The sequence below is a fragment of the Erinaceus europaeus genome, chromosome 6 (assembly GCF_950295315.1).
Source record: "Erinaceus europaeus chromosome 6, mEriEur2.1, whole genome shotgun sequence".
Lineage (NCBI taxonomy): Eukaryota > Metazoa > Chordata > Mammalia > Eulipotyphla > Erinaceidae > Erinaceus > Erinaceus europaeus.
Genome location: NC_080167.1, coordinates 45,718,453 through 45,862,631, shown reverse-complemented (window position 1 = coordinate 45,862,631; position 144,179 = coordinate 45,718,453). Strand labels below are relative to the sequence as shown.

The window sequence follows — 144,179 nt, the reverse complement described above, 5'->3', positions numbered from 1 at the left end:
TAACCATTCTTCCACAACATTATGTTCAAATCCCAGCATCTTCTTCTACCTTTTATCCCACTTTTTTCTCTCTGTTCTCGGGTCAGTTTTCTAATGGTGGAGGTGGCACGGGAATGCAGCAGAAGTCAAGTGTGGAATTCATTTGTTGAGATTTATATATTTCCAACTCTCGTACTATAGATTATTTTTGAGGTTCTCTGCGCTCCTGTCACCTCGTTGCCTCCCTGTTGTTTTCTTAAGAGTCCAGCAGTTTGTGCTTTGTTTACTCATCTCTGTTTCCGCTATATGCCACAGAGGAGTGAAGTCACACAGTGTCTGTCTTTGTCAGTGGGGCTTATTTCTCTAAGCTTAATCTACAGCCATCCCTGTTGGTACAAGGGGCAGGATTCCATCTTTTTGTGGCTGAATTGTATTCCACTGCACATCTTAGACAGTTGTGGGTGACTGACTAGGCTTGTCCCCAGCTCTTGGCCTCACATTTGGGAAGGTGAGCTCTTTGTGCAACTGAACCACCCCCCAGCCCCCAGGTTGATGTTTTATGCTGTTTATAGAGGAATGGGGTTTCTGTAAGAAGCTGGGGTGACATGGAAGTCCAAGAGAGCTGTTCAAGCACCTGGGGTCTCGCTTTGCCCAAGGGACTCAAACAGAAAGCATAGCATTTGACCAGCAATGCAGGAAGAAGGGCAAAAGGGAGCCAGGCCCACAGTGGGACCCCACAGCAAGTGTGATGTCTCCACAAATGCTACACAAGTGTTCTTGTGACTCAGCTCTGTGGACTTAATCTCCTCCTCTCCCTGACTTTCAGGGTCCACTGGCCACTGCTGGTAGGGTAAAAAGACACACAGATTCCATCCCATGTCCCAGGTCAGGCCTGGAGGCTGGGTATCATTCATCTGGGGTCAAGGGGTATGGGAGGAAGGTGCAGAGGAAGTAGAGCTATCAAGCACTGCAGGCATACTGCGCACAGGGATGTCCCAGGAGGAAAAGTCAAGACGGCACCATGTCTCAGCTGTCTCAAAGTGGGGAGAGTCAGAGAGACACTGGACTTGATGTAGGGCAGGCTTGGAGGTCTGCCTGGGGGTATCTCCAGGGGGGAAGGTTGTGATTAAATGGCTCCAGAACCAAAGGCAGGACTGGCTATGAACACCAGGGTTCAGCTTCAGAGAGCAGGACTTACACACTCAGGGCCCTGGGATCAACTCCTGGCACTGAATATGCCAGAGCTGACTGGTGTCCTCATCGTGTGCTCTCTTGTGAATAAATACAGGTTTAAAAGAAAAGGAGCCTATGTAAGAGCTAACAGAGGCCTAAAATAAAGATCAGCCACACACAAAATGGAACACTGGACACCAGAGAAATATCTCAGCAGTAGAGCACATCTTGCATTTATAAGGTCCAGGGTTCAAGCCCCAGCACTGCAGGAAATTACAGATTGTGCGTTAATCTCTCATTAAAGAAAAAAAAAAAAACACCTCCAAGTTGGTGCTTTTAAAGCTAGAAAGTACTTCATCTATGCAATTTACATTATTTATACATTTATTTCATTTATTTATTTGTAGAGTTTTATATTTACTATTTCATTGATACTGGTCACACACAGGCATGTCCAAGCTCGCCTGGACATAGGGGAGTCCCCTCAGATCCCTTCCCCCTCTGCATCTGGGCTGGACACAGGGTACAATGTCTGGGCTCAGTCCCACCAGGAGCCTCCAGGATCCAGTGTCAATCAAGAGACAGGGATTTTCCAAGCCTCCAAGTGGTTTGAGTTGAGCAGAAAAACACTTGCGACATATGCCATGGAATGAATGTGTCTCCCCTCCACGGGCATTTTAAATTTTCTTGCATTTAAGGGAAATTCAATATGTGAATAAACACACATTAACTCATAAAGTGAAGTCAGCAGGAGTCCAAGCCTTCCTGATGTCCTCCAGAGAGGCAGGGCTGGCTGGCCATCATGCCCCTGAGGACACAACGACACAAACCCAGCATCCACTTTCAGTCATGAGCTGCACCTAGACACCCAGCAAGACACTCAGCTCTGGCCTGAAAATGAGAGATGTGGCAGCCAGGGAGTAAGGAGGGGAGCAGGCATCGAGACAGCTTCCATCTCCCTTTAATGTCCTATTGTTTGCCTAAAGCAACTACTCTTTCTGCAACCTTTTTTAAGCTCAAGTAAATAAAAGAGCTCTAAAATGGAGTTTATGTGAATATCTGCCACACAAATTCAGCAGACTCTGCCCATCCAGTAACTGTGGCTGAGAAGGAGACTCGGACCCAGGCAGCAGCACCTAGACGTGGGGAGCTGCAGACTTAGAAAACCCCACGCAGCCACCACCTGCAGACAGAAGCTTTACCAGGTGCAGACAGACAGCATGGCTGCTCCTGTCAGCCCTGGGGAACGCCACAGCCAGGTTTCCCTATGAAACAGTAACTCAAAGCAGACCCCATCGGTTCAGCAACCCTAGGGATTGTGTGGCTGGAAGCTTCTGTTCACACTTGGACTCCATGTGTTCCTGGCCGAGGCACTGCCTCAAAGCTTACAGTGTCAGCATCACAGAATCCTAAGCCCTGTACATGTTAGACTAAGTTCTAGTTCTCACCTACCCATGTGTCTTGGATATCACTCAAATTTCTAAAATAAACGAGCTTCACAGAGTGCTCAGGTTCAGTAAGGCATCTTCTAGGAGAAACCAGTTAGGTCTCAGAGGGGGCCCTCTGTCCCAGCAACCTCTCCTAAAGGGAGGTGTTAACTGCTGACTGACAGTCCCACAGAGGACTAAGAGAACACACACACCACCGCCTACACTGAAGTACTGAGACGGCATAGAGGTTATGCAGAAAGACTTTCATGCCTGTGACACCAAATGTTCCAGGTTCAAACCCTAGTATCAGCAGATACTGAAATGTAAAACTTGAAAGTGAAATCATCAAAGTTGACTTTACAGACCCAGTAACAGCTGGATAAGGACAGTGAGGGGTGGGTTTTATAAAGACACACGAGTGGAGACTGAGGCCGTCTCAGGGCTCCTCCCAGCAACCAAGCACATTATTCCAACCTTCACGGCTCCTTAATCACACAGAAAGTCACAGCCTAGCCACCTCACTTTTATTCTTTAAAAGATACACATGGGGGAGGGAGGGGCTTTGTGGCCTGCTTTTATTTATTTTTTCCACCAGGGTTATATTGCTGGGGCTCACTCTCTATACAATAAATCCACCACTCTTGGCAGATTTTCTTACTTTTTAAATTTTTTTATTTGATAGGATGGATAGAAATTGAGAGGAGAGGGGAATAGAGAGAGGGAGACAGAAAGATGCCTGCAGCACTTGCTTCACCACTCATCACATGTCCCCTCTGCAGCTGGGGAGTGGGGGCTCGAACCCGAGTCCTCATAAATAGTAATGTGTGCACTTAACCAGATGTACTACCACCCAGCCCGGACAGTCTTTAAAGACTGGCTAATTCAATTTAAAAGAAATATCCCCATCCCCCAAAAAAATGTAACTATGATGAAGACATGTAATGGTCTTATTGATCATAGAACCCTCAGCCACCAAATAGCTCGCAGGTCCTAGTAGGAACTCAGTGAGGATGGATGCATAGATGGGGATAGATGGATAGGTGGATGTGTATGTATACAGGTGGATGGATGAGCAGGTGAAAGGTGGATGGGTGCATGCGTAGGTATAGATGGATGTTCTTATGAATCTCTGATAACATCAAAGCTCTTCTTAATATGATAATAAAAAATAAATATAATAATAATAAACAGAGGGAGCACTCTGATATTCTGATTAATATGTACATAAGACACAGGATACCAACCTACTGAAATAATGTGCCTCCCCATAACACTGTAATAGCATAGCACACTGTGTCCGTAAGGGGGAAATAATGTTCTAACCCTGTACTGCTGTGTTCACCTAGAGAAATCTCCGTCATGAAAAAGAAGTTTACTCAACAGGTCATATTTGGACTGGCTCACTCTGACAGCCCTCACCTGGCCACACCACCTCCACGGGGGTGGGGGCGTAGAGCACACCGTGTTCCTTGCAAAGGGCTGGGCCCGGGGCCTGCGGCAACCACTCAGAAAGAGCTGTGCCAGCCACCATCCTTGAGCTCCTGAGCTTCTCCACTCATCAGGATAGGCGAGGAGAACACCAGGCGATTGAGCTTGCTGTGATGTCCATTCCCAAACCCAGATCACAGCAAGTTGGTATCTTCTCAGCACTGTCCCTCCTTGCCCCTGACTTCTCTCCCTCTGAGTCAGTCACTGCTGGGCCTCCCCACTACTGGACCTCTTCCAGAAGGAAGCCTCTTTGCACTATTTCAGTTCCTCCCATATGCCAGGCAGCTGCTGACCACAGGACCTTTGCACAAGTGCTACTGCCCCTCCCCCTCCTCCCACAACTTAGTGAACTCTTAACTGAGTCATCTCAGCTCCCAAGTCCTTTCCCGGGCAGCTGTCCTTAAGGACTTCTGCCAGCAGGTTGGGGGGCCTTCATTCTATGCTGTCACAGGTACACATGGGCTCACAACAGCTGACACTTCATCTTTGCTGTGGTCAATGTGTTAAGATGTGTATCTCTAAGAATCAAAACTCTGCAGGCACCACAATGCTATGTCTCTCTTCCTTATTGGTGTGTCCCAGGCACCTGGCACCCTTCCTGCCACCCTGTGGATAAGCAGACACTCCACAAATATTTACAGAGCGGGCCTGCTCCCCCCACCTATGCCCTGACTCACCGCCAATGGGCAGGGAGGGAGAGCAGGATGGCTTCCTCTATGGGCAGAGGCCGCGGAGCTGTGCACAGTGCCTGCCTTACACCACACACGCCGTGACATGTCTGCAGGGCTCACTGTGCTGCATCCTGAGGTGGGAGGGGCTGGGGCTCAGGAGATGCCAGGCAGCAGCAGAGAAAGTGACAGTCTCTGTCCTAATGGTCAGGCTAACTCTCCTTCTGGCTGAAAATGTCATTCCTTCACCCATAAATAGTTCAGTCTATGGTGAAAGCAAAGATTTCCCTGAGTGTCTTAGAAAGTTCTCAGGACTGAGGAGAGAGGTCAGCCTGCTAGAGCACCAGCTTGCATGCCTCAGACTCCAGAGGTCATGGGTTCCCACCAGGAAGTGCCCTGTATGTGACTTCTTGCAGGAGAGCAGACACCCCACACACAGCACCACAAGCCCAGACTGTCAGGTGTTGGAGGGGGTGAGCTGAGTGCAACACCATCCCAGGAAGCAGATATTAGAAAGAAGAGCTCAGCTGGGGGTGAGAAGCCCGTCAAAAGAGCTGCTCACACAGGGCGGGGGTGGGGGGAGCTCCCCAGCTGGTACAGAAGGGATCAAAGTTCCAGAAGGTGCAGGCATTGTAGGTGGGCAGAGACATCACCTAGAGAAAGCCCAGGGCAGAGGACAGCAGAGCTCTGACAGGACAGACAAGGAGGGAGGTGCTGGGGGTACCCTGCCTGGTCAACCAGGCCTCCGAGCACAGAGGCCCCCATACAATCAACTAATGATGTTCAGCTTCCAAAGGACATTCACCACCCCCCAAAAAAGAGTGCAGACTTTCCCAGGGGGCTTTTATTCTTGTCCCTAAGCTCATGACTCAGAAGACACTCATGCACAGGCATCACCAGCAGATGCCCTGTGGGCCCTGATTTCCAGGCCCCTGCTCACCAGGGCAAGCAGAGATCACCGAGGGTCCCTTGCCCCTCACCTTTGCCATCAGCCCTTTCCCTTCCCAATAAAAATACCTGAGATAAGGCAAGCAGAGAGCCAGAGCCAGAACACTATCTCCCACCAGCCACCTGGTGCTTGTTTTCTTTTTATTAGAGGCACTGAGGGGCCTTGTATATACACGAGATCACTGCTCCCTGGTTGACTTATTGTTTTCCTCTTCCTTTTTTCAGCCAGAAATAAAAGAGAGAAACATAGAGATGGAGAAATACTACAGCATCAGAGCTTCCTCCAATGCTTTCATACCTGCCATGTGGTGCTGGGGCTCAAACCAAAGTACATGGCTCTACTAGTGAGCCACCTCCCCTGGCCCTGTCTGGTACAAAAACTACACTTTCTCCTTCCAAGTTCCTGTGTGGCTCTGTGTGTGCTGGGGAGCCAGACACAATTAAGAATGAGAACTTGAAAATGGTGAGCTTGTCCCCACTTCTGGGGCACAATGGCACAACAAAAGTCCAGCCCTCATGAGCCCCTGCCATCGACACCTGTCCCCCAGGCCCGGCAGTGACCAGCTCTCACAACCCCAACTCTGAAGTCTTCCTATCTCCTCCTCCTCAGGAACAAAGGCCTCCCCAACATGGTAACTTCTTCCCTGGACATAGCACTGTCCCCAGGCCCATCTTTCTGGCCTCCTCACCGCCCTCCAGCACTCTGGATTACAGAGTACTCCAAACACAGTCTCTGCTCAGCCCCTAGGTAGAGAGTGCAAAGACTTGGGACTGGGAGATAGCCCATCTGTTAGAGTGTGCATCCTGCCATGCACGAGGCCCTGGGTTCAAGCCCCAGCATCACATGGGAGCACAATAGACTGCACTATTGTGGGGGGAAGGCTCCGTGGATGGTAGAGTGGAACTTTAGTGTCTCTCCTCACTCAGTCTCTCCTTCTCCCAAAATAGCTGCTGTGATCTCTCCTTTCTCTCTCTCTCCCTCTCCCAAAATAGCTGCTGTGATATCTCTCCTTTCTCTCTCTCTCTCTCTCTCTCTCTCTCTCTCTCTCTCTCTCAAGAACGAAAATGAACACATGGGGCCGGGGGAGCTGCTCAGAGCTCTCCTGCCCACATCAGACCAGGCATCCTCCCAGGGCTGCCTATGGAGATGGAGCACCCAGAGGTGAGCCCTGGTGAGTCTAGGGCACAGGGAGAAGGCACAACTGAGCCCAGATACATCTGCATTTCAGGACACACACCAAAGAGAGTGAAAATGAGTGAGAAAGGTATGGACAGACATGCTGACATGTCCACCACCAACCCCCCCCCAAAAAAAAAAAAAAACGCCAGGTACAGAGACAGCAGAGGAGCTGTGGAGTGCATGAGCCCCTGAAGGCAAGGTTACCAACCCGTGAAAGTCAGCCTTAGTTGTCTAAAAAGAGACTGTTCTTAGGACTGCAAAGGACAGGCAAGAGATGAAGTCAGGCCTCTGACCAAACGCCACTCCAACAGCAGCCATGGAAGGAATCCTTTCTGGCCTCTCCTCTAAGCTGGAAGGGAGACCGTGCTGGCAGGAAGTCACAGGTCTGACCTGGCCCTGGTGGCTACCTAATCCCCAGGTGGAACCCCTCAAATCAAGCGTGGGAACCGAGAGATAAGGCAAAGGACAGGAATTTCTCCCTGCTATGGGAGGCCTCCTGTGACCCCACAAGACCCCAGCCACTGGGGGCAAAGAAGGTTCTAGCAAAGCCAGCTTAGCTGACCTCACACCCAGCTTTCAGATCCGCCCAGCAGGCTTACTTTCCCTGTTTACCCATTGTAGTAAATTAACTTTAAAAGAAAGAGCATTCCAAGTGATGGCAGTTGTTGGGGGGGGGGGGGGGGGTTTGCGGAGAACACTCCTGTGAGTAGATGTTTCAGATTCTTTGTTGCCCCAATTTCTGTCTCATCGAGGGGGGCAATGAGGGCTTGCAGGGTAACACAGGATGCCCCCAACCCTAGGGCCCTGCCAGCTGCAGTCTACCCAAGTTAACTGGGCTGGAATGGGGGGTGAAGGTGGTTATTTTTCTTCTTCCCTGCTCCTTCTCTTTGACTTGAGAGCCGGAGGCGGGGTGAGCTGAGGACACACACTGACTTCTTGGCAGAGGCAGGAAGTCAGCTGCAAGCAGTTCCCGGTAGCAGCTTTTTCTCCTTTCTCTCCCAATCCCTCACTCAGAAAGAAAAGACAAGTTTGGTCTCACACAGAAACTTGGAAGGCCGGGGGAGTGGAGAGCCAAAGGCTCCCGGTGCCCATGGCTCCTGCTCACACCTTTTATGTCCAGTTTAATTAGCAATGCCAGACCAGTCCCCTGAGTGTCAGGGGTTGGCTGCTGACTTCAGCCATGCCAGGGGAGGGCTGGCAACCACCATGGTGACAGGTCCTGACACCCTGTCTCCACAGGGGGAGCTGGTGTAGCACAACCCCCCTCACCAGCAGCTGGCCAAGCTTCTCATGGCTGCACCCCAAAAGAAGCCCCTGGTTCCAGTGAACCCCTCTGCACGGCACAGAGAGAGGTGTGGGCAGAGTGAGGTGACCCCAGAGAAGATAGGTGTCACCCCAAAGCAAAAAGTCACCTCCCTATGGGTTCAAAGACACACCAGTTTTCCCCTAGTTCTTTTCTAGATGTAAACCCCTCTCCTGGGGAACCTCCCCCTCCTGGCTAGCAGTCCAACATGCAGCTCTGAGGTGGGCCCCTGGGGCCCCATGTGACGGTGGAGCTCAGAGATAGTGCAGAGAGGCCCCAGAGAGAATGATCTCTGTATGGGTAACTGGCCTTCATGCTGTCCCTTCAGGTAAAACAACATTCCGTGGGGCTGGGTGGTGGCACACCCAGTAACACACACACACACTACTATGTGTAAGGACCCGAGGTCAAGCCCCTGGTTTCCACCTGCAGAGGGAAAACTTCACAAGTGATGAAGCAGTGCTGCAGATGTCTCCTCTGTGTCTCTGTCACTCTATCTCCCTCCCTCTCAATTTCTGTCTCTCTCTCTCTCTCTCTCTCTCTCTCTATATATATATATATATATATATATATATATATATATAATTCCTCCCCCAACAGAAGTAGCAAAAGCACCATATTCTGAGTGTGTGTGTGTGTGTGTGTGTGTGTGTGTGTGTGTGAGGAAAGGTTCTGCAGCCTACATATGTGTGCATTCTGCACTTCCAAACAACGTCCCCTCAGCCAGCAATAGCCCTGCTCCCTCATTAGAGAACAGCGAAACTCTTCTCAGGCCTTGTGAGCTCCAGGCTCTGTGAGCACAGAATCTATCTCCTCCTGGCTTGCTCTAGCCATCTGCTTGCTCACCCAGATTCTAGAAATACCCTCAACTCACTGGCCAATTCACAACAGCCATTCACAAGTACACTTCTGCAAATTCAAAGCAATTGCAGACGAAGACTTCTGCAGTCATTCGGGTGTTGTCATCAGTGGCGGGATAGCCCCACTGAGCACCCTTCCAAGGGCCAAGGGTGCAGCTAACTCATGGGTAGAGTCAAGTGAATGCACAATTCAGGGTCTGTCAAAGCACTGTCACCTGAGACCAGCTGGGGTCACCTGCGTTCTCCCACATGGGTGTTTCTGGAGAAATGTGATTTGAAAGGCAGATATATTCAAATTGGTAGAACAAGTCATAAACTCACAAGGCTCCATTTCTCTGGACCGTTGGGAATTTGCATTTCATTGGTCTCTGCACTAAAAGTATGCTCTCCACCTACACTTCCCCATCTCCACCCCCAGCCTTTTACTGAAGTCTGTGGAGGGCAGGCTCAATGGGGACAGGCTGCACACAGTCCTATATCAGAAGTTGGTAGTTCAGGCATTTCTAGAATCTGCCATGTGTCTGTGTAACCAAGAGCACTGGCTGAGTTACCCCCCACCAGCTTGTCCTGCACACAGAAGCCACTGCAAGGCCACCTGGAGGAGAGCATGGGGCATGGGGGGGGAGGGGTGGTGAAGGCCAAAGTCACAGCCAGGACCCAGGCTGCACCTAGTGCTCTGATTTCTGGTGAACCACTCAACTACTGTTAATCTCAGTCTTAACTTACAGAACGGGAAGAGTGCCACCTACCTCACAGGATTCTTGTGAGGACCATATTTAATTTGCATGCATTATTATAATTATGTGCATACATTTATATACAGTAGTTTGGAGGGATTCCAGTTTTGTCAGTCTGTTTTTTGATGCTGGAGTGGAACCCAGGTCTTCATGCTTGCAAAGCATACACTATGCCACTGAGCTCCCTGCTGGCTAATACCAAGTCATCTTTGCAGTTCCTCTTACAAAGTTTTCTTACAGATTCAGGGCATGAGACAGGGGCAGTACATCACAATTCTTCATCCCCTCATTATCTATCCCCTCAGTCATATCCACTTCTGTGCCAGCTGGAGTGTGTCCAGGAAAAACACTCAAAGGTACTCTCCGAAATAAAAGCACATCTCCTGCTTATGCTTAGCTAAGTGGGTAAGGAAGTGAAATAAAACTGCCAGATGATTTCACTCTTGTGGTGTATGGTGAATTGAAACACACAAACTTAAAGAGGAAAAAAAAAAAAAGTCAAACTGCCTCTAAAACAGGGACTGCGTTATCTTACAACCTTGTAAACCACTACAAATACTAATAAACATTTTTCAAGGATCATAAGATAAATTTTGTGTAATGATAGAAAGAAGGTGGAAAAACAACAAGGGCAACAAAAGGAGATAAATAAATATTAAAAAAGAAGAAGAAGGTGGGATGCAAGGAATCCCCATTACTAATTGCACATGGTATATAGCAGCTGACACTTCCAGAGCAGCTAGAATAAGAGACTGGGGGCGCATCTTGCCCTCTAAAGATGACAAATGTGTCATCTGAATTAGCTCATTTCACTCTTTCTGACATCAAAGCTTCAGCAGACTAATTGAAGGAGGAAGGGAACACCCTTTGAAAACAAGTGGACCAAAACAGGAAACACCTCTGAGTAGCAAGTGGATTGAGGGTATGGATTGATTTCTCCACCCCTCTCCTAGCTGGGTCCTTTCTCTTTTCCATGCTTAGCCTCCCCAAGGAAAGAGGGATTTCTGAGCTGGCTGAGTAAGACATCATGCTTAGTATCCACTGGTCCCAAGCCCTGACCTCTTCTCCAAAAACTCCCAGTTAATTGCTTGCACTTCACAGCCTGGAGAGAGGAGGGGTCACGTGACTGGCAGGCACTCCCAGTAGCAGGGAATGTACTGTGTACTCCACGCATTTTTTTTCATTTTATTTTTACTTTTTCATTGAATATAGACAGAGAAAAATTGAGAGGGGAGAGAGGGAGAGAGAAAAAGAGACACCTGTAACATTGTTTCACCAATCATGAAGGTTTACCACCACTGCAGGTGGAGATCAGTGATTAGAACCCAGGTCCTTGTGCCTGGTAACATGTATGCTAAACCAGGTGCATCCCCACCTGGCTCCTACATGCACGGTTTTTTAAATCTTGGTTCTGATAACTCTCATGTAAGTGCTCCCCTGTCTGGTCAAAGAGAAACACTTACTGACTAGAATTTAAGGTCAGCTTGTCATCTTCATTCTTGGACTGCATTTTTCTCCTCCCAGTCCACAGGCCTGGATTAGGGAATCTCCTTTGATCCTGTGGCTTCTATAAATGTCTGCCTCCTGTTGCCTCCCCGTCGTGAGCTCCAGGTGTATGCTTCAGCCCACACCTGGTCCCTGCACTCGGCTCTTTCAATGTGCAAACATCTAACCCACCTTGACCTCCAGAGTCCACCTTCCAGCACTAGGTGGTCTCCCATTGGTCATACCAAAAGCCAAAAGTGTCTCATACCAGACACTGCCCTCATCTTCCTCCCCCATCCAGCCCCACCATTTAGCCTGTGGTGTTGGACCTGAAATGAATCCTGGGTCACTCGGTGAATAGATCACTTGACTTTGAACTACCCAGTATATGCAAGCCATGGGGAGCAGGGCTCAAGTTCCCAGCCATGTCCCATGACCTCAACAAAACTTGCTTAATAAGCTGAGTGATCAAGTTCAAGGGCAGGAACTGTGTCTTTCTAGCTCACCTTTGTGTCCCCAGCATATACTCCAGTGTCTGGCAAACAGAATATTCTCAACAGATAACTTGTCAAATGAATGAGCTAGCCAGCACGATGCACATTAGCAAGTACGAAGAGAGTAGTGGTTCACTATGGGGACTTTCCATACCCCCATCAACATGCCACAAAGGCATTATGGAGGTTGTAGCACCTGATGATCTGTGAATGTTACCTGCTTCTGCACCTGTTTTCTCCTGAATGCTGGCCCCAGCAATCAGGATCTCACCCAACTGTACTACAGGCTAATTCTTTGTTGGATGCCTACAGAGCTGCTCAACTGTGCTGCCCAGTCACCACCCCCGGCCCCATGTGGCCATCAAAGTTAAAAATGAACTGAGTTAAATAACACTCATAAACTCAGTCCCTTACTGCACAAGGCCCATTCCAAGCATTCCTTAGCACATGTGGTTAGTGATTACCACTGCAGAAAGCACAGAGAGTGCTTTCAGCATCGCAGAAAAGTCTATTGTCCCACCCAGGTTTAAAGAAAAAAAAAATTACCTTCTTGGTCAAGCGAAATAGTGCACTTGAATAGTGTGCTACTTTGCCATGTGTGCAGCCCAGGTTCGAGCCCAGCCCCCACCACATTGGAGGAAATTTGGGTGCTGTGGTCTCTTTCACTATCTCTTTCTCTCTATCTAAAATAAATAAATAATACACCTTTATGAGGAATACCTTGATAATATGTCTATGCACTCAAGGTGTCTCTAAAGCCTCTCAAGTAACATCTGGGGAGAAGAACATGACATCTCACGTGTCACATGGCTGGACCCCAGAGACCCAAATAACCTGATCAAAATCATTCAGGTACAGCCATGAGGATGCTCATAGAGATATACCATAGACATGGGGTGGGGAAGATTTTTCCTGCCAAGGGTTATGTGAATATTTATAGCATCATCCTCGGGTCATACAAAACCATTGACTTAAAAATAAGCACTGGGTGGGGGAGATAGAATAATGGTCATGCAAAGAGACTTTGATGCCTGAGCTCCAAAGTCTCAGGTTCAATCCCCCATATTAACATAAGCCAGAGCTGAGCAGTGCTCTGGTCTCTGTGTCTTTCTCTATGTATCTTTCTCATTCCCTATCTCATTAAAAATAAGACAAATAAACACCTATGGGCATCTAATCTTTGATAAGGGGGCCCAAAGGATTAAATGGAAAAAGGAGGCTCTCTTCAATACATGGTGCTGGGAAAACTGGGTTGAAACATGCAGAAGAATGAAATTGAACCACTTTATCTCACCAGAAACAAAAATCAACTCCAAATGGATCAAAGACCTAGATGTCAGACCAGAAACAATCAAATACTTAGAGGAAAACATTGGTAAAACACTTTCCCACCTATACCTCAAGGACATCTTTGATGAATCAAACCCAATTGCAAGGAAGACTAAAGCAGAAACAAACCAATGGACTACATCAAATTGAAAAGCTTCTGCACATCCAAAGAAACTATTAAACAAACAGAGAGACCCCTCACAGAATGGGAGAAGATCTTCACATGCCAGACATCAGACAAGAAACTAATCACCAAAATATATAAAGAGCTCAGCAAATTTAGCACCAAAAAAGCAAATGACCCCATCCAAAAATGGGCAGAGGATATGAATAAAACATTCACCTCAGAGGAGATCCAAAAGGCTAACAAACATATGAAAAACTGCTCTAGGTCACTGATTGTCAGAGAAATGCAAATTAAGACAACACTAAGATACCACCTTACTACTGTAAGAATGGCATACATCAAAAAGGACAGCAGCAACAAATGCTGGAGAGGATGTGGGGACAGAGGAACCCTTTTACATTGCTGGTGGGAATGTAAATTGGTCCAGCCTCTGTGGAGAGCAGTCTGGAAAACTCTCAGAAGGCTAGACACGGACCTTCCATATGATCCAGTAATTCCTCTCCTGGGGTTATACCCCAAGGACTCCATAACACCCAACCAAAAAGAGGTGTGTACTCCTATGTTCATAGCAGCACAATTCATAATAGCTAAAACCTGGAAGCAACCCAGGTGCCCAACAACAGATGAGTGGCTGAGAAAGCTGTGTTATATATACACAATGGAATACTATGCAGCTATCAAGAACAATGAACCCACCTTCTCTGACCCATCTTGGACAGAGCTAGAAGGAATTATGTTAAGTGAACTAAGTCAGAAAGATAAAGATGAGTATGGGATGATCCCACTCATCAACAGAAGTTGAGTAAGAAGATCTGAAAGGGAAACTAAAAGCAGGACCTGATCAAATTGTAAGTAGGGCACCAAAGTAAAAACCCTGTGGTGAGGAGTAGACATGCAGCTTCCTGGGGCACTGGGGGGTAGGAGTGGGTGGGAGGGATGGGTCACAGTCTTTTGGTGGTGGGAATGGTGTTTATGTACACTCCTAGCAAAGTGACATATAAATCAGTAGTTAAGTAATATGAGAGGGGGGACATCAGTTGTATGTCTCAAAGTTTCTCAAAACACAAACTGAATCTTTTTAATATATAGGCTGTGTATTTGATATGCGGACTCTCTCAAAAGCCTAGACCAAGTAGATTAGAAGCATCCAATAGCACAGCTATATACAAGATACTGGATACTGTACAGCAAACCATAACAAAAGGACTTTTCAAAGTTAACCCAATTACCAAATAATGTGATTATTAACTATCAATTGTCTTTTAGAACCCTAAGACAGCAGGAACCTCACATCTCTACTATAGAGCCCCTACTTCCCCCAGTCCTGGAACCCTTGGATAGGGCCCACTTTCCCGTATGCCTCTCCCAATCCATACCAAATAATATTGCATCCACCGATCACAACCTAACCAACGCAACGATTGCCACCTCAACATGCTTCACCTCAGACTGTGTCCAGAGACTTCACATGTGGAATGACAACCCTTCAGCTTCATTACTTGGGTGAGACCTTTCCTTTTATAGTACACTCTAATTTCATCTCAGGTGGTTCACTTTCTAACAAAGTCCTATAACCTAGATATACACCAGTTTCTGTGAGAGAGAGCTCATGTTCACACGTATCCATAAACTACTGCAAAATATATACCTGAAAGCAGAAGTACACTAGAGTTTGCACTGAGTACCTCCCTAACACTTCCTCTCCACTATTCCAAGCTTGGGATCCATGATTGCTCAACAATTTGTTTGGCTTCGTATGTTAACTCTCTTTTCAATCACCAGGTTCCAGATGCCACCAGGATGCTGGCCAGGCTTCCCTGGATTGAAGACCCCACCAATGTGTCCTGGAGCTCAGCTTCCCCAGAGACACACCTTACTAGGGAAAGACAGAGGCAGACTGGGAGTATGGACCGACCAGTCAACGCCCATGTTCAGCGGGGAAGCAATTACAGAAGCCAGACCTTCTACCTTCTGCAACCCTCAACGACCCTGGGTCCATGCTCCCAGAGGGATAGAGAATGGGAAAGCTATCAGGGGAGGGGGTGGGTTATGGAGATTGGGTGGTGGGAATTGTGTGGAGTTGTACCCCTCCTACCTTATGGCTTTGTTCATTAATCCTTTCTTAAATGAAAAATTAATACAAAAAAAAATAAGACAAATAAAATATGTTAAAAAGAAAGAAAAACAGGGATTCGGGCAGTAGTGCAGCAGGTTAAGCACAGGTGGCAGAAAGCACAAGGACTGACGTAAGGATCCCTGTTCGAGCCCCTGACTCCCCACCTGAAGGGAGGTTGCTTCACAAGTGGTGAAGCAGGTCTACAGGTGTCTATCTTTTTCTCCTTCTCTCTGTCTTCCCCTCCTTTCTCCATTTCTCTCTGTCCTATCTAAGAACGACAAGATCAATAACAACAGTAATAACTACAACAATAAAAAAAAACAAGAGCAACAAGAAGAAATAAATAAATATATATTAAAGAGAGAGAGAGAAACAGAGCCATGGGACCAGGTGGTGGTGCACCTGGTTAAGCACACACATTACAGTGCACAAAGACCTGGGTTCAAACCCATGGTCCCCACCTGCAGGGGGAAAGCTCACAAATGGTGAAACAGGGCTACAGGTGTCTCTGTCTCTCTCCCTTTCTATCTCACCCTCCCCTCTCAATTTCTCTTTGTCTCTATCCAATAACAAATAAAAAGATTTTAAAAACCAGAACCATTACTAAAAAATAAAATTAAAATAAGCACTTAATGTTGCTATTAAAAAGAAAATAAAAGCCCAAGCAGGCCCACCCCATACTCAGGGCAGGCTCCTCTACCTTCGGGTCGAGCTGGGATTAGAAGGTGCCTTACTGGAGCTCTCAGATGCTTTTCAAGGACAAGGTCAGAAATCACCCTGTTGACTCACCCGCACCAGTTTAAAGAATCTTAGCTATGATTAAAACCCAAATTCATAAAAGGAGCCAAATGATGTGTGGAGGCCATACTTTCCATGTCTTTCACCCGATAACGGATTTTAAGACCAAGTAGTCAAAAGTCAACAGAAACTCTAAGTCCCGTCAAAGTGGCTCCATGAAACCTTCTTCCTCCTGGAAGGTATCTCAACCAAGCAGCAGCACCGGGGCATGTGCAGACACTCTGCTAACTCCATCCTGCCTCAAGCTGCCTGCAACCAGCAGACGGGACCTTCAGGTGGCCGTAGAGCCCCTGAAGACATGCCCAGTACTATTAGCCATTGGAGAAACTCAGAGCCAAACCACCAGACATGGGTCTCTCCTCCCACCTATTAAAAAGTCTTTATCTTTCCCAGCTATGACATAATCTCCCCAGACAATAACTTGGATCCAACTGCATATCAGATTTCAGGCTCAGGGGAAAAAAGAAAAAGGAAAAAAACTAGTATAGCCACAGGCCCTTTGGAATTTAACTAAAATATGCCTACTAGCTATCTACAAAATGGAGGACTGCCCAACTCTTCATCTGCACTATTCCAGCCCTTAGGTCCATGATTGGTCAACAATTTGTTTGGCTTTGTATGTTAACTCTCTTTTCAACCACCAGGTTCCAGACGCTAGCCAGCATGATGCCAACCAGACTTCCCTGGACAGACAACCCCACCAATGTGTCCTGGAGCTCTGCTTCCCAGAGCCCTTCCCCACTAGGGAAAGAGAGAGACAAGCTGGGAGTATGGATCGACCTGTCAATGCCCATGTTCAGTGGGAAAGCAATTACAGAAGCCAGACCTTCAACCTTCTGCATCTCACAATGACCTTGGGTCCATACTCCCAGAGGGTTAAAGAATAGGAAAGCTATCAGGGGAGGGGATGGGATACAGAGTTCTGGTGGTGGGAATTGTGTGAAGCTGTGCCCCTCTTAGCCTATGGTTCTGTCAATGTTTTCTTTTTATAAATAAAAAAAATATTAATTTGGGCGGGGGTAGATAGCATAGTGGTTATGCAAAGAGACTGTCATGCCTGAGGCTCTGAAGTCCCAGGTTCAATCCCCCCGCACCACCATAAGCCAGAGCTGAGCAGTGTTTTGGTGTTTCTCTGTGTCTTTCTCTCTCTGCATCTCTCTCAAAAATAAATAAAATAGTTAGCAACCCAGGTGCCCAACAACAGATGAGTGGCAGAGAAAGCTGTGGTACACGATATATACACACACAATGGAATACTATGCAGCTCCTAAAAACAATTAACTCAACTTCTCTGACCCATCTTGGTGAGAGTTAGAAGGAATTATGTTAAGTGAGCTAAGTCAGAAAGATAAAGATGAGTATGGGATGATCCCACTCATCAACAGAAGTTGAGAAAGAAGATCAGAAAGGGAAACTTAAAGCAGGATCTGACTAAATTGAAAGTAGGGCACCAAAGTAAAAACCCTGTGGTGAGGGGGAGGGTGAACATGCGGCTTCCTGGGCTGGCAGGGGGTGGGGAGGGATGGGACACAATCTTTTGGTGGTGGGAATGGTGTCTATGTACACTCCTATTAAACTGTAGTCATATAAATCATTAATTAATATGAGAGGGGGGAAAATTGATTGTATGTCTAACAAAGGGACTTCTCAAAGTTAACCCAATTACCAAATAATGTGATGTTAACAATAACTATCCATTGTCTTCTTGAACCCTAAGACAGCAGGAACCTCACATTTCTACTATAGAGCCTAAACGTCCCCCAGTCCTGGGACCCTAGGGTAGGGCCCACTTTCCCACATGCTTCTACCAATTCCTATCAAATAATATTGCATCCACCGATCGCAACCTAATCAACACAACGAGTGCCACCTCAACATGCTTCAGCTCAGACTGCATCCAGAGACTTCAGGTGTGGAATGACAACCCTTCAGCTTCATTACACGGGTGAGACATTTCCTTTCATAGTCATTCACATTTCCATCCCAGGTCATTCACTTCCTAACAAAGTCTCAAAACCTAGATATAGACCAGGTTCCAGGAGGTAGAGCATGTGTTCACACGTATCCATAAACTACGGCAAAATATATACCTAAAAGCAGTAGTACACTAGAGTTTGCCGTGAATACCCCCCAACACTTCATCTCCACTATTCCAACCTTTGGGTCCATGAGTCTTCAACAATTTGTTTGGCTTTGTGTGTTGACTCTCTTTTAAGCCACCAGGTTCCAGATGCCATCAGGATACTGGCCAGGCTTCCCTGGCCCCATCAATGTGTCCTGGAACTCCGCTTCCCCAGAGACCCACACTACTAAGAAAAGAGAGAGGCAGACTGGGAGTATGGATTGACCAGTCAATGCCCATGTACAGCAGGGAAGAAACTACAGAAGCCAGACCTTCCACCTTCTGCAACCCACAACGACCCTGGGTCCATGCTCCCAGAGGGATAGAGAATGGGAAAGCTATCAGGGGAGGGGATGGGATATGGAGATCGGGTGGTGGGAATTGGGTGGAACTGTACCCCCCCATCCTATGATTTTGTTAATGTCTCCTTTCTTAAATAATAAAATAAAATAGTTTAAATAAAGTCTTTACTGGGAATCGGGTGGTAGCGAAGCAGGTTAAGCGCAGGTGGTGCAAAGTGTAAGGACCGGCTTAAGGACCCCTGTTGGAGCCCCCAGCTCCCCACCTGCAGGGGAGTCACTTCACAAGCAGTGAAGCAGGTTTGCAGGTATCTTTCTCTCCCCCTCTCTGTCTTCCCCTCCTCTCTCCATTTCTCTCTAGTCTATCCAACAGCAATGACATCAATAATAACTACAACAATAAAACAACAAAGGCAACAAAAGGGAATAAATAAACATTAAAAAGAAACTTTAAAAAAATCTTTATCAACTAGGCCAGGAGGTGGCACATCCAATTGAGTGCTCACATTACGATGTGTAAGGACCTGGGTTCAATCCCTGACTCCCTACCTGCAGGGGGGAAGCTGCACGAGCATAGTTTGTTTCCCCAGCCTCCGATGGTGTGACATTTGCCGATGCCCCAAGTGGACAGAAGTATTCACACCCTGCCCCCTACACATGGGGCAAGAGGTGTTCTGCTCACATCCATGGCTGTGCACACATTCCAGAAACACCTCCTATCCTATCCTGTAGAGCTCTGTGGGAGCTGTTCTTGACTGACTCTGGGCAGGGTTTTTTCCAGATGGGCTATGGGTTTTGCCAAGTGCCATGGAGAGGAGCAGGCATGTGTGAGCCAATCGGCAGACACATCCATTCCCCCCAGCCCACCCCAGCCCACCCCAATCTTTGTTCAGACCACAGCCCCTGCAGACCCTGCAGGCTGGGTAAAAGGCATCTTTCACAGAGGGTACATTCAAGAGAGCAAGGGGAGGCAGGGGGCTGCTGTCCACAGAGCAGAGCTAAGAGATGGATGGCACAGAGGCCCATGGGAAAGCAAGAGCAGAAGAAGGGCAGTGGGGACTTGCCAAGGTGGGGGCTGGCATGGCTCATCCAGGCCTGGCACCTTGCATTCTCATGCTTTCCTCTCCCAGAGGGGCCCAAGAGAGGGTGACAGGCCTGGAAATGCTTCTCTTCCAGGCCACCCCCTGGGACAACTTTATTTCTTTTCTTTTATTGCTTCCAGGGTTATCCCTGGGGCTGGGTGCCTGTACAACTTCACCATTCTCAGTGGTCTTTTTTCCCCCCTATAGAATAGGAAAAGAGAAGGAGAAAGAAGGGAAGAGTTAACTGCAACACTACTCCACCACTCGTGAAGTTTCCTGCCTGCAGGTGGGGACCACGGGCTTGAACCTGTGTCCTTGCACATGTGTGCTCTGCACCACCATCCAGGTCTTACCCAGAAGAGTATTAAAAGTGAAACCAACAGCCTTCTCTCCAGCCATGACTCAGTTCTGGAATCTGGAAGAGGTGGAGCAAAAGCCTATGTAGGGATCCTCACTCTGGACCCCCTACAGTTCTAGAAGATTCAGCAGTGCACTCTCAGGAAGGGCCTATGCAGAGATTCCTCAATGCTGCTGGACACTCTCTATCCTATGCACAAAGAGGCAACTAACTCGAGCGCTTTCAGATCTTCATGTTCTAAAGAACCTCAGAAGGCCAACAAGAAAGCTCACTAAGACAGTGCTCTTGCTTTGTACTGGGCATGAGCCCAGCCCCCACCACACTGAGGAAAGTTTAGGCACTATGATGTCTTTTTCTTTTTCTTTCTACCTCTGTCTCTGTTTTTCCACCTGAAAAAGTTGGCCTGGAGAGGTGAAGCCCCAGTGATGACCAAATAATAATAATAAGTGCTGGGCAATGGTGCACCTGGTAGAATGCACACATTACAGTGTGCAAGAACCTGGGTTCAACCTCCTCATCGCCACTTGTAAGGAGAGAATCTTCATAAGCTGTGAAACAAAGCTACAGGTATCTCTCTCTCTCTCTCTCTCCCTCTCTCTCTCCCTCCCTCTCTCTCTTTCCCCTTCCTTATCAACTTCTCTCTGTCTCTATCTAAAATAAATAAGTAAGGTATACTTTTAAAATAATAATAAAGAACATGATAAATGTTCAGAGCAGAGGGAATCAATTTACACATTTTTAAATACATTTTGTTAAGATCCAATTTCTCCACATCTTCACCACCACTTGTTATTTCCTGGCTTTTTAAAAAGTTTTTATTTTTTAATTTAATTAATTAATTAATTAATTTATTTATTTTGAGAGAAAGAGAGGCAGAGAGACACACACACACAGAGAAACGCCAGAGCACTGGCAAACACTAGGAGAAGAACCAGAGCACTGCTCAGCTCTGGTTTATGGTGGTGCGGGGGGGATTGAGGCATGAGAGTCTGTTTGCATAACCATTATGCTGTCTCCCCCACCGTCTGGCTTTTTTTTTCTTTTGTAGCCATCCAAATGTATATGAATGCTTTTCCATTTGTTTTTCCTCCCTCCCTTCTTTCCTCCTTCCCTTCCTTCCTTCTTCCCTTCCTTTTTTTCCCCAGAGCTGTGGCCTTGCACGTATGCAGTTTCACCACTGTAGAACTCTTTCTAATTCATTTAGAGAGACAGACAGACAGACAGACAGACACACACTCACACAGAGAGAGAGAGAGAGAGGCACACCCTAGCACCAGAGTACCACCCAGTACCAAGGCACAGCTGTATTCCACTAGGGCTCACACCCAGGCTGTGTGCAGAGAAAAGCAGGTACCTTACCTGGTCAGTTATCTATCTGGCCCCTCTGATTGTTTGGGGGGTGGGCATCGTGGAAGTAGTGATCCTAGAATCTTCCAGAGTGTTCTAAGCAAAGGAGATTAAAGGGGGACAGCACAGCTGGGGGGACAGCATACCTGAGCTCCCCAGAGCAATCTTAAGTCAGCATGTGCCAGAGTGGTGCTTTAGTGTCTCTCTAGTAATAAATAAATCTTTCAAAAGAAAAATAAACACAAAAGGACAATGCAGCTTGCCACCCTGATCAGATTCTAGCTCAAAAAGTACAAAAAATACTTTAGGAAGATAAATGGGTACATGTGCTCATAGGCTGGCTCCTGGAAGGTTCTGAGTTCTCTGGGGGGGACTGGGTGGTGGCACACCCGTTTAAGTGCACATAGTACTAAGTGCAAGGACCCAGGTTTGAGCCCCCGGCTCCCCACCTGCGGGGGGGGGGGGAACACTTTGCAAGCCATGAAGCAGGTCTGCAGATGTCTCTAACTTCCTACCTCCCCCTCCACTGTCAATTTCTCTCTGTCCTATCCAATAAAAATGGGAGAAAAAAATGGCTTCCAGGAGTAGTGCATTAGCAGTGCCAGCACTGAGCCCCAGTGATAACCCTGGTGGTGGGGTGGGGGAGTTCTCCAGTGTGGGCTGGCTGAGGGGCTTTGCAGTGACACAACCTGGTGTCTCCTGGTCAGAAGTGATGTGTAGCCCAGTGAAAAAGGAAAGGGGGGAGGAAGAAGTGTGCTGATACCTGTAGAACTGCACCCAGTGACAATGGAACCCTGTAAAGCAACAGTTCCTCAATACAGTTGGCCTTTTCCTCTCCCAGAAAGAAACACTAAGCTAAAGAGAAACAATGAATCAGGCAGGGCCAGGCGTTGATGTACTCAACTGAGCACAGACTTTACCATATGCCAGGACCTGGGTTTAAGCCCCTGTTCCCCACCTGCAGGGGATAAGTTTCATAAATGGTGAAGCAGTGCTGCAGATGTCTATCTTTCTCTATCTCTTTCTCCCCCATCCCTCCTAATTTCTCTCTGTCCTATAAATAAAAGATGAAAAAAAAATAAAAGGAAAGGAAAAAGCAGCCACTGGGAGTGGTGGATTCATCATGCAGAGATTGAACCCCAGCGCTAACTCCAGCAACAATTAGAAAGAAGAGAGGGGGAGTTGGGCGGCAGCGCAGCACGAAGCTCAAGGACCGGTGAAAGGATCTGGGTTCGAGCCCCTGGCTCCCCACCTGCAGGAGAGTCGCTTCACAAGTGGTGAAGCAGGTCTGCAGGTGTCTATCTTTCTCACCTGCTCTCTGTCTTCCCCTCCTCCCTCCATATCTCTCTGTCCTATCCAACAACGACAACATCAATAACAACAGCAATAATAACTACAACAATGAAAAACAACAAGGGCAACAAAAGGGAAAATAAATTTAAAAAAAAATTTAAAAAGGAAGAGAGGGAGGCAGGGAGGAAGAAAGGAAGGAAGGGTAGGAAATGAAAAGAGGGAAAGGAAGGAAGCTAGGTAGGAAGGAAAGGAGAGAGGGGAAGGGCCAGTATCACCAGTCTGAGCAAGTTCAGCAAACATAAGCAAAGCAGGTGTGGCAAGAGAATAACAATGGCCAGGATTCCCAGAAAAGGAAGCGTCATTCTTTCAATTTCTTCAGTCTTGTCTTCTTCACTGGGACTGGCTTGGGGAGAGACCAAGTCTAAGTAGGAATTGAGCACCTGAGGCTACAGAAGAAGCTAAGCACCATCCCAGGAATCTTTGGAACTTGCCAGAAACTCTGGAGAGAAAGCTCTCACTCAGGCCATTCCCTCACATACATCTTACAAGGATGCTCCAGGAAGGATCTGTTCAAGTAGCATTGAAATGAGCACTTGCTACATACCAGCTGTACTGGCAGGCTATGCAGTGAACAGGAGAAAATGGAAGCTTCAAGTAGGTTTTCAGCTGGGGAGATCTGCTCCCATTGTCATACATTCGGGGGTACTACCTTCCCTCAACCTTGTATCTCCTTCACTTAAGTATTTGATTTGCTTGAGGCAGTTTGTGCCAAACCCCCAGGTGCTGGGTTGTGTCCTTGACAGCTGGCTTACCCTGAGATAGGCAGAGGGCAGGTTCCGAAAGCCTGATGGTGAGCCTTCCGGGTGGCCTTCCCTCCAACCACAGAGGGGATGCTCTCAGAAGTCCTGGTGCCCTCTCCTTCCTGTGGGGACACGGCCCTGTGAGGACAGGTACTTTGAGCTGTGATATCTGTCATTACAGGGGAGGACAGGAGACAGAGCAGGAGAGAGGGCATTCTTTTTGAGATTTCACTGGCTTGGGGGCTGGGCTGCATGTCATAGGACATGCCACCCTGACCTCTTCCCCAGTACTTTCCACTCCAGGAATTCACCTGAATTCACCTGAAGCTTTCAGTGAAACTCTGGCCTGACTCATCCCCAATGAGTGGCAGGCCAAGGTGCCCTCCTCCTGCTTCACCCGGAAAAAAAGCGTAAAGCAAACTCTCGGCCCCATGAATGGCAGGTGGGTTAAACCAATGACAGCCTACTCCAAGGGCACACTCATCATCAGCTGTTCAATATGATACTGGGGTTGGGCAGTGGTGCACCTGACTGAGTGCACAGGCTACCACACTCAAGGACCTGGGTTCACACCTTCAGGAAGAGGCTTCATGGGCAGCAAAGCAGTGTTATAAGTGTCTCTCTTCCTCTTTACCTCTGTCTCCCCCAGCCCCTCTCAGTTTTTCTCTGTTCTATCAAATAAGGAGGGAGGGAGGGAGAGAGGGAGGATGGAGAGAAAAGGAAAGGAGGGAAGGAGGGAGGTGTAAAAAAAAAAAAAGGCCCCTGGGAACAATGGATTAATCTTGCAGGTACTGAGCCCCAGTAATAACCCTGGTAACAATTTTTTTAAATGTGGGTTAAGCACACATGGCATGAAGCAAAAGGACCAACACAAGGATCCTGGTTCAAGCCGGGGCTCCCCAGTTGCAGGGGGTCGCTTCACAAGCGGTGAAGCAGGTCTGTAGGTGTCTATCTTTCTCTCCCCCTCTCTGTCTTCCCCTCCTCTTTCTATTTCTCTCTGTCCTATCCAACAATAACAATGGCAACAAGAACAACAAGGGCAACAAAAGGAAAAAATATGGCCTCCAGGAGCAGTGAATTCTTAGTGCAGGCACTGAGCCCCAGCAATAACCCCAGAGGCAAAAAAAAAAAAAATGCTGGTAAGGGAGCCAAATGGTGATACACCTGTAGAGCGCACACATTACCATGCACAAGGATCTGGGTTCAGACTCCTAGTCCCTGTAGGGGGGAAGCCTCATGAGTGGTTAAATGGTGTTGCAGGTGTCTCTTTCTCTCTCCTCTTCTATCTTCTCTCTTTCCTCTCGATTTCTCTCTATCTTATCAAATAAAAGAGGGGGGGAGGAACAAATGGCCATTGGGAGTGATGAATGCATTGTGAATAGAAACCAAGCCCCAGAAATAGCCCTGGAGGCAATAAACAATGATAGACAGACAGATAGATAGTAGATGATAGATAGTAAATGGTAGATAGATGATAGATAGATAGATAGATAGATAGATAGATATTATATATGATACTGAGAAGGGGAGACAATGCAGGATAAGCTGCCAATGGCACACAGTTAGGGGTGCTGTCTCCCTGCCCCCCCATTTTATTTTGTATTTCCACTGATTCCTAAGCTCTACTTTTTCTGTAGGGAACATCTACTTTCTTCCCTCTATCTTTTCTGTGAAATCTGTACTGGTGTGTGCCATGGGGGCAGGGGTGTCTGAGCACTAATTGGGGTGAGGTTGCCTTTTTCCATGCAGACTATGCCTATGACTTCACCTGCAAACTATTTCAACTCACCCTAAGACTCTCAGAGCAGGCACTGCCCCACCCAGAGCCTTCAGGTGCTCTGTACAAGCATCTAGAGAAACTCCATTCTTCTCTAGCCTCCCACACCTGCCCCCCCATTTTGGTGATGGTGTGTGCATATGGGTGTGGGGGTGTGGGGGTGTGGGGGGGTGGGGGGGACAGTGTTGACAGAGATGGGAGTTGAACTGTTGAGCTCATAGGACAGAAAAGTACCACAGAGATGCAGTCACCAAACCCAGCCTAATTTTATAGCTACCAAGAGTCACACCGTTCTTCACTCCCTGTCTGCTTCCTTTCATTCCAGGAGCAATTACCCAGCACCCAGAATATGGCGGTGATTATGGAGGAACTGGGGCTCTTTCCATGAAGTTTCTGTTCTTAGTCAAAACCCTGCTCTCAGTTAGCTCACTTTGTAATCTCAGAGAGATTAGCCAGTGGATCACTGATTTGGCACTTCCAGGGCAAAAATCAACTAGTGTGGGGGAGAGAGCATAGTCATTATGTAAAAGACTTCTGTCTGAGGTTCCCAAGTCCCAGGTTCAATCCCCAGCACCACCATAAGCCAGAGCTGAGCAGTGCACTGGTTTAAAAATGAATTTTAAAATAGCCATCAACTAGTGCACAATGAACAGTGATGACAAAGGAAGGAAGGAAGGAAGGAAGGAAAGAAGGAAGGGTGGGCTGGAAGGATAGCTCAATGGGTAGGGTATCTGCATTGCCCTGTGTAAGACCCAGGTTTGAAGCCTGGAACCACATGGGAGGTGCTATAGCAATGGAAGAAGCTCTGCGCTATGGTGTACCCTTCTCTGTGCTCTTTTGTTTTGTTTTGTTCTGGTTTTGATTTTTGCCTCTAGCTTATCGCTGGGGCATATGCAGATTGGGAGAGGAAGAAAGAAGGGGGGTAGATAGACATCTGCAGACCTGCTTCACCACTTGTAAAGCAATCCCCCGCAGGTGGGGAGCTGGGGGCTCAAACACGAATCCTTAAGCCTGTCCTTGCGCTTAGCACCCTGTGTGCTTAACCCACTGCACTCCCGCCTGCTCCCCCTCTCTTTGTCTCTCTAGCTAACTGAAAAAGTGGTGGCCTCATGCCATTGTGAGGCCTTGGTTCCAATAAAAAGAAGGGGGAGGGATAACAACTGGAGAAATGGCCTATTAGGTAGAACAGAGGACTTGCTTGCGGCCCTAGGTTCAATCTCTAGCACTGTGCATATTAATGTTAAGCTGAAATCTGGTCTCTAGCCTCTGACACACATAAAATTAAAAAATAGAGAATCAGGCGGTAGTTCAGCAGGTTAAGCGCAGGTGGCGCTAAGCGTAAGGATACCAGTTCAAGCCCCCTGCCCCCCACCTGATTCACTTCACAGGCAGTGAAGTCACTTCACAGGCAGTGAAGCAGGTCTGCAGGTGTCTATCTTTCTCTCCCCCTCTCTGTCTTCCCCCTCCTCTCTCTGTTTCTCTCTGTCCTATCTAACAATGACAACATCAATAACAATAATAATAAAAAAGGGCAACAAAAGGGAATAAATAAATAAATTTTTAAAAATTAAATTAAAAAATAAAATCTTTGGGGGGAAATACAGGGGTGGGAGATAGCTCACCTGGTAAAGCACATACCTTACCATGTATGAGAATCTGAGTTAGAACCCTTGGCACCACTCAGCAGCACCATGCATAGGGAAGCTCCATGAAAGGTGGAGCAATTCTGTACTGTCTCTCCCCTCTCTGCCTCTTTCTCCTTTGAACTTCTATGGGGGGGGGGGGGAGTCTGCTGGGAGCAGTAGAATCACTCAGACACAAAGAGCCCCAGTAGCAAACAGACAAACAAAACTTAAGGACGCAGACTGAATTAGAACATTCTCACAGAGAAAGTGACAGAATAACTGGTTTTGAGTATCTGCATTCTGAGCAGAGAGCCATCACAATGGGGGTTCATAAATGGTGATGTACCCCTAATATTCCAGACCTAGAGCCAGACACACTTAACACCCCCATAATTGTACTTGTTGTGGCAGTTATGAATGACATGAACAGCACAAAAGGCAAGACCAGAACATGCAGAATGCGACACTTTCCTGTGTGGAACTTTGTGTCTATAATAAAAAAAGTTATCAAGACATCCTTGGGATTAGGGAGATAGCTCAGCATGCCTGAGGCCACAGGTTCAATCCCCAGCATCACCTTGTGCCAGAGTTAAACAGTGCTCTTGTCACCCTCCCACATCCTACCAAAATAAATAACTACACTTAAAAAGAAAATAAGAGTATTTGGCAGGGGGCCAGGTGGTGGCTTACCTAGTTGAGCACACATGTTACAACGTGTAAGAACCTGGATTCAAGTCCTCAGTCTCCACTTATAGGAGGAAAGCTTTGCAAGTGGTGAGGCAGTGTTACAGTAGTCTCTCTGTCTCTCTTCCTCTCTGTCACCTCCTTCGTTCTCGATTTCTGGCTGCCTCTATCCAATAAATAAATAAAGATAATTCAAAGAAATGTTAAACAGAGCAATTGGCAATTTTAGATCAAATCAGTGAAGCATCCTATAGGTCTCTCTCTCTCTCCTCACCCTCCCTCCCTCTCAATTTCTCTCTGTCTCTATCCAAAATAAATAAATATATTTAAAATCACTCATATAGGGGCAAAGAGGCAGCTCACCCAGTAGAGTGCACACTTTATCGTGTTTAAGGACCCAAGTTCAAGCCTCCTGACACCACTTGGGACCACCTACATGGAAAAGCTTCACAAGCAGTGGAGCGGTGCTGTGGTGTCTCTCTGTGTGTATCTTTCTCCCCCTTCTATTTTTTTTTCTAAAGAGTGAAGGAATTGTGCAGGCACAAAGCCCCAGAGATAACCCTAGTGGGGAAAAAAAAAAAAAAAGAACCATTCACATATAACAATTGCAAAATCCTAACACTAATATTTCATTTCTTTTTCAACTCATCCTCCAGTTTTAAAACATTAATTTTTCAGAGCCAGGCAGTGGCACACCCAGTAGAGTGCACACGTTCCTATGCACAAGGGCCAGGGTTCAAGCAAGCCCCTAATCCTCACCTGCCGGGGTAAGTTTCAGAGTGATAAATCAGGTCTTCTTGTGTCTCTCTTTCCTTCTTATCTCCCCTCCCCTCTCAATTTCTTTTTGCCCTATCAAGTAAAATACATGGACAAAAAAGCAAAAAGGTTACCACTGGAGTGATAAATTTGCCAATGCAGTTAGCAATAACCCTGGTGGCAAAAATATAACCAAATAAATAAACAAATAAGACAATTCTCATAAAGAGATAAGGAAGGGACATTGACTTTGAGCTTGAGAGATGAGGAGCATTTCTCCAGAGAAGGCTGGAGAAGGAAGAAAGAGAGAAAGTGGAGAGGGGCGAGCCTCCCCCACCACCACTACCCCCACCCCTCTACCCTACCCCTGCTCAGGGCAGGGAGGTAATCACCCCCATGGCTGGAGGTGCAGTACTCTGGAAAAGCCCCGGAATGCTTTGTGCCCCAGATCCCTCACTGCCCAGCCTGCTCAGAGCTTCCCTCATGCCCTTCCCTGAACACTCCAGGGGTGGATACCACGCCCAAGTCATCTTTAGAGTCCACACAGTCGGCAGGAACAACGTCAGAGCAACCTTGACCGCCAGGCAGAAGGGGCAGGACTGCAGCCTGGCTGGAGGGGAGGGACATTTCACCAGCTGGAAATTTCCTCACCTCCCACTGCCCTGGAGTTAACGACTGACCTCAGATGGATGCCTGTGACTCAGGAGAGATCCACCCTCTGAACGTGACTTGGGTCACACAGGCTGAGGGACAAGCTGGGGAGACCCTTCCCCTCCAATTGTTCAGCCTGCAACCATAGTTCTGAAAAAAAGGAGAGAGAGAAAAGGAACCAATATGCCTACATTTTATTCAAATGCCTGGGGAGCTGGGGCTCAGTGGTGGCACACTCAGTTAAGCACAAGAACTTGGGTTCAAGCCCCCAGTTCCCACTTGCATGGGGGAAGCTTCACCAGTGGTGAAGGAGCGCTACAAGTCTATCTCTTCCTCTCTCTCTCTCTCCCTCCCTCTCTCTCTCTCTCTCTCTCACACACCCTTCCCTCTCAATTTCCCTGTTTCTTTTTTTTAATATTTTTATTTATTTTATGTTAATGAGAAAGAGTAGATACAGAAGGAAAGAAACTGAGAGAAAGAGACCAGAACACTGCTCAGCTATGGCTTATGGTGATGTTGGGGATTGAACCTAAGAACCTTAGGCTTGAAAGGCTTTTGCATAACCATTATGCTGTCTCCCCAGCCCAATTCCCCTGTTTCTATCCAGTAAATAATTTTAAAACTCTTTTAAAAAAATCTTGGGGGTCGGGCAATAGCATAGCAGGTTAAGCACACATGGCGAAAAGCGCAAGGACCAGAGGATCCCGGTTCGAGCCTCCTGCTCCCCACCTGCAGGGGGCATTGCTTCACAAGTGGTGAAGCAGGTCTTGTGAAGCAGGTTGCTTCACAAGTGGTGAAGAAGGTGTTTCTCTTTCTCTCCCCCTCTGTCTCCCCTCCTCTCTAAATTTCTTTCTGTCCTATCCAACGACACCAATGGCAAAAATCACAATAACAATAACGACAATAATAAGGGCTGTAATAAAAAGGGCAACAAAAAATGGGAAAAGATGCCCTCCAGGAACAGTGGGTTCATGGTGCAGGCACCGAGCCCCAGCCATAATCCTGGAGGCAGAAAGAAAGAAAGAAAGAAAGAAAGAAAGAAAGAAAGAAAGAAAGAAAGAAAGGGAAACAACATGCATGGAGAGCAGATGGAAAGAGGGAGCACAGCCCACCCAGCCTACCGATATAAGAGCAGCTGCTACTTTCCAAGATGGCTGTACGTGCAAGCGTATGTCAGGGCCAGAGAGGTAGCTCACCTAGTAGAGCATGTGTTTTGTTATGCGTGTGACCTGGCTCTGCATCCAAAGTGCTATTGCACCAGAGGAAGATCTAGTGTTATGGTGTCTCTCCCTCTCGTTGTCTCTCTGCCTGAATAAAAAGTGGCCCAGAAGCAGTGAAATCACACACACACACACACACACACACACACACACACACACACACACGTAAGGCCCCAGCTCTGAAAACAAAACAAATAAATAAAAGCATTACAGTCATTCCATGTTTCTAAAAATATGCATGTTAGATATTTGAGCTGACACTTAATATTATTAAGCTCACCTTCTGAAGTCAAGCAAACTTGGCTTCAGAAGCAAAGTCCCTCTTTTGCATGACTTCCATATTTCATAATGATCAGTACTTAAATATCTTAAATTTTTAAGAGATTTTTACTCTTCGGAAGACAAAATACAGCCCACCTTTCCTTCATTTTCTGGTCCCCTTCCCCAACCCTTGGGTCACCTTGATTCTACTGTCAGTGTCCACTGGCTTATTTTCTTTTCAAGAGGTTTTGTTTCCCCCTACTCTTTGATTTGTGGTTAATAGTGGGTTATAAAATTACAGTGTATAGTTCCACACCACACCCACCACCAAAGTTCTGTGTCGCCACCCTGCCACCTCCCAAAGACAACCACCAGAGTTCTCACAAATCTTAGAAACAATTTGCTTAGGGGCCAGGCAGTGGCGCACCTGGTTAAGCGCACACATTACAGTGCTCAAAGGCCCAGGTTCAAGCCCCTGGTCCCCATCTGCAGGGGGAAAGCTTCACGAGGGGTGACACAGGACTGCAGGTGTCTCTCTGTCTCTTTCCCTCTCTATCTCCCTCTTCCCTCTCAATTTCTGACTGTCTCTATCCAATAAACAAATAAAGATAATGGGAGTCGGGAGCTAGCGCAGTGGGTTAAGCGCAGGTGGTGCAAAGCGCAAGGACCAGCCTATGGATCCTGACTCGAGGCCCCCCAGCTCCCCACCTGCAGGGGGGTCACTTCACAAGCGGTGAAGCAGGTCTTCAGGTGTCTATCTTTCTCTCCCCATCTCTGCCTTCCCCTCCTCTCTGGATTTCTGTCTGTCGTATCTAACAACGACGACATCAATAACAACAACAATGATAACTACAACAATAAAATAAGAAGGTCAACAAAGGGGAATAAATAAATAAATAAGTATTTAAAATAAGTACATAAAGATAATAAAAAAGTAAAAAAGAAACCATTTGCTTGCTTCAGTTTTGTTTGTTGTTTTTTTGCAAGTTCATGCGTATCAGTTCTCTAGATTACACATCTGAGTGAAATCCTCAGTAGTTGTCTTTCATCCCTTTACTTACTTCGCTAAGCATTATCACTTCTAGTTCCATCCATTTTGCCCCAAAGAACACAATATCTTTTTTGATTGCAGAGCAGATATTCCATGGAGTATATATCCCATAACTTCCTTTAGCCATGGGTGTTTAGGCTGCTTCCACTCTGACTATTGTGAATAATGCAACTATGAACATAGAGGTACATATGTCCCTCTGAACTCCCACTGGTTTATTTTTATTTATTCATTTTTTCTGTCACCAGTTTCACAGCCTTCCATTGTGCATATGGCTGAAAGCACCCTAGAGTCACTTTTCCCCTTCTGACTTATTTCACTTCACATCCCTTTGAGTTCCTCCTATTTTGCTGTAAGTGACAATATTTCACTTTCTGAACTTGCCAAAAAAAAAAACCTAAGCAAGCAAATAATTTCTAAGGCTGTGAGAACTCTGATGGTTGTCTTTGGGAGGTGGCAGGGTGGGAACACAGAACTGTGGTGGTGGGTGTGGTGTGATCCTACAAGCTTGTAACCCACTATTAACCACAAATCAAAGAATGGAAGGGAAAAAAGATGAATGCTGAGAAGCATTCCACTGTGTAGACACCACACTTTTTTCATCCACCCATTGGTTCATGGGCCCTAGGGTTGCTTCCCTATCATAGTTACAGTGAGTAATCTGCATTGAGTGGACAGAACTTTCCATGTTAATATTTTCAGACTTTGGAAAGATGCCTAGACTAGATCACTCCTGTAAGAAGGTTGCATAGAACTATTTTCTTTCTCCCTCTCTCTCTCTCTCTCTCTCTCTCTCTCTCTAACTGATACACAGCACAACACAAGAAATCTGGAGCAGTCTATGAACTCTGATGGTGACACCGTTCTGTAGTCACATTAGCCGCCTAAAATATCACCCACCCAGAAGTGGACCAAAGTGTACAAAGACCTCCTGTGCATTTATTGGGCAACTTCCTGCAATTGACAATTATTTCCAAACTGAAAATAAAACCACTCCGCAGCAAGTTCATGTTCCACCTGCAAGCCACAAGCTAAGCCTTCCTATGAAACTTTCAGAAGAAATGGCAGAAAGTGGAAAAACAATTCCATGAATTTACCTGGAAAACACTGGCAACATTCTCATATCCCTGGAATGACTCCCAAACAATATCGAATAGCACATGAAACCTAAGCTCACAGGGCCATACTGAGCAAGCAGGAATGCAAGGACAAACACTCACCTATAGAAAGTGATTTCCAGGAAGGAGCTAGGTGAGGCCACTGCCCCTGTGAGATGGAGCCAGAGGGAGAACAGAAGCTGCTAAGCCCACAAGGAATGCTAGATTCGAGTTCGGACTCTCAACATGGAACAGAAAGTTCTCTTTGGGTTCCTTTGAATCAACAAAAACAGAGTCCAGAGCTGATCTTTCTTTTGGAAAAATGAAGTGGCAACACTGACATTTTTGGAAAGCAGGGAGAGCTGTGTTCACTTTCTCTTGGAGTTCTCGCAATCCCATTGATAACTTCACCAGCTTTGCTGTCCCTCTGAGGTCACTGTCCCCAGAAAGCAAAGACTCCCATGCTCCTCAGCAGAACCCAGAGCAGACACTTGAGCAGCTAACTCAAGACCATCCTACTCAAGACCATGATAATCCCTCATGGAGTCTTGTTTTGTTGAAACATGGCCTTTCATCAAACAGATCTGCAAACACACATTTTGCATTTAAAAAAACATATTTACTTATTGTTATGAGAAATAGAGAATGTGAGAGAGGAGAGAAAGTTCAGAGCACCTGTCAGCTCCTGGTTATGGCAGTGCCAGGGGTTGGAATGCAGGGCCTCGGAGGTCGCGGGTCAGCAAATCTGGTGCCATAATGCTGAGCTAGTTCTCTGGTCCATGTTGAGACCTTCAGAAATTTTCTACATTGTGATCTAAAATATTATCTGTGACTCACACATACAAGTAAATAGCAAGCCCTTCTTATCTCAGGCCTCCTTTTTTGAAGAATGGTCTCACTTGTTATCTATAAGACACACCACACCACAGGGGCCAGGTGGAGGTGCATCTGGTTGAGCACACATGTGACAATGCACAAGGATATGGGTTCAAAGTCCTGGTCCCCACTTACAGAGGGAGAGCTTCATGAGAATTAAAGCAGGTGTCTCTTTCTTTTTTTTTAATAAATTGATATTTATTATTTATTTTTTTAATATTTATTTATTCCCTTTTGTCACCCCTGTTGTTTTTTATTGTAGTTATTATTGTTGTTATTGATGTTGTTGTTGCTGGATAGGATAGAGAGAAATGAAGAGAGGAGGGGAAGACAGAGAGGGAGAGAGAAAGATAGGCAATTGCAGACCTGCTTCACCGCCTGTGTAGCGACTACCCTGCAGGTGAGGAGCCGGGGGCTCAAACCGGGATCCTTATGCTGGTCCTTGCACTTTGCGACACGTGTGCTTAACCCACTGTGCTACTGCCCAACTCCCAGGTGTCTCTTTCTCCCTCTCTATGTCCCCATACACTTTCAATTTCTCTCTGTCTCTATCCAGTAAATAAGTTAAGTAAAATAAAATAATTTATTTTTAAAAGACACACCATCCACAGGGTAGCAGAGGTCGTATAGTGGTTATGCTAAAGGATTTTCATACCTGAGTCTCCAAAGTCTTCAGCACCACCATGAGCCAGAGCTGAGCAGTGCTCTGGTTAAAAAAAAAAAAATGACAATTTTAAAAATAATAAATAAAAGACATGCCACCCAGTAACCAGCTGTATAGGCCAAGCCCCCAATGAAGGAAAGGCAGAATCTGGCTGAGGATCCACTCCAGGAACCAAACCTTCTCTTGGGGCCTCAGAAACCAGGTTCTCTTTTACCAGAACCTTCTTGCCCCTTTATCTTATTTTTTTGTTTGTTTTTTATTTGTTTTGATTGTTTCATTTTTGTGTTTTATTAGTGATTTAATATTGATTTACAAAATTACATGTCAACAGAGGTATAATTCCACATTGTTCCCACCACCAGAGTTCTGAATCCCAAGTCCCTCCATTGCAAACCGCTGTAGTTCTACCAAAGTTGCAGACGTGGGTTAACTGTCATCTCTACAACTAGCTGTCTACATTTGTACATAATTTCCCCCCCTTTTTCTTCCCAGTCCAATCCTCTCTTCTCCTCCAAGCCACTCATGACACTATTGCTACATCCAAATGTTCCCCCTTTTTCTTTATTTTTTAAAATTTCTTTATTGGGGGGTTAATGGTTTATAATTGACAGTAAAATACAATAGCTTGTACATGCATAACATTTCTCGGTTTTCCACATAACAACTCAACCCCCACTAGGTCCTCCTCTGCCATCATGTTCCAAGACCTGAAGCCCCCCACCCCACCCCACAGTCTTTTACTTTGGTGCAATACACCAACTCCACTTCAGGTTCTACTTGTGTTTTCTCTTCTCTTCTTGTGTTTCAACTTCTGCCTATGAGTGAGATCATCCCATATTCAGCCTTCTCCTTCTGACTTATCTCACTTCATATGATTCCTTCAAGCTCCATCCAAGATGAGGTGAAGAAGGTAAATTCACTATTTTTAATAGTTAAGTACTATTCCATTGTGTATATATACCACAACTTTCTCAGTCACTGATCTGTTGTTGGACACCTGGGTTGCTTCCAGATTTCAGCTATTACAAATTGTGCTGCTGTGAACATATATATACACAAATGTTTCTCCCTTTTTCTTCCTCTCTATGTGGGTCCTGATGGAGCTGGAGTTCAGAGCCCTCTTATCCTCTTCCTGGGAGTATGGCTCAAAATTGTTTTGGGGGTACAGAAGGTTGGAGTCCTAGCAGGTGAACCCCGGTTCAAGCCCTGGCTCCCCACTGCAGGAGAGTCACTTCACAAGCGGTGAAGCTGGTCTGCAGGTGTCTATCTTTCTCACCCCGTCTCTGTCTTCCCCCTCCTCTCTCCATTTCTCTCTGTCCTATTCAACAATGATGACAACAATAATAACTACAACAATAAAACAACAAGGGCAACAAAAGGGAATAAATAAATAAATAATAAATATATTTTTAAAAATACCACTTCTCCTCTTGTTGGTTTGTGGGTGCAAGGATCTTTTTGCACAAGTCCAATTTGACATCTTCCCACATCACCCTCTCCTGTATAGTCTGTGTCTGACCTTCCTGCTTCGCCCCCTACTTCTTCTTCTTTTTTCCAGTGATTTAACATTGATTTACAAAATTACATGTCAACAGGGATATAAATACACCCCATTCCTACTACCAGGGTTCTGAATCTTCAGTCGTCACACAGCAGGCCACCACTTTGGCCAGCCGTCATCTCTACAACTATCTGTCTACATTTATACATAATTGCCCCATTTTTCTTCCTGATCCAATCCTCCCTCTTCAAGCCACCCATGACAACATTACTACCTCCATATGTCCCTCTCCTTTTGTTCCTCTCTCTCTGCATGCTGATGAAGCTGGAGTTCAGAGTCCTCTTATCTTCTTCCTCCTATCACTTCTGCCCAGCTTGGGAGTATGAATCAAGGTTGGTTTGGGGGTGCAGAAGGTAGAAGTTCTGGCTTCTGTAATTGCTTCTCCAATGGACATTGACCTTCCTGCTTGTTACAGCAACAGGCCTGGTTGGTTCTGAATGCTTCTACCTTCTGAGCCTTAGGCCCTGAGAATGTCTTTGCATAGCTTGGGTGTGTCTCACCAGGACCTGACCTGAGAAGGGCCTGTTCCTTCAGCTCAGCTTCCTGCAGGTGACTCAGCTCAGCTCCTTGGTTCTGCATGAGCAGGAAGTCACCAGGGGCCTGTCCTGGACTCCCCATCCTCAACCTTGTGACAGAGTGGCTGTGAGTGAGTCATGGCCTTGGAGCAGCCTGCTCTCATAGGCCAACCAGCAGGATGAACTCATCTTCCAGTCCCATGAGCTCACCCGTCCATGCAGTCACCGGACACAATAATGCTCTCTTCCCAACCAGTACTTCCATAGAAAGCAAATCTCTGTTTGGATCCTATGCTTTGAACAGAGGGAGCAAGCACATCACCATAAATGGAAACATTTGTCTGTGGCAGAAGGGAAGCTACTGTTATTCCAATCAATGCAGAGGAGTTGTTTCACAAGTGGTGAAGCAGGTCTGCAGGTGTCTATCTTTCTCTCCCTCTCTCTGTCTTCCCCTCCTCTCTCCATTTCTCTCTGTCCTATCCAACAACGACACCATCAATAACAACAACAATAACTACAACAATAAAGCAACAAAGGCAACAAAAGGGAATAAATAAATAAAATAAATATTTAATAAAAAGAAAAAAGAAAGGAGAAAAGAAAAGGATGGTGATGTGGATGACCGGGAAGCAAATCTCTTAGGGTCACTGCAAAGGGTCAGTGAGAGAGGCTGTGTGCACAGGAAGGGCACTGCATGGTGCTGTCACCTGTGCGGTCATGCACCCAGAGGAAAAGAGCTAGAAGGCCTGGGCTAGAAGGAAACAAGCCTAATGAGGCTGACAGCAAGTTTCAAGCACGTTTGCTACAGAGAAATGTCAGGAGACTAGTGCTAACCTGGTTCATCAGGTAATAATGATTAGAAATATGGAAATGTGTATACATGGATGAACGGGTAGGCGGGTGGATAGATGGATGGATGGTGGATAAAAGTAGACGGGTAGGGGGTCAGGCAGTAGCGCAGTGGGTTAAGCAATGACCGGCTCAAGGATACTGGTTCAAGCCCCCAGCTCCCCACCTACAAGGGAGTCACTTCACAAGTGATAAAGCAGGTCTTCTGGTGCTTGCCTTTCTCTCCCCCTCTCTGTCTTCACCTCCTCTCTCCATTTCTCTCTGTCCTATCCTACAACAACAACAGTAATAATAACAACAACAAGGGCAACAAAATGAAAAAATGGCCTCCAGGAGCAGTGGATTCGAGTGCAGGGACCGAGCCTCAGCAATAACCCTGGAGGAAAAGGTAAAAAGAGAGAAAGAGCGAGAGAGAGAGAAAAAAAAATATATATATATAGTAGGTGGGTAAATGAGTAGATGAATGGATGGGTAGATGGACAGATGGATGGGAAAGTGGTTGGATAGAAGGGTGGATGAACAGAGGGTGGACAGATAGACAGGTGTCTGATTGAATACACTGAAGCAAAAATTGGCCTGATGCAGTTCTTTCAATGGTAGGAGTGGAGAAATTTCTGTAGAGTATTTTATAACCAGACGAATGATATTATTAACATGCGCCTTAAATATCTACCACCAAGTAAGAAGAGAGTCTTTGGCCACCAAGTTAAGCATTCTGCTCGGGAAATCAATCCTGACTGAAAGTAGAGCAGGAGTGTGGCGTTCCACCAAGACTGTCTCACGCAGTGGTCAGAGGTCCAACTCATTCCCACCCAACAGACATAAAGAGAAGACACCAGGTTAAAAACAGCTTTTCCTACAACAGCCTGAAATGACAGCAGCATCCAGAAAGGAGATCGCGGACCCTACAGTTTCTAGTTGAAAATTGTCTGTAATTACGGAGAACAGTTTTGAGCAGGGCAGGAAACATCACTGCATTCACCAAGCAAGTGTGGCTCCGCTCTGTCACTGGGAAGGCCTGTCTGCTTCTCAGAGCCAGACCCTGCTGCTCAGGAATGTGACACCAGCTAGGATCTTTTAGTGCCCCCACAGAGGCCACTCTGAGGAGCTGGCAGTCATGTCTGATCACATTCAAAAATAAAGGGGGGGGAGCTGGGCAGTAGTAGCACCCTGGTAGAACACATATTACCATGAGCAAAGACCTAGGTTCAGGCTCCCAACCCCTAACTGCAAGAGAGAAGCTTCATAAGCAATGGAGCAGTTCTGTAGTAGGTGTTTCTCCTTCCCTTCTCTCACTCCGCCTCTCTCTATATATATATTAAGAAAGAAAGAAAGAAAGGAAGAAAGGAAGAAAGGAAGAAAGAAAGAAAGAAAGAAAGAAAGAAAGAAAGAAAGAAAGAAAGAAAGAAAGAAAGAAAGGGCCCCTCTGTCTCATGCTCCACTTCCCACCACTGAAACTTGCTGTACTTGTGGTTCTCCAGACAATGGACATTAAGAATTCTTAGGACATTAAGAATGAGCTGAAACAGAATGTACATATAACTAATAATTTTCAAAGTAAAAGCACTCCTGTATTATCAGAAGCAATCTGAAGAAAAGCATCCACATCAATACCCACTACACTACCACCACCACAACCACCAAATCAGGTTCTGAAATCAACAGTTGGAATGTTATCTGAAAGTATTTTCCTCCAAAGATAATCCTAGTCACCATGGAAAAAGACAAAAACAAAAACAAAAACCAAGCATTCACCTATGCTTTTCTCTACTTACAAAAACTCTTTATAGCTCATTCTTTCTTTTTCTTGCCTCAATCAATCAATGAGGCTTGCTGCTGGCACTACAAATCCACTGCTCCTCATGGACTTTTTTTTGGGGGGGGTTGGGGGGAGGAATAGGACAGAGAGAAATTGAGAGAGGAGGGGGAGGCAAAGAGGCAGAGAGAAAGACAACTGGGGACTGGGTGGTGGTGCACCGGGTCTAGTACACATAGTACAAAGTGCAAGAACCCACACAAGGATCCCAGTTTTATCCCCTGGCTCCCCACCTTAATTTCTCTCTGTTCTATCCAAAAAATTTTTTAAAATTAAGATGGCCACAGGAGCAATGTATTCATAGTGCAAGCACCAAGTCCCATCAGTAACCCTGTAAGAAGACAGAGAGAGAGAGAGAGGGAGCGAGAGAGACCTGTAGACCTGCTTCACCACTGTGAAGCATCCATCCTGCATGTGGGCCAGGGGCTCAAACCTAGTTACTTGCGAAAATCCTTGCATTTAATACTATGTGTGCTTAATGGGGTGTACCACTGCATGGCCCCTTACATCTCATTCCTAAAGTCACTTTTGGTCAAGGTATGATTGTCAACAAACAAATCCTATCTTTTTTCCTATCTGGAGCAGTGGAGTCATTGTGCACACACCAAGCCCTAATGACAGCCATGGTGGTGAAAATAAATGAAATAAACGAAAAACAAGAATATAAACACAGCTGCTGGGAACCCACCATCCTTATTAGTGATGGGAAGATAAATGACTCACCATGCCTGCTTATTTTTCCTGGAGTTAAGTGAGGTTCAGAAAGCCATTTCCTGGCCCCGCCTGCACTCAACTTCCTAAATTCTCAATGGCCACTGTCTTGGGCCTTTGCTGGAGGCTGGGTGCTATGATGCACAGAGATGATGCAGGGAGCTCTGTGTCTGAGATATCTGTGTCTCCCCTATGCCCAGAGCTCTGACTGGCTTCAGGTAAAGAAGATGAACTTTAGCTTCTGCTACTTTGGAAGTGACTAAAACTTCTGGAAGTTTCAAAAGGGCTCCACATGAGTGGCATATCTCTTGGTGAACTGAGCAGCTTGGATATATAGAACTCAGTTCAGAAAAAATGTGTGTTCTGAAGCACCTGAAAGTAAGTTGTACTGTCTTCTCTCTAGGGGAATCCTTCCTTTATCTTTCTCTCTCTCTCTCTCTCTCTCTCTCTCTCTCTCTCTCCTTTTTTTTTTTTTACCAGAGCACTGCTAAACTCTGGTTTATGGTTGTACCGGGAATTGAACCTAGGATATTGGAGCCTCAGGCATGAGAGTCTCTTTGCACAACCATTGTACTATCTACCCCTACTGGGGAATCCTCTCTCCACCATCCTCTCAGCAGAGAACCAGACACAGTGTTAACCCCATCCTGTAATCACACCCCTTCTTGGGTGACAGTTAACCAGCAGCCAATGTTCCAGAGTCCCCTCTCAGGTCTGACTATGGTTGCCCACCTATAGGACAGTTCCAAAGGGAGGCCAGACATGACTGAAACTCCAGCACACTGATTTCACTCGCCAGGGAATGGTTGACTCCCCCCAGTACTGTCTAGGGCACTGCATGAAGCTAGGGACTTATACCCCAAAGTCAGTCTGTAACACAGGGGAGATGCTCTGCCAGGAGATGAACTACCAGGAGATGACACAGGCACACAGCAATGTCACCATCCTGGGGGCCAAGGGACATAGGCAAAGTGGCCTCTTGGTCTAGCTCCATGGTGCTCACTGCCCTGCCTCCTTGCACCCCAGAGTCATACCATGGTATCACCTATTCCTTCTTCCTCTACGCCAGAGGCCAAGGGTGAAAGGTATTAGAACCAGCAATGGGGCAGGAATTGGGCTGTAGCACAATGGGTTAAGTGCATGTGGCACAGTGCAAGGACAGGTATAAGGATCCAAGTTCCAGCCCCCAGCTCCCCACCTGTAGGGGGAGTCACTTCACATGCAGTAAAGCAGGTCTGCAGGTATCTATCTTTTCTCCCCCTCTTTGTCTTCCTCTCCTCTCTCCATTTATTTCTGTCCTATCCAACAATGGCAACATCAATAACAACAACAATAATAACTACAAAAAAAAAAAAAAAACCAGCAATGGGGCAATTTCTCAGTTAACAGCTAATGTCCCAGAACACACCTTGCACAAACATGGCTCACCCTGGTCTGGAGTATAGTCTCTGTGTGCAGGGACCATGTTCTGCTGCCCATGGCCAGCAACCTCTATACAACTTGCTATGACCTCACTGAGTCCAGCTCAAACAATCACCCCATTTATTGTTATGATACTTCAGATTTCTAGAACAGAGTGTAATCTTATATTCTATCTTTAAAGCTTTGAGAGAAAGCAGAAAGGGGTAGAGATAGCTCACCTGGTAAGCCACATGCTTTACTGTGTGTGAGCTCTGGCACTAAACAGGAATACCACAGATGCACTGGGGGAATCCCATGTGTCGGGAAATTGTGAGGATGTGGTAAAGCCTGGCAGGGCTTGACCTGAGGAGTGCATCTATCCTGTCAGTTTCTCTCTCTGCTGAGAGGTTGAGCAAGGAGGAACAGGAGCAACCCCAAAGGTTTGCCCCATCTTATCAGACTCCCTGCCTCACAAAGCACCCCACATTCCTGATACTATGGCCATTAGTTAAAAAGAAAGGGGGAGATGTCAGGAAATTGTGAGAAGCCTCACAAAGCACCCTGCATTTTCCTGCCTCTGGGAGCCCAGCATTCCTTAAAACATTAAGCCTGTTCCACCCTGCATTCCCTGATACTATGGCCTGTCCTTTTACTATCTACATATCAATCTTCTGCTTTGTCTTACAAATGACTAAAGGTCTCATTCCTAATTTCCTGCAGGGTATTGCTAATCCTACCAGTTCAACCCTTAGCAACAATTGGTGGGGAAGTCCATACCATTCCCAGCCCCCTTTGCCTTTCTCCACCCCTTTCCTAACCATGTATGGTATTGTCGAGCCACTTCCATTTCTGTCTTGTCTCTTCCATGTCCCGACCTGGAGGAGGGTGGGTTTATAGACCAAGAGACTGATGCCAGCCATTGTGATTTGCACCACATGGCTTAACCAGGTGTACTACCACCTGACTCTGGGGCACTCAAATGAATTAAGATTTGAATTGTCCTGCCACCATGAGCTTGGTTCCTGGGTTATCTCTCTCTCTCTCTTGTGACACTAGCCCAACACCCATGGATGGTGGAGCAGTGCTGTAATCTCTCTCCTGTACCCCCTCCATATGTCCCTTTCTCCTCTCTCTCTCTCTCTCAGGACATAGAATAAAAATTGGGTCGAGGAAGCCTCAACAGTGCCATGTATGTGTGAAGCCCTAGATTCATGTCCTAGAACTGCATTAAAAATGAAGAAGGCCAAGATGGATGACTAACAGAATTTGCTCTTCTTCACCTCCACAACAACAGCAAAACCACAGTACAGAAAGAGAGACAGATAAACTCACTCATCAAAAGAGCTACTCAGTAGGACAATTAGCCACAATCAGGATGAGACTTAAGTTACACAACTTTAGTAGCAGGAAGAGCAAGGAGCACTGCAGACTTGTTACAATTTTGTGCCAAAAAAAATTTTAACAACAAGAATGGGAAATAAAAGCTATAAGTCAAGAGGCCAGGTGGTGGTGCACCTGGTTGAGTGCACATATTACCATATGCAAGGAGTGGGCTTCAAGCCCCACCTGTGGGGCAAGGGAGGGGACTCTTTGCAAGTGGTAAAACAGGCCTGCAGGTGTCTCTCTTTTTCTCTCTGTCTTACTCCCCCACCCCTCTCAATTTCTTTCTGCCCTATCAAATATAATAGAGAAAGGAAAAAAATTGTTATCAGGAGCAATGGATTTGTAGAGCCAGCATCAAGTCCCAAAGATTACCCTGGCAATAAAATAATAATAATAAACAATTGAATTAAAAGTAAATTAGCCATCCCCTGCACCACCATAAACCAGAGATGAGTAGTTCTCTGGCAAAATAATAAAATTAATTAATTAATTAATTAAAGCTATAATCCCAGGGTGGAAAGATAGCATAATGGTTATACAAAAGACATTCATGTCTGAAGTTCCAAAATCTAATGTTCAATCCCTGGCACCACCATAAACCAGATTTGAGCAGAGCCCTGGAAACAAATAATTTAACTAACTAATTAATTAAATTAAAACTATATGCCCAGTGAACACAGCCATATTGGAATTCCATTTCCATAGTAACAGGCCTTGGGGAGAAGCTGGGGAGAAGAACTCCATTTACAGTGCACAGTCTACCAGAATCTGCTCCTAGCCAACCTAGAAGCACACCCAGGTAGGCAAAATTTTGGTGCTGTGGTCTCAGCCAGGCACTTCTGACTATGAACTTCTGGCCATTATCCAGGCTGGCTCAGACACAGACCCTCATGGAACATCAAGCTCATGGAACATCAAGCTCAATAGAAAGACAGAGGCAAGTCACCCACAATGATAAACCAAGGCAGCAGCTGAAAGAAAATCCCAGAGGCCAGTTGGTGGTACACCAAGTAGAGCATGTTACAAAGTACAATGACCTGGGTTCAAGTGCTTGATCCCCATCTGCAGAAGGGAAGCTTCACAAGTGTATAACAGAGCTTCAGGTCTCTCTTCCTTCCCCGGAACTACATACCCTCCCTAAAGATATTTCAAAACTATGGTCCTAAGGATGCTCACTAATATTAAAAGTTCTATAGGAGAAGACTTCAACAAAGTCAGAGAAAGCATGGGAAAATGTACTTATAATCAGATTTTAAAATACAGTAGCAGGGGGATCAACTAGGAATACCAAAGGAGACCACCTGGGACCGAAACAAGACAGGACTAGAACAACTTCAGGAACCCACCGAAACACCAGTGAGTGCAAACACATGTGGCTGGTGGACAGAGAGGAGCCTAGGGAAAGATTAAGTGGCTGGTAACAGTCTGGCAGTTTGTTTATCAGAGACACCACCTCCAGTCTGTTCCACCAACAAGGAGACAGCTGAAAGGAGGAGAGGACTACCCAGACACACACCAAGTAAAACTCTGAGTCTCCATTGCTAATGGCCTCAGAATCTGGAGCAGCAGCAGGGAGGGACACCATGGGACAGAGATCTAACCAGGAAACTCAGAAGAAGACCTATACCTCGGGGGCATAGTGGTGGGGCTGTGAAAATCTTTTTGCAGAACCACTGGATTATCTCTGCCACACCCTGCTTTGTCTCTAGGTCAGGAGTCAGTGATTAAGTTAAGAAGCCTACTTATAGTTTGAAGCCCTCAGGCTCCCATAGCCTACAGGGAAGAAAAAGAACAAAAGAGGCTTTTAAGCCACTGAGCTCCAAATCAGGGATTAAAATACTATTGAAACAACTGTTAACTTCCACCACTATGAACCCTTTAATTACCTTACTTAGACACAAGTCAATCCAGGCAAAAGTGATGAGTAATTTGAAAAGTACTAAGAGAGGGAACTCATAATATAATATATAAAATGGTTAAACCAACAAGAAGAAATATTGGAGAAATGACCAGGACAAAAGTCCAACTAAAAACCCCCCAAAGGGTAAAGCACAAAATAATGAGGTCAACATCCAAACATTAGCTAAAGAAATAATCATAGGAGTAAAGAGTTTGAAAGAATTGTAATCAGAAATACAGGAACAACAAATGAGACTCTGGAAGAAAACACTAATTATCTCAAGGTTATTAGAGAGCTGAAAGCTGAAATAGCTGAGCTAAGAACACAACTAGCTGAACAAGCTAAAACTGTATCAGAACAGGGTAACAAAATAGATGAACTCCAGAAAATAGTAGGGGGGAGAGAATAGAATCAATGAGGTTGAAGACAGAATTAGCAAGATCAAGGACGAATTAGAGACAACTAAAAAAGAAGTAAGAGATCTCAAAAGAGATTAAGAGATACTGAAAACAACAACAGAGACCTATGGGATGACTTCAAAAGAAACAATATATGCATTATTGGCTTACCAAAGGAAGAAAGAGAGGGAGGGGAAGAAAGCATTCTTCAGGCCATAATAGCTTGAAAACTTCTCTAGTCTAGACAACATCCAAGACATAAAGATTCAAGAAGCCCAGAGGGTCCCAAACAGAATTAACCCAGACTTAAAGACACCAAGACACATCATATTTAGAATGGAAAGGAATAAGGATAAAGAAAGGATCCTAAAGGCAGCAAGAGAAAAACAAAGAGTCACCTACAGAGGAAAACCCGTAAGATTAGCAGCAGACTTCTCCACACAAACACTACAGGCCAGAAGAGAATGGCAAGATATCTATGGGAAAGGCTTTCAACCAAGAATACTGTATCCTGCTAGACTGTCATTCAAACCAGATGGAGGCATAAAAACCTTCTCAGACAAGCAACGATTAAAGAAATCAACTATCACCAAGCCTTCCCAGAAAGAAGTTCTGAAAGGTCTCCTATAAACAGTCAGACCACCATAAATAGGCCATATATCAGCACACTCTAAAACTCTACAATGTCATTAAAATTTCCTCAATCTTTGATATCAATAAATGTCAGTGGCCTGAATTCACTTATTAAAAGGCACAGAGTAGAAAGGTGGATCAGAAAATACAACCCAACAATATGCTGTCTACAGGAAACCCACCTAACTCAACAAGACAAACACAGACTTAAAGTGAAAGGATGGAAAACTATCATACAAGCCAATGACCCATAAAAAAGGGCAGGAACAGCTATTCTCATATCAGACACGATAGACTTTAAAATAGATAAGATTAAAAAAGATAGGAATGGACACTACTTGATACTCAGAGGATCAGTCAATCAAGAGGACTTAACAATTATTAACATCTATGCACCCAATAAGAAGCCATCTAAATACATCAAACATCTACTGAAAGAGCTACAGCAATATATTAACAGCAACATAGTCATAGTAGGGGACTTCAACATCCCACTCTCTCAACTTGACAGATCATCCAGGCAGAAAATCAATAAAATCAATATTAGATTAGTTTTTTGAACCGTTCGCTCATGAACAAAGAAATACTGTTTCTCTGCTGAGCCATGTGTCCCTAGTCATCTGTCTCCCGCCGTGAAGTTAGCCCGGCAAAATGGCACACTGAACATTGACTGACAGAGAGTTCAATGAAAATGAAGACACAAGCTATCAAAATAATTGGGACACATCTAAGGCAGTACTGAGAGGGAAGTTCATAGCCATACAAGCATACATAAGGAAACAAGAAAAAGCACAAATAAACAGCCTGATTGCACAACTTAAAGACCTAGAAGAAAAAGAACAAAGGAACGCTAAAGCAACCAGAAGGACAGAAATCATTAAAGTTAGGGCAGAAATTAATAACATTGAAAATAAGAAAACCGTACAAAAGATCAACTAAAGTAAATGTTGTTTCTTTGAAAGAATGAACAAAATTGACAGACCTTTAGCCAGACTCACAAAACAAAAAAGGGAGAAGACCCAAATAAATTGGATAGTAAATGAAAGAGGAGATACCATAACAGACACCACAGAAATTCTACATATCATGTGAGGCTTCTATGAAAACTATATGCCACCAAGCTAGAGAACCTAGAAGAAATGGATGATTTCCTAGATACCTACCAACTTCCAAAACTAAGTAAAGGGGAAGTAGATAACATGAACAGGCCCATCACAGCTAATGAAATTGAAACAGTTATCAAAAATCTTTTCAAAAATAAAAGTCCTGGACCAGATGGTTTTACAAATGAATTCTACAAAACCTTCAAAAAAGAATTAATACCTCTACTTTTAAAAGTCTTCCAGAAGATTGAAGACATTGGAATACTCCCTTCCAGCTTCTATGAAGCCAATATGACTCTGATACCAAAAGCAGACAGGGACACAACCAAAAAAAAAAAAACTAAAGACCAATATCTGATGAACATAGATGTGAAAATATTGAACAAAATTCTAGCCAACCGGATACAGCAGGATATTAAAAAGATTGTTCATCATGACCAAGTGGGGTTTATCCCAGGCATGCAAGGTTGGTTTAATATATGTAAATCAATCAACGTGATCCACCACATCAACAAAAGCAAGACCAAAAACCACATGGTCATATCAATAGATGCAGAGAAAGCCTTTGACAAAATGCAACATCCCTTTCTGAGCAAAACACTACAAAAAATGGGAATAGATGGAAAATTCCTGAAGATAGTGGAGTCTATATATAGCAAACCTACAGCCAGCATCATACTCAATGGTGAAAAACTGGAAGCATTTCCACTCAAATCAGGTACTAGACAGGGCTGCCCGCTATCACCATTACTATTCAGCATAGTGTTGGAAGTTCTTGCCATAGTAATCAGGCAGGAGCAAGGAATTAAAGGGATACAGATTGGAAGAGAAGAAGTCAAACTCTCCCTATTTGCAGATGACATGATAGTATACACAGAAAAACCTAAGGAATCCAGCAATTATTTTTTGGATATCATCAGGCAATACAGTAAGGTGTCAGGCTACAAAATTAACATTCAAAACTCAGTGGCATTCCTCTATGCAAACACTAATTTAGAAGAAATTGAAATCCAGAAATCAATTCCTTTACTATAGCAACAAAAACAATAAAATATCTAGGAGTAAACCTAACCAAAGAAGTGAAACACTTGTATACTGAAAATTATGAGTCACTACTCAAGGAAATTGAAAAAGACACAAAGAAGTGGAAAGATATTCCATGTTCATGGGTTGGTAGAATTAACATCATCAAAATGAATATATTACCCAGAGCCATCTACAAATTTGATGCTATCCCCATCAAGATCCCAAGCACATTTTTAGGAGAATAGAACAAATGCTACAAATGTTTATCTGGAACCAGAAAAGACCTAGAATTGTCAAAACAATCTTTGAGAAAAAAGAACTGAACTGGAGGCATCACTCTCCCAGATCTCAAATTGTATTATAGGGCCATTGTCATCAAAACTGCATGGTAGTGGAACATAAACAGATACACTGACCAGTGGAATAGAATTGAGAGCCCAGAAGTAAGCCCTCACACCTATGGACATCTAATCTCTGACAAAGGTGCCCAGACTATTAAATGGGGAAAGCAGAGTCTCTTCAACAAATGGTGTTGAAAACAATGGGTTGAAACATGCAGAAGAATTTAACTGAGCCACTATATTTCACCAAATACAAAAGTAAATTCCAAGTGGATCAAGAACTTGGATGTTAGACCACAAACTATCAGATATTTAGAGGAAAATATCAGCAAAACTCTTTTCCACATAAATTTTAAAGACATCTTCAATGAAATGAATCCAACTACAAAGAAGACTAAGACAAGCATAAACCTATGGGACTACATAAAATTAAAAAGCTTCTGCACAGCTAAAGAAACTACTACCCAAACCAAGAGACCCCTCACAGAATAGGAGAAAATCTTTACATGCCATACATCAGACAAGTGGCTAAAAACAAGAATATATAAAGAACTTGCAAATCTCAAAAACAAGGCAACAAATAACCCCATCCAAAAATGGGGGCAAGACATGAACAGAATATTCATCACAGAAGAGATCCAAAAGGCCAAGAAACACATGAAAAAATGCTCCAAGTCTCTGATTGTCAGAGAAATGCAAATAAAGTCAACAATGAGATACCACTTCACTCCTGTGAGAATGTCATACATCAGAAAAGGTAACAGCAGCAAATGCTGGAGAGGTTGTGGGGTCAAAGGAACCATCCTACACTGCTGGTGGGAATGTAAATTGGTCCAACCTCTGTGGAGAATAGTCTGGAGAACTCTCAGAAGGCTAGAAATGGACCTACTCTATGATCCTGCAATTCCTCTCCTGGGGATATATCCTAAGGAATCCAACACACCCATCCAAAAAGATCTGTGTACACATATGTTCTTGGCAGCACAATTTGTAATAGCCAAAACCTGGAAGGAACCCAGGTGTCCAACAACAGATGAGTGGTTGAGCAAGTTGTGATATATATATATATATATATATATATATATATATATATATATATAATGAATACTACTCAGCTATTAAAATGGTGACTTCACCGTTTTCAGCTGATCTTGAATGGACCTTGAAAAATTCATGTTAAGTGAAATAAGTCAGAAACATAAGAATGAATATGGGATGATCTCACTCTCAGGCAGAAGTTGAAAAACAAGATCAGAACAGAAAACACAAGTAGAACCTGAACTGGAATTGGCATATTGCACCAAAGTAAAAGACTCTGGGGTGAGTGGTTGGGGAGAATACAGGTCCAAGAAGGATGACAGAGGACCTCGTGGGGGTTGTATTGTTATATGGAAAACTGGGAAATGTTATGCATGTTCAAACTATTGTATTTACTGTTGAATGTAAAACATTCATTCCCCAATAAAGAAATTTAAAAAATATATATAGTATCAGGGGCAGGGCAGTGGCATACATGGTTAAGCACACATAGTGCTATGTGCAAGGACCCGCACTAGGACCTGGGTTCAAGCCTCCACTCCCAACCTGCAGCAGGGATGCTTCAAAAGCAGTGAAGCAGATCTGGAAGTGTCTGTCTTTCTCTCTCCCTCTCTATCTCCTCCTCTTTTTTCAAGTTCTAACAAATAAAATGGGAAAAATGGGCACGGAGCAGTGAATTTGTAGTGTTGCCACCAAGCCTCTGCAACTAGAGGCATAAACAAACAAAAACAGTAGGTGAGCTAAAAATACAGTAGAGGACCAACAGAAAGACAGAAGGCAAAGGTTAAATTGGTTGGAGGGTAGATAAGGTATAGGAAGCCCTAAAAAGGGAGGAGGGAGAGAACTAAAAACAAGTGAAGATAATTTAAAAGTTATAAGACAACATCAAGAGAACAAAATGTACATAACAGAGGGTACCAGAAAGAGAAGAGAAAATGGGATAAAATCCTTATTTGAATAAATATTATGGGGGAATTTCCCCAAACTGAAGGATTTCCAGAACTCCAGATCCAGGAAGTCCTAAAAGCCCCAAGGGAAAAAAAATCAACCCAAGCCTAAGCTCCCCAAGTCACATAATTATGAAAATGACAAAGATCAAAGAGAAAGAGGAACTATTAAAAGCAGTTACAGAAAAAGCACAGCATCAGTTGTAAAAGAATTCCCATAAAGCTATCAGTTGATTTCTCAATAGAAATATTAATGGCTTAGAAAAGACCAGCAGAGTGTATTCAAAGTTCTGAGTGGAAAAGGCCTCCACCCAAGATGCTCTATCCAGCTAGGTCATCAATCAGAATTGATGAAATTTTAAAAAATATTTTATTTAATTATCCATTTATTGGATTGAGACAAAAGACACCAAGGTGGAAGGGGTTAATAGATATGGAAAGAGACACCTGCAGTGTTTGCTTTACCCCAGTTGTGAAGCTTTCCCACCACAGGTGGGAACCAGAAGCTTGAACCTAGATCCTTGCACAGGATATGTGTGCTCAAGCAAGCGTGCCACCCAGGAGTGATGAGATTTTTTTTCAGACAAGCAACTGTTAAAGGAATTCTCTAAACCAGTCCTATAAGAAATACTAAAGGGGGAGGCGGTGGTAGCACAGCTGGCTAAGCGCAGGTGGCGCCAAGCACAAGGACCAGTGTAAGGATCCCAGTTCAAGCCCCCCCCATCCCCACCTGCAGGGGGGTTGCTTCACAGGTGGTAAAGCTGGTCTGCAGGTGTCTATCTTTCTCCGCACCCCCACCCCCCCGTCTTCCCCTCCTCTCTCCATTTCTCTCTGTCCTATCCAACAGCGACGACATCAATAACTACAACAACACTAAGAAAACAAGGGCAACAAAAGGGAATAAATAAACAAATAAGTAGCAAAGAAATACTAAAGGACCTTGAAAGAAAGGAAGAAGAGAGAGAAGGAAAGGGAGAGAGAGAGAAAAGGAAGGAAAGAGAGATAAAGATAGATGATTGATTGATAGATAGATAGATTGATTGATTGATTGATTGATTGATTGATTGATTGATTGATTCTGGGGGTGGGCAGGGGCACACTTGGTTAAGCACACATTACCATGAGGAAGGACCTGGGCTCAAGCCACCACTCCCTACCTACAAGGGGGACACTTCACAAGTGATGAAACAGATCTGTATGTGTCTTATTTTTCTCTCTCCTTCTCTATCTCCCTGTTCTTTCTCAATTTCTCTCTATCCCATCCAATAAAAATAGGAAGAGAAAGAAACTGACTATTCTCTCTCACATGGTAGAAACCAAAAGGGAGGTGGGGGAGGAAGAGAGAATATACAAAGGCAAATGAGGACAAGTCTTTGGTCTCTCACTGCTGAACCGAGGTTATTGAAGGAGGCTGGAGGAAGGAGCACATCATAAGTGTAGAGGGATGTCAGTAAACTTTGGTGAAAGAATATCAGTGCTTTGATGAGGCAACAATTTGTGCTGATACATTTTGAAGAGTTGAGAAACTGTACTTCTAAAACATTTTAACCTTGTAAACCAAGGTTAACACACACAAAAAAAGACTATTACAGAATTCAAAAAAGAAATTAACTGAAGTTCTTGCCTCTAGTTCTCAATCCCAGAACTCCATTTTTTTGGGGGGGGGGTAATTTCATTTACCATTCCACTATTCTTTTTTTAATATTTATTTATTTATTTTCTCTTTTGTTGCCCTTGTTGTTTTATTGCTGTAGTTATTATTGTTGTTGTTATTGATGTCATCATTGTTGGATAGGACAGAAAGAATTGGAGAGAGGGGAGAAAGACATAGAGGGGGAGAGAAAGATAGACACCTGCAGACCTGCTTCACCACCTGTGAATCAACTCCCCTGCAGGTGGGGAGCTGGGGACTCAAACAGGGATCCTTACACGGGTCCTTGCGCTTTGTGCCACGTGCATGTAACCCACAGCACTACTGCCCGACTCCCTTTTCCACTAATCTTAAGATGACATTCTTGTTCTTTTCATTTCAGAGAGAGAGAAAGGAAGAAAGAGACAAAGAGAGGAGACACCACATCACTACTCCACAGTTCAAAAGCTTCCCCAGTGCTGTCCATAATGCTCCCATGTGGTGCCTGGGATCAAAGCTGGGGCCTCTCACATGGCAAGGCACACTCTCTACCAGCTGAGGCACCTTGCCCTCCTAACACCAGAACTCACTGCTGAAGACGTGTGACATGCCTGTCAAAACTGGAGAGGGTTAAGGCAGTAGTGTGTGGATAAGAGACCCCCAGGATCAGAGTGGGGCCAGAGCTCTGTGCTGGCCACTGGAAAGAAATCTGGCCTTTTCTCTTAAGTAGCAGAGAGCTGAACTCTTGAACCAGTGGCTCCTTCCCTTTGTCTCACCTCCCTCAACCAGCCAAAAAGCCGTGGGCGATGGACAGCTCTGCCTATTTCCTGCTGATGGTTTTCCAGCCCTGCATTTTGAGAGGGCTAATTGTGGGGCCTTCTTCCTTCTTCCCCACAAGAAGAGACCTTTGTTCCACAATTAACTCTGAATGTCTGTGCTGCAATCTTTCCATCTCAGATAAAGCCCCATCCTGCCCCCTCCCCAAAAAAGAATAAAAGGAAAGAAGGAGGAGGAAAGAGAAAAGAAGGGAAGGAGGGAGGGAGGGAATTTCCCAAACTTGACAGAAACAGTGGCCCCGTCATAACATGCAGGATACCAGGGGTCAAAGCCTTTCTGATCAGGCAGAGACAGAAAGTATTTAAATGTATTAAGTATTAAGCACTCACATCAAGGACCCAAGTTCAAGCCCCTGGTCCCCACCTGCAGAGGGAAAGCTTCATGAGTGGTGAAGCAGGGCTGCAGGCGTCTCTCTGTCTCTCTCCCACTCTATCTCCCCGACACCTCACAGTTTCTTTCTGACTCTATTCAAATAATAAAAATAAATAAAAGATATTTAGAAAAAACAAGGTGTTTAAAAATCTTGTTTCCTATTTCCAGCGAAGAACAAGCCACAACTGCTTTTGCAAGACTCTGAGTTCATTCTCTGGTACTATATTAAAAAAGAAATAGTCAAAGAACTGGGTAGTAGCACAACTGGTAGAGCACACATGTTATGATGTGTGTGGACCCAGGTTCAAGCCTCCGTCTCCACCTGTGGGGGAAGCCACATGAGCAGTCAAGCCATACTGCAGACCTTTCTTTCTTTCTTTCTTTTTATTTTATTTATTTATTTATTTATTTATTTATTTATTTATTTATTTATTTTCCTCCAGGGTTATTGCTGGACTCAGTGCCTGCACCATGAATCCACCACTCCTGGAGGCCATTTTTCCCCCTTTTGTTGCCCTTGTTGTTGTAGCCTCGTTGTGGTTATTATTGTTACCATTGTTGATGTTCGTTGTTGGATAGGACAGAGAGAAATGGAGAGAGGAGGGGAAGACAGAGAGGGGGAGAGAAAGATAGACACCTGCAGACCTGCTTCACTGCCTGTGAAGCAACTCCCCTGCAGGTGGGAAGCCGGGGGCTCGAACCCGGATCCCTACGCCGGTCCTTGCACTTTGAGCCACGTGCACTTAACCCACTGCGCCACCGCCCAACCCCCTCTTTCTTTCTTTTTTTTTTTTTTGCCTCCAGGGTTATTGCTGGGGCTCAGTGCCCGCACCATGAATCCACTGCTCCTGGAAGCTATTATTATTTTTCCCTTTTATTGCCCTTGTTGTTTAACATTGTTTTGGTTATTTTTGTTGTTGTTGTTACTGGTATCATTGTTGTTGGATAGGACAAAGAGAAATGGAGAGAGGAGGGGAAGACAGAGAGGGAGAGAAAGATAGACACCTGCAGACCTGCTTCACTGTTTGTGAATCGACCCCCCTGCAGGTGGGGAGCCGGGGACTCAAGCCAGGATCCTTGAGCCGGTCCTTGCACTACACACCATGTGCGCTTAATGCACTGTGTTACCACCTGACCCCCAAGTGTTTCTCTCCCTATCTTGTTCTCTCCTTTCGATTTCCGTCTCTATCCCTTAAATAAATAAATTTAAATAAATTACATATATATATATAATTTTTAGGAGAATAGGACAAATGCTACAAATTTTATCTGGAACTAGAAAAGATCTAGAATAGCCAAAAAAATCTTGAGAAGAAAGAACAGAACTGAAGGCATCACACCTCCAGAGCTCAAATTATACTAGGGGGCTGTTGTCATCAAAACTGCATGGTACTGGAACATAAATAGATACACTGACCAGTGGAATAGAATTGAGAGCCCAGAAGTAAGCCCCAACACCTGTGGACATCTAATCTCTGACAAAGGTGCCCAGACTATTAATGGAGGAAGGGGAGTCTCTTCAACAAATGGTATTGGGGAAAAAAATGGATTGAAACATGCAGAAGAATGAAACTGAACCACTATATTTCACCAAATACAAAAGTAAATTCCAAGTGGATCAAGGAGTTGGATGTTAGACCACAAACTATCAAATACTTAGAGGAAAATATAGGCAGAACTCTTTTCCATATAAATTTCTAATTATATTTATTTAATGATATAGACAGCCAGAAATCGGGAGGGAAGGGGAGATAGAGAGAGACAGACACTCTCAGCCCTGCTTCACCACTCGTGAAGCTTCCTGCCTGCTAGTGGGGACCAAGGGCTTGAACCAGGGGCCTTGCACACGGTAATGTGTGCACTTAACAAGGTGTGCCACCACCCAGCTCCCTTCTGTAAAAATTTTTTTTTAATTTTTTATTTATAAAAATGAAATATTGACTAAACCATAGGATAAGAGGGGTACAACTTCACACAATTCCCACCACCAGAACTCTGTATCCCCTCCCCTCCCCTGATAGCTTTCCTATTCTTTAACCCTCTGGGAGTATGGACCCAAGGTCATTGTGGGATGCAGAAGGTTGAAGGTCTGGCTTCTGTAGTTGCTTCCCCGCTGAACATGGGCATTGGCAGGTTGATCCATACTCCCAGCCTGTCTCTCTCTTTCCCTAGTGGGAAGGGCTCTGGGGAAGCAGAGCTCCAGGACACATTGGTGGGGTTGTCTGTTCAGTAAAGTCTGGGCACATCCTGCTAGCATCTGAAACCTGGTGGCTGACAAGAGAGTTTACATACAAAGCCAAACAAATTGTTGACCAATCATGAACCTATTAAAGGCTGGAATAATGCAGATGAAGAGTTGGGAGGTCCACCATTTTGTAAATAGCTAGTAAGCATATTTTAGTTATATTCCAAAGGGCCTGTGGATATACTGTTTTTTTTTTTTTTCTTTTTTCCTCTGAGCCTGAAATCTGATATGCCAGTAGACCCAAGTTATTGTCTGGGGAGATGATGTCATGGTTGGAAAAATGACCAGAAAACTGGATCAGGGAAAAGAGTAGCTCCCTAATATGGGAAAGGGGTATAAATACTGTTGACTGTAAACCCCATCGATTCCATGTGATCTGGGACCCATAATCAGCTTAGCAGCCTATGTGACCTCTGCATCCCTGTAGATCTGAGCTCACATTCTGTGGTCATGAGTAGGAACATTCCAGCCTGCCCCAATATCAACCCATTTTCCTCAGGTGTAGCATAGAGTATGTCGTCCATCCTCCCTTCGGAGGATGGAATATTCTCTTATTATTGTTGATTCACCTTCTGTATAAATTTTAAAGACATCTTCAATGAAATGAATCTAGTTACAAAGAAGACTAAGGCAAGAATAAACCAATAGGACTACATCAAATTGAAAGGCTTCTGTCTGCTTTTAGAAACATTACCCAAAGAAAGATAACCCTCACAGAATGGGAGATCTTTACATGCTATGCATCAGACAAGAGTTTAATAACCAAAATATATAAACAGCTCGCCAAACTCAAAAATAAGAAAACAAATGACCCCATCCAAAAATGGGAAGAGGACATGGACAGAATAGTCACCACAGAAGAGATCTAAAAGGCTGAGAAACATAAGAAAATTGCTCCAAGTCATTGACTGTCAGAGAAATGCAAATAAAGACAACAATGAGATACCACTTCACTCCTGTGTGAATGCCATACATCAGAAAAGGTAGCAGCAACAAATGCTGGAGAAGTTGTGGGGACAAAGGAACCCTCCTGCACTGCTGGTGGTAATGTAAATTGGTCCAACCCCTGTGAAGAGCAGTCTGGTGAACTCTCAGAAGGCTAGAAATGGATTACTCTATTTACTCTATGATCCTGCAATTCCTCTCCTGGAGATATATCCTAAGAAGCCAAACACACCCATCCAAAAAGATTTGTGTATTCCTATATTCATAGCAGCACAATTTGTAATAGCCAAAACCTGGAAGCAACCTAGGTGTCCAACAACAGATGAGTGGCTGAGAAAGTTGTGGTCTACATACACAATATTAAGTGAGCTAAGTCAGAAACAGAAGGATGAATATGGGATGATCTCATAGGCAGAAATTGAAAAACAAGATTAGAAAATACTAAACAGAACTTGGACTGGAGTTGGTGTGTTGCACCAAAGTAAAAGACTCTAGGGTTGGTGGGGAGGAGGGTTCAGGTCCTGGAACATGATGGCAGAGGAGGACCTAGTGGGGGTTGTATTGTTATGTGGAAAACTGGGAAATGTTAAGCATGTACAAAGTATTGGGTTTACTGTTGACTGTAAAACATTAATTCCCCAATAAAGAAAATTTTAAAAATTATATATGTGTGCACACACACGTATGCATTTTTAATATTTTTAATTCCCTTTTGTTGCTCTTGTTGTTATTGATGTCATTGTTGTTGGATAGGACAGAGAAATGGAGAGAGGAGAAGACACCTGCAGACCTGCTTCACTGCTTGTGAAGCGACTCCACCACAAGTGGGGAGCCAAGGGCTTGACCAGGATCCTTATACCGGTCCTTGCGCTTTGTGCCACCTGCACTTAACCCGTTGCGCTACCGTCCAACTCGTGTGTGTGTGTGTGTGTGTGTGTGTGTGTGTGTGTGTGTATTCTATTGGTTTGTTTTTTTATTTTTTATTTATAAAAAGGAAGCATTAACTAAACCATAGGATAAGAGGGGTGGGTACAACTGTACACAATTCCCACCACCAGAACTCTGTATCCCATCCCCTCCCCTGATAGCCTTACTATTCTTTAACCCTCTGGGTCTATTGATTTTGTTGTTGTTGTTATTGTTGACACAGCTACTGTTTCTCAGTTGCAGAAACTAAGTAGTTGATATCTTCAGGTCCTGTGGAAAAGGAAGAGGCACAACAGCTAGAGTTCCAGACTTGCAGGCATAAGGTCCTGAGTTTGAACCCTGGCATCACAAGTGCCAGAGTGATGTTCTGGTCACCAATCTTCCCATAAAAAATTAACTGGACTTTAAAAAATAAAGGGAGGAAGCAGCATCTGAAGTCATCAGTTAGACTCTTACTCCTCCTCCCCCACAAAAAAAATTCAGAGGTGCCCATTATGGGTGTATTTCAATCAGGTGTTTTATTGATCTGACAACTGCAAAATATACAAATTTCTGAAAGGCATCTGCTGTCACAAAGCCAAGCTTCGCCCCAGGTAATTCATTCAGACAAACATCAGAACACAAGCGGCTCTATAAGACTCATGGAAAGGGGCCCCACACCAACCAACCACCAGAGCTTCCTTATTAAATAAATAAATAGCACATCTGCTACCACAATAATAAAAAAATAAATTTCAAGTATCACAAATGAAGAAGGAAAAAAAAGTCACTGGTGCAGTTCAAACAGTTCATCTCTCCTCCTGCCCAAGAAAGCACTTCACCTAAACTCAGGCCAGAGTCAGGATTGGGGTAAGGCCACCCTCAAAATAAGTATGCCAAATAGAAATAAATTGGTCCCAGATTTTTATTCCTGGGTGGGTGGGGAGGATTCAGTAGTTAGAGAGGCAGAAGCTGCCCCCTCCCTGCCTAGGACCCCACATTAGCTTCCGGCTCTGTCCAAGGTCTCTCCCGCTCCACGCAGATCCATGACCTGCCTCCCCAGCTAGGCTCCCCCAAATCAGGTCCTGTACCAGCACCTCAGGTCCATGTGCCAGAGGTGGGGGGCCACCTCCCAGAACCCCTGCTGGGGTGGGCAGGAGAGCAGATCTTGAGACGGGGATGGGCAGGAAACACAGTGGACAGCGGAAGCTGATCTCAAGAGTAGAGTCATAGGCCCATGCTCTGAAGACAGCCCTGCCCAAGAATACACAATCATTTACTTACACACACTTACACACACACTTACACACACACACACACACACACACACACACACACTCTCCAGCCAAGAAAGGGGGCAGGGGAGGGCAGGTCTTCCGCATATAAATATATGCAGTGCGCCTGCTCCAGAAAATGTCTATTGGGGATGAGTTGGGGTGGTTTGATGTGAAGCCACCAGTTTGATTGTAGGAAATGTGTCCCCCTAACTCCCACCTAACCCCTGCCAGAGGCCTGTATGTATGCCCCCAAAACCTCCCCTCAGACCACATGAAAACAACACAGCTCTTATCTCCCAGCCACCACCCCTAGCCATATCTTCAGTGAAGTAAGCTGAGAATGTGCGGTCCTTTGCCAAGGCATCCTCAGGTCGCCTTCTGAAGCTGCTTCCTCTGGGCCCCCTGGACACCCCTGTGCCCAAACCTGGGAGGCACAGGCAGAAAAAAATGGGTGTTCACGACCATCTGCCCCAAAGGGCCACCTTGTAGTCCCAAACCCACTGCAGGTACGGTGACAACAAACAGGTCCATCATCCCTTTCTGGTGCCTCTGGAGTATGGCCCGTGTGGGCAGATGGTGTGCAAGGGTGACTGAACCCCCAAAAGAGGGGGGCAGGATCCTTGGGGGCCCCCATCTCACTGTCACTTGTTCCAATCCCAAGGGGCATAATTCCAGACACCCAAGTTCTCCACGATCTGGCAATGCTCACAGGTGACACTTTTCTGTATCAAACATGTGCAAAAGGCACTCAGTTCAGGGGAGCAGTCCTGCCCTGGGGCCTCAGATCCAGGCGGAAGATGGAGGCCCTGGGGCACCCCACTGTTGTAGCAAAGTCTTTCCTTTCTGCCTGGCAGACTATCCTCCAAGACATCAGGGCAGAAAGTAGCCACAGCAGGAAGGGGTGTGAGGGCTCCTCAGCCTCCCTTGCAGGCGCTTTCTCCCTTCCTCTGGGAGCTGATGGGAGCACTCCATCAGAGAGCCGCCCAGACTGTCCTGGGGTTGGGGGCTCTCCCCCTCAGTTTCCTCACCCCTGAGCCAGGAAAAGCAGAAGGCAGACAGCCTGCGGGCACAGAGGTGGCCCAGGCACACAGAGAAATCCTCCTGGTATCTCGGCCTCAGCGATGCAGCAGGGGCAGGGATGCTCTCAGACCTCCAAGTCCTCTTCTAATCACCCCGCCAGGCTTAGGTGGGGGTCCATGGGCTGGCCCGGCCCCAGGGAGATGGAGGAGCACTAGATAAGCTGCAGAAATGGAAATGGACTGGAACTGGTGGGGCTGCCTCAGTGTGTGCAGGAAGAGTCCTCACTGCTCTGGGGGCCATTCAGGTTCTGTTACAGGAGACAAGAGAGAGGGAAGGGCATGTTACTGGCTTTCAGCCAGATTTCCAGGGCAGATCTCCACCCCTAACCCCCCAAGACAAAGAAGACACCCTGTAGGAGCAGTGTTAACCAGGCACGAGGAGGAAGCCCAGGACTCAGGTCAGGGGACGCCCAGTCCCAGGCCTGGTGGCATCATGTCTGCCCACAGGACACAAGGTGGGAGCTGCTCTGGGAGTCTTGAGATTATCCCCCAGCCCCACCCACGTCACAGCCACATTGGGGACCCGCTAAAGAAGCCTCTGCCTCAAGCACACCAGCATTCAGGGTTACAGAACTAGGAGACAAGTCTGATGACCCTCCCTCTTCTAACTAAAGTCACCCTACCACCCTGGGCAAGATGGCTAGTGACAGAAGTCCCTGAAAAATGCTTCCCAGGTTAGAGAAAGCTAGAGAGAGAGCTCACCGGCAGAGGAGCATGCCTTCCCATGTACATGGTCCAGGTTTGAGGCCCAGTGCCACCAGGGGAAGAGCTGATACTGTGGCATCTCTCTCTCTCTCTCTCTCTCTGTGTGTGTGTGTGTGTGTGTGTGTGTGTGTGTGTCTTTCTCTGCTATGAGAATGAAAAAGTTACTCCATAGCAGTAAGATCCCATGTGTTTGAGGTTTGAGGCCTTGGAAATGCTGGAAGGAAGGAAGGAAGGAAGAAAGGAAGGGAGGGAGGGAGGGAAAAGGGGAAAGATGCTGTCCAACAGGCAAGTATAGAGGCCCCCAGCTCAGCCCAAGCTCTGTGTCCTCTCCCGCCATGGGCGTCTCCCCAACACTCATTTGAAAGGTAGGGTAGAGACACGAGAACCCAGATCAGGGCATCATCCCAGTCCACCCAATCTCTGAAGACCAGAAAAGCCTATGGGTGGGGACCCAAAGGACAGCCACAGAAGCCAGTTCTCACTGTCACAGCAGCCAGGCTCTCCATGGGTGGAGCCTCCTGGGGACACAGTCTGTCAATGGAGTCCGAGTGGACTGACTGGTGCAAGCCCCCAGCACCAACCTGCTGGCACCAGCCCACACTCAGACATGACAGGCTCCAGGTTTTGAGACCACAAGAGACAGTGACAGAGGGGACAGACATGGCCACATACATGCACAGTACTCACACAGAGTCTTGGCACAGAACACACAGAGGGCAGGGAGGACAGGAGTGGGTGTGGGAGGGAGGACCAAGCTGCTGATCCCCCCACTGCCCTCCCTCCAAGGATGGGACACAGGGCACAACAACCAGCTCCATGCAGACCAGGAACCCCGCAGCGAGGTGTGCGGGGACAGGAGGCATGCACCGAGCCATTTACCTTTGCAAGCTCAGTAAGGAGAAAACTTTGAGAAAATGTGACAGACAGTTCGTCTTTCAAGCATAAGGGGGAAGGAAGAAGCAGGTGTCGGAAAAGAAGAACAAAACGAATCATCTTTAGTTGTGTTTTCTTTTCAGGGTGGGGGGGTGTTTGAAAGGCAAATAGGGGGTGCATGGGGAATGCAGCCTGCATCCAGTCCCACCCACTGTCACCCTTTCACTGGGAAGCTACTATCACCATATCCTTGGAGCCACACCCCAAAAGATCCCAAGTCCCCCACCCCCACTCCCCAGTCTCTAGGGGCTCCCCCCCCCACAGCCTGACCTAGGTGTCTTGCTCAGTGCAAGGTCTGTGATCTCATAAGAACCCCCTCCCCCCAATGCCACTCTGCATCTCACAAATGAACATCCTAGAAGTGCAGAGTTCACACCTAGGTGTGACTTTGAGAGTCACTTTAATGGTAAGTTAAATAATAAACTGGGGAGTAGAGGGGAAGGGGGAGTAGCAGGACATGGCTCCAAGGGGAGAGAGCATGCTGATGGTGTGAGACCCTGGCTTTGAGCCCTGGCACCAACTGGAAGCACCACTAGACAGCACGGGGGGGGGGGGGGGGGGTATGTGGATGGTGGAGCGGTGCTGCTGTGTCTCTCTGAGAAGAAACATCAGGGCTGGGAGGCTGCTCCATGTCATCACATATATGAAGGTCCCCTGTCCCTCTCCTAGTTGTATAAAGATAAGCAGTAATAGGCTGTGGTGGTTGTGATCCTAATCGTGGGGTCTTACTCCCAGCCTGACCTGGGCACAGGGAGCCTGGAGTGGAAGGCAGGCATGAGTGTGGGTTTCAGCTGAACTTAGTCAAAGGTGCTTGGAAGGAACAAATTCAACCCCGGAGGATGGATGCTGTGCCCCACGGACCCTTTGGGCAGGAAGTGTTTTCTTGGCTCCCTGTGCAAAGGCAGCTTTCCCACAGGAGAATTCGGAGCCGAAAGTAGCAGACATAGCCCTGGTTGCATGCAGTGTGGACACACATTGTTGGCCCTTGGACTGCACAGGCTTAAGCTCAGGTAGTGGCTGCAAGCGTGTTAGGGTGTCCCGAGGCCTCACAGGCCAGGAGCTAGGGATGGGGCTCAGGACACAGTGCTCCCGAGCACATGGAGAGGAGCTGCCTCTTCAGAAGCAGAGACCCAGCCAGTCCTGGTTCCGCTACTGACTAGCTGGCTGCCCCAGTCCCTGAAGGCACCTCTGGAAATTGGGGACATACACCTCCAAGACCTGTGCTGCCACACAATCTGAGGTAACTGTTATTTGGACTCTGACGGAAAGGCCTTAGCTCCATCTGTAACCAGAGACCACGAGAGTTGTAGGCAGGTGGAATTATCCAGAAATTCTGCCAGCTGAAGGGGGTGAGGGCAGGGGGGTAGAAGTAGAGGTCTGATGAGAAGGCTGCACATGACTCCAAAGTTAGAACAAACTAGCTGACTTCCAGGCCTACTATTTCAACGATAAAGAGACTGAAGGTCAGAGTGGCCACCTGACGAGTCAGAAAGTCCTTCCTTCTCCAGGCCCATATCCTCCCAGCTCACAAATGCTGCCACTGTCCCACCATCCCCACAAATAGGAGGCCACCCAGGTAGCAAGGGCACTGTCCCCAAAGGATACTTACAGGCAGGCCTTCCCTAGCAAAGGCTGCAGAGAGAAGCAGAGCAGAGGTCAGTAGAGGCAGCGGCGGCTTGTGCTTCCACATGCCCAAGGGCCACCCCAGTCTGCACTCTACCTAGCTGGGCCCAGACCACACCCTTGGGGCAAAAGGGACTTCAACACACTCAGCTTGCACCCTGAAGTTCACACGGAAACAGAGAGCCACAGGACACTACTTTTGCTCGGCTTTTTCAGAACAGTCCCCCAAAGGAGAACAAATTAACTGACTTCCGGTCACCATAAAGAGGCATAGTAGAGAGAAAATGAACCCTGCAGCAGGTGACTTGTTGGGGATCCTGGTCAAGCTCTGAGGATTTGTCACTATGTGGTCACCAGTCCCCTCAACCCTCCACCCTCCACACACCAGAAGAAAAAAACTGATATCTGAAGGCAGTCAATAAATGCCCTACCCCATGCACCCCAGAACCATTGCTGGGTAAGTGAGCTTTGGGGAGATGCTGGGAGCCCCCAGACCCAGTCCCATGAAGCCCAATCACACCCAGGGTTCCATGGGGAAGGGGAGGGAAGAACCCTCAGGTGAGCCCAACTCTATGTCCAGGACTTCCCATGTCCCCCAAGGCGGCAGAGATTCCCAGAGACCTTGGAGAGACCTCCATCCCTGGCCCTGGATGGCAGCTGCCTGGGTTCTGCCCACAGGGAGAATTATGAGACCACAGAGCCAGAGGTAACATCCCCTCCCCACTATGGGCCCCAGGTGGGGGTGGCCCTGTCCACCCCAGAGTAGCAGGACTTGAGAGATGAATAAGATGCTCGGCCACTGCCCAGAGTCAGGGTCGCACAGACTGTCTAGAGAAGACCCTTCTGGAAGCCTGTGCCCCTCCCTCCACCTCACCCCTGACACACACCTGCCCTGATGGTGGCGGTGGGGGCCCCTGCGGGGGCAGGCACACAGGCAGGGCGGTGGATGTGGACGCCACATGCTCCTCAAAGCTGTTGATGCGCGGCTTCTTGGTGGGCTCGGGGCTGGCCAGCGGGGTGACACTATTACGCCTCATGAGCGGGTTAGGGCCCTTCTTGGCATCCTAAACAGTACGAGGACAGGCGTGAATTACAAGGAAACACAGGAAGACAGAGCTCTGGGTCCCCAGTGGCTTGGACATCACAGAGAGCCGCTGTGAGCTTTGCCTCCTGACCTCCAAGAACTAAGGAGTCTCTCACCTCAGGCCCCTTTCTGGATCATTCCAAAATACTACCTCAGAGAGCATGACAGTCACAAAGTAGGTGGCAGAAGAACATGACAACTCTTTATAATTGTTCAATCTCAGCAGGTGAGGAGGAAGACAAACCTCTGGGGCTGGGGCCTGCTGTGGAGCTCAGTGACCACCAAGGGGCAGTGGGAGGAACACACTGGGCTGGTGAAGGGGGAAGGAGTAGCAGTCATGTTGCTGGAGAGCCAGGAGCTGCACTGATGACAAGAGACAGCACCAATAGCCACACCCTGCTGGGGACAGGAGACTAAAGACTCTGGAGTCAGAGGGACAAGCAGTCCAGGCCAAGTGACAAAATGACTAGAGAGGACCACTTGATGTCCTGGAGGCCCTGGCCCAGTTCTTTAAGAAGTTCATAATAGGGAACCTGTGAAGCGACTCTCCTGCAGGTGGGGAGCTGGGGGCTCGAACTGAGATCCTCATGCTGGTCCTTGTACTTTGCGCCATGTGCGCTTAACCTGCTGCGCTACTGCCTGGTCCCCTATTTTTTTTTAATTTCTTTAAAATTTTTTAAAATTATTTTTATTTCTTTATTGGATAGAAACAGCTAGAAATCAAGAAGGAAGGGAGGGATAGAGAGATAGACAGAGACACATCTGCAGCTCTGTTTCACCACTTGTGAAACTTTCTCCCTGCAGGTGGGGATTAGGAGCTCTACCCCAGGTCCTTGCACATTTTAACGTGTGCTCAGCCAGGTGTGTCACCACCTGGCTTCTGAGAGATAATTTTACAAATTAGAAAGGCTCAAATACCTCTCAGGTACATGCAGAGTTTAGGATTGAACCTGGGACCTCAGCATGAAAGTCTTGCCCTCAGCTGGTTGAGCCACTGCTCCAACGACTTGCCATATACTCTTGTTTTGGGTGTGACCTTCCATTCCTGAAAGGGACTGGCTTGTTTATAAGGAGGACAGCCAGAGGATGTGGTCTGAAAATCTCAGTTTCTGTGGGCAGCTCTTGGACTGCTGGTCCCCCAGCTCTGTGCTGACCCATTCTGAACTGGAAGTTCAGTGCCTGGGCTCACAGGGATGGCTAAGCAGGTCAGCTGATACAAGGCTAACAGTGCATCCTGGGGAAATCCAGCCACCTTGGAAGAGAGGCAGCATAAACTCTGCCATGGCTGCATGTCAAAGGGGAGGCCAGGGCCCAGGAGGTGGCTCAGCAGTGGGGCACCTGCCTTGCAAGTGTGAGGTCCTAGGTTTGAGCCCCACCACATGGGAGCAGCAGAGACAAATGGACCTCCATGGATGGTGGTCTGGAACTTCAGTCTCTGTCTCATGAAGAATTTTTTTTTATCTTTTTTTAAAAATATGTATTTTATTTATTTATTCCCTTTTGTTGCCCTTGTTGTTTTATTGTTGTAGTCATCGTTGTTGAATAGGGCAGAGAGAAATGGAGAGGGGAGGGGGAAGACAGAGACGGGGAGAGAAAGACAGACACTTGCAGACCTGCTTCACCGCTTATGAAGCGACTCTCCTGTAGGTGGGGAACTGGGGGCTTGAACCAGGATCCTTCCGCCGGTCCTTGTGCTTTGTGCCACCTGCGCTTAACCCGCTGCACTACCGCCTGACTCCCCAACTCCCCTCGTGAAAAATTTCAAAACAATTTAAAAAGAAAAAAAAAACTGGGCTAAAAATAAATAAATAAATAAAACTGGATCAGGAAGGTGGCACAGTGGTAAAGGTCCTGGGGTCACAATCAAATAGATGAAGGAGATATGGGAAGAATAAGACAGAACATGGAATGTAAGGGTGTGAGACTTTGGGGGCAAGCACCACTCACCTCCGACCTCTCCCGGTGTGTGCTCACTGACTCCACGTTCAGGTGGATGGACTCCACGCGGCAGCCTGGCCAGTCAGGAGAGAGGCCGTTGAGTTAGAAGGACAAGATGGGCACAGCCCCAGGCCACCTGCTTCAGGTCTGGCCACGGCCATCCCAGTCATGGACACATCCCTCTCTGGTTCGACCATGCCCTTTCTGGTCTTGGCCAAGTCCCTCACCAGATGTGACCACACCTCCTTCCAGGTCTGGCCACCCCTGCTGGGCCTAGTCCCCACTCACCATAAGCTACAGGTGTGAGTTTCAGCACCGTGTGAAGGGGGCATTTCAAGTAGGGCATCTCCTCTGTAGGGAAGAGGTCTCCAGTTAGCAGGCAGGGCTTGGGGGAAGGACCCCAGATGCCCCCACACAGAGCACCACCCCTAAGCCCATACCTGCGCTCTTGTCCAGGAAGTAGGCCAGTAGGCAGCGCAGCACGGCTTGGTGGCAGATAACCAGCACGTTCTCCTGCCGCTCCAGCTCCATGATGACTGGCTCCAGCCGCTGTACCAGGTCCTGGTAAGACTGCAGACAGACAGAGAGACGGCCGCTCTGACCACGGCCACACACGACACTAGGTCCCATCGTGCTTGGCCGGCAGTGAGTATCACAATAGTGGAGGAGCACAGGGCATGTGAGGGTGAGGTTCAAGGTTCAAGTCCTGGCACTTGTGCTAGAGTGATGCTCTAGATTGATCGATCAATCTCTCTCTCTCATAATAAGCAAATGAGAATGCTCTCCCGCCCCCACCCCATGTGAATGAAAAGGCTGCTGAGAACAATGAAACTGCATGGGCTCAAAGTTCTGGCTCCAAAAATGCATACATAGAAATAGCCAGAGAGATGGCTCACTGGGCAGGGGCACATGCCTTGGCCATGTGCATGACCCAGGTTCAAGCCCTGGCCCCATATACAAGTTACTGCAGTAGGAGAAGCTCATTACTGTGGTGTGTGTGTGTGTGTGTGTGTGTGTGTGTGTGTGTGTGTGTCTTTGTGTGCACTTATTCAGCAGGGGTTTTGCTGGGCAACCTGTACCTTGGGCCAGAGAAAGGGTATTACGGGAGTCCAAGTGGAGAGGCACACAGGGGCAGGGTGGGATAGAAAGTCCAGAAATACATTTTAGATTTTGGCTTCAGGACAATGAACTAAGCCTCTACATGAGTGGTAAAGCAGTTCTACAGGTGTCTTTTTCTCTCCCTCTGTCTTTCTCTCTCTCTTTTAATATTTTATTTATTAATGAGAAAGGAGGAGAGAAAGAACCAGCCATCACTCTGGTACATGTGCTGCCAGGGATTGAACTCAGGACCTCATGCTTGAGAGTCCATTGCTTTATCCACTGCACCACCTCCTGGACGACTTTCTCTCCCTCTCTATCTCCTCTTACCTTCTCAATTTCTTTCTGTCCTATCTAATCAAATAGAAAGGAAAAGGAGTGGTATGGTTCTTTCTCTTTCTCCTTCTGTCTTTCTCATTAATGCATAAATAAAAATCTTTTTTTAAAAAAAAAAAAAAGGAAGGAAAGAAGGAAAAAAAAGGTGGAGGAGATAACATAATGGTTATGCAAGGAGAGTCTCATGACTGAGGTTTCAAATTCCCAGGTTCAATCCCCAGCACCACCATAAGCCAGAGCTGAGTAATGCTCTGGTGAAAAAAGAAAAAAAGAAAGAAAGAAAGGAGAAGGAGGAGAGAAGAATGCCACAGAGAACAGTGGATTAGTGCCAGCACCAAGCCCCAATGGTAACAATGGTGGCAATTTAATGGGGGGGAAAAAAAGAATAAGGAAAGGAAGGAATCTGTTGCAGTGCTGCAAACATGAAAACATCAACAAGTCAGAAATGTAAGTTTCTTGATGCCCTCCACACTCCCCCAGGGGGCACATGCACCCCACCCACCCACCCACTCTCACATACACATCCCACCCATGCAGCAAGGTGGGGGGGACACACACCTCCCCAGTGGGGTAGCGGTAGTAGTACTTGTCCTGCTCCCGCAGTGCATACTCCTCAGGGTACGTGTCTTTGATCTCCTCATAAGTCATCTCCTCGCACACGCCCTGTAGACCACATGGAAGTCACACAAGGGGCTGTCCTCACACAGCCCAGGGCTCTCACGGAGCCAGGTCTCCAGCAGCTCTCTTCCCTCCTTCCCCACCCCCCCATCATTCACCCTTCCCTGGGCCTCAGACTCACAGCGTCAATCTCGTTGAGTGCCTTCCACTGCTCATAGGGCAGCCTCAGCGCCTCAGCCGTCTGGATGGTCCTCTTCAGCTGGCTGGTCCACACCTTGAGGTCCTTCAGGTTCTGCTCCTCTACGAACTTGCTCAGGGCATTGGCGAACTGTAGGGACAGGAGGGGCTCACTTGGGTCCAATCTCCTGCCTGCCAGGCCCCACCAGGACTGTCAATGCTACCACAGAGCCAAGAGCAAGGGACTGCAGCCCCACACACATACCCCCTCCCCAGTAGCTGGGAACCCCCCCACCTGTCCACATAGAGATAAACACAGATACTCAGTGGCTAGGGTTGAGCAATGGGGAGCACCAGACTTGCATGTGTGAAGTCCTGAGTTTGACCCCTGGCATCACATGTGTCAGAGTAATACTCTGCCTTTATCTTTCCCTTACCCCACCCTTCTCACTGATCAACAAATAAATCTTTTGGGGGCTAGGAGAGAACTCACACTGAAGAGCACACATTTGACCGTGCATGAGGACTCGGGTTCAAGCATCTACCCCCACCTTCACCACATGGAAGCTTCACAAGCAGTGAAGCAGTGCTGTGGTGAATCTGCCCTCTGTCTCATTCTCCCTTTCTCACACCCTCTATCTAAAATAAGAGGGTGGGGGAAGGAATCTGTTAGGAGTAGTGGAATCATGCAGACCCCAAGCCCCAACAAAAACCTTGATGTCCAATACATAAGTAAATATTTAATATTTTTTATTTTATTTTAATGAGAGATTGAGAGAGAAAAACCAGAGTACTGCTTAGCTCTGACTTATGGTGGTGCTGGGGATTGAACCTGGGACCTAGGAACCTCAGGCAGGAGTCTTTTGCAGAACCATCATGCTATCTCCCCAGCCCATAAAGAAAAAAATTGCAGAAACACCCAGAAACACAGAAATATGGACAGACTCAGGCACAGACAGACACACACAGACATGCACTGAGAGAGAAATAGGAGACACGTGGACAGAAACACACCGACAGGCACAAAGACAGATACAAGGACGCACGGACATGCTGACACACAGCCACACAGGTGAACGCCCACCTTGCGGCCCCGGGCTGACAGCCCCGAGTCGCCGCCAATCTTGCCATGCAGGTTGTGCTCGGTCTCGCCGTGGCGGCACAGGTAGATGGCACGCGGCTGAACGTGGATATTCATCAGGTAGTAGACGATGCGGCTCTGGATGTGGTCCTGCACGCGGTTGACCAGGAAGCGGCGGCCCACATCGATCACTTTGATGAGTGACAGGTCCCTGTACAAATCAGGACATCAGAACCCACCATGGGGCGGGGCCAGTACCCATGCCCCCCCCCCATCACTGAACAGACAGGTGCCCATTAGGGCTCAACTAGAGACTTTCCACCCTGCCACCAGCACAGGGTCTGAAAGAGTCACACTAGCAATACAGCACATGCAGGAGGTCCCAGGTTCTGTCTCTGGGCTCTCTCATAAATGCAAAATAATTTGTACAAAGAAAATAATTATTTTATTTTGTTGTTGTTGCCTTGTTTTGGTTTTACTTTGCTTTTACCAGAGCACTGCTCAGCTGGGGCTTATGGTGGTACAAGGGATTGAACCTGGGGCCTCAGAACGTCAGGCATGAGATTCTTTTTGCATAACCAGTATGCTGTCTTCCATGCCCCCAATTTTTCTTTTTTTTTTTTTTTTTTTTTTTACCAGAGCACTGGTCAGCTCTGCCTTATGATGGTGCAGGGGATTGAACCTGGGACTTTGAAGCCTCAGGTATGAGTGTCTCTTAGCATAACAATTATGCTATCTCTCATACCCACCAAAATATTTTTTATTTTTTTATATTTATTTATTTTCCCTTTTGTTGCCCTTGTTTTTTTATTGTTGTTGTAGTTATTATTGTTGTTATTATTGATGTCGTCGTTGTTAGAAAGGACAAAGAGAAATGGAGAGAAGAGGGAAGACAGAGAGGGTGAGAGACAAAATTTTTTAAAAATATTTATTTATTTTCCCTTTTGTTGCCCTTGTTGTTTTATTGTTGTAGTTATTGTTGTTCTTGATGTCATCATTTTTGGATAAGACAGAGAGAAATGGAGAGAGGAAGGGAAGATAGAGAGGGGGGGAGAGAAAGACAGACACTTGCAGACCTGCTTCATCACCTGTGAAGCAATGACTCCCCTGCAGGTGGGGAGCCTGGGGCTTGAACTGGGACCCTTAAGCCGGGCCTTGCGCTTTGTGCCACGTGCGCTTAACCCACTGCACTATCGCCTGACTCCTGACAAAATATTTTTTAAGGGATACTTCTTCTTAATGAGAAAGGGAGAAAATCACAGATTTTTTTTTTTTAGCCAAGGCAGGAACTAAACCGTGTAGGTTTTTTGTTTATTTTGTTTTTGCCACTGCTCAGCTCTGGCTTATGGTGGCAAGGGGGACTGAACCTTTGACTATCAAAGCCTCAAGCATGAAAGCCTTTTTGCATAGCCATTATGCTATCTCCCTCCCCCCCAAAATAAAAATAACAACAACAACAAAATGGTTTTGTATAATCAAGATACCACAGGGCAACTTTCCCTGGTCCAATGTTTTTTCTATATACTTAGAAAGGGATAGAAAAGGACTGGGAGACAGAGAGCTCCCCCAGGGCTTTTATGGTGCTCCCACATGGTGCCAGGGCTTAGACATCGGGCCTCAATAGCAAGGCAGCTGTGCCCCCCCACCCCCAGCTATGTTCCCAGCCCAGGAAAAAAGAGGTTTATTTCAGAGTGTTTAGACAAGTGTCCGGAACCAGTTCTCTGTGGGAGCTAGGGAAAGCCCTGCGGACATGAATCAGAGGCAGTGGCCCTACCTGTCATTCTTGTCAGGGTCCAGGGGCTGGTAGCTGGCCTCGTAGCAGTTAATCCTCTTCATGAAATCGTCCATGGCCTCTGCTGAGTTGCAGTCTTTGTAATCTGGGCTGGAGACCTTCACTTCCTGCCATAGACAAAGAAGAGGCGCTGACTCACTGGGGGCTTTCTGCAGTAGAACAAGGCTGGGGGAGGGAGGGCTGAAACACCGGGGCCTGTCCTGAGTCTCAATGCTCCTGACATGCTTCCCAGGAAGAAATATGGCTGCTGCCAAGAGCACAGAATTCCACAAGCACAGCTCCGAATGGGCCATAGCCAGGAGGACCTATTAAGCCACCCAGCCTCCATCAACAGAGCTCAGCAGAAGCCAAACCAGGAGCTGGGGGTGCCTGGCAGCACTTTAATATGTAGGTGACCCAGGAGGGGATGCAATGGATTAAAAGTTGGACTGAAGCAAGAGGTTCCAAGTTCAAGCCCCAGCATTGCATGCTCCAGAGTGATGCTCTAGTTTTCTCTCATTAATAAATCTATGATGGTGATGATGATGATGACACAGGCCAGGAAATGACTCAACAAGCAAGCATAGGCCTTTCATTCATGAGGCCCTAGGTTTGAGCTCCAGCTTCACATGGGAATAGGATGGATAACACCAAAGAAGCTCCATGGATGGAGTCATGCTCTGGTCTCTCTAATTTCTGTCTGTCTGCCTCTCTCTCTCTCTCTCAATATCTATATCTCTCTCTCTCTCTCTCTCTCTCTCTCTCTCTCTCAGAGAAATCTTAAAGTAAAAGCCAAAGAGATATTTCACTGGATAGTCTGCAAGCCTTGCTATTGATCAGTGCTGATTTGAGCTTCAGCATCACACGGAAGGTCCCAGGACATTGGGGGAAGCTCTAGTGCTGTGGTGTCTCTCCCTCTGTCTCTCTATGAATTAAAGTCAGCCTAGTGATAATTATAGAAATAAGTCAGCCCATACTTGTGATCTTGGGAGAACTACTGCAGTTTCCAATGGAGGGAATGGAGACACAGAACTCTGGTGGTGAGAACAGTGTGGAATTATACCCTATTATTTTGTAAATCAATATTAGATCACTAATTAAATTTTTAAAAGAAAGAGCCAGCCTAGGAGGAGTAAAACTGCATATATGCAAGATCCCAGCTCTTGAAAAAATTAATTTGAACAAGATAATTTCTAATCATCCTCAATTTATCCAGGCCCCCAACATGGGGACCAGGGAGCTGAAAGAGGAAGCTCTGCTCCAGGTGAATGAGCAGGAAGAAGACTCTGTCCAGTCCCCACACAATGAGAAAGCCCGCCGCAATCAACTGGCTCCACAGCCCAGCTTAGCCACCAGAGACTAATAGTCTGGGAGACTGGCCTGCTGTCCCCAGTCCTCCCCGAGCACCTCCCCCATACCACACCCTGCACCTCGAAGCAACCAGGCTAATACCACCCATCTCTCATGTTCCACAGATACCACTTCCTGCCAATGATGGCCTGAAAGGTCCCGGATGAAGCCAGCCAGGATCACAGTTAAGGACAGCTCTCACAGGCCCCACCCCTGGACAAAACCAATGGCAAGCAGGACAGTCAGCCATTAAGTCCCCCCTTCCACTGACTCCCCCGTTTTCACATCTCCACAACAGAAAGGGTGTCATGGGCTGCCTTACCATGATGTTCGAAGCCACCACTGTGGGGTCATCACACACAGACTCGATGAAAAACACCTAGAGAAAGGAGAGAGATACTGGGAAACCACAAACTTGGCCGCAAATACCAAGGGCCAACTTGGGCAACATCCTCATGTGACATCCTCACATGCAAAAAGGACAGACATCCCTTCCCAGTCCCCGAAGACATAAAAAGAACCCTTCATTGCCATCCCTGCCACCCTCTCCCTGAGGGAGGCCTGCTCCCCTTCCTTGGAAGGAACCCCCCAGAACCTCCAGCAGACATGAGAGTCAGTAGCTCACACACACTGCAGGGCAAGAGGGAGGCTCGGCTTACCTTGAAATTGTTTTCTTTGGCAAAGTGGAGGATCATGTGTCTCCTCTCCCTGGTGGTGTTAGTGGCATCAAACACCTGGCGGACAGAAAAGAGGGCAGGGAAGAGATGCAGGTTTGAGACGAACACTATATACACCTGTCCAGAAGGCCAGTCCTGGCTCTTCAGGTACCAGCCAGAAAATGGGGTTCTAGGACACATCCCCAACCTCTCCTATCTCCTCTTAACTCCTGTCATAGTCCATCAGGGACACAGAAATATGGGGAGAATGGGAATCACCCTCAGAGCTGCACAGAAGGCAATGTCAAACTCCTGAGAGGTGGAACAGAGCATGTACCCACTGTGCCCCCCCCCAGATAGCTTTCATCACCATCAGGGGTCTGTGTTCAGCCCCCACCCCAGTCACCCGCTAGCTCTGGATCAGAGGCACTCAGCACAATTTAGGGGTATCCTGGCACTCTGGAGTCAGTGTGTAGGATACCCCCTCCTGCTAGGATGTAGGGACCCCAGACTCACCGCAATCTGTCCCCCTTCCTTGGTCAGGTAGCTTTTGACATCTCTCAAGGCAGCGAGGGCACATTGCCTGCAGTACCAGAAAGGGGTCTGAGGCCCAGTACTCCGACAGCAGAGCCCTGGCCTTTCTTGTCACCAACAAAGTGACCAGAGCTCTCTCCACTCCCGGCCTTGCACAAAGGAGTGGAGCTCGTACCAGGCCATGGAGGACCCTACTCCAGGAACTTCTAAAATAATGGTTGAGAGGCCAAGAGATAGTCACCTAGTGGAACACACATCTTGACAGAGCACCTAGCACAGCTCTGGGTTCAGTCCCTGGCACCACATTTGAGCACCATGGACAGAGCTGGGGAAATTCCACAGATGAGAGTGGTGCTGAGGTGTCTCCCTGTCTCTTCTTCCCTTACTCTCAGGGCTCCTCTCTGCCCTGCTCTGAGTAGGCCTCCAGCCCCCAGGATTCACATATGCACACACACACACACACATACACAGTCTTACACATGAGCCTGGGAACTCCTTGGGGTGGGAAGAAAACTCTTCAAATACAAGCAGGTGACTTTTCCATGAAAGAGGCCCTGCATCTTTCCTTTTTTTTTTTTTTTTTTGCTTGTTTGTTAATATTTTATTCATTTTATTATTGTTATTTTTAATAACAGATACAAAGAAAGACAACAGAGCACTATTCAGCTGTGGCTTATTGTGGCTTATTGTGGATTGAATCTGGGGCCTGGAACCCCAGGCATGAATCATTATTCTATCTCGCCAGCCTGCTCTGCACCTTCCTAATGAGTGACAAGGAGAGCCCAGTGTGGCAGAAGCCAGGAAGACAGATGACAGCAGGCCTTACACCTCCTCACACTCACCTGCGCACTCTCATGGCTTCCTGGTTGTCAGGGCGGAAGAAGTTGTAGGAGCTGTACTGCTTGACAGCCTCACGCCGGTACTCCCCCACATTGAACACTGCAGGAGGGGGAACAGAGTTCAGTGTTTACCTCCAAAAACTGAGGAACCTTCCCCCCAAAAGGAAAACACCCACAAGAGGAGTGAGGACCTGGTGAGGTGAGCCCACCTGCTGCTATACTCCCAGACCTTCCAGAAGGTTCCCCCAGACCAAACTCTGCTCTAGGCTGCCTGCTGTTCTACAGGAGGTCAAGGCCGAGAACAGGAGCCATGATTTCTACCTACAGTGGGTTTTGAAGCCCCACCCCCAGGACACTGGGAAGACCAGGTAAACATTCACGAAAATGATCAGTCTGGGCACCAGAGCACATGTGGCAGGGAAGCAGCACAGCTAGGTGCTTCAAGGACTCAGAAAAAGAACTTTCTGGAATGTGAGGGTCCCACTAGACAAGTCAGACTGGACTAGTGAAAAAAAGATCCAACCCAAGAATAAAGGGCATGTGTAACGTGGCAGGTGACACAGTCAAGAAGAGAGGTGGGGATCCCCCTCCCATACATACACACATATACACCTCCACAGCTGGGGGCAGGGAGCTCTGGACAGTGGCCTCACCTTTGGTGGGGACCCCAATCCAGTTGAGGTATCGAGTCAGCTTCTTAGAGATATAGGTCTTGCCCCGGGCTGGCAGGCCCACCATGACGATGACGGTAGGCGAGTTTGTCAGCTTGGGCCCGCAGGCTGTGGGGCAGAGAAGGGTGTCAACAGTCCTGGGAAATCCACTCGCACTCCCACAGGACCTGGCGCCCCAGGCCACACCAGGGTGCCCATGGCCACTGGTGGCCAAGGTCAGGCAGAAAGCACACCATGGGGTGGGGGAGAGGGCCGGGCACAGCTCCACTCCCAGCTGTGGATGCACAAGCCTGAGGCTCCTGGTTCGAGCCTCAGTATCACATGTATGTGAGTGGTGTGCCGGCTTCTCTCCCCACCCCACCTCCATACACATGGGAAATGCTTTCTAACACAAAATAAATAAAAATTAGTCATTAAAATAGAGTGATCACTGCTCTCCTTTTCTCCGCCATCGTATTGGTAGACTGACTCATTCTTGCTATGTCTTTCAGAATCAAGCAATTCCTGGCTAATATGCAAAAACAAAACTGTCCCATTCCCCAGTGTATTTGGATGAAAACTGGTAATAAAATCAGGTACAGGGCATGGATCGACCTGCCAACACCCATGTTAATCAGAGAAGCAATTACAGAAGGCAGACCTCCCACCTTCTGCACCCCATAAATAATTTGGGTCCTTATTCCCAGAGGGGTAAATATTAAGGGAAATTGACCAAAGGACTCTGAACTCCAATCCCATCAGGACCCAGAGATAGAAGAGGGGGAAAAAATAAAAAATAAAGGAAGGGCACTCAGCAGTAGGTGTGACTTAGAAAGGAAGAGAAAGCAGGACCATTAAAAATGGGCAAATATTTATAAATATAGATAGTTATAGAAACAATAGTCAACCCATGTTTGTGATCTTGGGAGAATGAATGCAGTTTCTTTTTTTTTAAATAGTTTCTTTTTTTAAATATCTTTACTTGCATATTGGAGATAGCCAGAAATTGAGAGAAGGGGGAGATAGAGAGGTAGAGAGACAGAGAGATACCTGTAGCCCTGTTTTACCACTTGTGAAGCTTTCCCCCTGAATGTGGGGCCCGGGGGCTCAAACCCAGGTCCTTGTGCATTGTAACATGTGCACTCAACCAGGTGCACCACCACCGGCCCCCAACTAATACAGTTTCCAATGGAGGGAATGGAGACATACAACTATGGTGGTGGGAGTCGGGCAGTAGCGCAGCGGGTTAAGCGCAGGTGGTGCAAAGCACAAGGACCGGCTTAAGGATCCCTGTTTGAATCCCTGGCTCCCCACCTGCAGGGAAGTCGCTTCACAAGCGGTGAAGCAGGTCTGCAGGTGTCTGTCTTTTTCTCCTCCTCGTTGTCTTCCCCTCCTCTCTCCATGTCTGTCTAATCCAACAACGATGGCATCAATAACAACAATAATAACTACAACAATAAAACAACAATGGCAACAAAAAGGAACAAATAAACATTTTTTTAAAAAGAACTCTGGTGGTGTGGAATTATAGTCGTTACCTTATAACTTTGTAAGTCAATATTAAATCCCTAATAAATTTTTTTTAAAGAATCAGGTACAACTCCAAGAAGAGACACTGGAGAAGAACAAAGCTGAGTGTATAAGGATTCCCCTAAGACACACACATATTTCTGCTGGGATGGACCACTAGTATCTTGAGTGAAGCACCACTGTCTTACACACTTGACTAGGAACCCACTTGGCCTTGTATTTCTTCCTGCTTCCCGACTCAGTAATAAGTATGTTAGCTATCTGAAAATAATAATAATTGTTAAGGGCCAGGCAAGAGTTCACCCAGTAGAGCACACAACCTTGCTGTTGAGGCCATGGGTTCAGGTTCTGACACCACATGGGAGCACCGTGGACAGACAGCTTTGGGGAGAGCTCCATGGATGGTAGTATGGTGCTGTGGTATCTCACCTCTCTCTGTCTCTCCCTTCTACTCTCAAAGAGATAAAGACTGAAAAGCCTAGCCCAGAAAGACTGCTCAGCGCTATTGCTCAATGCATGGTCCTGAGGTCATTCACTTGCACTGCATTTTTTAAAAAAAAATGTTTTGTGTGTAGGCTCAGCTCACTTGGATAATGTGTTGCTTTTGCTATGTACACCACCTGAGTTCAAGCCTGGCCCTCACCCCACTGAAAGAGGCTTTGGTGCTGTGGTCTCTTGTCTCATTCATGCTCTCTCCAACTGCTTTCTCTACCTTTCTGGTTTGTTGTTTGTTATTGCCTCCAGGGTTATTGCTGGGGCTCAGTGCCAGCACTATGAATCCACTGCTCCTGAAGGCCTTTTTTTTTTCTTCATTTTATTAGATAGGACAGAGAGAAACGGAGGGTGGGAGGGGGAGATAGAGTGGGAGAGAGACAGACAACACCTGCAGACCTGTTTCACTGCCTATGAAGTAACCCCCTACAGGTGGGGAGCCGGGGATCATGCATGAGTCCTTGCACTTTGTACTATGTACATTTAACCTGGTGTGCCAACACTTGGCCCCCCTCTACCTTTCTGTCTGTATCTAAATAACATTTTTAAAAGAATTTTTAAATTATTTTTATTTATTTCCTTTTGTTGCCCTTGTTGTTTTGTTGTTGTAGTTATTATTGTTGTTATTAATGTTGTCATTGTTGGATAGGACAGAGAGAAATGGAGAGAGGAAAGGAAGACCAAGAGGGGGAGAGAAAGACAGACACCTGCAGACCTGCTTCACCACTTGTGAAGCGACTCCCCTGCAGGTGGGGAGCCAGGGGCTCGAACCCAGATCCTTACGCCGGTCCTTGTGCTTCACGCCATGTGCGCTTAACCTGCTGTGCTACTGCTCAACTCCCTCTAAATAATATTTAACAGAAGGCAATTTGAAAAATAAGTTTGTGCTGCTGTCTATAGCCAGACATTCCTGAACACTTCTGATCTCAAATATATATGTATATAGTTATTATTTTTATATGTAGGCCAGGGAGGCAATGTAGTGGTTTCATGCTTGAGCCTCTGAGGGGTACAGTCCCCATTATCACCATAAGCCAGAGCTGAGCAGAGCTTTGGCCAAAATTAAGTAAGTTGATTTTATAGTAGTGAGGGAGCAGCTCAGAAGGTAGAGCACAGGTTTGATCACACACACACACACACACACACACACAAACTTTACAATGGGAAGTCCACCCCAAATGCCTTGTACCGGGGTAAAAGGTACACCCCTCAACCCCCCAAGGCCCCACAGAGGGAACAGTGGGTAGAAGGCCGGAGTCAAGGGCCTGTGAGGGAACAAAAGTTGGAGAAGACCCAGACCAGGTAGAGCCTGTCTCGCCAGGAGTCTCAGCCCACAGAGTCCTGCTCAGGAAACTTCCCTGTCTCCCTGGATGGCCAGGCAAATGACTCTGGTGACAGAGCTGCAGAGCCTCGAGTCACCCGCCACCCTTGCTCCCAATCCAAGCCTGTCCTAGATGCAAGTGCCACATGTGGAGGGGGTGCCAACTGATCCATCACATGTGCAGCCTTCAAGGGGGTGTCCCCTCTTGGCTGAGGTCCCCACTGGCTCCTAGGCAGGCCTGGGACCCCCACAGAGGGATATCCCATGTCCTCTGAGCTCTGCTTCCTGTTACTGGGGACAAAGAGGAAACTCAGCAGTCAGGTTGGGGAGGAGGCAAGGAGGTCAAGGGGGGGTTAAGAGATAGAGACAACCGATGTCCTGGCTGGGACTGTCTGGTCATCAGTGTCAGTGACTAGGGACAAACAAGGTCCTAAAAAGCAGAGGATGAGTGTCACATCAGAGCAAAGAGACAAGGAGAGAAAGGGGAAGCCCTGTCCAGAAGGCTGATGGTGACATCAGACACACTGCTGGCATGGCGGTGGCCACAGGTGACATAGGAGCAAAGTGACAGCTACCTGGATTCAATCCACTAATCCTTCCCCTGAGGCCCTATTTCTCCTGCCTTTTCTGATGTCCCACTGCCCACAAAAGCCCGTGTGACTCTTCCTCCACAGGTCCTGTCTGCTCAGCTGGCTGGAGATGCTGAGCAGGTAGGAGAGGTGCCCGGCGTGCTCCCCAGCAGAACAGAAGGGCCCAAACTCAGGCTGAACCTCCAAACCCAGAGAGCATCACCCTATTTTCCTTCTGGTTTTTCCAGCCACTGCCAGGCTGTGACAGCTGTGGGAAAGCCACCTGTCACTCAACAGGTGCCCCAGCCCAGGAGTGAGCTCTCAGGATTAGGGGGGAGAGGTGGCTGCTGGAAAGAGTGGGGCAGGATATAGTTACCTGGGAAGCAAGGCTGGAAGCTTGACTCTGGGACCACAGCATCCCAGAGCACCCCACCCCTCAGCCCCACCAGAGTCTGCTTACTTAATATTAAGAATTAGTAGCAATTGTGGTCTGGGAGGTAGTGCAGTGGGTAAAGCACTAGACTCTCAAGCAGAGGTCCTGAGGTCCTGAGTTCAATCCCCAGCAGCACATGTACCAGAGTGATGTCTGGTTCTTTCTCTCTCTCCTCCTATCTTTATAATAAATAAATAAATAAATAAATAATCTTAAAAAATAAAAAGAATCAGTAGCAGCTGGGTGGCCAGCTGGGTTAGCACAACACTGGACTTGCATGCCTGAAGCTCCCAGTTTGGTTCCTGGTACCGCATATACCAAAGTGGTGCTCTGCCCCCCACCCCATAGGTCCCCTCCACCGATTCCATCTCCTTTAAATAAACCTTTACAAATGAAGGAAGAGGAGGAGAAGGATCAGAATCTGCAAGGCTGGGCTGAGGACTTGGGCAGGCAGGTGGGCTGGGGGAACCCCAATGTACAGTTGTCTCTCAAAAACACTTCTGGGAGTTGGGAGATAGCTCACTATGTGTAAGACCCTGAGTTCAAGCCCCAGCACCACATGGGAGCACCATGGACAGCAGCAGGGGGGACCTCCCTGGATGGTGGCACAACCCAGGGCTGTAGTGTCTCTCTCCTCTCCATCTCTCCCTCTGAACTTTCTCTCTAAATGTAAAGGCAGTGTGTCTGAACCCTCCACGGGGACATGCCATCCTCCTTGGGCAGGTCATCTGAACACAGGCTGAGTGGTCTCTCCTGCTCTTACCCATTGCCTGCCCACCCAACTGACCTCTGCCAGCCATAGTTGGGGGCTCATCCTCAGAGGTACCTCAGACTCCTAGCTGAGAGTTCGGGCTATGATTCAAGCCCCAAGTGCACTGCTAGGCCCATCTGCCCCTGAGCCCCTCCCACAGGTAACTGCTTCGCCAGCTTCCCTTTCTCAGAAATCGAGGGATGCTTCCTAATTGCTGCTGGGAGGAGGAACTACCAAGTGACATGGGTGAAACACTTCCCACAATCACCTGTCAGTCACAGCCCCACAAGTGTCCCCTGAAAAAGGCTGGGGCCAGACTCTGGCTCCTAGAGGACTTTCTCACTGAAATCCTCTGATGCTCCTTCCTGGTGTGCCCAGCCAGTGGCTGTGGCTCAGTACTTTTAAAAATAAGATGCCCAGGGTTGGGAGATAGCTCCTCCCATAAAGGACATGTCTTCTATGTGTGAGGCCCTAGGTTCGAGACCTGGCACCATATGGGAGCACTAAGGGGATGGCACTAAGGGGATGGCACTAAGGGGATGGCACTAAGGGGATGGCACTAAGGGGAGCTCTACAGATGGTGAAGCAGCGCTACAGTGTTTCTAATTCTTCTTTCCTCCCCCTCACTCTCAATACAAAAAAAAAGTTGCTCTGGAAGGTCACTTAGTGGTCTCTCACATGTGCAAGCTGCTGAGTCATTTCCTCCTGGCCACATTAAAAAGGGGGGGGAGGAAGGGATGCAAAACATATGTGGCCTAGGAAGTGGCAGAGTGCATACATAAGGTCCTTGGTTTGATTCCTATTACCAAATATGCCAAAGTGACATTCTGCTCCTCTCTCATTAGTAAGTTGATAAATGTTTCTTTTATATATATAAATATTTCTTTAAATTGGCTATTGTTGCAGCCTAGGAGGTGGTGCAGTAGCTAGACCATTAGACTCTCAATCATGAGATCCAGAGTTCAATCCCTAGTATTGCATGTGCCAAGTGATGCTCTAGTTCTCTCTCTTTCTGTCACATTGGTAAATACTAAATAACTTTATTTTATAAAAGTTATTAAAATAAGCTGCTCAAGGCCAGGAGATAGCTCATCCAGAAAAACACACACTTTTTTTTTCCTTTTTTTTTTTTTTTTTTTTTTTCACCAGAGCACTGCTCAGCTCTGGCTTGTGGTGCAGGGGATTGAACCTGGGGCTTGGGAGCCTCAGGCATGAGAGTCTCTTTGCATAACCATTATGCTATTTACCCCTGCCCAAAAACACACACTTTATATGAGAGGTCCTGGGCTTGAGACCCAGCACCACACACTTGGGAGCACCATGGAGAGCACCAGGGGAAGCTCCATGGATGGTGAAGCAGTGCTGTGGTGTCCCTCCTCTCTCTCTCTTCAACTCTTCCAAAGAAATAGAGAATGGAAAAAATGGGGGTAGGAAGGCCACACAGAAGCATTCTTCCCAGACCTTGGGTTCATGACCCAGAACTATCAAAAAAAAAAAAACAAAAAACATAAATACAGGAGGTCTGAACCCACCTGCTGCTGTCCAAACCTGGCAAAATATTTTTCAAACCCAACTCCTCTGCTGTGTGCTGAAAAAGGCTGCTGTGGGCTGTCCCAACCACCCAAGGAGGACACACAGGAATGTCCCCTATCTCTTCTCCATTCCAAGGCCAGCCTGGACTCAAGCCCCTACAGAGATGAAAGTCTTTTTATCAGTGTGAGTGACAGGTGGTCCTTTCTAGCAGTCACACTGGATGCTCAGCTACATCTGCTCTAAGCCTGGAGCAAATGCACTGTGTTCAGCCTCACTCAGGAGTCTGCAAAAGGAAAAGGTTCAGCACTGGGAGATGTGCTTTTCTCCTTACCCTGCTGAGCAGTGAACAGGTGAGCTGGCCTTCAGAAAAGAAGACAGAGTGGAGGGAGTCGGGCGGTAGCACAGCGGGTTAAGCGCATATGGCACAAAGCACAAGGACCAATGTAAGGATCCCAGTTGGAGCCCTCGGCTCCCCACCTGCAGGGGAGTCAATTCACAAGTGGTGAAGCAGGTCTGCAGGTGTCTATCTTTCTCTCCTCCTCTCTGTCTTCCCCTCCTCTCTCCATTTCTCTCTGTCCTATCCAACAAGACAGACAGACAAAAATAATAACTACAACAATAAAACAACAAGGGCAACTAAAAGGGAATAAATAAATATTTTTTAAAAAGACAGAGTGGATAAAAAACTCACGCAAGTTAGTCAGTGCTCAGTACTGATTGACAAGGACAGCAGCCAGTCCTTGGCCTTGGCAACTGACAGCTTCCTTGCCACCAGCAGGTAGAGGAAACTGTCACAATATAAGTGTAGCCACGGGCACCCGAATCCTCAATGCCCAGCTTTATGTGGTTCCTTGTTCTTTGCAATGTGTATGGCCAGGAGCACCTAGGCCACAGACACCCCCTACTTTGAAAGAGGGTGGCAAGGGCTGGGGAAATAGCATGCTGACTCTGCAAAAGGCTTTCATGCCTGAGGCTCCAAGGCCCTGGTGCCATTCCCAGCACCACCATAGCCAGAGTTGAGCAGTGTTCTGGTCTCTCTCTCCCTCTCTTTCTCTCTACATCTCTCTCATTAAAATAAAATAAAAATTGGGGGTTGGGCGGTAGCACAGCGGGTTAAGCGCACATGGCACATGGCGCAAGGACCAGCATAAGGATCCCGGTTCGAGCCCCCGGCTCCCCACCTGCAGAGGAGTCATTTCACAGGCGGTGAAGCAGATCTGCAGGTGTCTGTCTTTTTCTCCTCCTCGCTGTCTTCCCCTACTCTCTCTCCATTTCTCTGTCCTATCCAACAACAATGACATCAATAATAACTACAACAATAAAAAAATAAATAAATTAAATTAAATTAAAATTAAAAGGAAAGAGGGTGACAGGGTAAGGGAGAAAAACCCCATCCAACGTCCCATATGCCACAAGCAAAGGGAGGGGAGGCAGAAGAAAGGAAATGGAAGAAGAGATGAGAAGAAAGGCCCTTTTTTCCGTAGTCCCACAGGAGAACGGAGTGGTTGTTTTAAACCAAGAGGCTCGCCAGGCTTGAAATATAGGACATGAACTAAATACCCAGGCACTAGATACTTTATAAGGGAAACCACCTTATTATATACAGTGTCTGAGACCATTCCCCAGGGGCTGAGGTGGGGGGGACAAACCAGCCTTCCTGAGAGGGCTTCAGCAAGCCCCCCTGCCCCCCACACCCCTGCCTGCACGGCTGACAGAAGCAGATCTCCTCTCTGCTTTCATCTGCGTGTGAGACGTGCAGCCCGATCAAGTCTAATGGACGGTCTGCAGGAAGGGGGCGCGAGCACACGTGCAGAGGAATCGCACGAGTAGGCCCTGCCAGCTCCCCACCTCCCCCACCACCACCTTGAACAGGAGCGCATACATGATAGAACCGCCCCCACCCCCATCCTATGCACTTATAGAGGGGACCCACCCCGGCTGCAGACATCTGCTTTGATCCAGACAACAGGGAAGGGGAGGGGCCACCCCCACCACCACCACCCCACATTCCACCAGCAGCTTTTATAGAAATGCGGCCAGAACCGCCAGCCCTCTAGCAACTTCTCTCCCAGCGCCCAGTGAGGGGGAGGGAGGGAGGGGGGGCTTGACTGCAGCCCACAGCCCTCTGCCACCTGCCCAAAAGCACAGTTCTCTTGAAGAAGGTGTCCGGATCTCAGGTCCAGCACAGGGAACAGGACGGTGGCCTGGGTGGCCCTCCGGGCTGCTAGGAGCCACATGACAGCTCTCACAGCCCAGATGGCCCAGAACACTCCCCTCACCTCCACAGCAGGTTGGGCGGGGAAGGGGGTGATGATTCAGAGCTGTCAAAGTAGCTGAGATGACTATCCCCTGAGAAACGAGGTGGCAGAGGAGGTAAGCGAGTAGCCTGCCAACACGTGCCACCGATGCAAAGAGCCCAACTGGAACGCTGCCCCATTTGATTCCCAGACAACCTGACCAGGTCTGGGAGACAGTACCCAATCTGGACCCAATCTCTGGGCTGGGGCTGGGGATGGAACCGGAACATGTGAGCACAGAATGCAGTCACAGTCCACGGACCGTACCCCAAACCTGTCATTTGGGAATGGACAGACACTGGCTCCGCTGGTCTCCGGTGCCTTGCTATGGAAGAGGTGGAGCCCGCTGCGAGAAGGGTGCGTAAGGAGAGAGAGGGGGAGGGAGGGAGGTCTGGAGGGAGGGAGGAAAGAAGAGAGAGAAAAAGAAAGGGGATAGATGGGGAAGGGGGCGAGCGTAGGCGCGGCACGAGAATCTGCCGGGTCCCAAAGTGTGGCGGGTCCTGGAGACCCGCGTGAAGCCCTTCCCTGTACAGGGTTTCCTGAGGCCCAGAGAGCTCACAGCGCCGCGCTACGGCTGAAGAGGCGCAGCTGCGCCCACCCCGCTGCTACAGAGGCGGGTCGGGCGGCGGGGAGGAGCGAGGCGGGCGCAGGGTCCTCAGCCCGGCCCCGACACTCACATCTAGGCAGCGAGGGACGGTGGTCCACGGGGATCCAGATCTTCTGCACCCGGCTCTGGGTCAGCTCCAAGGGCATCTTCGCAGCCGGCTAGGGGGCAGCGTGCGCCCCTGGCGAGGAAGTCACACTTGGGGAACCCGGCGGAACGCGGACCCCCAGAACAAAGGGGGGAAGTGGGGCCGACTTGGGAAAATGTGCTTTGTGCTCGGTCACCAAGGCGCGCTCAGCTGAGGCGCCGGTCGGCTGGGGACGTGGGGGTGACAGACGGTGGTGAGTCGCGAAACACTCCCCTCCGCGGTGCGCCCTGCCGGATCCTCGGCCAGGATGCCTGAGCCGCGGCCTTTAAGAGTCCCCGCTGCCGCTGTCGCACGTCAAAGGGGCGGGCCGCGCTCTCGAGGGACGGCCCTAGCCAAGAGGAAGGGGGCGGGGGGCTCGCGGGCGGCCCCTGCAGGTGTGCCTCAGCAGCGCGCCGCTCCAGCTGCCCGGGCCCCCGCCAGCCAGGATGGGGGAAGGGGGGGCTTCCCAGAGAACTCCTGAGTCGCCGCAGGAGAAAAGGGGCGCGCCGGCCAGTGACTCTAGTACCCCGCAGCCCCCATCAACTGGATGCTGGAAAAGGGACCCGAAGCTCTGCATTCCTAACGGATCAAGCCGAGCCAAGCTGAAGTCCCGGGCTTGGACTCAAAGGCCGCATAGAGTTGGTGGGGAGGGGGGCTGGGGAGTCTCTGCTGAGCTGGGGATGGGCGAGGAAGGATGCGAAAGTGACTGCTCACTGCCAGAGCTGCTCGCTGATAAAGCTCAGGGCCGAAGCCCACGACCTAGCCACCCCATGGAGATGGGGCTCTACGGGCCTCTGACTCCCTTGGAAACCTTGGAAACCCCAAATCCGCCCTCTCCGCCCCAAGTCCTGGAACCCGGGTACATGGCCGTTGTGGTGGAACCTCTGGTGCCCTCACCCGGGCCAGGGGAGATGGAGTAAGTCTCCCCAGGATTCAGGGTCCGCGTTTCCATGGCCACCAGGGCTGTCTCACACAACTGAACCATCCTCTTCTGCACAGCACCTCGCTCCCTGCCTTAGAGCCAGAATAACCACAGGAGATGAGCCCCCAGGAGTGCGCAAACCCCGAAAAATTCCTGCCTGCGCCCAGCCAAGCCCCACCGCCCAAACTGCTCTCCCTCCCAGTTACTGGGGCGCCTGCAGTTGTGTCAGAGCTCGCAGCGCCCTAGAACAGCTGGAGCTCTGTACGGGGGTGGACGCTGGGACTGCTGGTTGAGGCCCCAGCCAGGGACGCAGGGTGCAGCCTGCAGAAGCTCCCCGAATCCCACCCTGCGAGTGGCTAGACGCAGCAGCAGCCACACGTCGCGCACGTCGCTCATGGCTCCTGGCACCGCGCTCCGCCCCTGCGCCCCGCCCGCACTCACCCCCACCCGCACCCCCACCCGCCCTCCGGGAGTCCGCGCTTTGCTGACCGTCCGGTTTCGGCGTTTCGGTGCTCCGGCAGTTGTTCAGAAACCCAAGCTCAAGGTCTGAGCACTTGTTTTTCTGCAGGGGAGCAAATGTCAGCAAGGACACCTCCAGCAGCCGAGGGTGGGGCGTCGGGGTTTCCCCACCGCACGCAGGCAGGTCTGAGGAAGGCAGCCCAACACGAGCTGCCGCCGCCCTGGGGCTCGCGGGGGCGCTCAGCAGAGCCAGGTGCGCACGCTGACAGGTGGCACTGCTTCTACCCACCCTCTGAGCTTGCAAACAAGCACAGGGTTTAGGAGGGGTGCGTCCTAGCTCTGTATTCCCAGTGGCCACACTTCCTCAGGTTTCCCGGCCCCTCTTCTTCCCATGATGGACCAGGGGCAATAAAGGGGGGCAGTTAGATACGGGGGTGTGGCGTGCTCACAACCTCTGGGGAATCTGAGAAGGGCCATGTCTTTCCTACATCCCTGTACAAAACAGCTAAAAACAGGCAACTGCCTCCGAATTCCAACAATGTCCTCCCCATTAGCTCCCTCCTTCCCTGAATGGCCTGGCTCATTCAACTCTCCAAGGCCCTTGTCCATTTGCCCTGATCCCAACCTCACCACCCAAACCGCCATGCTTCAGAGAAGAAGCTAAAGAGGTTCTCAAACACAGTGACACTTTCTCAGGGTGGCTGCAAAGACCAGGGCAGAATTTGACCCAGGGCCCTAAGCCATGCTTGGACGGGAAAGAAGCTTCCAGATAACCCCCAGCACTACTGTGATTTAAGTGACAGTGGATAAAGGGAAGTCTGGAGCAAGTGGCTGGGTGTTGAGGAACTCGGTCAAAAGTCAAGAATCAAAGGCAATTAGGAAGTAAATGTGGCCCTTCAGTGAAGATAAGACTCCCCAGGGCTCTAAGGAAGGGTGCTACCTAGTCTCCAGTGCCCTGGTCCTGCTGACCACGCCCCCACCCCCCACCCACCTCACACACATACACCTTGCTTCAGCCCAGCTCCCCCAGAGTCTGGGAGGAGGAGCATGCTGGTATCAGTGGTGCCCAGGAGAGAGGATTTGGAGAGGATGCCTTTTCTTTTACAAGACTGATTAACCAGAGAGGGAAAGAGAAAAGGAGCATCACTTTAGCTCGGCCAGTGCATGGAATTGAACTCAGTACCTCATACTAGTGACTCCTATATTCTACAGCTGGACAGGAAGAGGAGGAAGAATGCTCCAGCCACCTGAGGCCCAGCGGTCTTTTTTCAGTATTATCACTGTCTTTCCACAAAAAGTCTGCCCATAGGGAGTTGGGCAGTAGCACAGCGGGTTAAGCACAAAGCGCAAGGACCAGCTTAAAAGAACCCGGTTCGGGAGTCGGGCGGTGGCGCAGTGGGTTAAGCGCACGTGGCGCAAAGCGCAGGGACCAGCGTAAGGATCCCGGTTCGAGCCCCCAGCTCCCCACCTGCAGGGGAGTCGCTTCCCAGGCGGTGAAGCAGGTCTGCAGGTGTCTATCTTTCTCTCCCCTCTCTCTCTGTCTTCCCCTCCTCTCTCCATTTCTCTCTGTCCTATCCAACAACAAAGCAACGTCAACAATGGCAATAATAACCGCAACGAGGCTGCAACAACTAGGGCAACAAAAAGGGGGGAAAATGGCCTCCAGGAGCGGTGGATTCATGGTGCAGGCACCAAGCCCAGCAATAACCCTGGAGGGAAAAAAAAAAAAAAAAAAAGAACCCGGTTCAAGCCCCCGGTTCCCCAACTGCGGGGGAGGGGGGGGGTCTCTTCACAAGTGGTGAAGCAGAGTCTGCAGTTGTCTACCTTTCTCTCCCCCGCCCCCCGTCTTCCCTTCCTCTCTGTCTCTCTGTCCTGTCCAACAGCAATGACAGCAATGACAATAATAAAAATCACAACAACAACCATAAAACAAGGGCAACAAAAGGTGGAAAATAGCCTCCAGAAGCAGTGGGTTTGTGGGCACCGGAGCCCCAGCGATAACCTTGGAGGCAAAATAAATAAAATTAAAAAGTCTGCCCATGTCCATGTTCTGGGGCCAGCTGGCCAGTGTAGACACTGCAGCCAGACCTTTACTCCCTGCTCCACGCAGGAAAAGAAGGGTGGGGGGTGGGGTGGAGACAGGCCTCTGCAGGCAAAGCTAATTAGAGGTAGGTTGCTAATTAGAAGCAGGGTGCAATCATTCCTCCCTGGCTTGTGGTCTGGGAGAGGGGAGGGAGCCGCCCAGCAAAGCCTGAAAATAACCTCTTACCTGGCCATCCAGCCAAAGAAGACAGAGAAGGGCTTTATTTAAAAATCAGTGTCTTGGGAGTCAGGAGGTAGCACAGCAGGTTAAGCGCAAGTGGCATAAAGCCCAAGGACGGGCTTAAGGATCCCGGTTCAAGCCCCCAGCTCCCCACCTGCAGGGGAGTGGCTTCACAGGCTGTGAAGCAGGTCTACAGGTGTCTATCTTTCTCTCCCCCTCTCTTCTCTCAATTTCTCTCTGTCCTATCCAACAACGACAACAGCAATAACAACAACAATAATAACTACAACAATAAAACAACACGGGCAACAAAAGGGAATAAATAAATATTTTTTTAAAAAATCAGTGTCTCTCTTCCAGAACGGGAGATCTTTACATATATCAGACCGAGCACTAATAGCCACAATATATAAAGGGCTCACAAAACTCAGCACCAATAATAAATAAATAAATAAATATAACCCTATTCGAAAATGAAGCAAGAACACGAATAAGAACTGTTACTAAAGAAGAGATCCAGAGGGCCAACAAGGCACATGAAAAAATAATGCTCCAGGGTGGGGGGGACAGCATAATGGTTATGCAAAAAGACTTTCATGTCTGAGCTTCTGAGGACCCCAGCTTAAGGCTCAGCACCACCATAAGCCAGAGCTGCACAGTGCTCAGGTCTTTATATATCTCTGTCCCACTAAAATAAAATGATTTGAAGTACTCAGAGACACTGATTGTCAGAGAAAAACCAAGACAATAATAAGACATCCCTTTACACCTGTGAGAATGTCACAGTAATGAGTTCTGGCAAGAGTATGGGAAAAGAGAAACCCTTCTATGCTACTGGTGGGAATGCAAAATGTTCCAACCCTTGTGGAAAACAGTCTGGAGTTTCCTCAGAACATTAGAAATGGACCTACCCTGTGACCTGGCAGTTCCTCCCCTATGGATCTATCCAGAGGAAACAAAAATACCCATGCAAAGAGATCTGTGTACACCCATGATAATAGCAGCATACTCTGTAATAACCCAAACCTAGAAGCAACCCAGATGCCCACCAACAGATGAGTGGCTAAGAAAGCCGTGGTGTAGGTACACAATGAAATACTACTTGGCGGGAGTCAGGCAGTAGCGCAGTGGGTTAAACACATGTGGCGCAAAGCCCAAGGACCTGCGTAAAGATCCCGGTTTGAGCCCCGGGCTCCCCACCTGCAGGGGAGTCGCTTCACAGGCGGTGAAACAGGTCTGCAGGTGTCTGTCTTTCTCTCCCCCTCTCTGTCTTCCCCTTCTTTCTCCATTTCTCTCTGTCCTATCCAACAACACTGACATCAATAGCAACGATAATAGCTACAACAAGGGAAATAAAAGGGAATAAATATAAAAAAATAAATTAAATAAAGTTAAAAAATATTTTTAAAAAAGAATAGAAATACTACTTGGCTGTAAGAAATGATGAGATCTTTTCCATATCTTTGGTAGAACTTGAAGGAATCATGTTAAGGGAGATAATACTGAAGGAGAAGGATGAATAATAGATGATCTCACTCCTAGGTGTTACTTAAGAAGTAAGGCGGGGAGTTGGGCGGTAGCGCAGCAGGTTAAGCACAGGAGGTTAAGCACAGGTGGCACAAAGCGCAAAGGACCTGCTTAAGGATCCCAGTTCAAGCCCCTGGCTCCCCTGCAGGGGAGTCACTTCACAAGCAGTGAAGCAGGTCTGCAGGTCTCTATCTTTCTCTCCCCGTCTTCCTCTCCTTTCTCCATTTCTGTGTCCTATTCAACAACAATGACATCAATAACAACAATAATAACTACAACAATAAAACAACAAAGGCAACAAAAGAGAATAAATATTAAAAAAAAAAAAAAAAGAAAAAGAAGCAAGGCAAGAAAAGGGAACCAGGGTGAAATTGGACTATAAGGAGCCAGGCGGTAGTGCAGCGGGTTAAACACACATGGCACAAAGTGCAAGAATTGGTGTAAGGATCCCGGTTTGAGTCCCCAGCTCCCCACTTGCGGGGGAGGGGAGGGGTCCGCTTCACAAGCGGTGAAGCAGGTCTGCAGGTGTCTATCTTTCTCTCCCCCTCTCTGTCTTCCCCTCTTCTCTCCATTTCTCTCTGTCCTGTCCAACAACAACGACAGCAATAACAACAACGATAATAATACGATGAACAACAAGGGTAACAAAAATGGGAAAATAGCCTCCAGGAGCAGTGGATTTGTAGTGCGGGCACCGAGTCCCAGAAATAACACTATAGGAAAAGAAAAGAAAAGAAAAGAAAAGAAAAGAAAAGAAAAGAAAAGGAAAGAAAAAAGAAAGAGCAAAGAAAAAAGAAATTGAACTATGGAGAGAATATGCAGGTTGGGGGGAAAGTGTCAGGTACTCAGGTCATGATAGTGAAGAGAGGCTTGGGCTGGTGGTGGGAGTGGTAATTTACAAACACTTGTCATGGGGAGAAAAGAAATGGTACTTGGGGCTGGGTGGTGGTTCCCCCAGTTGAATACACATTATCATACACAAGGACCCAAGTTCAAGCCCCTGCTCCCCACCTGCAGGGGGGAAGCTTCACAAGCAATGAAGCAGGTCTGCAAGTGTCTTTCTATCTCCCTATCTCCTCTTCCGCTCTCAATTTCTCTCTGTCTCATCCAATATAATAGAAAGAAAAATGCATTAAAGTCTTTATGCATAACCATTATGCAAATCCACCAGGAACAGTGGGTTCATAGTGCCAGCACCAAACCCTAGCAATAACCCAGGTGGGAACAACTTATCTGTCAACAACTATAACCCTGCAAACCGTCCCAACCCCCACTCCCATAAAGTGGTTTTAAAAAAATCCAGAGGGAGTTGGGTGGTAGTGCAGCAGGTTAAGCACAGGTAGCACAAAGCACAAGGACTGGTGTAAGGATCCCGGAGCCCCTGGCTCCTTGCCTGCAAGGGGAGTCACTTCACAGGCGGTGAAGCAGGTCTGCAGGTGTCTTTTTCTCCCCCTCTGTCTTCCCCTCCTCTCTCCATTTCTCTCTGTCCTATCCAACAACAACAACATCAATAGCAACAACAATAACTACAACAATAAAAAAAAAAAACAAGGGCAACAAAAAGGGAATAAATAAATATTTTTTTTAAAAAATCTAGTCTCTCAATCATGAAAGAGAACACAGATCAGGTTGTTAGCTAGAACCCCTTGTTCAGGACCAGCAGCTCTTTCCTGATAGCCAACATGCTGGTCAACCATGAAGTCCCTCAGTATCAACCAAGGACCACCAGTCAATGGAGCAACGCTCCATGATGAAAAGACCTCGGTCACTGAGTCATAAGCAGATGCAGAGGGACCTGAGATGCATGTGACCATTCAAGAGAAGACAGTCAGCCAAAGCTGACTAGTCTGACATTCTGGAAAAGGCAGAACTAGGAGACAGGAAAGAGAAGGGTGGCTATTACTGTGGGGGGTAGGGGGAGAAGCACGTGAGCACAGAGGATGCTCAGGACAGTGACACAACTCGGTGATGCTCTAGGGGTGGATACGTCATTACACGTGTGTCCCAACCCATGGAACATCCAGCACCAGAGAAACTCTCCTGTCAAGCACGGATACTAATGACATGTCCCTGATAGGCTGAAGTGGATGCACTATCTTGGGGTGCCGGTTTTGGAAGCTGGGGGTGGGTAGAGGATGGAATGTATGGGAAATCCTGTCCCTTCTACTCAATTAAAAAAAAAAAACTTTAAAAAAAAAAGAAGACAAAGAAGAAAGAGAAGGAAGAGGGAGAGGAAGATGAAGAGAATGAAGAAGAAGATATAGAAAATAAAATCTATGAAAAAAATCACTTTTCTACAAACAGCATCTACTTTTTCCTCTGACCCAGCGGACACCCATGTCCCATTCCGGGACTGCAAGGACAGTCCTCTGTGGTCATGGCTGGCTCTACATGAGCAGGTGCACACTGTTCGACTCAAGGCCCACAGGACTTTCCAGAGAATTTCCATCTCTTTCTGGCCCAAGCTTGTTGCCCCACTTCCAGAGGATATGTTTCATAGGTCACACCATGAGCTGAGGGCCAGGCCCTTCCCATGCCCACTGGTGGTTCAGACCCAGCTTCACAGCTGCTTTGAGCTGCCCTCCACACTCCTGCTCAGCCCAGGCCCCAGAATCAAGTGACACGTGTACATTTAAACAGCACATACACCGGGCACCCACTGCCCCCACCGGGTCCCCACTGCACTGAAGGAAGCTTTGGTGCTATGATCTCTCCACCCTCTCCTTTGCCTTTCTGTCTCTATCTGAAAAACAAAAAAAATTAAATAGCAATGCAGTATAATGTAATCTTATCTTCTAGTGAGAGTTAGAGGAAGAAAGAGCATCACTCTGGCACATACAATGCCAGGGATCAAACCTGGGAACTCACACTTGAGGGTCAATACTTTATCCACTGAGTCACCAAGCTAACTACACAATTTAATCTTTTGAGAAAACAGAAGGAGAGGGATTGGGGAGACCGGCATAATGTTTATGCAAAAAGACTTATGCCTGAGACACCAAAGGTCCCAGATTCAATCCCTAGCTCTACCAGAAGCCAGAGCTGAGCAGTGCTTTGGTAAACAAACAAACAACAGAATAGCAAATAGGAAAGGCAGAGATAGCAGAGCACCACTCCACCATGCATGATGGCCACTTATGGTGTCAGGGCTCAAACCCATGGCCTAACAACACAGCAAGGTGCTCACCATACTAACTGAGCCATCTTCTGGCCCCTTGGAGTATACATTACTTGTGTTTAACAGTGCTGGCTTTTTCTATTGTTTTATTTTATTTTATTAGCCAGAGCACTGCTCAGCTCTGGCTTGTGGTGGTGCAGGAGATTGAACCTGGCACTTCAGAGCCTCAGACATGACAGTCTTTGCAGAACCATTATGCTGTCTCCCTCACTCCCATTGTTTCATCTTGAGCCCCAGTGATAACCCTTTCTTCAGAAAGGAAAAAAAAACTGTTGTTTTATAAATTCAAAATATTTGTAGCTATTAATTTTTATTCTAAATTTTTTAAATTTTTATTTATATTTATTTATTTTTATATTAAGAGAGATGCAGAGAGAGAAAAATAGAGAGAGAGACCAGAGCACTGCTCAGCTCTGGCTTATGGTGGTGCAGGGGATTGAACCTGGGACTTCAGAGCCTCAGACATGAGACTCTCTTTGCATAACCATTATGCTATCTACCCCCCGCTTAATTTTTGTTTTATTTATTTTCTACCAGGTGTTCTCACTGGATATCCACATCTGCACAATGCCACCATTCCTGGTGAGCTATTCCCAGAGAGAAGATGAGAGGTGAAGGCAGGGTAGGGGGAGACCACACGGCACTGCTTCCCTCACATCCCCCTTCAGGTGCTTCCATGTTGTGACTGGGGGCTCAGCTCCAGATCCTGAGCACTGCAAAGTGGATGCTCCTAGATGAGGGGGCCAGGGAGCCAGCTCAGTGGGAAGGTGGCTGCATTGTTGTGGTCAAGATCCAGGTTCAAGTCCTGATGCCACGTAGAGGGTGGGGTGGTATGTCCAACAGAGAAAGCTGGAGTGCTATGGTCTCTCTTTTTGCATGAAAATGTGACCCAGAGCAATGAAATCGTATGTGTGTCGGTGTGTGTGTGTGTATGAGGGCCTAGTTCCACAAAAATTCATTCATTCATTCTTAAAAAGGGGCCAGAAAGATGGCTCAGCTGGGAAGGTGCCTGCTTTGCCCTATTCAGGCCTGATCCCCACTGCACTTGGGCAAGCTTCAGGGCTGCAGTGTCCTCCCTCTCCACCTCTGTCTCTCTGCCTCTTTCTAGCTTAAAAAAAAAAAAAATCATCCCACAGGGGCCGGGCAGTGGCACACCTGGTTGAGCACAAATGTTACAGTGCTCAAGGACCCGGGTTCAAGCCCCCAGTCCCCACCTGCAGGGGGAAAGCTTTGTGAGTAGTGAAACAGGGCTGTAGGTATCTGTCTCTCTCCCTCTCTATCTCCCCCTTCCTTTTCCATTTCTGGCTGTCTCTATCCAATAAATAAAGATAATTTTTTTAAAAAGTCAGCCCAGATCATCAACTGATAAATAAGTAAATATTAGGGGCTGAGAGATACCTCACTGGTAAAGCGCACACTGAGTTGTGCAGAAAGACCCAGATTCAAGCCCCCAGTACCAGGTGGGGCGCACAGGGGAAAGCTTCAGCTGTGGTGCAGTGCTGTGGTGCCTTTCCTCTCTCTGTCTCTCTCACCAATCTAGAAAGAGAGAAAGAAAGGAAGAGGAAAGAAAGAAAGGAAGGTAAAAAAAAAAAAGAAAGAAAGAAAGAAAGGAAGGTGGGGAGAATACAGGTCCATGAAGGATGACAGAGGACCTAGTGGGGGTTGTATTGTTATATGGGAAACTGGGGAATGTTATGCATGTACAAACTACTGTATTTACTATTGAATGTAAAACATTAATTCCCCAATAAAGAAATTAAAAATTTAAAAAACAACAAAGGCAACAAAAAGGGAATAAATAAATAAATAAATAAATAAATAAATAAATATTTTTAAAAAAAGAAAGGAAGGAAGGACTAAAAGAAAACAGTCTGCCAGCAGCAGTGGACTTGCAGAAGCACAAAAGGTAAGTAAATAAGTACTTAAATAGGGAGTTTGGTGGTAGCGCAGCAGGTTAAGCGCACGTGGTACAAAGCGCAAGGACCAGTGAAGGATCCTGGTTCGAGCCCCCGGCTCCCCACCTGCAGGGGAGTTGCTTCACAGGCAGTGAAGCAGGCCTGCAGGTGTCTATCTTTCTCTTCCCCTCTCTGTCTTCCCCTCCTCTCTCCATTTCTCTGTCCTATTCAGCAACAACGACAACAATACTAACTACAACAAAAAAAAAAGGGCAACAAAAAGGGAAAATAACTAAATAAATATTTTTTTAATCTTTTTTTAAAAAGTACTTAAATAGGAAAAGATAAATCTGATAAGGACCAAGACACAGCTCACTGGGCAGGGCACACACCTTTCTGTGTAAAGGTCCATGGCACTATACAGGGAGAAGCACAGCACTAGGGGAAGCTCTGGCACCGTGGTGTCTCTCCTTTCCCTCTGTCTCTCCCTAGATGCAATCAAATGAATAATAAAGTCAGCCCGGCAGCTGAGGAATTGTGCAGGTAGGAGACCCTGGAACCACAGAAGTAAAAAAAAAAAAAATCAGATATACTATGATTGTGATAACTGGTACCAAATGCGGACTTCCTCATCTTGGTCATCACTGGAGGAAGTGGGTGAAAGGTTGATGGAACGCTATGTGCTATTTTGTAATTTCTTGAATTTCAAAATAAAAAAAGTTTTTTAATGTTTTGTGTGTGTGTGTGTGTGTGTGTGTTTTTAACCAGAGCTTGCTGAGTTAACTCAAATTCTGGGGGAGAGGTGCTGATCAGCTCAGCCCAGACAGCTGGGTGGGGGAGGGGAGGGAGGTAGCATAGCAGCAGTCCAAGACTGGGGTGGGGAGGGCATGTATGGTATGGATGGGTCCCTAAAGTCTTCACTTTCTGGCCAAATGACACTCAACCAGTGTGGGTCCTGGGCTCCCAGAGTTGTCCTGATGCTCACCCCCTCAAGCCTATTACTGAATTCTACAAAAAACTCCCATGCCCAGGGGCAAGGGGAGAGTAACCCCAAGCCAAAAGGGGAAAGAAAGGAAGAGAAATATTAGCATCAGAGGAGGGTTTCCAGAAAAGGATGCAGCAGGGAGAGAGCAGGACTCTTAGGTAGCACCCCGAGTATGCCAGAGTGATGCTCTGGTCCTTGATCTCATAGATAAGTAAACATCAGAATCCCTAGATGAGTCAGAATCCACAGATCAAGCAGAAGAACTCCTAAATCAATTTAAATCCCTAGAGCAATCAGAATCAATTAGATTTGACCAATTAGATGGCGTATTGCACCAAAGTAAAAGACTCTGGGGTGGGTATGGGGGGAAAATACAGGTCTAAAAAGGATGACAGAGGACCTAGTGGGGGTTGTATTGTTATATGGAAAACTGGGAAATGTTACAAACTATTGTATTTACTGTCAAATGTAAAACATTAATCGCCCAATAAAGAAATTAAAAAAAAAAGATTAGACCAATTAGAATCTCTAGACCAATCCAATCCCTGGATCAATCAGAATCCCTAGATCAACCAGAAGAGACTCTAGATTAAATGTAATCGCTAGATTAATCAGAAGATCAAACAGAAGAACACTTAGATCAGTCAGGACATCTAAATCAGTTAGAATCCCTAGACCAATCAGAGGACTCCCTAGGTCAAACACAATCCCTCGATCAGTCAGAAGAATCCCTCAGTCAATCAAAAGAATCCCTAGATCAATGTTGAACCCTAAATAAATCGAGTGTGGGTTTCTGCAAGGGCAGAAGAGGGGCACCTCTGACACTGCTGCATGGGTGGTGAGCTCATCAATGAGAAAGTGTCACCTAGTCATCAGGATGGGGATAAAGTGACCAAGGACTGAAAAGAACAGAGCGAATACCTGCTAGCCATCCAACAGCCCGCAGCCCTGCACTGCCCCCAGCCAGCTCACCAGGACACACGCCTGGGGGCCCACACTGCACTGAAATAACAGACTGAGTGTGGAATCTGCCCCTGTCCCTCAGCCCTCAACCCTCAACCCCACTATCTGAAGACAGTGACACAGCCTTACCAGGTTCTCTCCCACCCACACCCCCCATGCCTTTCTGAAAAATGACAGTGGGTGTGGTGGCACTGTTCACAAGATCCACTGTTCACACACCAAGGAATGGATCCAGTAAGTAGGATCTCTCTCTACAGGATGTGGACTATTACTCAGCCAGGAAAGGGAGTGAAATTTTACTGTGCTGCAACACAAATGACACCGAGATTACAGGGAGCCTATGATCATGGAGGTTTAGACAGCCTCTCTCTCTCTCTCTCTCTCTCTCTCTCTCTCTCTCTCCTTATAGTCCCAACCACAGGGAACCAGGCCTGTCTCATCTCCCACTCCGTGAGGGTTTAGGGGCAGGGGAGGGGCTGTAAAGTAATTACTGGATAAGCAGCACCTTAAGGCCAAGAGCCAGTCACCTCTGAACACCAGAGCCCATGCCACATCCGGCACAGAGGAGGTGCTCAGTCTAAAGGAAGGTTAGATCTGCATCAACTTGGTCAATCAACAAATAAACAAGTAGGAGTAGGAATGGCCTACATCCTAGAGTGCAGGAAGCTTCCAGAATTCAAGGACCCAGTGGGTGCAGAGCTGAACAGTCAGCAGTGAACCCACTGACTCCCCAAAACGACATTGAAACATAGGGATAATCACCACACACACACACACACACACACACACACACACACACACACAGAGAGAGAGAGAGAGAGAGGGAGAGAGAGAGAGAGAAAGAGATGCAATGGTGGGATATCACAGACGACAGTGGGGCAGTTCTCTCTCTCTTTCTTTTAAAAAATATTTTATTTATTCCTTTTGTTGCCCTTGTTGTTTTATTGTTGTAGTTATTATTGATGTCATCGTTGTTGTATAGGACAGAGAAAAATGGAAAGAGATGGAGAAGACAGAGAGGGGGAGAGAAAGATAGATACCTACAGATCTGCTTCACTGCCTGTGAGGCAACTCCCCTGCAAGTGGGAAGCTGGAAGCTCGAACCTGGATCCTTCCGCCGGGTCATTGAGCTTTGCGCCACGTGCGCTTAACCAGGTGTGCCCCCCCCCTTTCTCACACACATACAATAAAGAAAAATAAAACAGGGAGTCGGGTGGTAGCGCAGTGGGTTAAGTGCAGGTGGCGCCAAGCACAAGGACTGGCGTAAGGATCCCAGTTCGAATCCCCAGCTCTCCACCTGTAGGGGAGTGGCTGCACAGGCGGTGAAGCAGGTCTACAGGTGTCTTTCTCTCTCCCTCTCTGTCTTCCCCTCCTCACTCCATTTCTCTCTGTTCTATCCAACAACGACGATATCAAGAACAACAATAACTACAACAGTAAAACAAGGGCAACAAAAGGGAAAATAAATAAATATTGGGAAAAAAAAAAAAAAGAAAGAAAGAAAACAAGGACCAGGGAGATAGTATAGTGTAGGTGCACCAGACTTGCACGCCTGTGGTCCCAGACCCCAGCACCACCCTAAGCCAAAGCTGAACGGTGCTCTAGTGACTCTCATAAAATAAAAAGATTTGCAGGCAGAGGGGTGGCTCAGGGCAGGCCACGTGCCTTGCACTCGTGAGGTTCCACCCCCAGCATACTCTGGCCTCCTGTCTCTCCTTTCTCCTGCTGGGAGTAGGGGGGGGATTAAAAAGCAGGGAAGGGGGGAACCACTGTGCAAGGCAGGAGTTAAGCCTGAGCCCAGACTGGTGCAAGTCAGGGCTGACATCCAGAGTTCTCCCTCCCTGCCCCCACCCCTGCAGTCTAAAAATAGAGCAAACCAAGAAGCCTGGACAGCTCCCCAAGTAGGCACTTGAATGGTCAAGGGAGAGGCTGCCCAGCTGGGCCACACGGGAGCTGGGCTCACCTTAGAGGATGGGCCTTCCAGGAAGACTACCATCCTATGGGGTCTGGAAGATCTCTTTTTCTCTTGTTGGAATGGAGGCCTCACTTGTCAACTTTTACAGTTGACAGTAAATACAATAGTTTGTACATGTGTAACATTTCCCAGTTTTCCAAATTTCCATTCAACCTCCAATAGGTCCTCCTCTATCATCAGTACTGGAACCCTACCCCCCACCCCCACCCCAAAGTCTTTTACTTTGGTGCAATACGCCAACTCCACTTCAGGTTCTACTTGTATTTTCTCTTCTGATCTTGTTTTTCAACTTCTGCCTATGAGTGAGATCATTCCATATTCATCCTTCTGTTTCTGACTTATCTCACTTAATATGATTTCTTCAAGCTCCATCCAAGATGAGGTGAAGAAGGTGAATTCACCATTTTTAATAGCTGAGTAGTATTCCATTGTGTATATAGACCACAACTTGCTCAGCCACTCATCTGCTGTTGGACACCTGGGTTGCTTCCAGGTTTTGGCTATTACAAATTGTGCTGCTATGAACATAGGTATACACAAATCTTTTTGAATGGATGTGTTGGGTTCCTTAGGATATATCCCCAGAAGAGGAATTGCAGGGTCATAGGGTAAGTCCACTTCTAGTCTTCCGAGAGTTCTCCAGACTGCTCTCCACAGGGGTTGGACCAATTGGCATTCCCACCAGCAGTGCAAGAAGGTTCCATTGATGCCACAACCTCTCCAGCATTTGCTGCTGCTACCTTTTCTGATGTATGGCATTCTCACCGGGGTGAAGTGGTATCTCATTGTTGTCTTCACAAAAAATAACTTTAAACAATTTAAATTGAATTGTCAATATAGTTATCTCTGACATTTATTTATTTATTTACTTATTTTTGCCTCTGGGTTATTGATGGGGCTTGGTGCCGGCATTATGAATCCATTTCTGTATGTTTGCATCAGAACTGAGAATAATGTTTTGTAGTCCAAAGAGTAACAGGTGCTGAAGACAGCTCCCTCAGCAGAGTGCACACTGCACCACACTCAAGGACCCAGATTCCAACCCCCAGCGCCAAACAGGAGCACCATGCACAGCACCTGGGGAAGGAAGCAGGGTGGAACAGTGCTGCAATGTCTCTCCCTTTCTCTCCGACTCTCACTCTCTGTCTCTACCAGACACTCAAAAAGGAAAAAAACCGAGTGAGAGGGTAGGCTGTGGGATCCTGCAAGTGCTGGACCTCCAGGGGCAAAAAGAAAAGAATAAAGCAAGGTTCATTCTCTTTTTTTTTTTAATATTTATTTTATTTATTTATTCCCTTTTGTTGCCCTTGTTGTCTTATTGTTGTAGTTATTATTGTTGCTGTCGTCGTTGTTGGATAGGACAGAGAGAAATGGAGAGAGGAGGGGAAGACAGAGAAGAGGAGAGAAAGATAGACACCTGCAGACCTGCTTCACCGCCTGTGAAGCGACTCCCCTGCAGGTGGGGAGCCGGGGTTCGAACCGGGATCCTTATGCCGGTCCTTGTGCTTTGCGCCACCTGCGCTTAACCCGCTGCGCTACAGCCCGACTCCCATCAAGGTTCATTCTCTTCAGCAACACCAGGTTCTGAGACAGAGAGGGAGAATGTCCCAGAAAGGGGGGTGGAAGGGGCAATTAGAGCACAGGTCTCCTAAGCATGAGTCCTGGGTTCAAACCCCATACAGGAATGCTGTGGATGGGGCTGGTGGGGCTTCATAGATAAAGGGGAGGGAAAGGGAGGGGAGGGAAGGGGAGGGGGGAGAGGGAGAGGAGGGGGGAGGGGAAGGGAGGGGAAGGGAGGGGAGGGGAGGGGAGGGCATGTGCTGGGGAGACAGCAGAATGGTTTTGCAAAATACTCTCATGCTTGAGACTCTGGGGTCCCAGGTTCAGTCCACTAGTACCACCATAAACCAGAGCTGAGCAGTACTCTAGTCAGTCTCTCTCTCTCCCTCTCTCCCATTCTCTTTGTATTTCTCTCATTAAAATAAATACGATATTAAAAAAGAAAGGAAGGAAGAGGAAAGGGAATGAAAACTGGACTAGGAAAGTCCCTCAGCAGTGTCACTCATGCACTATGTTCTGACTTCACACCCAAGGGAGGGGATGGGATACGGAGTTCTGGTGGTGGGAATTGTGTGGAGCTGTACCCCTCTTATTCTATGGTTTTTGTCAGTGTTTCCTTTTTATAAATAAAAATTAAAATAAGTAAATAACAATGACAACAATTTGCCTTAAGTCCTAGTCCTTTCTTTGGAACAATAATAAGGACAATGAAGTCTGCACAAGAGACAACAGGACTGCATTGGTGTTCATTTCTCAGTCTGGGGCACTGCAAGAGCTATTTCCTGTTTTACGAAATACACTCCCAAGTATTTGAGATTAAAGAGACAGCAAATTCACTTGCCAATAAATTTCAAGTAGCACATGAAGTGGTGTGGCAGGTAGAAAACTGGACCTCCAGACTTGGGATCCGGAGTTCAATCTCCAGCATCAAATATGCCAGAGTGGTGCGGGTGCGCTTATATTCTGTTTCTCTTTCTCTCTCTCTCTCTCTCTCTCTCTCTCTCTCACACACACACACACACACACACATAAGTTTGTTTTTTTTTTCCTTACAAGAGTACTGCTCAGCTCTGGCTTATGGTGGTGTGGGAAATTGAACCTGGGACTGTGGAGACTCAGACATGAAAATCTTTTTTGCATAACCATTACGATATTCTCCTGCCATAGATAAATAAATCTCAAGTGGGTCAGAAAACAAATATGGCTTCCCATCTCCCTCTTACACATGTAGACACACACACACACACATACCCTACAAATATCTATTTGTATGTTCTCTATGTGGATGAGACTAAGATAAGTGGATGGGTGGGTGTGAAGAGAGACTAACGTAAAATAGGGTAAAATGTCAACATCTGCAAAATCTGGATGAAAGCATCCAGGAATGTTTTGTGCTATTTTTGCAATATTTTTGTCAGTCTGAACTATTTCAAAACAGAAAACTGAAACCAAGTCCCAAGTCCAGGTCCTGACACAGTGCTGGCTGAGAAGCAGCAGCCAGAGAACTGCTCAAAACAGCCCCCCACAGGGCCCAGGCAGTGCCACACTCAGTGGGGCACACATTACCATTTTCAAGGACCCGGGATCAAGCCTTCCATGTCCCTACTTGCAGGTGGAAGATTTGCCAGCAGTGAAGCAGTGCTGCAGATCTCTCGGTCTCTCTCTCTCTCTCTCTTTCTCTCTCTCTCTCTTCCTCTCTATCTTCCACTTCCCTCTCAATTTCTTTCCATCTCTATCAAATAAAAATAAATAAATAAATCCCTTGCACATAACCCACTTGGGCCAGCTCAGCCAGAACAGTCCACCAATGGGACTATGGCTTGGGGACTCTGGCCAGGTTTCTCAGGTGACCTCAAGGTGTGGACACCCAAGTTCCTTTGGCCTGGACTGCCTGAAAGAGTAGAACAGAGCATCTGACCACAAACGCTCTCTACCCTCTTAAGCAAACAGGAAACACGTACATAGGGACAGCCGGTAAACTGACCGGCAGTGGTATCTGGAAGCCTGACAAAGATTCACCAGCAAAAAAAAAAAAAAAAAAAAAGCTGAGCCCAGAAGCAGTAAGTCCTGAGACCTGGCTTCCCCATTCCAGGGACATCTGTCCCTGCAGCTTGAGGGGTTTAGGTTTGCTTTGTTTTTCCATGAGAATTGGAGTGACCTTCCCAAGGAATCTGGGTAAATTCTAGGCTAAGAGATTACTAGGTGGTTTCCAGAGAAAATTCTCCGCCAGCCCTCTCCCTTAGGCTAGAAAAGTCCCCTGGGAGGTCCTGAGGCCAGACCTGTCCCTGAGAGGTGAGGACACTCCCTGGGTCCCACACGGAAGGACAGTGAGTGTGTCTGCAGTGGCAGATAAGCGAGGTGGCATGAATATGCTAGTGCACATACGCCACAGGACCCTGATTTTGCCCCACACCAACAGGGCAGGTCCATAGAGACTGCCAATCACTGGCTAACCCTGCTGTGGAGCTAGGAGCCCTGTCCCCCTCCCCTGGGGAATGGCAAAGCCCTTGCCCTGCCTGGCAGAGCCCCCTGCCCTCTGCCCTCCCAGGACTGGTCTCTGGCTACAGACTGTACGGCCAGCCTGGGGCACATCCGGTCTCCCCCCAACCCCGTGGGTCCCACTGGGCCCACAAACTAGGCATGTCCTCTCCTCCCCGCCCCCTCAGGGAAGCAGCAGCACTGCTGGGTCTGGCACACTTCAGTTATTCATTACAAGCAGATCCACTTGTCCATTGTCTCCAGAGACAGAGCTGTGGCATAAGACATACTGAGCACTGAACCTAAGACCTCAGGGGCCTCTGCTGACCCACAGAGCTGCTCCATAGTTCCAGTCTGGGCTCAGCCCGCACATGTCTGATGTTGCTGGGGTACAGCCAGGAACCCCAACCCAGCCCTGCAGGTGTGCATGCTAGGGACATGGGGCTGGAGAAACAACAAGGGAGGGGGTCATGGTTGCCCAGCTGGTCCCTCTCCCAAGGCAGGTCTTTCTCCCCCACACACACCTCCAGAGGGTGGGGTGGGGGGAAGCAGAGCAGAAAGATGGGGAAGCAGCCAAAAACAGGCGGAGGGTTGTGAAATATATGTGACGTGAACAGGCCTTCCTGACTATTTTTGAAAGGACAACTGCTTGTCAGCAAGCACATTCACAGGCTCAACCATCAACACCATCCACCTCCAGAACTTCTTCATCTGCCCCAACCAGAATGTTGCATCTACCAGCCAACAAGGGCCCATTCCTAGCTGCTTCCTCGACCCCTGGGAACCAGCCTTCCACTTCCTGTCTCTGAATCTGACCACTCATATAAGTACACGGGGTTAGAGGGTATCTGTCCTGGGGGCTGGGAGATGATTCACATGATAGAACACACACTTTACCATGTTTGAGGACCTGTGTTCGAGTCCCTTGGCCACCACATGGGAACAGAATTACACAAGTGAAGCTTTGTAAGCAGTGCTGTGGTGTCTTGCTCTTTCCCTCTCTACTTTTCACTATCTAAAGGAGAAAGTGAGAGAAAAAGAGAGAACCAAGAGAGGTAGAATGGGAGCTGGGCAGTGGTGCAGTGAGTTAAGGACAGGTGGCGCGAAGTTCAAGGACCGGCAAAAGGATCCCAGTTCGAGCCCCTGGCTCCCCACCTGCAGGGGAGTCGCTTCACAGGCGGTGAAGCAGGTCTGCAGGTGTCTGTCTTTCTCTCCCCCTCTCTGTCCTCCCTTCCTCTCTCCATTTCTCTCTGTCCTATCCAACAACAACAGCAATAACAACAATGACAATAAACAAGGGCAACAAAAGGGAAAAACAATAAAAGTTTTTAAAAAGAGAGAGAGAGAGAGAGGTAGAATGGTGCAGCTGTGAAGTCCAGTGAAGCTCTTGCAGCAAAAGAAAGGAGGGACAAATAGGGGTCAGAGACAAAGCTCATCAGGTAGGGAATGTGAACTAGCTCATAGACTGGCTTCACGTGTCTTGCCAAACGAATGGCAAGTTCGTTCAAGCAATGGTTCAAGTCCCAATACCACATGGGAGGTACTCCAGCACCTGGGGAAGTTCTGTTACAGTGATGAACCTTCCACCCCAGGAGGGCAGCTCTTGAGTCAGCAGTTCATTCTCACACAGTACCCTAGGACTAGTAAACCTAAGACCCCAGGGTCCTACCCCCACCACAGGGCAGCTGAAACCCCCCCCCAATCTTTTCCCTGAGTGTAAATGGTCTAGACAATGAATAAAGTCACAACCACCCCAGTTAAAAAGGGGGGGGGGGTAAGTGTGCCTGCAAGAAGCCAACTTAAAGGAGGAAAAACTAGACGGTTCACAGCAAAAGGGAGTGAAATGACTCAGTACAATCAGAAGGAAAGGAAAAGACTGCAGTGGTAGTAAAATAAGTTCAGATCAGAAACTAGGAACAGGTTCAAGAGGGACATTCCACAGATTCAATGAGCTGGTCCATCAAGGAAACGTAATAGTCAGGATCAGGTTGGAGGCACCCCCAGGGGGCCCAGGTGCAATCCTTGGCATCTCTTTATGCTAGAGCTGAGTGGTGCTCTGATTGCAATCTTTGCTCTCTGCACCTCTCTCAGACATACAAATGGATCTTTAAAAAGAAAATTAGGGGACAAGTGGCGGCACACTCCATTGAGTTCACATGTTACGGAGCGCAAGGATCCAGGTTCAAGCCCCCATCCTCCCTATGGGGGAATGCTTTGTCTCTCTTTCTACTGCCCCCACCTTTTTTTTTTTTCTTTACCAGAGCACTGCTCAGCTCTGGCTTATAGTGGTGCGGGCATTGAACCTGGGACTTTGGAGCCTCAGGCATCAGAGTCTGTTTGCATAACCATTATGCTATCTACCCCTACCCCATAATCGTATTTTCTTTTTTCTATATATTTATTTACTTTCCCTTTTTGTTGCCCTTGTTGTTTTTCATTGTTGTTGTAGTTATTATTATTGCCATTGTTGATGTTGTTCGTTGTTGGATAGGACAGAGAGACATGGAGAGAGGAGGGGAAGACAGAGAGGGGGAGAGAAAGATAGACACCTGAGGCCTGCTTCACCGCCTGTGAAACGACTCCCCTGCAGGTGGGGAGCCGGGGGCTCGAACCGGGATCCTTACACCGGTCCTTGCGCTTGTGCTTAACCACTGCGCTACCACCCGATTCCCTGTATTTTCTTTCTAAAAAGTTGTATATACTTGTCCGGGAGGTGGTGCAGTCGATAAAGTGCTTGACTCTCAAGCGTGAGGTCCTGAGTTCAAGCCCTGGCAGCACATGTACCAGAGTGATGTCTGGTTCTTTCTCTCCTCCTATCTTGCTCATCAATAAATGAATAAAATCTTTAAAAAAAAAAAAACTTGTATCTATATTAGACCAACTCAGTGCTCAGCCTTGACTTACAGCAGTGCCATGGACTGAAGGTGGGTCTCCAGGCACCTTAGGGAAACAAATTCTCCTCTATCTTTCCCTCCCCTCTCAATTTTTCTTTAACACAAACACACACACACACACACACACACACAAGCAAAGGCCACCAGGAGTGGTGGACTCACCGTGCAGGCACCAAACCTCAACACTAACTTTGGTGGCAGTAATTAATTAATTAATCAATCAATTAACGACAAATGATCTCAATCATTAGAATGCCCCTATCATGAATCACCACCATTTCTATTTGGCTTGAACTGCTGAGTCCCCACTGCAACCCCACCACTGCCGGCGTGGGGTCTCTGCCCAGACCCTCCTCCCAGCTTAGCTGCTCCACTAACCTCTCCATGGGTACTAGGTCCTTCCTTGCCCTAGGACAGCCTGTCACCCATTCAACAGGCGTGCAGTCATACCCTGGCTTTTCCAGCTCTATCTTAGGGGTTCAGACAATCCTTGGCTCACCTCTGCATTTGAACACTGCACCCCAGCAACACTGGATGCTTACTGGTACCCAGTGAGAGCAGACGCCCATGATCCCCAACCTCTGAGCTCCCTCTGTTTCCTGGAGCACCAGCAAATAAGTGAGAAACCTAGGAGCCTGGGCCAGTCACTTGCCGAGTACAAGTGCAATGTGAGAAAAAGAGGTCCAAGATGTTCAACTCCCCAACCTCCACCTGCAGGAGGGAAGCTTCATAAGTGGTGGAGCAGTGCTACAGGAATCTCCTCTTCTCTCTCCCTCTCCCTCCCCACCTCTCTCATCCTCTGCAAAAATAACAGCCACTGGGAACACCAGAATTATGCAGGAACTGAGTCTTAGAGATAACCTTGGTGGCAAAAAGAAGAAAGGGAGAAAAACAAAAGGGGTCCGAGGCTCAGGCAGTGGCATAGTGAGTAAGGCATTGAGTTTTCAAGTATGAGGCCCTAAATTTGAACCCAGCATCACATGTGCCAGAGTGATATTCTGGTCCTCTGTCAGAAATAAACAACATAGTCTATTAAAAAAAAAAAAAAGGCAATGTTATCAAATAAACGTTTTAAAAAAGAAAAAAAGGCCCAAGAGATGGCTCACGGGTAGGACACACACCTTGCTAGGCAAGAGGCCCAGTCTAACGGGGCACCTTTGGTGCCGTGGTGTCTCTCCTCTTCTCTGTCTCATCTGAATGAAAATTCAATCCACGGTGGTACTAGACACACACACACACACACACACACACACACACACACACACACACACCATCTCCTAGCTTTGGACACCTGCTTTGTCCTTCTCTTCAACACCTGGACCACAGCTGGCAGCTTTACTGCCACAAGGTGGGGCCATCAGAGAGGCAAAGAGACCTCAGTTGGCGCAAGGCAGTGCTTCTGGGAAGCAACAACCCAAGTTCCCATGCCCTGATGCCCTGAAGGGACTTTCTACAGATCAAGGCCAAGGCTGCAGCCTGACCCACCGAGGTTTGGGGGATTTCCCTGCATGACTAAGTCACTACTCCTAGTAGACTCCTTTATTTAATTTACTTTTTTTAAAATAGAGGGTGAGAGACATAGAAGGAGAGATACCCTGACACTACTCACCACTCATGAAGCTTCCCCCATCTGGTGCCAAGGGCAAGAACCCAGATCCTGGCACACAGTAAAGTATGTACTCTACCAGGTGAGGTATCTCGGGGCCTCCACAACCAAAGTTTTTCAGGACAAACTGCTACCTCCTCACAAAGATCTGTCCCCAGTAGTAATTTAGGGGCACATAATAATTTAGGGGCACACTACCATGTTGTTATAACATAAGCTCAATCCAGCGTGGACCAAAATCAGAAATGCAAAAGGTCAATGTAAGGGGGCCAGGCAGTGGCACACACAGCACTATATGCAAAGACCTTGGTTTGAGCCCCCATTCCCAACCTGCAGTGGGGACACTTCACAAGTGATGAAGCAGGTCTACAGGTGTCTATCTTTCTCTCTCTTTCTATCTCCACTCCCCTCTCAATTCCTCTCTGTCCTACAGAATAAAGAAAGAAAGAGGGAGTCGGGCGATATCGCAGCGGGTTAAGCACACATGGCGCAAAGCATAAGGACCAGCATAAGGATCCTGGTTCAAGCCCCCGGCTCCCCACCTGCAGGGGAGTCCCTTCACAGGCGGTGAAGCAGGTCTGCAGGTGTCTATCTTTATCTCCTCCTCTCTGTCTTCCCCTCTTCTCTCCATTTCTCTCTGTCCTATCCAACAACAACGACAATAATAACCACAACAATGATAAAACAGCAAGGGCAACAAAAGAGAATAAATAAATAAATTTTAAAAAAGAAAGAGGGAGGAAGGAAGGAAGGAAGGAAGAAAGGAAAAAATGAAAGAAAGGAAGAAAGAAAGAAAGAAAGAAAGAAAGAAAGAAAGATGCCACCAGGAGAAATGGATTTGTAGTGCCGGTACCAACTTCCAGTGATAACTCTGGAGGAAAAAAAAAATCTAAGAAAGACTCTCTTTCTCTTATCTCCCACATTAAGAAGTATATCTTTAAAAAATAATAATAATAAAAAAAGAGGGAGTCGGGCAGTAGTACAGCGGGTTAAGCACATGTGGCGTGAAGCACAAGGACCTGGGTAAGGATCCTGGTTCGCACCCCTGGCCCTCCACCTGCAGGAGAGTCACTTCACAGGCAGTGAAGCAGGTCTGCAGGTGTCTGTCTTTCTCTCCCCTTCTCTGTCTTCCCCTCCTCTCTCCATTTCTCTCTGTCCTGTCCAACAACAATGACATCAATAACAATAATAATAATAACTACAACAACGATAAAACAAGGGCAACAAAAGGGGAAAAAACAAATAGCCTTCAGAAGCAGTGGATTCATGGTGCAGGCACCGAGCCCCAGCGATAACCCTGGAGAAAAAAAGAAAGAAAGAAAGAAAAAAAGAAAGAAATGAATGAAGGTTTGAGTCCAGCCACTGCACTGAAGGAAGCTTCTGTGTGATGATCAATCTCTCTCTTGCCTGTATCTAAAAAAGGAAAATAAATTTAAAAGGGGGGGGGGGAGTCGGGCGGTGGTGTAGTGGGTTAAGCGCACGTGGCGCAAAGCGCAAGGACCAGCATAAGGATCCCGATTCAAGCCCCCAGCTCCCCACCTGCAGGGGAGTCATTTCACAGGTGGTGAAGCAGGTCTGTAGGTGTCTATCTTTCTCTCCCCCTCTGTCTTCCTCTCCTCTCTCCATTTCTCTCTGTCCTATCCAATAACAACAACATCAATGGCAACAACAATAATAACTACAACAATAAAACAACAAGGGCAACACAAAGGGAAAAGGAATAAATTTTTTTTTATTAAACTGTTTCTTTTTTTTCTTTAATTTTTTATTTTATTTTACTTATTCCCTTTTGTTGCCCTTGCTGTTTTTTTTATTGTTGTAGTTATTATTGTTGTTGTTGTTGTTGGATAGGACAGAGAGAAATGGAGAGAGAAGGGGAAGACAGAGAGGAGGAGAGAAAGACAGACACCTGCAGACCTGCTTCACCGCCTGTGAAGCGACTCCCCTGCAGGTGGGGAGCCGGGGCTTGAACCGGGATCCTTATGCCGGTCCTTGTGCTTTGCGCCACCTGCGCTTAACCCGCTGTGCTACAGCCCAACTCCCCTAAATAAATACTTTTTAAAGGGGGATTAGAAGCTGTCATATTTTCTCCCTGCACCTAAACTTAGTGGGGGTGAGGATCCTGCCACCCCCTGCCCCACCCCCCACCAACAACAGCTGTGCTGTAGGGAATAGTCTTTGCCCAGAAGCTGGAGGTGCCAGTATAAGTGACCTCTGCCTTTTCAGAAAGTGCCACCCCACCAAACTCCCCTGCTGCTCTACTGGTGTGCCACCTCCTTATCTCCCAACCCTACCCCATTCTGCTTTTAATCTTCCCATCAGTGGCCCAAGAATCTCTATGGCTACTAGAAGTCTCTGGTCTGGGTTCAATTTCTGGCTTTTGTAGTTCATGTGTTAAAAGTAATAGTAAAGGGGCTGAGTGGTGGTTGAGAGCACATGTTACAGTGTACAAGGACCCAGGTTCGAGCCCCCAGTCCCCACCTGCAGGTGGAAAGCTTCCCAAGTGGTGAAGCAGGGCTGCAGGTGTCTCTCTGTCTCTCTTCCTCTCTATGTCCCCTCTCCTTTCTTTCTTTTTCTTTTTTTAAATATTCATTTATTCCCTTTTGTTGCCCTTGTTGTTTTATTGATGTAGCTATTATTGTTGTTGTTACTGATGTCGTGGTCGTTAGATAGGACAGATAGAAATGAAGAGAGGAGTGGAAGACAGACGGGGAAGAGAAAGATAGACACCTGCAGACCTGCTTCACCACTTAGGAAGCTTTCCTCCTGCAGGTGGGGAGCTGGGGGCTAGAACTGGGATCCTTACGTCGGTTCTTGAGCTTTGCCCCTCTCCTTTCAATTTCTGACTGCCTACCAAATAAATAAAGATAAAACATTTTTTTAAATAGTTACTAAAAAAAAATAAAGAAGAAAATAAATAAAGTAACAATAGAGGAAATACACATCCCAGGGGTGGTACTATGGATAAAGCACTGGACTGTCAAACATGAGGCCCTGAGTTCAGTGCCCACCAGTGCATGTGCCCAAGTGATGCTTCTAATTGAAGCTTTTTCTTCCTAACTAATAAATAAATGAAGAAAGAAAGAGGAAGAAGGAGGGCAGGGGTAGACAGCATAATGGTTATGCAAAGAGACTCTCATGCCTGAGACTCCAAAGTCCCAGGTTCAATCCCCCACACCACAATAAACCAGAGCTGTGTAGTGCTCTGGTGTTTCTCCATATCTTTCTCTCTCTGCATCTCTCACAGAAATAAAATAAATAAAAGATTTTAAAAAGTAAAAAGAGGAAGAAGAGAAGATTAAAAAAAAAAAAAAGATAAACCAGAGGTATGAAAAGGTGAGGCTGAGCCTTGGAGGTAGATTTCTTTTTTTATGTTGGAGGAATTTGGATTCTTCTTAATTTCCAGACCACAGGACCAAGAGCAGTCCACGCATAGGTGAAGGTGGGAGGCACAGAGGTCTTTGAACTGCAGGAGGCCCCTCCTTCCAAGAATAAGACTCTCTTTCTGCAGAAGAACCGCATTTCCCACTGAAGACCAGAGGTTGGGCGTCCCAGCACATCCTCCACCCACTTCAAAATGACTGTGAGCAGAAGGCAGGAAAAGCCAAGGGAATGTTACTAAGTTAAGGTTCCTAGTAATTGAAGGGCGCGGGAAAAAGCCAATCCAAGACAGAGCCAGCCAGGCCCTGCCACCACAGCCACCTCTCAGGACCATGGGGAGACAGAGAAAGTGTATTAACAAGTAAAACTGGGAGTAAGGGACCATTTGGACAGTGCATTGCTTTGCCATGTATACTACCCAAGGTCAAGCCCGGCCCCATGCATTGAAAGAAGCTTCAGAAGCTGTGGTCACAATCTCTAGACACACACACACAGACACACACACACACACACACAGAAGTTAAGCTAGATCAGTCCTTCTCAGTGTCTGATCCTTGTGATAGGTCTTGTACACTGGCTTAGAGACTGGGTTTTACCCCAGGGTCACCCTACTTCCAGGGCATCCTGTTGGAATGGTTTGAAAAGACACAGAGAAGACTTGCCCATCTACCTGAGACCCACCCCTTCCTCACCTTCACCCCAAACTAAGTATCAAAGTCAAACACAACAGGGCCAGGGAGGCAGCTCAGCCAATGGGTTCAATGCCAGGGGCACACAGGGCACTGGGACAAGCTCACAGGAGACAGCAGTGTGGCATTCAATGTACCCACTTCCTCACTGCTGTCTGCACCCCACCCCAGCCCCAGTTCCCCACAGCTCCCAGCCTCCCCCTGCCCAAGCTGTCCTTTAAGAAGGGAAGTTTGGGAGGTGGTTCATAGCCTTCAGTCCAAGGTTTACAGCCTAGAGTCCAACAAGGAATCATCAAGGTTGTGTCAAAATGAGAGATGAGTAGGAATGCGGAGTTCTCAGTGAGGGATCCAAGTTGATCAAGGAGTCAGAGGGACCTTAAAAACTCCTCTGTAAGGGAAGGGGTAGAGAGCATAATGGTTATGTAAACAGACTCTCATGCCTGAGGCTCCAAAGTCCCAGGTTCAATCCCCTGTACCACCATGAGCCAGAGCTGAGCAGTGCTCTGGTTAAAAATTTTTTAAAAAAATTAAAAAAAAAAAAAAAAAGAAAGATAACTCCTCTGCAGCTGGAGGTCACCTGGAAAACTTCCCATTCCTTCATGTCTGGGAGACAGAGGTGAGGAGAAAAAAAATAATGTGTGTGTGTGTGTGTGTGTGTATTAGCACAAGAAAAAGAGAGAAACAGAGAGAACAAAAGAATCATCTCCCAATCATCTCCCATGTATGAATCCAGGAGATGGTTCAGTGGCTAAATCACTGGAATTAAAAGTAAGAGCTTATGTTATTTTTTGTTTGTTTGTTTACAAGAGCACTGCTCAGCCTGGGGGTTATGGTGCTTCAGGGGATTGAACCTGGGACTTTGAAGCCCCAGGCATGTGAGTCTGTTTACATAACCATTATGCTATCTGCCCCCCCATATTGTTTCTTTTGCCAACAGGATTTGTTTTTTTGTTGTTTGTTTTATTTTTTTCTGCTATCAGGCTCAGTGTTTGTATGACTTCACCACAATTTCCTGATCATTTTTTTCTCTTCTTTTTAATGTGTTTTATTTATTTTGGATAGAGACAAAGAAATTAAGAGGAAAGGGAGAGAGAGAGCAAGGGAGAGACGAAGGGGCCTGCAGCATTGTTTTACCACTCATGAAAGTTCCTCCCAGCAGGTGGGGACCAGGGGCTTGAACCTAGGTTCTTGAGCACAGTAATGTGTGCACTCAATTAGGTACACCACTACTATGCTGCCAGGCTAGCGTGGGGGTGCCTCTTCCCAGGTGTATACTCTCTGGGTTGAAGAGAACTCGACCGGAGCCAGCCTGGACTGCTACTCACTCAGCGATGCGACTCAGGAGCCAAACACGTGGTGGCAAGACAATGCAATATCTTTATTGATCAGAGAGCCACGGCTTTTAAAAGACAGTCCCAGAAATGGCAAGTCAGAAACGGAAATGGTGGAGAAAGGCAAAATGGAGCTGGAAAGGTAGAAACTTCCTTAGCAACTGTTGTGAGGGTATTAACTGGTAGGATTAATACTACCCTGGAGGCAGGGAGGGTCTTGAGGGTAGAAAGTAGATCAAAGGAATGGAATGGGTGGGAATCTTTCAGGCAAAACAATGATTATGTAGATAGGTCATAGAATCAGGAATGCAGGGTGCTTTGTGAGGTTCCTCAAAATTTCCCAACATCTCCCCCTTTCTTTTTATCTAATGGCCATAATATCAGGAATGCGGGGTGCTTTGTGAGACAGGGGGTCTGACAGGATGAGGCACACCTTTGGGGTTACTCCTGTCCCTCCTTGCTCAACCTCTTGGTAGAGAGAGAGACTGACAACAAAGACACACTCCTCAGGTCAAGCCCTGCCAAGCTCAACCACATCCTCACAATTTCCCGACATCTTACCTTTCTTTTTATCTAATGACCCTATTTAAATGGGTCAATGTCTGTAAAAGACTCCATTTCTGTCAGGGGAATGGCCTTGTAGGGGTGAACAGAAACCTTCTGGGCAGAAACCTAAATGATGTGCAGACGTTTTTAAAAGAACTGGAGTAAGACAGGGAGTGAGTGATAAGTAAGAGTAGCAAGGGCCAGCGTAAGGCCAAGGGGAGGCCTGGTGGGCTGAGGGGCGGGGCCTGACAGCAAAGGGGTGGGGTCTAATAGCAAAGGGCTTGGCCTGCGGTGAGGGGCTTGGCCTGCAGGGCCTGGCAGGTGAAGGGCATGTGGCCTGCCAGGCAAAGGGCTTGGCCTGGCACTATGCCCCTTCTTTTTCCTTTCGATAAGGGATATGGAGGAGAGCAAGCAGACAGTTCTGCCACTTTATAAAGCTTTTCCGCTGCAGGTGGGAACCAAGGACTTGAACCCAGGTCTTTGTATTTGATAATGTATGCACTCTACCAGATGTGCCACCATCCGGCCCCAAGACTTTTTTTAAATGAAAGACCAGCATGGTGCTCCTTAAGTAGTGCCAGGACTCAAGCCCCAGGTCTCATGTAAGCCAGGGTTGTGCTGACTGCTGAGTTACCTCCCCAGCCAGCAGGCTTTTGAAAATCTGGCTTCTGAAAAAATAAAATAAAATAAAATAAAGAAAATATGGCTTCTGGGAGTCGGGCAGTAGTGCAGCAGGTTAAGACTCACATCTTTTCCAGAAAATACGTAGGACGCTATCAATTAGTAAAATGAATTTGTGTCCTCAGAGAGAACTATCTCCTTCACAGACTTCCCCAAGAAATTTAATGTATCAGGCACAGTAGAATCACTGATAGATCTGACCAGCCCAGGCTCCTTGACTGCCTCCCTGGCCCTGTGTTTGACCTTGACTATGTGTGTGTGTGGGGGGGGGGGTAAGCCTAGGTAAACAGACAGGTGTTCTGTGTCTTTCCAAATCATTCCAAAATGAATGCCCTAGAAGTGGAGTGACGCTGTCTCCCTCTTGACTTAATTTTTTCTTTATTACCACCAGGGTTATTACTCAGGCTCAGTGCCTACATGATGAATCTACTGCTCCCAGCATATATATTATTAGTGATTTAATATTGATTTACAAGACTCTAAGACAATAGGAGTATAATCCCATAGAGCACCCACCACCAGAGTTCTGTGCCCCATCCCCTCCACTGAAAACTTCCCTATTCTTTATCTGACAGTATGGACCAAAATTCTTTATAGGGTGCATAAAGTGGGAGTTCTGCCTTCTGTAATTACTTCTCCACTGGACATGGGCATTGGCAGTTGATCTATACCCCCAGCCTGTTTCTATCTTTCCCTAGTGGGGTAAGGGCTCTAGAGAAGTGAAGTTCCAAGAAGCATTGGTGAAGTCATCTGCCCAGGGAAGTCAGGTTGGAATCATACTAGCATCTGCAACTTGGTGGCCCAGCAGCCCTTTTTCCTTTCTTTCTTATTAATGGGACTGAAAAAAATTGAAAGGGCAAGAGGAAATAGAGTAGAAAAAGAGAGACCTTCAGACCTGCTTCACAGCCCATGAAGCTTTGTAGCTTCCCTCCTGCAAGTGGGCAGGGTACTCAAACTAGAGAACTCAACATGGTAATACCCATATGCAACCCGGTGCACCACCACCCAGACCCTCCCTCTGGACTTGTGGGGCACTGCCCCTGACTCTGCCTGATAGGCTGTCACACACTCAGGTCCAAGTATCTCTTTCCTCCAATCCTCAGCCTCCACTGCCCAGGTCCCGCTATTAACCTGGCTTAGGCACATGGGATACAGGGGAGAAGGCATGTCCCATGAGAAAAAAAGGATTAGGAGGAAGTGACACAGTAGGACAACTGTGGTCCGGGAGGTGCAGTGGATAAATCACTGGACTCTCAAGCATGAGGTTCCAAGTTCAATCTCTAGCATCATATGTACCAGAGTGATGTCTGGTTCTTTCTCTTTCTCCTATCTTTCTCATTAGTAAAGAATATCTTTAAAAAAAATAAAAAATAATAAAAACAAGGGCAACAAAAGAGAAAATAAATAAATGTTAATTTAAAAAATTTTTTTTTTAAAAAAGGGAGTCAGGCAGTAGCACAGCACATTAAGCGCAGTTGGTGCAAAACACAAGGACCAGCATTAGGATCCTGGTTCGAGCCCTCGTCTCCCCACCTTCAGGGGGAGTCACTTCACAAGGAGTGAAGTAGGTCTGCAGGTGTCTATCTTTCCCCCTCTGTCTTCCCCCCTCTAGATTTCTGTCTTATCCAACAATGATGACATCAATAACAATAATAACTAGAATAATAAAAAAGCAAGGGCAACAAAAGGGAATAAAATTTTAAAAAAGAAATTTTAAAAATAAAATGGGACAATTGTTGGACACTTCACATTAATTAGACTTAAGGTCAAGGTGGGGAGGTTGTTTGAATAGGTGCAAGAGGACTTACTCAGACCACTGCATGCTGCTGGGGTATCTGGCTCCTCACTCTCTCTCTGTAGGCCAGGATAACCCCAAGGCAGTCGAATATGGCAATGGGGTGACTTTCCACCATCAATGCAAGAAACCCACCCCATGCAACAAGATACACGATGAAAAGGCCAGAGCTATGAGTCTGCCAGAGCAGAAGCTGACTCAGCTTCCCGTTTTCTTAGGGATGTAAACAGCTAGCTGCTCCTGGTTCAGGCACCAGCCATAAACATCCCTGTCCCTTGGTAAACATCCCTGTCCCTTGGTAAACATCCCTACCCCTTCTGGGTAACTGACCTTGGTAAACATCCCTACCCCTTCTGGGTAACTGACCTGAGATCACTACCTGTAAATATCTTTCCTCGATCCCTAGAGACCACTGGGGCCTCAGAGCTCAGGCTGGTCTCCTCTCTGCTTTCCCAGACATTAGATATTTGCACGCAGGGCTCAAGTACCCCCAGGGCTTGTCTGGGTTCAAATTACCACTTCCTCCACCAGTCCTCAGAGAATTTAAGAGCCTGACCCTTCACTAGCTGAGTCACTCCACAATGCTAAACTCCAGGTTCAGTTAAGGATGAGTCCAATTCTGTCCAGGGTTGGCTGTGTGTAGAATGCTGGAATTGCAGGCATGAGGTCCTGAGTTTGATTCCCAGTATCACATGTGCCAAAGCCACACTATGGTTCTTGTGTTCACTTTCTCTCTCCCTCTCCCTCTCCTTCTCTCTTTCTCTTTCTCATTAATAAGTAAATATTAAAACAAAATCAAAGACAGAGAGTGTGTGTGTCACAGCAACCAGGACCCCAATTCATTCTTGGGAAAGGGATCCCTCAGTTCAATGTCTGAGTCTTCTTCATTCTAGCTCATTATCTGGGTAGTCTACATACAAAGACTGGGAAGGCTACAAATATTCACCCGTTTTCATGTAGGAGGCTGCTGTGGTTTCAGGGAGTCATGTGGTCCCAGATCCCCAGATGTCTGTGCATGATGTCACAGAGCATAGCATTCAGGACTCGGCCTGGGAGATGCAAGCCGCCAGGCTCCCCCTGTAGCTAATCCGAAACTGGCATGAACGCACTTCAGCAGCCGCCTCCAAAGCCACTATTGCGCACCCCACCTACCTAGCGCTGGCAACCACCCCTGCCTCCACCAGCGCGTCCTGGCTGGGAATGTGACCCTTGAGGCTGGAGGGAGGACCTGCGCTACATGCAGCGGCTATCGGGGGTGCACGTCCAGAGTCTGCCCAGAGTCTGCACGCGGAGGAGCACGCCCACCACCAGCCGGGAGCCAGCCGCGAGCCCGCCCAGAGCACGCCGTGCCCACGTGCCAACCAGCCGCGGACAGCCGGGGTGGGCGGCGCCACGTGAATCAGGCAGGCGGGCCAGGGCGCCAGACAGCCAATCCACGCGCACCAGTCATCCGCAGGCCCCGCCCACGCCCTTGGGGAGGCACTTCCCCGGCAGCCTCATGTCCTGAACTGAACCCTTCCTTCCCTGTAACCTTGTGGGGAGAGGCTGGGTGGAGGCAGCAAAGGAGGGTGGTGGCCGGTCAACGAGGGAATCTGCTCAGCACCTTCCTTGAGCGCCTCGACCGCCAACCCCCGTCGGGTGAAGCCCCCTCCTAAAGCAGTCTTGGGTCAGCATTGTCCCTAAACCCTGCTGGGGTTTAGGGATAGGGGTTTAAGGATAGGGGTTGTTGGGGGGAGGTAAGGTGCAGGAAGTGCAGCCATTGCCCATCCCCAAAGATGCTTTTCTGATCACAGGTCTAGTCTGAGCTGATAATTTTATTTTTAAAAAATTTTGTTGTAGATTCATTTTCCAACAGTTAATCTCATGCAAATTAACTGTGTCATCCACTTTGTTATGCATGTGTCTGTTTGCAAATACAATTCAAAAATACAAAATTGGGAGTCGGGTGGTAGCGCAGCGGGTTAAGCACACATGGTGCAAAGCTCAAGGATAGGCATTAAGGATCCCGGTTCGAGCCCCGGGCTCCCCACCTGCAGGGGCGTCGCTTCACAGACGGTGAAGCAGGTCTGCAGGTGTCTATCTTTCTCTCCTCTTTGTCTTCCCCTCCTCTCTCCATTTCTCTCTGTCCTATCCAACAACAACAATAGCTATGACAACAATAACAATTACAACAAACACAACAACAAGGGCAACAAAATGGGGGGGGAATACAAAATGGATATGGTTGTGTTTAGTCTTGTAGCCTCTGTGTCATTTAAACAGGACTGGCCTTTGAAAACACCTTTTTATGGAGTGTATAGCAGTGCATCAATGAAGCAGATACACATACAATAATTAAATCATTTTGTCTCCATTGATTCTCTCTCACCTTGTAAGGACTGGACTGCTGGTTATCTGCCTCTTCAGTCATAGCAAAACTTAAGTGGCCAGGGAGGTGGTGCAGTAGCTAGAACACTGGATTTACAAACATGAGCCCATCATCCCCTGCATGATAGAAAAAAAAAATCTTCAAATGAAAAGCAAAACCCAGTCCTCCAATGGCCCTCCAGGATGGGTCCATACTCCAGGGGGATAAAGAATACGAAAGCTATCAGAGGAGCGGAGGGGATATGGAGTTCTGATGGTGGGAACTGTGTGGAGTTGTACCCCTCTTATCCTATGGTTTTTGTCAGTGTTTCCTTTTTTATAAATAAAAATTTAAAAATATTTTTTAAAAAAACTTTTTTCAGCAAGCTAATAGGTTGTTTGTTTTGAGTAGCAGTGGTCACTGGAACAGTTTGAAAACAAAGGAAAAGAAACCCTTTTGTAGGGGAAGTTGGCATCAGAAAGGGGACCTGTATATAGCAGGAAGACTGATTTACCAAGGTGGCACTTCACCCGGGGTGGCCTTCCTCTCCTCCCTGTGAAGGGCCTTCCATCCCTTTGAAGCACAGATCCAGTAACCAGATGGTGGTGCAGCTGGTTGAACACACAGGTTACCATTTGCAAGGCCCTAGATTCAAGCCCCAGTCCCCAGTTACCTCTCCATCTCCCCAACCCCTGTCAATTTCTCTATGTCCTATCAAATAAAGAGGGAAAACTAGCTTGATTGGTTGGAAGATACATGAAGTAACATTGGTGGCAATAAAAAAATGTTTTAAATTTTAAAAAAAGAAGAAGCAGGGCTGGGGATACAGCATAATGGTTCTGCAAGACTTTCATGCCTGAGGCTCTGAGGTCCCAAGTTCAATGCCCAGCACCACCATACACCAGAGCTGAGCAGTGTGCTCTGGTCTTACTGTTTGTTTTGTGTTTTTTGTTTGTTTGTTTGTTTGTTTTACTTATTATTGGATAGAGACAGAGAAATTGAGAGGGGAGGAGGAGATAAGGAGGGAGAGAGACACCTGCAGCTCAACTTCACCACTCATGAAACTTTCCCTCTGCAGGTGGGGACCAGGGGCTTGAACCTGGGTCCTTGAACACTGTGGTGTGTCCACTTAACTAGGTGCACCACAACCATCTGGCCCCCAGTCTTACTCTCTGTATCATATTCTCTCTCTCTCTTTCTCTCTCCCTCCCTCCCTCCTTCCCTCCCTCCCTCCTTCCCTTCCTCACTCTCTCTCATTAAAATAAAATAAAATATCTTGGGGCTGGGTGGTGATATATCAGTTGAGTGCACTTGTGCATCTTACAATGCACAAGGACCCAAGTTCAAGCCCCCAGTCCCCACTTTCAGGGAAAAAGCTTTGCAAGTGGTGAAGCAGGGCTGCAGGTGTCTCTCTGCCTCTCTTCTCCTCTATCTCCCCCTTCCCTCTCAATTTCTCCCAGATCCTGCTTAGACCCTCTTGATTTCTGACTGTTTCTATCCAATCAATAAATTAAGATAATAATAAAAGAGTTGTATAGTAGTGCAGCGGGTTAAGCGCAGGTGGTGCAAAGCAGAAGGACCAGTGAAAGGATCCCGGTTGGAGCCCCCGGCTCCCCGCCTGCAGGGGAGTCGCCCTCACAGGCGGTGAAGCAGGTCTGCAGGTGTCTTTCTTTCTCTCCCCGTCTGTCTTCCCCTCCTCTCTCCATTTCTCTCTGTCCTATCCAACAACAACAACATCAATAACAACAAAAACAAAACAGCAAGGGCAACAAAAGGGAATAAATAAATAAATATTTTTAAAAAGTCAAAATATGGGAGTCGGGCGGGTTAAGCACAGGTGGCGCAAAGCACAAGGACCAGCATAAGGATCCCAGTTCGAGCCCCCCGGCTCCCCACCCACAGGGGAGTCGCTTCACAAGCGGTGAAACAGGTATGCAGTTGTCTATCTTTCTCTCCCTTTCTCTGTCTTTTCCTCCTCTCTCCATTTCTCTCTGTCCTATCTAACAATGACATAAATAACAAGAATAATAACTACTACAATGAAAACAACAAGGGCAACAAAAGGGAAAATAAATAAATATTTAAAAAATTTTTAAAGTCAAAATACTTTTAAAAAAAGATAATGATAAAAAATTTAGAAATAAAAATAAAATATCTTTTAAAAAGAAAAAGTTCTGTCTCCCTTCCCTGAGCTCAGAATGGTATGGGATCTTCAACTGCCTGACCTCCTTGGGGATCTATTATATTTAGTATGCAACTAAAATTACTTTCCTTCCTACTTTTAATCTTTTTGGGGGGTGGGGGGTTGGGGGAGTCTGAGTCAAGAACCTAGAGGGGCAGCAGGAAATTTCTCTCTTCTTTTAGAATATTTAGGATCAGAGTGTCAACATCCAATCTGTTTATACTTTTTTAAGTTAAATAACTGTCATTTACAATTCTGTTCTGCAGAGAAACACTTCTTTGAACCATCATTTCCAGTCATCCCTGAAACCCCAGTGCCACCAGGCCAAAGCACCTGCAGGCCACCTGCGACTATAAGAAAACCTTTCTGGGAGTCTGGCGGTAGCGCAGAAGGTTAAGCGCACACGTGGCGCAAAGCGCAAGGACCGGCGTAAGGATCCCAGTTGGAGCCCCCGGCTTCTTGAATCTGATGATGGCTCAAGAGGCTGCAAGAAGGGACGCAGTTGTTTCCCAAAGTATCTGTAAGTGGAAGAAAGGCAGAGAAGGAGGCTGGGGCACAGCTCTGGAAAGCTTTCATGTGTGCCTAGTTCCCTCTCCCTGCAACATGGGGAGGAGGAAGCAGGAAGCATGTTCGCTGTGTATCAGTATGTCAGCCACTTCCAGAGCAACATCACTCACAGGATAGCGGCCAACATTCCCGCTCCTCCTCAGAATCCTAGCCAGTTCCCCTTGATCAGGCCCTGCTGAAAAGATGAAGACAACCAAATACTCTGACTCTGGTTGGGGCCAAAAGGAAGAAGGCGGGGTGGCCCTCACAGTCCCCTTCACTGTCTGGATGACCCAAGAGAGCTCAGTCTTTATATGATAATGAGTGGAGTTCACGCTTCTTGTGCTTCCCTGACACTTTCCAAATTGCTAACAATTGAACGTACAAGGAAAACACTAAGTTTTTTAATAAACTCCTGGGACTGGGAAATAGCACAGTGGAAATGCAAAAGACTGCCCAAGGCCCAAGAAGTGGCACAGTGGGTAAAGTCTTAGACACTCAGGCATGAGGTCCCTAGGCCAAGCCCCAGTGTCAAATGAGCCAGAATGATGCTCTTAAATGTGCCAGAATGATGCTTTCACTCTCCTCACCTCCTCATACATACATAAATAAGTCTGTTAAAATTAAAAATTAAGGGAGTCGGGCGGTAGCACAGCGGGTTAAGTGCACGTGGCGCAAAGCGCAAGGACCATCGCAAAGATCCCGGTTCGAGCCCTGGCCTCCTCACCTGCAGGGGAGTCACTTCACAGGCGGTGAAGCAGGTCTGCAGGTGTCTATCTTTCTCTCCCCTTCTCTGTCTTCCCCTCCTCTCTCCATTTCTCTCTGTCCTATCCAACAATGACAACATCAACAACAACAATAATAATAACTACAACAATAAAACAATAAGGGCAACAAAAGGGAATAAATATATTTTAAAAATTAAAAATTAAATTAAAAGACTCGTGTTGGAAGCTCCAAGGTCCCAAATTTAATCCCCAACACCACTGTAAGCCAGAGTTCAGCAGTGCTCTGGTAGAAAAGGAAAGGAAAAGAAAGAGAAAAAAGGGGAAAGGGCAGAAGAGACAGCACAGTGGTTCTGCAAAAGGACTTTCATGCCTGAGGCTCTTGAGCCCCAGGTTCAATCCCCAGTACCACCATAAGCCACAACTGAGCAGTGCTCTGGCATCTCTCTAAAAAATAAATAAATAAATAAATAAATAAAGTATATATATATGGAAGGAGGGGAAAAAGAAGCTCTTTTCATGCCTTGCTTGTCTTGAGCCTCCTCCTACCCAAAGTGCCTGCCATGTGTCTGGGAGTGCTCTAAACTCTGAAAAAGATGAACAGAGCTCTTGGCCCTGGAGCTGGCGAGTGACACTGCAGAACCGAGACCATGGCAGACAGTGCACAGAGAAAGAGCCTTTTAGAAGGGCTTATGGGGAGGGGAAGATACACTGAGCACCCACGGAATGCCTGCCCTGAACTCAACACGAAGAAGCACAGAGAACACAGGGCCACCTGGCTGGAAACTCCACCTGTCTCTCACCTGGAGACACTCAGAGGCCCGGCCAAGGGCACAGGACAGAGGGACCCTCCCCTCCTGCAGCCAGCTCAGCCAGGGATGGGCCATGGCCCTGTGGGCATTCAGCAGGGGGAATGAGCATTAAATGGATGGATGGATGGATGGATGGATGGATGGATGGATGGATGACAGACATGAATCACTGCCCTCATCCAAACCAGAGGTCTGTGCAAGGCACAAAACCAGCTCTGAAGCTCCCCCCAATCTATCCCTCTGTGAAGGGAAGGTCCCCACCCTGGCTGGTCTGCAGGGACACCCAGGGGTCCCAGGTCAGAGGGAGGGGAGGTGGGATCTGGGGGAGTTTCCCAGCTTGATGCCTGTACCTCCCCCTGGAGGATGACCTGCATCAGGCTGCAGGCTGCAAGCTCCATTGGCCCAGAACCCCAGGACCCCAAGCTTTAGCTCTTGGTGGGGAAAGGCTCTACTGCTCCTCTGTGGTTTCCTGTACCCCTCCTCTTCTCCACTTGCCCAAGTGGAATATGCTGTCTGTTCCTGCCCCCAACTGAGCCGGTCCCCAAGTGGAACTTGTCAACAAGACACAGAAACAGTCGGAGAGCCAGCTGCCAGTGGGTTAGCTTTCCAGAAGGTGAGCTGGGATGACAGGCCTCCACCTGCTTCTCTGAAGGCGGGGCAGCCCAGTTTTCTCCCTGTGGTGTGATCACCCAACAGTTAATAAAGTTGAGGAGAGAGTTTATTGTTGTTGTTGTACCTGGGGTTAGAAAGTTAAAAAGTCCCCATGGTGCCAAGGAAGAGGAAGCAAAAAGCCAGTCTCTCTGAAATGCCACAGTGCTCTTCTTTTTTCCTTGTTGCTGTCACTGGGGCTTCACCACTCTGGGTCAACTTTTCCAGATAGAAGGAGAGACAAAGAGGGACAGATACCACAGCACCACAACTTTCTCCAGTGTAATGGGGCCCAGGCTTGAACTTGGGGCACTTACATAGCAAAGTGGCTGCAGTATCCAGTGAGCTAATTTGCTGTGGCTGTGGTTATTTATTTATTTATTTTACAAAAGACAGTTTCACACAGCACAGAGAAAGTGGTCCGGGAGGTGGCTAGGTGGATAAAGCACTGGACTCTCAAGCATGAGGTCCTGAGTTTGATCCCCGGCAACACATGTACCAGACTGATATCTGGTTCTTTCTCTCTCTCTCCTCCTATCCTTCTCATTGATAAATAAATAAAATATTTTTAAAAGGAGAGAGAGAGAGAAAGTGAAAGAGAGAAACCAGAGCACCACTCCAGCATATGTGATGCCAGACATTGAACTAGAGACCTCAAATATGAAAGTCTAAATACTACTCCACTTGAGTTATTTCCCCAGGCATTTTTTTTTTAATGAGAAAGCAGGTGGAGAGAGAAAGAACCAGACATCACTCCGGCACATGTGCTGCCGGGGATCGAACTCAGGAACTCATGCTTGAGAGTCCAAAGCTTTATCACTGCGCCCGGACCACTTTCCCCAGACATTTTTTTAAATTTGTTATTATCTTTATTTATTTATTAGACAGAGATCGTCAGAAATGGAGAGGGGAGAGAGAGAGACAGAGAGACACCTGCAGCCCTGCTTCATCACTTGTGAAGCTTTCCCCTTGCAGGTGGGGGCCGGGGTCTCGAACCAGGGTCCTTGGGCATTGTAACATGTGTGCTCAACCGGGTGCACCACCACCTGGCCCCTCCCCAGACATTTTTTAAACTAATTAATTAATGAAAGAGGAAGAAGAAAGGGAGAATCACTCTGGCACACGTGATGCCAGTGATCAAACTCAGGACCTCATGCTTGTGAGCCAATGTTTTGTTTTTTTATCTTTTTTAATTTATTTTACTTGATAGAACAGAGAGAAACTGAAAGGCAAGAGAGACCGAGAGACATCGCAGCACTGTTCCATCACTCTTGAAGCTTTCCCCCTGCAGGTGGGAACTGCGGGCTTGAACCTGGGTGTTTGTGCAGGGTAATATGTGCACTTAACCAGGTGCACCACCACCTACTTTTTATCCACTGCACCACCTCCCAGGTCATACCAACTCTTTTTTTAAAATATATTTTAAATATATTTTTAAATATTTATTTATTAATGAGAAAGGAGAGAAAAAAACAGGCATTACTCTGGTACATGTGCTGCCAGGGATGGAACTCAGGACCTCATGCTTGAGAGTCTAATACTTTATCTATTGTGCCACCTCCCGGGCCACTCATACCAACTCTTTTTTTTAAACAGAGCCAGGCCCTTACACATGTGGATCTCACCTCTCATTCAGATAGAGACAGAGAAAGAAAAGGAGAGACACCACAAAGCTGGAGCTTCCCCCAGGGGCTTTGGCACTCCCATATGGTGCCAGGGCTCCAATGGGGTTGTAAGCATGACAAGACACACACCATACCAGGTTAGCAATCTCTCAAGGCCTGCCCTCTCTCCACCACACACACACACACACACACACACACACACACACACTGTCCTTTTCAACAGGGAACACATGAAGGGTTCATGTCCTGACCCCAAGATTCCATAAAAGGCACGCACTACACACCCCCCAGTGGGGCCACTGTCTCTGTAGTAAAGCAAAGTGACATGCAAATGACTGGCTGTGAGGGCTAAGAGTGCAAGAAGGTAGTGAGCAGAGAAGTCACTAACAGCCCAGTCATTTGGTCCTAGGTCACCTATTCGTGTCCCCACCACCACCACCACAGAGACAAGGCAGGGAATGAGGAGACAAGCCCAGCAAGGAAATAGGTTCACCTGAAGTTCAGTGAAGGGGGTGAAGGGGGGGCAGGGACAGGGAAGGCCTGAGAGGCCGGATGGGCACATCACACATGGGCTCACAGAGACACTGGAGACCCTGGTGTAGGGTCTCTTCCCATCAGCTGGCAGGAGGGCTCCATGATCTCAGCTCTGAGCAGTCACTGCCTTCCCACCATGCCCCTCAGGACACCCACCAACACTACCAATGTGCCTAGTGACATCTCAGCACCTGTGACTCAAGGACAAAGGTCACAGAGCACTGGGGTGTTGGGGGTGGCCTTCACCTGCTGACTAAACTGATAGGGAGAGGAGTGAGGCAGAAGGAAGCCACTCACATGTCACTGCTCCCGGAAGTGCCACTTCCTCTTAGCTGTCAGGGGCCCTGGGGGAGGGGGAGCAGTAGGTGGGAAAACCCAGGTCTGGAGGAACAGGGGGTCCCCAGGACCCAAGCCCCTACTCACAGAGGAAAAGCTGAGCTGGGTGCCTTGACTGTGAAGTGAAATTGACCCCCCCTACACACACACACACACATATACACACACTCTGGTAGCACACACTCTGGGCTCAGACCTGGGCTCCCCTGGGGTACCAGCCTCCTGTGCAAATTGGGGGTGATGCAGCACCCCCTCCCTCCTCTTGCAGACAAGGAGCTGGTAAGAACCTGAACTTGAGTGGGCACCTATGAAGGGCCCTTGGGGGATGGTAGGTGCTGGGGGAACCTCACCCACTCTGTTCCCAAAACCTCCATGTTTGCTCTTCATGCAGAGAACCTGAGGCTCCAGGCGCTGAGGTGACTGGCTGAAGCCCGAGGGGGCAGAGGAGCTTGGAAAGCGCAGGGGCATCCCCCTGGGAAGCTGAATATTCCTGCCCAATGCCACCAGCATGGGGACTGGAAGTGAGGGTTCCCCACATGGGCCAGATCTTCCGCACGTGGTTGGGGTCGCCCAACCCCAAGCGACCAGGGTAGATAGAAGAGTACTCTGAGCAAGGTCTGTGGGAGCAGTGTGGGGTCCTTGGAATGGCGGGTAGGCTTGGGCGGGGTAAGCGCAGAGAGGACACAGCCAGGCCGGGTCTCCACATAGAGTGTCGCCCCCACCCCGCGCACGGTCCCGGGTGCAACTCCCCGCTACTCCCCTTGTATACTACGGGGAGCGCCCCCAGGGCAAGGTACGCCCAGTTCAGGAACAGTCTCCCTCCCCTGCACAGTACTGGGATTCTCCACATCACGGCGCGCCCCCTCCCCTCAGCACGTCCTTGGGAACAGACTTGCGCACCCCCCATCCTGCATAGTACAGGGGCCCCCACCCCCACCCTCCCACGGTCCAGGAGGTAGTTCCCGACCCCAGCACGTACCCCTAACACACACACACTCACACACGGCACTTCTCCCCAGCCCCCCCCCATGCACGCCGCCCCCTTCCCTGAGGGCCCCCCTACCTCTCCTGAACGGCATAGCGATGCGCGCTCCCTGCGCGGGGACCTGGACCCGAGCCGGCAACATCCGAGACCCGCCCCGCCCGGGCCTGTGGGAGGGGCCGCATCGCGGGCGGGCGGGGCGCCGGAACCCCGCGGGCGGCCAGGGGGTGGGGCCTGCCGGTCTCCCCCCGCACCACCGCGGCACCCGGGCTGCGCTGCTCCGCAAGGGCTTGGCGCCTGCTCTGACCCAAACACTGGAGAGATGGTGGGCGCTGCTTTACTTGAACTGCAGGCCACCAGGCTGGAGGGAACCACTTCTGGAACTTGGGGCTCCTGGCTTTGGTCTCAGAGCTTTGCCAAGACAGATTTTCCTCATTCATCCACTTCCTTTTGCCCAAAATCTAGCATAAGAGAAAACAGTGAATGATTATAACGATGACTGTCTTAAGGGACCTAGAGAAATGGGGGTGCCTGCCCATCACGAAGTCTTTCCCCTTTTGTAGAGGCCAACACCTCACAACCTTCAACAGCTGGCAGACAGCCCACCTCCCCAGCCAAGGAAGGGTCACCCTGTGACAATCACCCATTTTTGCATTGTGTCCCTAGTACCTGGCTCCCATGGAGTGAAAACTAAGCTGAAGGCTGGGGCCGCAGGTCTTTAGACCTTTTCTGGAGGGAAAGGGCAGTCAAGGGACAGCTAAAGGGATCTCTAGTGTGATGGCACCGGAACTTTGGTACTTGTTTCCTGCTTTGAGTCCCATACACACCTATATACTGGTGTGAACCTGTACACCTGAAATTTTGTAATGCATGCTTTAACAAAGCCATTTTGTAATGTTACAAATGGTTTTAAAATAATTTAAACAGGGAGCCAGGCGGTGGCGAACCTGGCTGAGAGCACATGTTATAATGCATAAGGACCCAGGTTCAAGCCCAGATCCCCATCTGCTGCGGGAAAGCTTTGCAAGTGATGAAACAGTGCTGCAAGTGCCTCTCTCTCTCTTCCTGTCTCTCCCTCCCCTCTCGATTTCTGACAGTCTCTAACCAATAAATAAAGATCATAAAAAATAAATAAATAATAAAATAAACAGGGTTAGACAGGGGAGTTAGTATAATGGTTATGCAGAAAGACTCTCATGCCAGGGTCTCCAAAACCCCAGGTTCAACCCCCTGCACCACCATAAGCCAGAGCTGAGCAGTGCTCTGGTAAAAATAAATATGATATGAAATAAAATAATAAAATACAGGGTTGGGGAGACAGCCTAGCATTAGAGCATAGGGTTTGTATGAAAAAAACTGCTGGTTAGATTCCCCAGAATCACAGAGGCCAGAGCAAACAGTACACATGTGCATTCTCTTTCTGTCTCCTCTCATATATAAGTCCAATAAAAAACTCTGAAAGGGCTCTTTTTCCAGACTACCACCACAATGTAAGTCCCTTTAGTTTCTTCTCTCTCTCTCCCTCTCTCTCTTTTTCTCTCTCTCTCCCTCTCATACCCTAACATCTTTGTTGTTTTTTTTTTAAGAATTTATTTATTTATTCATGAGAAAGATAAGCGGAAAGAAAGAACGAGACATCACTCTGGTACATGTGCTGCCAGGGATTGAACTCGGGACCTCATTGTTGAGAATCCAATGCTTTGTCCACTGTGCCACCTCCTGGACCACTTTATGTTTTTTTTTTAAGTATTTTATTTTATTTATTTATTCCCTTTTGTTGCCCTTGTTGTTTTATTGTTGTAGTTATTATTGTTGTTGTCGTTGTTGTTGGATAGGACAGAGAGAAATGGAGAGAGGAGGGGAAGACAGAGAGGAGGAGAGAAAGATAGACACCTGCAGACCTGCTTCACCGCCTGTGAAGCGACTCCCCTGCAGGTGGGGAGCCGGGGTTCGAACCAGGATCCTTATGCCGGTCCTTGCACTTTGCGCCACCTGCGCTTAACCCGCTGCGCTACAGCCCGACTCCCCCACTTTATGTTTTTTAAATAAAGTTTAATTTACCTGGGGGGAAAAAACTCTAAAAGGAATAAATAAAATTCTTTCTGGTGTCTCTATCCCTGCTTTTTGTATGCATGTGTTTACTTTTGGTGTGTGAGGGGCTTTGGGGCTTTGTGCCTGCACTATTCCATCCCTTCAAGCAGAATAATTTTTTTTCCCTCATATTAAGCTAGAACTAGAAAGAGAAGCAGAATACAGGTCCAAGAAGGATGACAGAGGACCTAGTGGGGGTTGTGTTGCTGTATGGAAAACTGAGAAATGTTATGCATATACAAATTATTGTATTTACTGTTGAATGTAAAACATGAATTCCCCAATAAATAAATTAAGAAAAAAAAATTCAATGAAAATGAAGACACAACCTATCAAATATTTGGGACACAGCTAAGGCAGTACTGAGAGGGAAGTTCATAGCCATACAAGCACACACTTCAGAAACAAGAAAAAGCACAAATAAACAACCTGGTAGCTCACCTTAAAGACCTAGAAGAAGAAGAAGAACAAAGGAACCCTAAAGCAACCAGAAGGACAGAAATCACTAAAGTTAGGGCAGAAATCAGTAACACTGAAAATAAGAAAACCATACAAAAGATCAACTAAAGTAAATGTTGTTTCTTCGAAAGAGTGAACAAAATCGACAAGCCTTTAGCCAGACTCATAAAACAAAAAAGGGAGAAGACCCAAATAAATTGGATTGCAAACAAAAGAGGAGATATCACAACACACACCACAAAAATTCAACATATCATGTAAGGCTTCTATGAACAACTATATGCCACCAAGCTAGCAAACCTGGAAGAAATGGACAATTTCCTAGATACCTACCAACTTCCAAAATTAAATAAAGAGGAACTAGATAATATGAACAGGCCCATCACAGCTAAAGAAATTGAAACAGTTATCAAAAAACCTTCCCAAGAATAAAATTCCTGGACCAGATAGTTTTACAAATGAATTCTATAAAACCTTCAAGGAAGAGTTAATATCTCTACTTTTTAAAGTCTTCCAGAAGACTGAAGACACAGGAATCCTCTCTTCTAGCTTCTATGAAGCCAGCATCACTCTGATACCAAAAGCAGACAGGGACACAACCAAAAAAGAAAACTAAAGACCAATATCTCTGATGAACATAGATGCAAAAATATGAACAAAATTCTAGCCAACTGGATACATCAGTATATTAAAAAGATTGTTCATCATGACCAAGTGGGGTTTATCCCAGGCATGCAAGGTTGGTTTTCTTCTTCTAGCGTTTGCCCTTCTTCCGTAGCCAGTCAACAGCATCAGGTTGAGCCTGATGTAAAGTTTCGAGACCTCCTTTGAATCTGGAGAGGTGGCAGTCGTTGACTATGTGGGTCATAGTCTGTCTGTAGCCACAGGGGCAGTTCGGGTCGTCTCTGGCTCCCCAGCGATGGAACATAGCGGCGCACCGGCCATGGCCTGTTCGATAGCGATTGAGGAGGGCCCAATCATAACGTGCTAGGTCAAAGCCGGGTTGACGCTTGCAGGGGTCTGTGATGAGGTGTTTGTTCTTTACCTCAGCTGACTGCCAGCTCTGTTTCCAAGAGACTGGAACAGAGAAGTTCAGTGTAGGCATAGGGGACCAGATTGGATGATGAGACGTCAAGCGTTGGACAGGGTGGGCGAAGATATCCACGTATATTGGCAGGTCCGGTCGAGCGTAGACGTGGGAAATGAACTTAGATGATGCCGCATCCCAAGGAATATCTGGCGGGGCGATGTTGCTAAGAACTGGCAGCCATGGAACCGGGGTGGAATGGATGGTTCCAGAAATTATCCTCATGGAGGAATATAATTTGGAATCGACCAAGTGTATATTATGTATATTATGTATATTATATTATGTATATTATGTATATTAAACCAAGGTTGGTTTAATATACATAAATCAATCAACGTGATCCACTACATCAACAAAAGCAAGACCAAAAACCACATGGTCATATCAATAGATGCAGAGAAAGCCTTTGACAAAATCCAACATCCCTTCATGATCAAAACACTACAAAAAATGGGAATAGATGAAAATGTCCTCAAGATAGTGAAGTCTATATATAGTAAACCTACAGCCAACATCATACTCAATGGTGAAAAACTAGAAGCATTTCCACTCAGATCAGGTACTAGACAGGGCTGCCCACCATTACTATTCAACATAGTGTTGGAAGTTCTTGCCATAGTAATCAGGCAGGAGCAAGGAATTAAAGGGATACAGATTGGAAGAGAAGAAGTCAAACTCTCGCTATTTGCAGATGACATAATAGTATACATAGAAAAACCCAAGGAATCCAGCAAGAAGCTTCTGGAAATCATGAGGCATGATACAGTAAGGTGTCAGGCTACAAAATTAACATTCAAAAATCAGTGGCATTCCTCCATGCAAACACTAAGTTAGAAGAAGTTGAAATCCAGAAATCAATTCCTTTTACTATAGCAACAAAAACAATAAAAGATATAGGAGTAAACCTAACCAAAGAAGTGAAACACTTGTATACTGAAAATTATAAGACACTACTCAAGGAATACACAATTGAATACTATTCTGCTATTAAAAATGGTGACTTCACCATTTCAGCCCATCTTGGATGGGCCTTGAAGAAATCATGTTAAGTGAAAAACGTTAGAAACAGAAGGATGAATATGGGATGATCTCACTCTCAGGCAGAAGTTGAAAAACAAGATCAAAAGAGAAAACACAAGTAGAACCTGAAGTGGAGTTGGTGTATTGCACCAAAGTAAAAGACTATGGGGTGGGTAGGGGGGAGAATACAGGTCCAAGAGGGATGACAGAGGACCTAGTGGGGGGTATATTGTTATGTGGAAAACTGAGAAATGTTATGCATGTACAAACTTTTATTTACTGATGAATGTAAAACATTAGTCCCCCAACAAAGAAATTTAAAAAGAGAGAGAGATGCTGGGGGCTGGGCATCAGGTTAAGTGCAGGTGGCACAAAGCACAAAGATGGACATAAGGATCCCGGTTTGAGCCCCCAGCTCCCCACCTGCCAGGGGGGGTCACTTCACAAGCAATGAAGCAGGTCTGCAGGTGTCTTTCTCTCCCCCCTCTGTCTTCCCCTCCTCTCTCGATTTCTCTCTGCCCTATGCAACAATGACAGCAATAACAACAATAATAGTAACATCAACAATAAATAACAAGGGCAACAAAAAGGGAAAAATGGTCTCCAGTAGTAGATTTGTAGTGCAGGCACCAAACTCCAGAAATAACTTTGGAGGAAAAAGAAAGAAAGAAAGAAAGAAAGAAAGAAAGAAAGGAAGGAAGGAAGGAAGGAAGGAAGGAAGGAAGGAAGGAAGGAAGAAAGGAAGAGGTGTCATGGCCCACATGGTTGAGGATACACAAGAATCCAGGTTCAAGCCCCCAGTTCCCAGCTGTAGGGGGAAGAGGCTTCATGAGTAGTGAAGCAAGTCTGCAGGTGTCTCTTTGTGTCTCTCCTTCTCTCTATTTTTTAAAAATTTATTCATTGGATAGAGACAGCCAGAAATTGAGAGGGTAGGGGGAGACAGAGAGGGAAAGAGACAGAGAGACACCTGCAGCCCTGCTTCACCACTCACAAAGATTTCCCCCTGCAGGTGGGGACTGGGGGCTCAAGCCCAGGTCCTTGCACATTGTAACATGTGTGCACTCAAGCAAGTGCCACTGCCACTGCCCACCTCCCTTTCTATTGTCCCTTCTCTCTGTTTCTCTACCCCATCAAATAAATAAAATAAAATAAAATAAAATAAAATAAAATAAAAGTCCCTCACCAGAAGCCCAGTCTATTGGCCTGAGGCAGTGGGGACAGGAGACCCCCACAGCAGGAGAGCAGGTCAGACAGGTAATCAGGCACCCATCTCCGAGCCAGGGAGTCTGGGGTGCTGTCCAGGCAATGATGCCCTAGCCAGTGTCTCAGCAGATGGGACAGCACAAGCTCTTCAGCTTCCCTGCACTGAGACCTACCCACTGTGCAGTGTCTGGGTTGTAGAGTGGGGCCAGGAGCCCCTGAGCCCCTTTTTCCCCAATCATAGCTGAGGCCACCAGCAAGTTCCTGGGGCAGGAGGCGCCTTGGCCTCTCTCTGTTTTGCTTCACTGCGACAAGAGAAACGCCTACTTGGTCAGCGTCTTTGGACTCTGGAAGCCTAGCCACAGTACCCCCGTTGGCCAGTCTCTGCAGTGCAGCTTGTTCCCTCTTAACCATAGTGAGATTTTGTCTGCAGGGAAGAATGCAGGTCCCAGAACTTTCTGGAAGGAGATCAGGGGTCCTTGGTGATGAGGACTGTGTGGGAAGAAGAGCACTGGGGCAGGCCTGGGGAACCAAGACACTCTGGAGAACCCCAGCCCTGCCACCCTCATGTGAACAGAAGGGACTGTCCTCATTTCACACCCATCAGCATTGGAGGAGGCAAGTAGCTAAAAGACCCTCTCCCTTGGAGCTCCTCACACCTGTCCCAATGGGGTGGGATGGGTGGCGTGGGAGAGAGGGCAGACCTGCAACCAAGGGTAGAACAGAGAGCACCAGTCTTGCAGACTCTGGCAGCGCAGTTGTGGGGGTTCCCCCCACTCATGCCCAGCTCCTTGCAGGGGACCATTCCCCATCTTCAGAAGAGGACAGGGATGACCATATTCGATTAACTATCCTTTGATGGCCATGGGGACTCCGCCCTCAGTGAGGTGGTCCTGAGGACTTCAGAGACCACTCAGAGTGGCTTTCAGGAAGTCCCCTGCAGAGCAGAGCTGTACACAGGGTTTATTTCAGTCATTGCCACAAGGCCTTTTCAAGTGTTTTGTCAGGGCATCAGTGCAGACAGGCAGCCTGGGCTGGGGGTGAAGGGAGGGAGTGGTTAACCAGCCCACTACAGACTAGAGGGGCCTGTCCCAGAGGCACAGCCTACCAGTGTTCTCTGCTGCCTGGGTCCCTGGATGTGACAGGCCCCAGAGAGACAGCCAGGCCTGGAGCCAGTCCTCATAAGTGACTCTAGGCAAGAAGCCGGTTGCCTCTTTCCTAGAAATCAGGGGACTTTTGTGTGAGGTCTGCAGTGGCCCCATTTGGGGTACTTTCAGGGACCCAAAGAAGGGGATGCCTCTCAGTTGAGGTCTTTTTTTTTTCAGTTTTTTTTTTTATTTTAATTTATTTTTAGTGCAAGAGGGATACAGAGAGAAAGATACACAGAGAGAGCTAGCTACCAGAGCACTGCTCAGCTCTGGCTTATGGTGGAGCTGGGGACTGAACCTGGGACTTTGGAGCCTCAGGCTTGAAAGTCTTTTGCATAACCATTATGCTGTCTCTCCAGCCCCAGTTTTTTTTTTTAATCTTTATTTATTTAATAGAGACAGTCAAAAATCAAGATGGAAGGGGAAGATAGAAGATAGAAAGGGAGAGAGACACCTGCAGACCTGCTTCACCACTTGCAAAGCTTTCCCCCTGCAAGTAGGGACTGGGGACTCAAGCCTATGTCTATTAGCATTGTAACATGTGAGCTCAGCCAGGTATGCTGCCACAACCGATTCCCGGTTCTGAGGTCTTATTTCACCTATAAAAGGACACTGGGGGGCAGTGAAATACCTCCCTTAGATATAGTGCTGCTTTGCCATGGGCATGACCCAGCTTTGAGCCTAGCCCCCCTACAGAAGGAAGCTCTGGTGTTGGGGTCTCATTCACTCTCTTCCTATCTAAAAGACAAATAAAAAGCAGTAACAATAATGACAATTAAAAAAAAAAAATTTAGGGGACTTTAGGACAAGCCTAGGAATGAGTGAGCTTGGCACATGTGACATCAACTCACCTCATTCTTTTTTTTTAAATATTTATTTATTCCCTTTTGTTGCCCTTATTGTTTTATTGTTGTTGTTATTGATGTTGTCATTGTTGGATAGGACAGAAAGAAATGGAGGGAGGAGGGGAAGACAGAAAGGGGGAGAGAAAGACAGACACCTGCAGAACTGCTTCACCGCTTGTGAAGCGACTCCCCTGCAGGTGGGGAGTCAGGGGCTTAAACCGGGATCCTTACCCCAGTCCTTGCACTTTGCACCACCTGCGCTTAACCCGCTGCGCGACCGCCCAACTCCCAGGACCTCATTCTTGTACAGTACTCACTGAGCCACGTTCCAGGTCACCCTTCCCAAGATCTACTGGTTTTTTTTGTTGTTGTTATGTTTAGTTTTTTTTTTAAGATTTGTTTTTAAGGACCAGGTGGTGGCGCATCTGGTTAAGCACACATAGTAACAGTGCACAAGGACCTGGGTAAAAGCCCTTTGTCCCTACCTGCAGGGGGAAAGCTTCACAAGTGGTGAACAAAGGCTACAGGTGTCTGTCTCTTCCCCCCTCTATTTCCCCTCCCTTCTCAATTTCTGTCTCTATCCAATAATAAATAAGTAATATTAAATTAAAATATTTATTTTTCTTAAGGGGAGAAAGAGAATCGTTCTGACACCATGATGCCAGGGATCAAATTCAGGATCTCATGCTTTGCAGATTTTTGCTTAAATCCCAAGTTCTACCCATTCCTCAGTAATGGACCATGAGGTGGTTTTTTGTTGTTGTTGTTGTTGTTGTTTTGTTTTGTTTTGTTTTGTTTTTAATATTTGATAGGACAGATGTCACTTCCCGTGAGCTAGGGGTCCTTGCCACCCACAGAACCCTGATAAGGGCCCAGGCTTGAATTCCAGCTGGTGAGGGAGGCCTCCCTGGTGCCTCAGTGTCCTGACAATTGGAATCTACAAGTGATCCAGAAGAGCCCATGGGCATCGCTCTCCCCAGTCTCTCCAGCTGCCAGTGTCTGGCTGACACTTGGTGACTCTCAGGATATATTGCTGGGCCCCTCCCACACCTGACGTTCTACCAGAGCATCTGGACTGGGTGGGATTTTTTATTTTCCTACTTGTCCTGTCAGGCCTATGAACTTTCACCTGGTAAAGTGACAAGAGACGATCTGGTGGGGTCCTAGGGTTGGAGTCCACCATCACGTAGGCACTAGGGGTAAGTCCTTTCCAACCACTGTGTACCTTGGACTTGTCCCTACCTTTCTAAGCCTGTTTCCTCAACTCAGCAGTGGAAGTAGTGGTGCCTGCCTTGGGCAGCCTCAGTGAGGACTGGGGATGATTAAAGCAGCCCCACCCCTAACCCCAGTGGAGACAGCAGCACAGAAGAGAGGGCAGGTCTTTATGAAGCAGGGGTGACAGACTCTATTTAGAGTCTCCACTCAATGGCAGTCACTTAAAATTCAAAAATCATAGGCAGAAGCCATGAGAACTTTGGAAGATTAAGCAACTCAAGTAGTCTGGGAGGTGGCAAACTCGATAGTGTTAATATCTTAGGACTTCAAGCATGAAGTCCTGAGTTCAATCCCTGGCAGTGCATGTAGCAGAACAATGCTTTGGTTCTCTCTTCTTTCTCTCTCATTAACAAAGTCAGAAAGAAAGAAAGAAAGAAAGAAAGAAAGAAAGAAAGAAAGAAAGAAAGAAAGAAAGAGAGAAAAAGAGAGATGGAAATAAAAGATCTAGAATTTCCAAAACAATCTTGAGAAAAAAGAATAGAACCAGAGGCATCACACTCCCAGATCTCAAATTGTATTATAGGGCTGTTGTCATCAAAACTCCTTGGTACTGGAACATGAACAGACACACTGAGCAGTGGAAGAGAACTGAGAGCCCAGAAGTAAGCCCCCACACCTATGGACATCTAATCTTTGACAAAGGGGCCCAGACTATTAAATGGGGAAAGCAGAGTCTCTTCAACAAATGGTGTTGGAAAAAATGGGTTGAAACATACAGAAGAATGAAACTGAACCACTGTATTTCACCAAATACAAAAGTAAATTCCAAGTGGATCAAGGACTTGGATGCTAGACCACAAACTATCAGATACTTAGAGGAAAATATTGGCAGAACTCTTTTCTTTATAAATTTTAAAGACATCTTCAATGAAATGAATCCAATTACAAAGAAGACTAAGACAAGCATAAACCTATGGGACTACATAAAATTAAAAAGCTTCTGCACAGCTAAAGAAACTACTACTCAAACCAAGAGAGCCCTCACAGAATGGGAGAAGATCTTTACATGCCACACATCAGACAAGCGGCTAATAACCAGAATATATAACGCACTTGCAAATATAAACAACAAGACAACAAATAACCCCATCCAAAAATGGGGGTAGAAGTAGGGCACCAAAGTAAAAACCCTGTGGTGAGGGTGAACATGCGGCTTCCTGGGCCGGTGGGGGGTGGGGGTGGGTGGGTGGGATGGGACACAGTCTTTTGGTGGTGGGAATGGTGTTTATGTACACTCCTAGTAAAGTGTAGTCATATAAATCACTAGTTAATTAATATGAGAGGGGGAAAATTAATTGTATGTCTCAAAGTTTTTAAAACACAGACTGAGTCTTTTTAATATACAGGCTGTGTATTTGATATGCAGACACTCACAAAAGCCTAGACCAAGTAGATCAGAAGCAACCAGTGGCACAGCTATATAAGACACTGGGTACTATACAGCAAACCCTAACAAAAGGACTTTTCAAAGTTAACCCAATTACCAAATAATGTGATGATAGCATTAACTATCCATTGTCTTTTTGAACAGCAGGAACCTCACATCTCCACTATAGAGCCTATATTTCCCCCAGTCCTGGAACCTTAGGATACGGCCCACTTTCCCGCATGCCTCTCCCAATCCATATCAAATAACATTGCATCTGCCGATCGCAACCTAATCAACACAACGATTGCCACCTCAACATGCTTCAGCTCAGACTGTGTCCAGAGACTTCAGGTGTGGAATGAAAACCTTCAGCTTCATTACTCAGGTGAGACCTTTCCTTTCATAGTATTCTCTAATTCCATCCCAGGTGGATCACTTTCTAACAAAGTCCCAAAACCTAGATATAGACCAGGTTCTGTGAGAGAGAGCATATGTTCACACGTATCCATAAACTAGTGCAAAATATATACCTGAAAGCAGAAGTACACTAGAATTTGCAGTGAGTACCCCCCAACACTTCCTCTCCACTATTCCAAGCTTTGGGTCCATGATTGCTCAACAATTTGTTTGGCTTTGTATGTTAACTCTCTTTTCAGCCACCAGGTTCCAGATGCCATCAGGATGCCGGCCAGGCTTCCCTGGACTGAAGACCCCCCACCAATGTGTCCTGGAGCTCCGCTTCCCCAGAGACCCACACTACTAGGGAAAGAGAGAGGCAGACTGGGAGTATGGACCAACCAGTCAACGCCCATGTTCAGTGGGGAAGCAATTACAGAAGCCAGACCTTCCACCTTCTGCAACCCAACTCTGGGTCCATGCTCCCAGAGGGATAGAGAATGGGAGAGCTATCAGGGGAGGGGATGGGATATGGAGATTGGGTGGTGGGAATTGTGTGGAGTTGTACCCCTCCTACCCTATGGTTTTGTTAATTTATCCTTTCTTAAATAAAAAATAAATTTTAAAAAATGGGGGGGGGGAGGACATGGACAGAATATTCACCACAGAAGAGATCCAAAAGGCCGAGAAACACATGAAAAAATGCTCCAAGTCTCTGATTGTCAGAGAAATGCAAATAAAGACAACAATGAGATACCACTTCACTCCTGTGAGAATGTCATACATCAGAAAAGGCAACAGCAGCAAATGCTGGAGAGGTTGTGGGGTCAAAGGAACCCTCCTACACTGCTGGTGGGAATGTCAATTGGTCCAACCTCTATGGGGAACAGCCTGGAGAACTCTCAGAAGGCTAGAAATGGACCTACCCTATGATCCTGCAATTCCTCTCCTGGGGATATATCCTAAGGAACCCAACACACCCATCCAAAAAGATCTGTGTACACATATGTTCTTGGCAGCACAATTTGTAATAGCCAAAACCTGGAAGGAACCCAGGTGTCCAACAACAGATGAGTGGCTGAGCAAGTTGTGGTATATATATACAATGGAATACTACTCAGCTATAAAAAATGGTGACTTCACCGTTTTCAGCCGATCTTGGATGGACCTTGAAAAATTCATGTTAAGTGAAATAAGTCAGAAACAGAAGGATGAATATGGCATGATCTCACTCTCAGGCAGAAGTTGAAAAACAAAATCAGAAGAGAAGACACAAGTAGAACCTGAGAAAACACAAGTCACTATTTTTAATAGCTGAGTAGTATTCCATTGCTCAGCTTGCTCAGCCACTCATCTGTTGTTGGAAGGGTTGTCATTCCACACCTGAACTGGAGTTGGCGTATTGCATCAAAGTAAAAGACTCTGGGGTGGGTGGGTGGGGAGAATACAGGTCCAAGAAGGATGACAGAGGACCTAGTGAGGGTTGTATTGTTATATGGAAAACTGGGCAATGTTATGCATGTACAAACTATTGTATTTACTGTTGAATGTAAAGCATTCATTCCCCAATAAAGAAATTTTTAAAAAAATAAAAAGGTTAAGAATGTTAAAGAGAGAGAGAGACGGGAGTCGGGCAGTAGCACAGCAGGTTAAGCGCAGGTGACACAAGGCGCAAGGACCAGGGTAAGGATCCCGGTTCAAGCCCCAGCTCCCCACCTGCAGGGGAATCGCTTCACAGGCAGTGAAGCAGGTCTGCAGGTGTCTTTCTCTCCCCCTCTGTCTTCCCCTCCTCTTTCCAGTTCTCTCTGTCCTATCCAACAACAATATCAATAACAACAATAATAACTTCCACAAGGGCACCAAAAAGGAATAAATAATTTAAAAAATATATTTATATTTATTTATTTTCCCTTTTGTTGCCCTTGTTTAACCTGACGCTGTTTGTTGACTGGCTACGGAAGAAGGGCAAACGCTAGAAGAAGAAGAATGTTGTGGTTATTGATGTCGTTGTCATTGGATAGAACAGAGAGAAATGGAGAGAGGAGGGGAAGACAGAGAGGGAGAAAGACAGACACCTGCAGACCTGCTTCACCGCCTGTGAAGCGACTCCCCTGCAGGTGGGGAGCCGGGGCTCGAACCCGGATTCTTATTTATCCCCTTTTGTTGCCCTTGTTGTTTTATTGTTGTAGTTATTATTGTTGTTGATGATGTTGTCATTGTTAGATAGGACAGAGAGAAATGGAGAGAGATGGGGAAGACAAAGAGGGGGGAGAGAAAGATCGACGCCTGCAGACCTGCTTCACTGCCTGTGAAGTGACTCCCCTGCAGGTGGGGAGCTGGGGGCTCGAACTGGGATCCTTATGCCGGTCATTGTGCTTTGTGCCATGTGCGCTTAACCCACTGCACTACCACCCCGACTCCCTATTTATTATTTTATTTATTCTTTTGTTGCCTTTTTTATTGTTGTAGTTATTATTGATGTCGTTCGTTGTTGGATAGGACAGAGAGAAATGGAGAGAGTTGGGGAAGACAGAGGGGGAGAGAAAAATGGACACCTGCAGACCTGCTTCATTGCCTGTGAAGGGACTCCCCTGCAGGTGGGGATCTGGGGACTTGAACTGGGATCCTTAAGCCGGTCCTTGTGCATTGCACCACCTGCACTTAACCCACTGCACTAGTAAGCAATAAATTAATAGTAATAATAATATAATAATACATTAAATAATAGGCCCGAGTCCCTATTTATTTTTTTAACCAGAGCACTGTTCAGCTCTGGCTTATGGTGGTGCAGGGGATTTGAACCTGGGACTTTGGAGCCTCAGGCATGAGAGTCTGTTTGCATAACCATTATGCTATCTACCCTCCGCCCCTTTTTTTTATTCATGATTAATAGTAGGTTACAAGACTGTAAGATTAGTGTATAGTTACACACCACACCCACTACCAAAATTCTGTGTCCCCACCCTTTTCTATTTATTTCCTGTAGTGAAATGTTTGAAACGAAAATGAAAGCTGGCTTCTAGCTCTCCCACTAGGGAGTCTCCAGTCCAGATGCAAGCAGAGTTTTCCCTGTCACTCAGGTCTGCTGTCACAGGGTCCCCCAGGAGTTGGTCCTCAGTGATGTTAGTTTCCAGGAGCCGTGCGGGCACATGCTGGTGAAGATGGAGAGGAGGAAGCAGTGGGATAGGGAAGACACAACAGCCAACACTCAAACCTTGGTTGGGATTTCCTCCCAGCTTGTGGAAGGAACCAGACATCCCACACAGAAGCCCGCCCACAGGCCAAAAGGCAGCTTCCGGAATTGGAGATGCCCCAGAGGAAAGGTGGACCACCGAAACTGCTGAGGTCACTGTCAGCAGGAACTCTGTGCAGGGCCTGGGGACACAGCCAGACCCCGTCCTCACCCTTCACCCTTTCTGCAGGTGCTGTTCGCAGCCTGGCCACTGAAGGGCGGCCCAATCCAGGCGGAGCTGTCCCTATTTCATAGGGCGGGCCGGGCGTCACTGAGATTCTGGGGCCAATCTTGTCTGTCTTGGGGTTCAGAGCACACCAACTTAGATTCCAGTTGGAAGTCAGACTGTGGCGACACCCACAAATGGATGAGAAGGGGAAAGAACTGCAGTCAGACTGCTGTGCACGTAGGTCCTGGGCACGGAAGCAGTGGAGCTCCTCTGCCCATGGAGGGACAGCTGCTGACGTGCTTGGCCTCTTTTCTGCCCCAGCACAAAACACCAGCCCTGGGGGACTGAGACTTGTCACCAAGGCCTAGGGTTTCTATGATAGTAACATTTCCTCGAGACTTCTGGCTGGCTCTGGGCTGAGGCAGCCACAGCGAAGAACTTGTTAGACAGACAACTTTGTTTTTTAAAGACTTTATTTTTGAACAGAGAGAAACTGAGAGGGGAGGAGAAAGGCAAGAGACAGAGAAACACTTGCAGCCCTGCTTCACTGCTCATGAAGCTTTCCCCCTGCAGGTGGGGACCAAGGGCTTGAACCTAGGTCCTTGTACACTGTAATGTGAGCATTTAACCAGGTGCACCACCACCTGGCCATGCCAGACAATTCACAGCTCGGTTTACCTGTCTCCCTGTCACTTACTTAGTCTGATGCTGTTGCTGGAAACCAGGCCCGATGGATGGCTGAAGCAGAAAAGCAACCCAGCCAGCCCCCCATACTGTGCTCACCCAAGGCCAATGGAGAGTCCCACCCCAGCCTGCTCCCCTTAGCTTTGGTAGATGAGATGTTCCCTGACCCTAGGAGGAAGTTTTTATGATGCCAGCCGAGGGGTGTGTGTGTGTGTGTGTGTGTGTGTTCGAAGCAAGGATGTGTGGGTGACTGGTGGGAACCTAGAAGAACAAGTGAGGAGGAAGGTTTATTTCTGTCCAAGGGCAGAGGAGGCTATGCACAGTCAGCTATCAAAAAGAAGGTGACTAGAGACACCAAACCCCACAGAAGACCAGATGTGCCTTTACTGCCTAGAGATGCAGTTGGGGTTTTCCAAGCACCTTCCACTGGGAAGTCTACAGACTCGCTTAGTGGAAATGCTCCACTCACATGGCAAGAAAAAGCAGAGGCTCCTTGGTTCCAAGCTCTGGCTTTGAATAGCAGAGTGATCAGGATGTGCAGGAATAAACTTGGAAGTACCAGGCGCCAGGGCTATCTCCCACTTTGCTCCAACTCTTCAATGCTGAACAGAGCTGGGAAATGACAAAGCCAGGAAGCCACCCTGACCTACTCTGGCACTTTGAGATGTGTTCAAGGCAAGGGTGGAGGTTGAGGGGGTGACAGGCACATCTGTTAAAGGCTACAGAGGCGGAAAGAGCAGCAAAGCTGGAAGGGACATACTCTGCAGGGGAAGTCTGACAGACCAGCAGGCCAGGTGAGTCACAGCTAAGACCATGGTGACTCACCCTCCCTTCCCAGGAGGAAACACACCTTCAACAAAAGCCCTGGGAGCCTCCGACTCACTGCAGGCTGCCTTTTGTTTGGTTGGGGGGACCCAGAGTCTTCACCCAGAAAGGTTTTCCCTCTGAGGTTTCTCCCCAGTGTTCACTCATAGCTGCAGGAACCCCAACTCTCTATGCTCTGGAAGGTGAACGAATACCTTCACAGGAAAAGCTGCGACAGTGTTTTCAGAGCAGCATGAGAGACACACACACACCTCATTCCAGGACACAGATGACTGTGGTTCTTAGTTCCCAGGGTGCTCCCAACAGGAGTACTGCCGGTGCTGACAAAGTGGGCTTTGTTACCCTAAGAGTGTGCTACAGTGGTCCAGGAAGTGGCACAGTGGATAAAGCATTGGACTCTCAAGCATGAAGTCCTAAGTTCAATCCCCGGCAGCACATGTACCACAGTGATGTCTGGTATTCTCTCTCTCATTAATTAAAGTAGAACTTGACCTAGAGTTGTTGGTGTATTGCACCAAAGACTCTGGGTGGAGGGGAGAGGGCTCATCATCCTGGAACATGATGGCAGAGAACCTAGTGGAGGTTGAATGGAAATGTCACACATCTACAAACTATTTTACTATTGACTGTAAACCATTAATCCCTCAATAAAGAAATATTAATAATAATAAAGTGCTACTACTTTGACTCCATTGACCTTCCTGTTTCCCAAGATCCATCAGCAGGAAACCCACTCCCCCACCCCACCCCACCCCAGCCATGGGGCCACCTATGCCACAAACCCACCTCTGGCACCTGAGCTCACCACACACTTCAGCGTACTCATGTGTGATATGCTTAGGCAGGGCACGTACGCTGGAGAGCACAGGGGAGGGAGGAAGGTGACTGCAGAGGAATAGACTAGCTGTTTTCAAGCCCAAAATCCCCAAGAACACTGCCAGCATTTAAACACTCAGCAGACCACAGAGCCTTTACAGGAAAAGGCACAGGGCCAGCAAGATGGCACACTAGGGAGCATGTGACGCAGGCTCAAGCCCCTACAGCACTGGGGGAAAGTTAGGTGCTGTGGTCTCACCGCCCCCCCAAAAAGTTGACCTGGTGACGAAGAAAATTAATGAAAAATAAAGGGATAGTAAATAGAACACTCTTCTTCTGTTATCATAGTCATGTGAACCCAAAGTAATGTTTTAAAATTGCCACCAGGGTTAAAAATCAAACTTGTGGGGGCTGGACGGTAGCGTAGCAGGTTAAGTACATGTGACACAAAGCGCAAGGGCCAGCATAAGGATCTCAGTTCGAGTCCTCAGCTCCCCACCTGCAGAGGAGTCACTTCACAAATGGTGAAGCAGGTTCTGCAGGTGTCTATCTTTCTCTCTTCCTCTGTCTTCCCCATCTCTTTTGATTTCTCTCTGTCCTAACAACAACAGCTATGACAACAATAATATTAACAACTACAACAAGGGCAACAAAATGGGAAAAAATAGCCTCTAGGAGTAGTAGATTCACAGTGCAGAAAAAAAAAAATCAAACTTATTTTGTTAATGTCTAGTTGATGACAAACAGTATTTAATAAACAGCATCTCACAGAATAGGATCTATGTGTTGTTCTTCATTTAGCAATTATCATCTTAATAAGTTCTGAGTAAGAGGAATGGACTTCTAGAAGAAAATTGCTCATTTCCGCAAATTTTTGATATGCATTTACATGAAATGCCACAGGTAAGTTGATTGCTTTATTTCATTGTTCAGCTCTGGCTCATAGTGGTATGGGGGATTGGGGTTGAACCTGGGACTTTGGAGCCTCAGACACAAGAGTCTCCTTGTATAACCATTATGCTGTCTCCCCTGTCCAACCTAGTTTTTAATATCTATCCTGCTTAAAAAAAAAAAAAAAAAACTCACACAACTGCACTTATTTATTTTAATTAGTTATTTCCACCAGAGTTGTCAGTGAGACCCCGTGCCAGCATCACAAACCCACCGCTTTCCAGTAGACATACCTGTTTTATGGCTCATGAAGTGTTTCCCCTACAGGTGGAGAGCGGGGCTTGAACCCACATCACTGCTAGTGTTAACAGGCACACTTAACAGGGTGCATCACTGCCCGGCCCCCATTTAAATCTTTCTAGACTTTTCTATGTCTGGCGCAGGCCTCATCTCGCTGCCTCATATCTGTAGTCACAGAGGGAACAAAGAGATGGCCCAATGTAGGAAGAAACTGATCCAAAGTCCAGAAAAACAATAAAGTAGGAAAACACATGAGGGAAGAGGACATTGTAGAAATGGTGCCTAGACGGAAGTCGAAAAACAAACAACAACAAAAAAAAAGAAGTTGAAAAACAAGATCAGAAGAGAAAACACAAGTAGAACCTGAACTGGAGTTGGCGTATTGCACCAAAGTAAAAGACTCTGGGATGGGGGTGTCATCCAAAAAGGATGACAGAGGACCTAGTGGGGGTTGTATTATTAT

General features: G+C 47.2%; 1 protein-coding gene across 4 annotated transcripts; it reads right to left on the bottom strand.

Annotated features, from left to right (window-relative positions):
- Positions 1–57,155: 57,155 nt before the first annotated feature.
- PFKFB3 (6-phosphofructo-2-kinase/fructose-2,6-biphosphatase 3) lies at positions 57,156–126,133 on the bottom strand. Of its 4 annotated transcripts, XM_060192121.1 has the most exons (16): positions 83,988–84,533; positions 74,388–74,513; positions 73,738–73,834; positions 72,878–72,944; positions 72,365–72,439; positions 72,028–72,084; positions 70,359–70,483; positions 68,588–68,795; positions 67,508–67,654; positions 67,267–67,371; positions 65,715–65,844; positions 65,563–65,625; positions 65,284–65,348; positions 63,140–63,316; positions 62,239–62,261; positions 57,156–59,239 (listed from the first exon to the last, which is right to left on the bottom strand). In XM_060192121.1, the coding sequence occupies exons 1-16, from the start codon at positions 84,061–84,063 to the stop codon at positions 59,233–59,235; spliced, it is 1,548 nt and encodes a 515-aa protein (XP_060048104.1). In that variant the 5' UTR covers positions 84,064–84,533; the 3' UTR covers positions 57,156–59,232. The 4 variants fall into 4 exon arrangements, with proteins under 4 accessions (XP_060048104.1, XP_060048103.1, XP_060048102.1 ...); XM_060192120.1 differs by lacking the exons at positions 62,239–62,261; positions 83,988–84,533 and adding an exon at positions 125,988–126,133; XM_060192119.1 differs by lacking the exon at positions 62,239–62,261 and having other exon boundaries at positions 83,988–84,529.
- Between the last annotated feature and the right edge of the window lie 18,046 nt (positions 126,134–144,179).

Excerpts from the sequence above, each read along its gene's own strand:
- PFKFB3 (XM_060192119.1), bottom strand. The coding sequence starts at position 84,063 with ATGCCCTTGGAGCTGACCCAGAGCCGGGTGCAGAAGATCTGGATCCCC. Across the intron at positions 72,945-73,737 it reads GAAGCCATGAGAGTGCGCAG|GCAATGTGCCCTCGCTGCCT; the intron begins GTGAGTGTGAGG and ends CTGGTACTGCAG. Across the intron at positions 67,372-67,507 it reads CACTCAACGAGATTGACGCT|GGCGTGTGCGAGGAGATGAC; the intron begins GTGAGTCTGAGG and ends TGTGGTCTACAG.